The sequence below is a fragment of the Perca flavescens genome, chromosome 20, assembly GCF_004354835.1.
Source record: "Perca flavescens isolate YP-PL-M2 chromosome 20, PFLA_1.0, whole genome shotgun sequence".
NCBI classification, from domain to species: domain Eukaryota; kingdom Metazoa; phylum Chordata; class Actinopteri; order Perciformes; family Percidae; genus Perca; species Perca flavescens.
The window spans coordinates 16,121,010-16,242,905 of record NC_041350.1 but is presented as its reverse complement, the minus strand read 5'-3'; the positions used below and the strand labels follow the sequence as shown (position 1 = coordinate 16,242,905).

The following is a 121,896-nucleotide window of genomic DNA, read 5'->3' as shown; positions in this document are numbered from 1 at the left end:
TTGTCAAGCAAAGGTTTTCCTCTTTACAATAAGCATGGAGTCTGGAGCTAATGTAAGTGAGTCATTGATTTGTTGGATCCTATTCACCTATAGAAAGGGTTTGTACATTTGAACTACAATGGATGTATACGTGGTTAATAAACAATTTGTTAAAGCTTTATAGCTCAGTTATAAACCAATATTAAGAATAACTTGGTTTGCTCAATTAAAAAAAAATCCCTTTGAGTTGTTGGACTGTTTGACCACTTCCCTGGATCAATATCCATTTATTAACAACTAATTTAACATTTTACTACTTGTCAATGCAGACTCGATGTTATAAAGTGAGAAACTAATATTAATGGAACGGATTTTCCACAACATGGCAACCCCAAAGTTGTTCCTATACTGTATTAATGGATCATAACTGATCTATAAAGCATTATTAAATTGTTTGTAAATTAATAATTTTTAATTTTAATTTAAATTAATTAATAAAACAATTAGTTTGAACTCATAAACCCCTTTTCCAGATTATTGGAATTATTAGAAAGAGACACCAGGGTAATTAATATCCGTTTAAAGTAGGCCTATGCATAAGCAGCAGCCATTAGCAGCAAGTAGCTAGGAGAAGGGTACTTGGAACTTGCAGTAGTTTGCTGACGTAATTAATGTAGGCCTATGCAAACATGTGGTATATTAGCACCTGGCTGACATTAGTGTGGGTTTCAATCATGTAATGTGCCAGTCAGATTATTTACAGTATGTTGCAGTGGTCTACAGTATGACATATATTTGCTATTTTCTATTTTACTTTATTTTAGTTTGGTTAAATAAACTGCAGGGCAATGTAGAGACATCAGGAGAAGATAATTTGATCTTAATAACCATCATTTGTGCGCGCGCGCACACACACACACACACACACACACACACACACACACACACACACACACTTCACTACTCTACAAAACTAGCCCATAATGTCAAAATCCCAGGTTCCACTAGCCTACATAAAATGAAATGATATGAAATGAAAACAGAAAGTCACATGAGAGACAATAAAGTGCTCCGCATCAGTGCTCCAGGAGGCACCATGCACTCACATGTCAGAGCAGGTTTTGGTCTTGAGCCACAGCTGAACACCACAGATCCTTCATTCAGAGCCCAGCTCCCCCACTCACCGCTGCTGCCAGGGTTAATACAAGTGTAAAAAGAACAGGGCTTAAAGACATTAACTAGGTGAAAGCCATCTGTCAGCCACGGCGGGGCTGCTGCCAGGGACGGTGACATGTGGACGGCGCGTCAGTGGCCCTTTAAGAAACTCCATGTTTTCGCTACATGATGCGTCAACATAAAAAAGCGGATGATGCTGTTATGTAAAAACACGCTGAAGTGAGCCGTAGTTTGCAGGGAGCTTGCTGAATGCTTAGCACGCATCACTTCGTCTTCTAAACCAGGATTGTGGTTTAAAGTGTTCCGACTGCTGATTTCTACGCGTAGCGCACGGGGCAGTGCAGTTTGGAGTGAAGAAGAAAAAAAAAAAAAAAAAAAAAGGCTTCAGCCGATCAACTCAACGTGATCCTCCACTCTGTTTTCCTCCTTCACTTGAGGGAAGCGTACACCTGACGCATCACTCTCGCCCTGTGGAAGTGATCTTCCTTCTTAAAAGCTGCTTATTTTCCATTCTTCAAAGCGGTTAAACACAACAGACTTCAACTCTTATCGCTTCTCGGGCAAAACTGAAAGTGGACAGGACGAGATCGAGCTCCGGGTTGGAGTAATGTTTCAGCACAGCAGATAAACAGATCTTTCCTTTCTGGTGGTGATCTAGAAACCCGAGAGGCAACTTTTGGAGATCTCTGTTACTTCTCCCTTCACTTCAGTCGTCTTTTTTCGCCTAAACGGTGAGTAGAGACTCCTCCAGCTTGTGATCGCAGAAAATGTCAGTCGAGCAGCTTCTGTTGGAGTCAAGTTTGAGGCTCGACTCTGCTGCGGAGTCTGTGTTTGTGGGTTTGCTATCACATTTAAGTTTGTTTGGTGAATATGGAATAGAATATGTTTTAAGCCTGCCAATATCCTGGAAAACATGCTAGAGGCATTCAAATGTCCTGGTGGCGTTTTCTTTTAGATTTAGAGCTGAATGATGAGCCGATTAACCAATTAGTTAACTCAATCGTCATAAATACCCAAAATTCACTTCTTCCAGGTTCTCAAATGTGGATATTTGCTGCTTTTCTATCATAATAAACTGAATATCTTTGGCTTTGGGAGTCTAAGTACATTTACTTAGAACTTCACTCAAGTACAACTTTAAAGCTATTTGTACTTTACTGTATATCCATTTATGCTACTTAATACTACTATTCCACTACTTCTCAGAGGGAAATATTGTCCACTAAATGTATTTAACATATAGTACATTTAACCACCTAAAAGTAGGCTAGATGGTAGATTAAATGGGCTCATTATCCACCAGATTCAACATTTAAATGCTCATTATATGTTAATGCTTCAGTACTAATCCAATAATAGAAGGTATAATAATATAATAATATACTGCCATGGGCCATTCTGCTTGCACAAAATGAGCAGTTTTAATATTTTAAGTACCTTTTGCAGAAAATACTTGTATACTTCCAAGGAGAGAAAAAGGGACAGGAGCACACAGATTGATGTACGCCGTTAATAGTGCACACAGACTGGTTCTGACACTACTGTGTCTCCATTAGAGTGAAAATTGACAAAGACATAAGGCAAATGCATAAATAGTCAACTTAGAACAGGTGTGCATTTACCATTTGGATAACTGGTTGGATAATGGATCCAAATGCCACACCCCACACACTATAAGTACACCAGGAACAAAACAACACCGATATATCTGACATTTACAAAGATAAAAGTATAAAAAGTACAAGCACTGCATACATCAAGTGTAATTCATTTTTGAAAGTCAATTTAGCATGTAGACAACGTGTGCTGCTTCAGTTTATGGTGTCTTTTTTTTTACCAGAATGTGGATGTGCAAAGTATTTGGCGTCTGACATGTTAGATGCACAGCAGGAAAAGAAACCTGTCTGTTGATTAGACAACCAGGAGACAGATAATGTTAGATAGACAGTTAGATAATGTTGTGGTGAACGTCTGTCTCTCAGATTGCGATTATGTAATCAAGATAGGCTCTGAGCCGATATCATTTAGAGAAGGATCTCTTTTGAGGACCTTACGATGTTTAAGGCTAATGTTTTTGACTTTGCCTGCCAGAGGAGAAAGTGGTCCGTGAGGAATTAGTGAAAGCTCCTGTTTTCTTAACAGGAATTCCATATCTGTAGGGCCCTCTGATAGGCCGAAGAGATAGATGCTGTGGGGTAACCCCTATGCTGGAAACGCTCTTTCATTTCAACAGCTTGGCAGATTACTATCAGCTTTCAGAAGTGTGTTTGTGATAGGTTGTAGTTTCAACAGTGCTGTTGTTTCCTTTGTAAAGTGTTAGCCTAAGTCTAGAAAGTGAATAAAGGTTTCATGGTGTTCCAGAGAGTTTATATATTTCAGAGAATCAGTCAGCTCTGCTCTATTACCTCTCCAGATACCCAATGACAATTGTACACCTGTTCTAGGTCGACTATACTATATATGAGTTTGTATTAGCCTAGGTCTTTGTCCATTTTGACTCTAAAGAAGACACCGTACTGTTAAAATGTTTAAAAAAAGTCTGTAAATCAATTAGTGTGCTCGGGTGCAATTTTTTCTCTTTCCCTGGAACTGAGAAGCACCTGATTCAGCTGCTGGAAGATGCACAGAGAACCAGCTGTTTCAACAATAATTCTGTACTTTTACTTGTAGAGGAGTATTTTCACACTGTTTAATTAAGTAAGGGATCTGAATACCTCTTTCACCACTGGATTGATAAAACATCATTTTGAAGACTTCAGCTTGGGCTCTGAGAATTTCTTATGGACATGGTTCTCTCTTTCTGACATTTTATAGAGTAGGTGTTCAGATCAAGGACATATTTAGCGGATTAATGACTAATGACAAAAGTTGTGTGAGTTGCAGCCCTGTTTGGATTAAAAACCATCTAATATGTGGAAAGCCGATCACCTCCTGCTGTAAAGGGCCTTTGAAAAGTACATGTTCTGACATGACATCAGGGTTATAATGCATGACATACAAGTTGCCTAGTGAGTTCTTCAGTACAATAGTGTTTGAAAAGCCTCTTGTGCACAGAAAAGCATGACAATAGAGCTTCAGTTCTGGAGGTCGTGGTAGATTTGTGTCTAGTCAGTTCTCCGCAGCCTTCTTTAACAGGCCTGTCATAGCAGCATGTTGGATAGAGGTGCAGTGGCCACACCTGAGCCATAAAGCTGGATATCAATCCTGGACATAATCCCATTATTTCTGAAGAAGTGTCCTGTTGTGGCCACAGAGAGGAGGATGAGGAGGAGGAGGAGGAGCGGAACATGCCTCCTGTCACCCAAACACACTGTCCCTCCCTGCTGTCCCAAAGGAGACAAATACTTCCTGCTCAGATACAGGCCACATGTGGTCAGAAGAAAGGACAGCAGAGAAGAGAATTTAATAGAATACTGTAGGTGTTAGCACATATCCGATTGAAAAGCCTATTATTATTGTTCATAATTATTGTGTGGTTCATCTTGCAAATCTAATGCATAAAAATCTATTTTAGGAAGTGAAAACAATACCCAATATGAATCTCTTTATTGTTCATGAAGTTGCATTGGAAAAGTACACTGACACATCCCTTTTTTTCCAAAACAATTGTCATGGTCACACTGTTGTTAAATATTATCTAACAGGAACTCAGCTCATTGGGCCTGATTCTTTTTGGATGCCATTCAGTTGCACTGCACTGAATGGCACAACTTTTTAACCATTTTCTAGCAGCTCCAGTTGCAAGTTTCTACAGGAAATTTCTTGGACCCAGAAAATGTTGTTTCCTCTGAACGTTTATGATTGAAATGACATCTGTAGGCCTAGTGAATAAAATGTAACTTGGTTGCTAAGAGTTGCATGTTAGGCAATTAGTGTAATTAGCATAATTAGCTAATTATCAGGTAAAACACTTTTTTTTCTCTTTGTAAAAATCTTTGACTCTAATATGTCAACAAATGAAGTGAGAGATTTCTCTTCTGGAAATGTATGCAAATGTGTGCACATATAATAAGAGAATGCCTCATTTGCATATTTAAACATAAGATTTAAAAAAACTTGCACTACAACAAGTAATTGTCTTAATCAATGTAAGTAATCAACTGGGGAAGTTTGATGTTGATATCTATTAGTTAATTTGTTTTACACTATTCACCCTATAGTGTTTAACCTTAAGCTAATATGATAATTAATCAAATTGTCCTACATGCAACCTTTAGCAACCAAGCTTAATTTGATCTACTAGGCCTATAGCTGACATTTCAATCATAAAAGTTCATAAGAAACAACATTTCTGGGTTTTATATGGGCCGTATAGGGGTTTTCAGTAGACTAAGTCAGTCATAGTTTATTGCATCATTTGGGTAAGATTTGCATGGCCATGTGGCTGCTGGGCCGTAAATCATTGGCACTGACACCCAATTGAATCTCAAATATCCAAGCTAATGGTATTAACCTTAGTAACTTATATGATGAAAATATGTAGTTGTAGATGGTGCCTAATTGGTCAGGTATCTTTCTTAATCAAAGTTTAAAGGTTAATTCAGGTTTATTACATCTTGGGTCTTACTTTTCTAAATATTGCCATAATTCCTGTTGGTTATAATAACATTGCACTCACGAAGCTGTTTGCTGAGATCACAGCCAGATTAACCAGAGGCAAAAATTACCTTCTGGAACCCTAATAAACCTAGCCTGGTTGACACCAGACCTGGGGAACATTCATTCACAGCCCATTTCCAAAGGGACGTTACCAACAGACGCCGCTCAAATGCCTCTGGGCGCAGTTGGATAGTCCTTCAACCAATCAGACCAACGATCCGGGTGACGTAGCAGCGACAGCGGCATCAACGGGTTGCTGCGCTTCGGTCATGTTGAATGTAAACAAAAAGCTGCTTGTCGTTGCTGCGCTATCGTCAAAGCACGCCAACAGGCATTACCCAGGGCTAAAAAAAGCTCTTCACCTTTTAATCTATGTGTTTTTATTTACAATTGTAATGTTATCCTAAAATGTATGTATTTATTTGTAGTGTTCCCCTCACTTCTGAGACCAAAGCTATGCCTTTAAATGTCGTAAAACCAGATTCACACATAGTAAAGACTTTTTATGATCAGGTAATGAAGCCTATCATATCATGTCATTTTTTGTTTTTAATAATACACTTTTCTATACAAATGTTCATTAAAATTGGCCCAAACCAATTGAACCCTGGGACTCTAACCCCTAACCCTGAAGAGTTCTGAAACCGCAGGACAGATGTTCCCTGTTGGTGATCTGGCTTTGTGTGAAATTTTAAAAGAAGTCCAGCAGGGACAGAAACACCAATGGTCAGACAATACAACCACCCAGATTAGTCAATCTTAATTGGAAGAGAAAACTGATGACCCAAGCATTTCCATTGAAAACATGCATCAGAGTTTACAGACTGCCTTCCGGGTTCAATTTTGACCCACTGTACTTACTATGTTGTGTGTGCAGAAAGTATTTCCTGCAATTTGGGATTATTACGCTAATTTCAGGTTTTACCTCCAAATAACAGGTTTAGATAATCTTACTAAACTGTTGACCTAATTACCACCTGTCTGATTGTTTGACTTTGTTGTAGCAAAGTGTTCCCAGATTTCAGCAGTTACTTTGTACAACAGTACAATGTTATCCTAACCAATAGATATGATGGGGAAAACTGTGAAAATAAGACCAAGTTGTAAAGCTGAATTATGCTTTGTGGCTACCATAATAATTGTATTCAACGTTTTATAATGCTAATGAGTTTCACAGTTGGATCTTAATCTAGTTCGGAATATTTCTTTGGCTTGAATCTTGAGTGTCTCAGGATTAGCAAAGCTGTGCTGGAGCCTGCAATCCTCTAAAAGCCATTAGCCAGCCCTTCTCTCTCCCTCTCTCCCAGTCTTTATTTTCCTGACTCACCCTGGCACAATGCCCGAGACACAGCTGTGAAAATTACAGGTCTGTTTCATGGAAACATAGAAGAAGAGGAGGCAGGGTTGGTGGGGTGGGAAGCAGAAACAGAGCAGAGACCCACAGCCGCGGTGTCAGCTGTTGGCCGGCCCACAGCTGCAGTGGATGTGGAGCTTTCAGAGCCGGGGTCTCGCTCACTACTCACACACACTGGGATTGTTTACATTGTGTGTGTGTGTGTGTGTGTGTGTGTGTGTGTGAAGGGGGGATATTAACCCCTGTTTGGCTGTGGCCTAACAGAACAGAAGCCCTCACTGTGACTGACAAACGTCAGGCTCCTTCAGTAAAAGCACATGGCACCAAGCGTCCTTCAGTTTGGCAGATGCTAAAAGCATGACTGAGGCCCTGGCAGGTGGGCAGGCAAATGGCCGCCCCCTCCTTGCTCCTTCCTCTGCTTGGTTGAAAATCCAGCAATCGGCCTCCTCTATCAGAGAGTCATTGTTCATGATTATGATGACAATCCCTCTCTGTCTCCATTCTCTGTGCTATCTCAATCCATCACTCTCTTGTCTTTTGCCCCCCCACCCCCCTCCCCTGCCGTCGCTGTCTCTCACACATCCTTTTAATTTTTCTTCTCCCTTGTTCTCTCCTGCTCTCCCAGAAAGTCTATGTCCAACTATGTATCTCTGAGGAGCTGTCAGGCAAAGAAAAGCAGGGTGAATGTGAAAAATTGCCCCTCTGATTTCTACTAAGTTTGACTTTTCTCCTGCTCGATGAGATGTGAGGTGTGTGATTCGCTCTCCACTTTCCCCACTCCTCTCCGGTGCTTTGCTTCCATCTTTTTGAATTCAGTCTTCATCACTATCTCTCCATCTAGCTAGCTCTTTTTTTCTCTTCTCCCTCTTTGCCAGTCAGGCTGGCTGGCATCTTGCCCCGTCTCTTTGAAGAGGAACAGTAGAAGCAGATAATTATACTTCCTGTCCTGTATGTGCTCTGTAGTGCTGAACTGCCATCTCTACATCTGTAGGCTACATGCTGAAGCAGAGAAATAACAGCTTACTACCTGTTCTGTTGTATAACAACATAAGGTTTCCAAGAGAAGTTGTATGCTGAGTCTAAAAAATTTAGCAATCATCTTCAGAATATAGACTCTCACCTACTTTTGCACAATCAATGTCCTAACTGTCTGAGGTATAATCCACGTCTCCTCATTATGTTCTATCATTTTTTGCACATGTAGTTCATCATCTATTTATCTATTTTTGTTTTTGTGCTAAATTCCTACAGAGTAGATGTTCCTGTATTGTCCTATTTCTAAGAAAAGATCAGTTTCAATCTTATCTTTCAATATTCTCTCTTGAAAAAATTTCTAAACCTACACAAACAATATCTTGTATGAATAAGATGTAATCACACAAACAAACCCAGTCATGTACCATATTGTTGATACCAGCCGTGCATGACACAAATACCTCTCTTTCACACACATAGTCTTTAGAAAACCTTGGTTAACATACACAGTATTCAGCCAGTTGTATGACAATGGCCCAATCCCAAAGTCCGGACTCACAGACTCACGGACTTTGGTGCGCGTTTTCGCGAAATTCGTAAGGGCTTAGGGTTGTCCCAATGTCGAATTTCAAAGGGTGTGAGGGTTTGAGTACACACTTACCGAGCCCTTTCCGTGAGTCTGCATCGATGCAGACTTCACCAAAGGGAATTACCCACAGTTCAAAGCGTTGTGACGTTTACCGCGGAGACCGTATGGAAATCCGGAAATTACAAAGGTAAACAACAGCATGACACACGGCCACGGAACAGACCAACCTGTTTTCCAGCTTGTAAAAGAAGAGCTTGAAATAATGTGGAATCAAGCAGCCGTCTCCTGTGCCTTGGCCGTGTGGAAAGCAACAAACTTAAAATGAAAATTCCCAAACCGACAAGTGTCAGCAACATCTTTTTTATTAAACGTCGCCAAGGTAACATGTGATCTCGTGTGAAGTGCTGTCCCAATCCCATTTTACCTATTTGAGCCCATGTGGCCTCACACACTCACTCACTTAGCACCTGAGATCAATTAAGTCTGTGAGTCTTTAGTCCTTAGTCCTCAGGGCTCACTTTGGGATTGGACCAATGACAGGTTGCTGCATTGGTTAGAAGGGATGAGGCCTCCTGGATGACTTCACTTGATTGCGTGTATAGTGAATGAATCATCACATTGAAAACATGTTCCACTTTAATTTCAGATTGCTGTACACCTCACTACCTCTCCTGCTGTATAGTGAAATTGACAGTGAACATTTTGCCTCACATTCGTCAGCACTGCCAGGACATTTTCAACAGGTGTTGCTGCCCAGCTGCTTTTCTTCACATGACTAAATAGACCACATCCACAGGTGGTTTAAGGAGTGGATGTTTATTACATCTTGGGTGCATTAACATATCATTGCTGTGTGTAACCACAGTCACATCACTCAGGATGGGTATAATTATCCTCTTCAACTCCGTCTCTCAAAACTAAACCAAATATTGCAGGGCTCAACGCTTACTTTTTAAAGTGGTTGCCTGCTTGGCAACCAGGCATCAGCTTTTGGTTGCCGAAATTGACAATATGGTTGCCATGTTTTAAACTGCCTATATTTGGAGCACTTCATTTCTAGTCTAACTATAGTGCACATTTTAATAATGAAACAATGAGATAATGGCTTGCAATATAATTTCCCATCCCTCTCAAATAGGGGTGCAACGGATCACAAAACTCACGGTACGGATCACGGTTTTGAGTCACGGATCGGATCAATTTTCGGATCAGCACAAAAAAGGGGGGAATTAAATTCCCCCCTTTTGTAATAACAATAACTTTTAACAATAATTACTTCTTTCACCAGTAAATTGCTGTTAAAAGACAAAAAACAGATGAGAAAGGGGCATTTTACAATAACTTTGAATGCACCACGAGGTTTACTAGTTTTTAGTAAACGCAACTTTTATTCGTTGTTTTTCTGACAACAGCAGTGACCAGTTTGTGTCTTTTAGCTCATAGCTTTAGCAGCAGACTATTGTACGTCATCTAAAGTAACTTCCTCCTTCAAAACGAAACCATTAATGAAGCGCGCTTGTTCAGAAAACAAGTAATGGTTTAATTCAAAATCAATCTAGAAGGGCATTGACATTGATCACCTGGTATACGCCTGGCTGCGTCAAACTTCCTTCATCAAGCATCAATCATTTTCAGGATTCTTTTTTTTTTTGTCTCAGCCATGACTCATTTGGACTCGGTCTCGACTAGTCCTAGTCTTGGACTTGACAACGGTGGACTTGATTACAGCCCAGCTTCAAACTAAATGTGGACGTTTAAATAGACGTAACGCATAATATGTTGACCAGGCATCCAACCTGAAAAGAAATTGAATAAATATTGCGTTCAATTTGTACTCTGAAGTTGGAATTTACGAGGTCAAAGTCAGAAACACGCCCACTAAACTTGGATTTTCAAGTTGGGAAGTCGGAGAATCTCACAGTATCCCAAGCTCAAAATCCAACACTGTTGTACGTCCCACTGTTGGAATTCTCTACTGTGAAATACAGTCACACTTTTCTTTTTTTAAGATAATTTTTTGGGACTTTTCCCTTTTATTTTTGAAAGTGGATAGACATGAAAGGGGGAGAGAGATGGGGGATGACACTCAGCAAAGGGCAACAGGTCAGATTCAAACCCTGCACCGCTGCAGGACTCAGCCAACATGGGGCAAACGCTCTTACTGGGTGAGCTAGAGGTCGCCACAATACAGTCACACTTTTACACCTAATTAGCTAACGGTAGGCTAATGTTACCTGCTGCCAAGTGTAATGTGTAATTAGTGTTTACTAGCGCGACATGCAGCGATGCTTCTGTTGCCTCTAATGTCTGTTTCGGAGCATCAGAGAGCAGCGCAGACATTTAGGTGGCACCGTAATGAGACACTGTATCTTTTCACGGCAAACGCGTGTGTGGAAAGCGGTCGCACAACAGCTGAAATGTTTCGTGTTTGTGTTGCACACGAACGTAGTGTTTAAACTTTATGGAGACAACCAAATAAAATATTGACTTCTTTTAAAATAAGATTTTCCAGTTTTGTAAGTTTTGATTTGTTTTTATTAGTGCTGTCAGTTAAACACGTTATTAACGGCATTAACACAAACCCATTTTAATGGCGTACATTTTTTTATCGCGAGATTAACGTTCTTTTGGTTGCAACAACTAGTAACATTAGAAAAACTACAACACCTAACACGATCTAGCTAGACCGGAAACAAAACAACAGGCACGCCGCACACACTTGTTTGGGCTTGCCAAAGAGTAGTAGACTAACGTTATGTTTTCAGTGGATGGCGAGCGCGAGATGCCAAAATGGATGCCAATAAGATTCTGAATGGAAAGTTTACTTTTAAAAAGTTGCCAAATGGTTGTTGTTGTGAACTGAGCTATCATCGCAGCATGTCCAGTCTGAAATACCACTTGATGGCCAAGCACACAGCTGATGCGAATTCTCCGCCCCGATCCACTTTTCCATGTTTATAAGAGCATTAAAATGAGAAAAAATAATTGGACAAAAAGAAATCAAGGGACATTTAGAATAGATAAAAATGTCTGATTAATTGCGAGTTAACTATAACATTAATACGATTAATCGCGATTAAATATTTTAATCGTTTGACAGCACTAGTTTTTATATATTAAAAAAACAAATAATGAACGGGTGGTTGCCAAAGGGGACAACCAGAGGACACAAAATGGTTGCCAAGGCCAACCGGGCAACCGTTACTGTTGAACCCTCTATTGTTCACAAGGGACAGAGAGACAGATTGACAAACCACTTTTGGCTACCATGATAGCACCTTGGCCACTAAAAGTTTATATGAGGTGGACTCCAGACACATACAAGCTAGTTTTAAGCAGCAAAAAAACAGTTTTGTCACACCAACAAGAAGGGATTTTTTTTGGCCACTTGGGGCAGCAGAAACAAGTTGTGAACACAACATTGTTACATTATCATAATTTCAATCTGGAGTGCGGAGCTTTTGTCTCCCTCCTCTAGGCAATGAGCGTAATTACACAAACACTGTTGACATGCTTAAAGGTGCCTTGCCACACAAAACCGTTTTTACTTGTATTTTTTGAAATATGTTAGGTCCATATGTGTTTGTGTTATGTGGTGAATGTGAAAATGAACTGCTACCTCCTCTGTCAGCTCTAGCCATTGAAAAGAAATAAGCGGAGAAATCAGGCCAGTTACAAAAGCTGGTCACTCTGACGTGGTGTTGCCTGAGCTCATTACTATTCATGAGCTCGCCCAGTTGTGCCGGGTAAAAGATGCTGATAGCCAGGCTCTCATTGGCTAGCTGTTAGCCAATCAGTGTCAAGCAGCTTAGCTCACTGAATATTAATGAGAACTGGCACAAATCGATCCGAGTCTTCCTGCAGGCTTTCTATACCACGCTAGAATGGCTTGAAACAAGGTAACCAAGGCATTTTTTTCCACAAAAAATGTTAGAGTCCATGGTAGAACTTCAGACATTACCACAAAGTCATGAAATACGTGTGGCAGGACAACTTTTAAGAAAAGCAGTTGGATTCATAATGCCCAGTCGCTGTGGCCTTTCCCCCCTTCCTGCCTGTAAAGGTATTGGGATGTACAGGAAGACTTTATAACACTGTGTAACCAATCAAAGAGCCAGAATAAGCAGCGGACCCATTAAGAGCCATGAGTGAGCAAGGTTGGTTGACAGCACTCTGTGTACTGCTCATGTAACAACGTTGTTGTGGAGTTATTGGACTACTTGTTCTGATTACAAATAAGCTGTATCAGCATACTTCCGGTACACTAGTGCGGGAATGTCGCCACAGAAACCACAACTCTGGTATACTGAGAGCTTTTCCTGGTGGTTATAGGCTGAATCAGCATTGTGTGAACTTATTTGGCAAGTGCTTAAATGTAACACACATTTACATGTAAAAGTTCCACACTCTAGCTTTAGGTTGATATGATGAACTTGTTGAACAGTTGCTGATTAAACATCCAACATTAGCATTCATTTGGAGTCATGTTTCTGGCCACCTGATGAATGTCCAATATTCACTCTATATTAGCTCTGTTCTCTACCAACTCCTAAGGGAAATATCTGGCTCTTTAGCATCTAAATGCTCCACTGTGTGGCTGGCTGCTAATTGGTGCTGAGCAAGTAGTGTACAGTGGGGTTATAAAGCTTTGTTCAAATGAAAACCACTGCCTGCTGCTGAAAAGAAACCGCTACAGTACTGCAAAAGAGCGGAGAGAGTAAACCAAAACAGTAAAGTTAAACTATGACCTGAAATCTCATTTGATACATTACACTATTGTTTAAATATAGATTAAAGTGATAGTTTACGCTAGCTAACATTAGCCACTATATGCTGCTGGTCATGTGATATGAAAGGCCTTAAGGGAATTTCTTCAGATTTGGCACAAACGTCCACTTGGACTCAAGAATGACCTGATTAGATTTTGGTGGTCAAAGGTCAAAACAAAGATCATACATATCAATATAGTGATAACTTCCATTTCGCCAAAAAATATACTTAAAACCTTTTTATTAAATCCCAAAAAGCCTTCACTACATATATGAATGTGGACAGACATGGATGTAAACTGCAACTTGACTGGTTGGCAGAGGCATACAATCGTGAGGCGGTAATACTAGTTTCTTATGAATTTAACTTTTCATAGTCTTGCTTTAAAGGCTTAAATGGAAATCCAGAACTATGCTCAATACATCTAACATCACATATTTCACTTTTTTTTTACATGTGAAAGGAAGATTTTGCAAACTTGTTTCTTATATATAAAGAATATTTCAGTCCAAGGACACACTGTATATACATTTTTGTAAACTTTTTGTTTACAGTGCACTGACGCTGTGGCAGCTGGAGGGCGGCTGGTCTCTAGCAGAATCTGAGCTCTGACTTTTCAGACAGGGGCAAGCGGAGAAAGGGATCAATAAAGTTTTACAGTGTTGTTTCACTCTCCCCAATGCTATCTCTCCATCTTCAGAATGAAAAATGCATCATCTGGAGTAAACGTATGGGGCAAGATCTTGTTTAATGGGGGTACAAGTCCGATCAGTTTGGAGAAATCTGAGGTGACAATGGTCTGGGACACTCTAAGACGAGACAAAGGACCATACTGTTGAGTTTAAAATCATGTTACATGTCAGCAAGGTGCTTTCCGGACATGAGAGATTCAAAGACTTTTCATTATCCTGAACTATAGGAACCAGTCGGTTCCTTGGCCTGATTCTAAGAGCCCCTCTTGCTTGCTTGTGAAGGAGACGTCATACTCAAATATTTTTCATGGTTATTGATATTTCTTTACACCTGTCTTAATTAGTAATTGTGGGATTGAAATCTTTTTTGAAATGAGCCCAGAACACAGTAAAATACCCAATTTGACTTGCTTCATATTAATTGGCATATCAAAGTTCTGATTTTCAGGCATTTGCACTGAATGCTTGGATATACTCACTGTCAGTGGGAAATCATCAAAACTCCTATAATGTACACCAAAGGGAAATGTGCCTTTTAAACTATGTTTTTATAGTAACAATGGATCAAATGAGGAGTCGTTCCGAGCGATGAACTTACAGATAATTATCACCCTTCAACTCTTTGGAACTTCAAAGCATCTTTCAGCTCCTTGTTTTGGTTTTCCAGCCCAGTTTAAGATAAGATAATATTCTGTATTTGCTTATAGATCTTATTTACTTTTTGGAGATTTTAACCAGTATTTGCTTTTAAGCAATAATTTCAGATGTCCCTTTATGCCAGTATCATCACCACCAGTAGTGAGTGAGTGCTTCCTGTATGTAGGAAGCATTTAATCGTCCCAATCGGTGCCATGCATCTCTCTTCCGGTACAGTGTGTTTATTGCAGTACAGGTCAGCTCTCAGCAGTCTATACTCCCTCAGCTTCCCCCGATGCTCACGCCTCATTAACTTAACACACTCAGCTTGTTTACAGCTGTTAATTACACACTGCAAAGCTGATATTGATAATGACAATCAGCATTTATCCCAATTAAGCTCGATTCTGACTACATGCTAACTTGATAACATGGCTTTCCAATCAGTTTGTTGTTAAGAGACTGAATCTGCTGTTTGGTGCAGGTATTGAAGTTTCCTGTAATTGAATATCCACCGAGTGAGTGCAGCAGCTGAGTGATAATCATTGACAGTGTGTGTGTTGTGTGTATTGCACTGTAATTGGCCGATTTTATGTGTGTCAAGTATAACTGATGAGCGGCGACGGATCACTCATCATTATCATTCCACGTATCGTTAAGAGCAGAGGATACAGTAAATGAGACTAATTAAGAGGGATACATGCTTCTATTTTCTGCTGTCATTAATCTGACAGAAATAAAATCACTGGACTACTCCTTTGGGGATTTCTATTATGAATGCAAACTCAGTGAGTTGACGTTTACGTTACTATAGCTACAGGGACACTGTGTTTTATACACAGTGAGTTATAGTTGTCTTATAGTGTTTAATATGTTTTTTGTGATATTTGTATATACAGTACATTCAATAGTGACTTTAAAGTGATAGTTGTACCTTAATGTAGGCTGTATGATTATATTTCTATTGGACCTATAGTTTTCTTGTAGGCCCATATCTGTGTATTATTAGTATATATTATATAGTCATGATTAATTTCCTTAAGTTAGGTCTGTTCTTATGTGCCTTAAGAAATTAGCCTAATTAAGAAAAAAGAAATCACTAGAATACTACGAATGTAGGGCTCATTAGTGAGTTGATCTTAATGATGTTTATGATATAGGAACTTGGCTTTTTGTAAGTTTATAGTAGGCCTAATAGTTTATAGGTTTATTTTGTATATATAATCATAATTTTACAGTCTATATGCCTCCTATTAGTATCTATTGACTTGACTAAAGATCCCCAGTCATAATTGCGGAGACAGTTTAGTCCCTGCAGGAATATGAGCGTAATAGAGGGATGTCCCGGTGCAACGGCGAATGTGAATGCAGGCAGCGCATGAATATTATCTCCAGCATGCCACTTCGGAAGTAGGTCACCGCTCACCGATTTGTTCACCATGTCTCCAGCTACTGTGGGTTGTTTGGTCCGCGGATCGCTCCCCAGGTCGACAGCCCGACCGGGTAGAAACTGACCATCAGAAACAGGACAGACGGGATTTATTTTTTTTTGGAGGGGGGGATTTTCATTTCCCGACGGGACACGCAAGGTAATGATGAATCGCGGCTGTAATTCCCGTCACAGTTGGAGATGATAGATTCGGTGGGTAGCCTGCTTCTAACAACTCGGCTGAAACACGAGCTCCTAATGATGTTGATATTAACTAGCAGCGCTTCAAACCTCAGATTGATCGAGGATGTTCGGATGTTTTAGACTCGTTTTCCCGCTAAGGAGCTTTTTTCACTTCTCATATCACAGCCTGCACTCCTGCTACGGCATGCTGTCAGATTAACACCGTCCACCACCATGGCCAACTACGAGCTCCAGTAGGCGAGTCTGCGATTTCGCACAGCCTGGTTACAATACATGCAATAACGTTGCTCTTAATTGCATCTGCTTAATTTCTATTTACTGCAGATCCGTGAGTAGATGTGGGTGTGTTTGTAACTGCTGGTGTCCGAACCTGCACGGAGGGTTAGGGAGGTGGTGGTGGTGGTGGAAGATGGTTAGTGTTAGTGGAGGATTGTTGAACTGCTGATGTGCTCCAGGAAAGTAGACTTGTGGTGATATGCACTATCTGAAGAGGCACACACAGCACAGTTTCCTGAGAGCTCCTGCCTCAGGCTTTTTCTCTCATGATGACAGCTCTACACCATGTCCGTCCTCTGAATGAGTCTGTGTGTGACAGCCAGGCAGCACAGCCACCTCCTCCTCTCTCTTCAGATACTATACAGTCAGTTCACATGCCATCAGCAGGAGAGATCAACTATGCTCGATTTACTTTAGATTGCATAGTGTTTAAGGACAGGTCCTTTTAATATCTGTAATTTTCAGAAATCTGTCTTTCCATTTGATCTTCTGAATTAGCTTTCCAATTAGCTTCCCAACCTGGGGTCACAAAACCAAAAGGGGGTCCCAAATTAAGGGTCACAAGATAATTAAGAGGGATAAGAATGAAAAATGTAAATGTAATATTAAAATGTAATCTCTTACACCAATTTTTTTTTCAAAATGTTTCTCCAATTTTGGCTTGTTTTTCTTGTAAAATACTGGAAGAGATGAATCTGAGCTGCCACGAGATCAAAAACATATTTCTTGTACACAAAGTCATGTTAAAATGATATTTTTATGAAATACTGGAAACTGTATTATGGATATTCAGGCATTTGTAAATCCTCATGTCCACACTGAGGTCGTAACCTGCAATATGGGGATCACAAATTCACATTGACAAGCCAAAAAGGTTGGGAAACACTGATTATTGGTTAACAACCTTTTTGGCTTGTGTCGCCTGAAGCGGTGAAACTGTCCAAGTATTTCACAAGAAATTATTTGAGAAAAGTCGGAAAAATTAAATGTATGTAGAAAAAATAGCCTATGTTTCTGATTCTCTCTTTTCCTGTTAATTATCTCCTGACTTCTCAGATTCATATCTAAACCCTTGACCCATCTAAATAACAAAACCAACCTTCAGAGATGTCACTTTCTTTAAAAACTAGTTGTTCATTCATAAAGAAAAAAAAGAGAAAGAAAAACATTCCACAATTTTTTATTTCAAAACGTAATGGGAAAAAGGATGTCACCAACCAATAACTATTTGGTTTATTATAAATTAATCTGTATATATATTTAAACTTGTATGTATGTAACGTGGATTGGGTCATCCTTAAAAATACAAGAGATGGTTATAAATGGAGGAACTGTAAAAATGTGTGTGTGTGTGTGTATGTGTGTGTGCGCAGTTATCAGTTGTTGATTTTCCTAACAGCATGAAAAAGCAAGTAAATATCAGACCACAGTACTCATTTTAACCTATTGTTTTATTTGTTGTGGTGAAGGTCCAATAATAATGAGCTCCTGTTCTTCCACTGTGCATGCTTGTCTTAGTCCAATGAAGCAAATTGATTTGATCTCCGCAGACAATGTGAGGCTCCTTCTGTTCTCTTGTTATCTGGAAATTAAATTTCTCTCTCATGGATTGCATTTCACGGTTCACAGAGTCATTCGGCAATAAGGGCAGACAGAGCCTTGAGATGGTTTTGAAAATGTCCAGCCACAGAGTTGCGTCCACTCCAGAGTCAAAGTGGGTTTGCGTTTGTGGTACGACTTAACTGGGTACTGTATCTCAATCATGTTAAGATGATGTAAAATGATGCAACAGATCACAGCTTACTAAAGTCACAAGGTATGTTCAGTGTTCGTGTAGAAGAACAAAAGCTTGAGAAAGAGTCTCACACTTTCTGATCTTTGTAGTGAACCACACTAGGTTTTGGTTTACCCAATTCTTCATTAGGTGTTACATGATAGCAGGTTGTAAAGGAATAGCAGATTTGATGCACACATGGTGATGAGATGAAGTTCGGTTAAATACTTGAGTGCATAAATAAGCAGCTGGTTAAATGAATCTGTTATTATGAAGTGCAGAATCGGTTTTTAGCAGAATTTGCATGGACTTTGGAGTCAAATCCCGTCATTCTCTTTTTGACGCATACTACTTGACTGCAATGTGGTTGGCAGTGGTTGAACAGGAAATGGCATTTTGGCAAACGGGTGTGTGGAAAGAAGAAATCAGCTGTGTTGTATTGTATATGTACAAAGACAACTTGTGCTAAAGTGTAAATAGATTTTAGGCACACACACACACACACACACACACTTCTCCAGTGTGAATAATTTCTATATTTTCTCTGTTTAATAGTACTTTAATCTACTGTAGTACTGAATATCTTTAGACCATTAGTTGGACAAAACAAGACATTTCAATATGTCAACTTGGGCTCTAAGAAACTGTAAGTTTATAGACCAAGAAAAAAGGCAGCATGTGGATCATTTTATAGATTGACTTCAAAGCAGAACAAAACAATTTGCAGGTGTAGAGAGATTGGACAAAAATATGACGTGAGCTTGACAGCCAATCACATGCCAAGAAAACAAATTACAAATGTGCCATCATAAGTAGCAGCTTGTTAAATAACTTAATTGTTTGTATATGTGTTGGGTGTGTCTGGAAGCTGAGATTCAGACTTAATCATTTCTGAAAGACCCTGAATAGGATAAGCGTTACAGATAATAGATGTGTGATCGTGAAAGCGAATGGTTTTCTGGCTGAAGAGTCACTTAATATAAAAAAAAGTCCCATGCTGACTTAGTTCTTGGAGGTCAATTGGCATAATTGTGTTTCAGGGCTGAAGGATGATCCATCTCTTTATGCTGCACGCAGGAGTGTCATTGCATAAAGGTCACTGGCAGTTGAATCATCAGGAACTTTAAAAGGTTTTCTTTTTTAAAAAGTGAGGTGTGTTTTTTTGTGTTGAGAGAGCACATAGACTCGTGTGAATTGCATAGGATCATAAAGCTTATTATGTGTCTTCTACTATAGTTGTTGGAGGTGCTTTGATGTACTCTGTACCAGCCTGTTGACATGGAAACTGAAGAGGCTATTGTGCAACGAGTGTTTCTGCTGCCAGTTTTGGTGAAATAAGGATCGATTCATGAGTCATTTGATCATACTGTTTGTTTTTGTGTCTCCAAATGTTGTAGAATGATGCCTTAATTTCATACCTCACAGCAATTTAAAAGGGTTTGCTGCCCCTTTTACCTTGTAGAAATTTAAATATACACCTCCTACAGGCTGTGCATATGGCTAAAATTAAATCGGTGCGGCATTGTGAATTAGGGATCCAGATCACTTCTGAAAGCATCCATCATATCAAACGTTAAATACATCACCTTAACGTCTCATCTGTTTCTGCGCTGTGCTTCTGTGTTTTAGCACAGAGTGGATGAATCATTGTAATATTGAGCTCCTGGTGGATTGGTTGAGTAATTAATGTGCTTCAACATGGGTTCAAGGGGCTAAAAATGGTCTTAATTGATACAAAGGTGAAAAGGCAAATAGAAAAAGCACACTTAATATATTATGATCTAAATGTAAAAATGGCAAATTGTAAACTAGGACAGAGCTGACCAATGGGAATGAGTTTGGAGTACATATGGTCTCAGGCGTAACATAATGTGCTCTTCATCTCACTTCCTCTTTCATCTTGTGTGTGCAGTTTATTTGCATGTAAAGGGGAAAGGTTGTCTAAGTGGTCATATTCCCTGCAGACCTAGATATTGACAGCAAACTAAGTAAAATTGGTTGTTAAATAATGCATCAAAAGATCCTGCTGTTACATGAAGTCAGTTAAATGTCTGTTCCATGTCTCCCCAGTGAGTGTATGGACCCAGGTGAAGATCCACAATGATGCTCGCTCAAGGGTCTCTCTGAGCTGAAACCCACCATCGTAGGACCCACGTGGATGAAGAGGAGGTGGAGGCTCTGCCCCCAGACGCTAAGACCATGGTGAAAGCTCAGCGGAGCCAGACTGTGAAATGCGGGAAACCCCGGAATGAGAAGGGACGCAAGGAGAAAGGAGGTGGTGTGAAAAAAGGGAAAGACAGAAAGAACGAGTTGAGAGGAAGAAAAAAGGACAAGACAGAGCCACATCGACATAGAAAAAAGGCAGTGAGTGATGGAGATGCGCTGGACTGTTGCGTCCTGCTCACCCGTCTGGAGCAGAAAGGAGTTGTGGGTAAAGAAAAGGACGCACCAAAAGCTGGAAAACAATATAGAGGTAAAGTCAAGAAGAAGCTGCACTCCAGCTCCAGTCAAAGAAGGACCAAATCTGGACTAAAGAAAACTTCCACAGCCAATCGGCAAGCACTGGAACCAAAAACCAACCAATCTGACGCCTTTCTCGTGTTTCCAGCACCCGTCTTTGAGCCCCGCAGGCGGAGAATGGCCTCTCTCAACGCTGAGGCTGTCAACAGCTTGCTGCTCTTCAGAGACGATTCTCTTGCCTCAAATCTCACAAAGAAACGGCAGCCTTCTAATGAAGATAAAGCTAAAGATAGTCTCACTAAAGATGAACACAGTGGTCGTAAAACCAAAAAAGTACCTCCGGGAGGGAAAGTAGACTCAAAAGAAAGATCTAAAAAACAGAGGCGGTTGGCAGCAGAGGCTCAGAACATCGATTGGTTGGCTTTGTTTGCACCAACGCCTCGGCGTCAGGCAGGCCTCACTGCCGCAACGCTGCTCAAACTCACCAGTGCCCAGTATGGAACCAAACGGCAAAAGAAGACAGAGTCCAAGCCGGGGAGTGGGAGTGAAGCGGCAGCTACGACTCAGGATGAGATGAGTGGTAAGCCAGTGTGTGGAGAAACAACGCTGACCAAAAGAACAACACATCCCAAACATGAGGACCAACTAAAGCACATTAAACAGGGTACAGAGGATCTGGTTCGTTCCCAGCTGGACTCTACCAACCAGGGCTGCTGTAGTTTGTGTAAAAGCAAGGCTTTGGATCCAGAGTGGAAGGGCACCACAGGAGGACAGGAGTGTCTCAAACATGAGCTCCATCATGGCTCTTCGCTGGGATTCTCCTTGAAAACAATCAAAGAGGAGCAGGTAGAGACCGAGGTGTCTTCCTGCTACTGTCGCTCCCAGGAGAGGTGTGTCGAGTACTGTCACAGACTAGCCCTCTTCCTGGAGGACAAGACCTTCAAGGAACCAGAGGACGGCTCGCTGTCCGAGGTGTTCCACCACCACCATCACCACCACCATCATCATCACCACCATCTTCAGTCCCCTCACTCTGTGACCCACCCAGCAGCCATAACCATCAGCCCGCACACGTACACCTGTTTTCCCAGCTACTACGTCCACTTCAGTCACCCGGACACCTCCCCCTCTCCCATATCACCCCTCGCTTTGTGCCCAAAGAGCAGCAAGAGACCCAAGCTGCTCCCCAGTACCAGTCCACAGCCCTCAGGGATTACCCATCCGGTGTACTGCTGCACCTCAGTGGAGGCGTGCTACAGAGAGCCCTGCAGGATCAACAGCTACTCCTCCTACACCAGTGTCATTCCAGCCATCCCCAGAGGAGGGTGCTCCTTCAGCCCCACAGACTGCACCAAATGTAACCACGGCATCAAAAGAGGTGAGCAGACAGAAGACCGACATTACTAGGTTTACTTTTTGTCAACCTCCGGCAGTGTGTCAGAATGGTTTTTGATGTTAATGCACTGGTATCTGTCTAAATGGCGCTTATGTAACAACGCCGACAACTTCCTCAGATAGTGCCTCAGATAGAGATAGGGCAGAAAGACAGTCGTGTCCATTATCTCTTATTTATTTTTGAATCCTCATACAGTGGGATATGTATATTTATTTCTGCTGCAAATTAAAGTGTGGCAGTGATGTAGTGTAGATGAATTTACCTTAAATCTTTTTTTTGTAATTCAAGTTTTAATAGATAAACAAACAGAAAACAAAATGTTACAGTAAATCAATGAAGAACAGGTGACAAAGCTGAACGGAACAAAACAAATCCGGGCACATATAGTATGTCTAGTATCTCTCTTAGTATAATCTGAGTAAATTAAGCCACACCAAAAGGAAAGAAAAATAGGGGACACAAAGTATAAATAAAATACCACATTAGTATAAATAAAATACCACATTAGTCTAACATCCAAAAGTAGTGCGCATGCGCGAAAGCTGCATGCTGCCTGTTACCTGCTCTAAATAATTTCCCCCTGGGATTATTAAAGTATTTCTGATTCTGATTCTGATTAGATTTAATCTTGAGCTTCAAGGTTAATTTCAGATCTTGGAGATAGCAGTTTGACTAAATAAATCGTCCACTTTCAGTCGGTGTCCAAACAGTTCACGAAGGCCTGTTTTAAAAGGTTACTCCAACGATTTAGTGTTGCACTTCCACAAGTTGGGAGGCTTACAATAGACACATTTAAAAAGGAAGGTAGAAATAAAAGCAATAGAGGCAGAGATATCCTGATTGCTTTTAGTCGGTCAAGTCCCCAATACACGGGATTGTACATTTCCCATTTCCCATTCAATACTTGTCCATCTGCTAAATGCTTGCGTCTTTCAAACTCTTCCCCCCCCTCAGTTTGTAAATAAGACTTTCTCTTATAAATTTGGAGTTTGTAGTATTTTCTCAGACTTTTGAGAGCTCCCTGCAGAGCCACTAAAGAAATGAAACAACTTTTATTTACAGGCCAAGCTCCTCATGACAAGGAAACTGAACGTTATGTGTATTATCACTGAGCCCTCTAAGTAAGACAATAGGATTTCCTAATATGTTTAAGTACTAAAGGTTCATGAGCACACTAGTTATTAGGTTATTTTGTATGCAATGCAACCCCCCCACCTCTAAATTTGGCTGCCAAAGCAGTACAATGTGCTGAGAATAGCTATTATGTCAGGCATTTTTAATCTCCCATTTTGGAATGTCACTTGAGTGGGAGGTAACAAAAAATATCAGATAAAGGGCAAGACCTCTTTTGTCTACATCTGAATACAAGCAGCCGGACAGTGAATACAAGGCATGTGCAGCTGAAACCTAATGAGCTGATAATATGAGCGCGAGTGTCAGCAGTTAGTAACTGAGTTTGAGAAAACTCTTTGTGATGTCTGTGGTATAACACACAAACACACACACACACACATTTTGTGTCTGCCTGAATGTGTGCAGCATATGGTTTAAAACACCTGAATGTGACCTCGAAACAACACTAATTACACGTGAACACATGCCAGTGTACTGCTGTGCCTCAGCTGCACTTTCTCTCTCTCTTTCTGTGGTCTCCAGCAGCCAAAAGCAGGTCAGCCTGTGAGGGTTGTGACTCTTGTCGACAAGAGCACCGAAATCTTTAGATTTAGACAAATAGATTTCATAGAACACATTTTGATGTGTCACAGTAAGAAAAGCACAGGTGTAAAAATTAGAATTAATGATGGTATGTGTGCATGTTGGCTTTCAGTCCCACTGTCATGCAAAAGAACAGAGCCATCGCTAATGTTATTACTATTAGTAACACCTGTGGTTTTCCTGCCACGACAAGTCAAAGGCCCAATTCCTCAATATCTCGCCTAGAGTTCCTATACCCATACTACCATACTATTTAGCATGCCAGAAAAAGATTCAGTATGTCCCAATACATAGTATGTCAAATGCAGTATGCCAAAAATACCAGGATGTCCTACTGCATCCGGTTGGATTTTGCAATATGCAAGCCAGCAAGCTTTTCTGGCTATTCTGACCCACAATCCTTTGCGCAGCATATACAAACAAGAGGGTCGAAGTTCAAGGCGCAATGTTATGAAGTCATGTGTCCCAGTTGTATGCATACTGCATGCAACAGTACGTGCTTTGTAAGGGCAGCTGCAGTACATACTAAAAGTAAAAAGAAAAAGTATTGCGATTTTGCACACTTTGAGGCGCGTTTCCGTCTGTGAGTGCTTAGGGCTGTACCACTGTCAAATCGTCAAGTGCTTGAGGGCTCTCTCGCAGACATTTCGCATAGGAAAGTCATCGGACGCCACCATCTTCTGAACATAGACATACTGACTAATACAGAGTGTTTTGTGGAGCTGATAGCTTGATTAGCTTCGTAGCAAATCATTTGGCAATGGCTTGAATGTAACGGACGTTCATTAATATCGAAAAGTTACGCACCTAAGCTTCATGGGAGTGTGCACAACCTGTTAGTTTTTTCCGTACAGTTAGTGTTGTTGTCTTGCATTAGAGGTGTGTGTGTGTGTGTGTGTGTGTGTGTGTGTGTGTGTGTGTGTGTGTGTGTGTGTGTGTGTGTGTGTGTGGCTGCTCTGTTAAAGGCTGTAATTGACCTTAATTGGGGCTCTGTGTGTTATTTCTGCTGCTTCAGCGTAACTAATAACAACTGAGTGTCGTTCATGTCTCTATTGTGTAACCTTGTTAAAGGTTGTTGATCTAGTAGCTGCTCCTTAAAGGACTGTCCCTCTACTTCATTATGCCTTTTTCTGTTCCTTCCTCAGACGACTACCCATCAACTGTCAATGACCATCACGGTCCCTCCTCCATCCCCATCTGTCCCGGCCCCAGAACCCTCACTGGCTGCCCCATTCCCACTGTGCCTCCAGCCGGCCAATCAGTGCCCCACATTCAGACTCCGCTATCCGACCCCAGCCAACCGCAGCCTCCCCTGCAGGTGGCGAAGGAGTGTCCGCAGAGTGCCAAGTCGGCCAGCGGGTCGAGGTCTGGCGCACGCGGCACCGGCAACATCAGCTCGACTGTCTGCCCTCTCAACAGGGACAAGAAGAAGCAGCTCAGCTCTGCCAGCGTCGGAGGGCGAACAGTTGCCAAGCAGCCAAAGAACGGCCGCCAAAAATCCACAAACGGCTGGCAGCCAGTTGGCCTGCCCTTTCAGAAGGAGGTTTTCACTGTGGTACGTAGAGGAAGTCATGCTGGTGTTTTTTGACGCAGCCATGACGGTGCCGCTTGTAATTAAATGTATGTTTGTAAGTCTTGCCTGTCCTAAGAGAGTTCACACCACACCAGCATCATTGTCACGTTAGAGCTTATTCACTCTTTTTTTTGAGTTTCGTACAAACACCTGACTGTTCACATTTCTGTTGAGACATTGGAGTCATTCAATACAAATCACATCCTGGAGCTTTTTACTCCACAGCCTCTCACAGCTTATCAGTGTCTGGCTGCTTGAGGAGTCAGTATTTCCTGCTGCCTGTGTTCCCAGGGAGACGAGGCTCCGGTGCTGAGGAAGTGTTTCGAGGGAGTCCAGAGGGACGGGGAGCTGATTCGGGTCAGAGACACTGTTCTGCTGAAATCTGGACCTAGAAAAAAGTCTCTGCCTTACGTGGCCAAGATCTCAGCTCTGTGGGAAGAGCCAGAGTCAGGTAGGACACATATGTTTACTTCCAGCACAAGAGAAGCTGAGTTTAATGCCGTAATAACTGCTCGAGCAGTGAAGTAAACTGTGTGTGTTTTGTTTTCTTTTCTTCAGGAGAGCTGATGATGAGTTTGTTTTGGTATTATCGTCCAGAACACACACAGGGGGGGCGCAACCCCAGTATACATTGTGAGGTGAGGAGGAAATCCTTTCATACCTTTTAAAACACCAGTTTCTGAGTGGTCGGCAGGCGTTTGATAAAATCATATACCAGGACACCTATATTACGTAAACTGCATGATCAAGAATATTTATGCTTCGTGCCATGTTAGCTTTTAAAGGAACATGCCAACTTATTGGGAATTTAGCTTAATTACCGTAACCCCCAGAGTTAGACAAGTCGATACATACCCTTCTCATCTCCGTGCGTGTTGTAAGGCTGTCTGACGGCTCCAGCGGCATCAGGCCAGCACAGAACATGCAGGTGAATGGTTCCAGTAATCCTACTGCTCCAAATAAGTGACAAAATAACGGCAACATGTTCCTATTTACATGTTGTGATTTATAGAGTCACAGCGTGTACAAAAAACAACGTAACATGAGACACAGCCGTCTTCTAACTGTAAACAAACCTGGAACTATATTCTCAGGTGGAAGAATATAGTACTTGTTGGAGTGATATGCTAGCAGCAAGCCTGTCTGAGAATATAGTTCCCGGTTTGTTTACTGTTAGAAGATGGCTGTGTCTCATGTTACGTGGTTTTTTGTACACGCTGTGACTATACAAATCACAACATGTAAATAGGAACATGTTGGCGTTATTTTGTCACTTTTGTCACAATTGGGAGCAGTAGGCTAGTTGGAACCAGTTACCTGCAGGATCTGTGCTGGGCTAAGCTAATGCTGGAACCGTCAGACAGCGTTACAGCACGCACGGAGATGAGAAGGGTATGTATGGACTTGTCTTACTCTGGGGGTTACGGTGAATAAGCAAATTCCCAATAAGTCGGCGTGTTCCTTTAAGTCTTAGGTGGAAATAACATAACAATCACTTACACTTAATTTAAACGATAAGGCTGATGATATACTGTATTTCTTTTTTTGTTAGCAAACCAAAAATGAATTGATCCCACTCACAAGTTGTGTCTGTGTATTCAAAGCCTGCTTATTCCTTTGTGTCATTGACCTCCATTGTTGAAGAAAAGCTATTAAAAGCACAACAATGAGCCACATGTCCCTTCATTATCATAAACATTGCCCCTGTAGTTTATTTTGAGTCATTCCCACACACGCAGTAGTCCCTTCCCTACGTATTAATCCGCGGCATAAAATAGTCCCCAAAAAGTGCCCTATTTACACTATTTATTTTATTGAAAACTGAAGTTCCCAGCTTCCTAAATTATTTCTCTTTTTCAAAATGAAACTATATATGTGTGATCGTTTTTTTAAAGATCTTTGTCTTCAGGAGAAAATGGGCTTGGGGCTGAGAGGACCAGACAGGGGAGGGAAGTCGGAAAGTACTGACAAACGGATTAAGGCATTGTTAATTTGGGGAGATTTGTTGAAAAGAAAAAAAAAATACAATGACACAAACATTATCTTTTAAACAGTGCCCATGGTATTTGTGCTTGCTTAATCATAAGAATTAGTTTGTGGCAATTACTCTTGAGCCTCTTCCTCTTCATTTCTTCCTATTAGTACTCTATGAGTTTGCATCAAAATCAAAACATTACCATTCAGGAGAAAACTTCTGAGATTTTGGCTTAACTCAGAAACTGAAAATATGTTTAAAAGAGATGAGAGTGTACGAACAAACAAACACACATACGCTGGCATACACACACGTTGAAGAGCAGCTTCTGTTGTGCTTGCTTCGGGTTGTCAGTAATCTCCCAGAGGAACGAGTTGCACTTTAATAAATCTCTAGAAACAATAAACCACATGAAGTCTGTCACTTCTCGGCTGCACTAACAAACAACAAACACATCAGAGCAGCAGTGTGAGAACAGTAGCAGGGCTTTGGCTCGGAGAAAGAAACATCTTTCTCCTGTGAGTCTGTCCTTCGTCTGGAAGTGAAGGTGAGGCAGAAGTGCCCGTGGACAATGCAGTTGTCTTTTAAAGCCTGTCTGTACATGTGCAGACTGTGACGGCTTCAAGGATCAATTGTTTAATTTTGAGTCTTGGTGGATGATAGGTTGTTGTTGTTTTTGGGAGCTAACACATGACTGAAACTTTCTTTCCCCAGAATGAGATCTTTGCGTCTCGTCACCAGGATGTGAACAGTGTGGCCTGTATTGAAGAAAAATGCTATGTCCTAACATTGACACAGTATTGTCGGTAAGAAAGAAAACATTTAATTTTTTTTACATTTTGTGGTTGCTTTGGCGCATTTCTTGCATTGCACATGTTGCTTTTGAAAGATTACCTGCTGAGAAAATCCTACAGTGCTGGTTTTTGAAGCTCAAAAGAATGCACAATGTTTAACATAAAAAGCAGCAAGGTTTTTCACAGTTCTCAGACAGTTTGAAGCTACAAAGACACTTTTTTTTCTGAATGTCTTTTTGAAGGGGATTGAGTTTGATGTCCTGTATTTGTGCTTTGTCCAGATTTTGTGCCTTGGTAAAACGCCGTAGGGAGGGCGTGCGTGACTGTGTCGCCTCCCTCGTGGTGCCACCTATTGTCGGCAATGCCATGCCCACCCACCACTGTGTGCCCGATGACGTCGACCCAGAGCTGGTGTTTTTCTGTCGACACGTCTATGACTTCCGCTACGGACGCCTCCTCAAGAACCTGCAGTAGCATCTGACGGGGCATGACACATAACGCTATGGGACGTGAGATAATCTTATACATCCTCCACGTTGATTAGCTACATACGTACCTGCTGCCTGTGTGAAAGGAACTGGAAATTTAGGATGAAGGATTGAGAGCTTCTTTTGTTTTGAAATCTCATCTTCATACTTACATTTATTTAGTAAGAGTAATGGCTTGACATATTGTATAAGAGTTAATGTGGCTGTGTAATGGTCTTTATCATACATGGCTCTGTGGTGTTGTAGCAGCTGTGTGAAGAACCTGGAACATATTCTGCTGTAGAAAATGCTACTGTAGCTCTTAGAAATGTGACATTTGATAGATATGAAGAGAGGTTTGATGTTGCATGTGAATTATGATACTGTCTGCCTAACAGATATCAGACACTCAATGTGTCTCAATGATACGCCATAGCTAAAGAAAATCTGAGGCACATCGTGCCGCATCGGGCCTTGAGAAGGAAGAGAAGAGTGGCTGAAGATCTCATATTTGTCATTAGTTTTCTCTGCATACAGACTTATGACAGAAAAGCTCCTGAGTGAACATCTGCGTTCAAGGTGTTTGTAAGGAATAGTTTTTTGGGAAATGTGCTTTTTTCGCTTTCTTGCTGAAAGTTAGAGGAGATGATGGATGTCACTCTTATGTCTGTATGGTGAATATGAACCTACTGCAAGCGGTGCACTGCAGCAGTTAGCTTAGCATAAAGACATGAAACATGCGTCAACAGCTAGCCTGGCTAACTGTTTCTTGTCTTTTTTGCTAAGCTAAGCTAACTGGCTGTTGGCTGCAGCTGCATCTTTACCGGACAAACATGAGAGTAGTGTCGATATTCTCGTCTAACTTTCGTCAAGCAAGCAAATTAGCTTTCCAAATGTTTTAAACGGTTCTGTTATTTACATCTCCATTTTCATGTAATCGTGACTGACCTGTAGGTCTATGTAGTAAACTCTGAGGAAAATTCTTGATCAGAAGGTTTAGTTAAATACATTTCAACTTTATTACCACTGATTATACATGCAGAGCAAATAATATAATGTGGAAGTTTTTTTGGCTCCTACCTTTTGTGATTTTCTGAGAGAATTATAGGTCTTATTATGTATCATATCTGTAACTCTTCACCTGAGTGGTGATTTTCACAATGGAGTAACACACCTGCACTCTACAAAGAAAGCACACTTCAGTTAGTTTGATTTCACAGTGTGAAGACATCCAATGAGCTGAGCATTGAGAGGATTTTTGTTATGCCAATGCTGAGGAATATTTTACTTTCTCAAAGCTGTTTGCCAGAGGTGTGATATGACTCCTGTGTCAGCTAACTGTATATTTGCATTTATATATCTGGATGAGTGTCTGTTTGTGGCAGATGGCATCAGTTAGTCACCTATATTCTTGTTTCTTCACCGATGAGATGGTGAGTAATGTATTCAGCGTAGCATTTAGGTCTGTGATGATGATCTGATCCATTCCTATGTTTGAGAGAAGATATGTATTTATTTCTGTACTGAGAAAATATTATTTATTTTCAAAAGATAATTTTAAAGAATAGAGGTTTAGATGAGTGGCTTTCATTCCTGATTAGAAAGGAGGTCTCTCCTTCTTAGCTGCCTGTCTAAGATGAAAAGTGTGGGAGTCATTTGCAATAGGATTTGTGTGACTGATAGAGCTTGCTTGCCCACTACAAGCCTATTAAATGTTGTGTTGACATGTTGAAGTCCTCCGGGCAGATTTGAGGACACATTTAGAAGGATCTTGGAGACAGTTTGAATGACACCTACTACTAACATGTGACCAGAGATGCTTAACCTGCAGGACCAAAACGTACCTTGGCCTCTCCCAGCTTCCTGTCATTCTCCTGTCACTTCTTCTCAGATGCTAAAGCTTTGCCTCTTCACCTTTAAATGCTAAAAGCTACAATGATTTCAACCTACATGCCATTAGCCTGTGCCCTTGATCTTGCTGCCTTATAGAACATTCCCAGCCTTTCATTTAGAAATGTGTATCGATATCAGCCTGGGATGATGAAGCTTCTTAGTGTGCTGATCTTGATTCCTAGATGCTTTTCATGTGATCCTATGTGATCTGAAAGACAAATCTGATCCTTGACCAACCCTTTTATTTTGACAAAAGTCTGCCCAAGTTTTGATTCAAATTCAAATTGATTTGTTTAAGATCTTTGGCTGTTAAAAGAAGTAGTTCAATATTTGGGGAAATACAATTATTTACTTTCTTGTCAAGAGTTAAATCAGAAGATCGATACCAGTCTCATACCTGTACTCTAAATACTGTATGAAGCTACAGCCAGCACCTGATTAGCCTAGCTTAGCATCAAGACTGCAGGGGGAAACAGCTAGGCTGGCTCTGTCGGAAAATGCAACACAATCCGCCTACCAGTACCTCTAAAGCTCACTAATGAACATGTCTGTAAGAATTGAGTCTTTATGCTAAGCTAAGCTAACTGTCTTTTGGCAGTAGCTTTATATTTACCGTACAGGCATGAGTGTGGTATTGATCTTCTCATCTAACTAACCGCTAAGTGTATTTCCTAAAATATTGAGTTTGCAGTTTTGCAGTCAGCTTGAATTTCATCAGTTGTGATGAATTTCATTTGTTACAAGTTTTCATGGTGGACAAAAAGTACAAAATGTCCACAGAACCTATTCTAATCGACTTCTTCATCATAATCCAACCCTCAGCTGTCCATCTGTATGCTCATTATGTTCCAAACAAAAGACACAACAACTTCCTGGCAGAGCTTAAGGCAATGGGGAAATGGATTATGCTGCAGGAGTGTTTGAGACGTTTTAAGTCTTCTACTCTGCTTTGAAACCACCAGTTGAATGAAGAGCTGTTCTACATGAATTGCAAACTATTTACAGCCACCATAAGAGCACAGGGGGTATTTGATAGAAAAGATAGATTTTCGAGTAGTATCGTTTGAAAATAACCACATCCTGCCTACTTCTGCTTTACTCTCTGTACACTGGGTGGAGTGATTACTTTTGTGTGTTAATTTACAAAAATATAATTCACTATAATGAATTAATGGTTTAATATTTGACTTTCAAACAAGCCTCCTCGGATTAATGTGTTCATATTGGTTAATTCAATTCATTAGGCTGAAATGCAAAGAATAGAGCCTGCCATTTCAATCAAATCAAAGGTGATCGGACTGCATCAAAACTATAGCAAACTTTTTTTCCCCGACTGAAATATGTTATTTTGAAAAAGCAATACACAGTAAAAGCCCACACAGGCAGCACACTCCAACAAAGCAGAATTGGGTATTTGTTTGGTTTGATTTGGTTCTGCAATTCAAAATCCCCCTGGGTGTTCTGGATCAGAGTTAGAAACCACACACAGTTCATATTATGGCCCTAGGAATCCCTCAGCAAACTAATTATGTTTAATCAAGATGTGTGATACTTATGTCTTAATTGGTCCTCTGTGCCTGTTCCCATTAACCCGTAATATACTCCGAGCGTTTTCCACAATGAGAAGGACGAGCTGTTGTCTTTACCCACCTTCCAAATGCCTTTCAGTTTTGCCAGATGACGCTGGTCTGATCTTGAATCACCACAAAGAAGTGTTTGCACCAAAAAGAGAGAGAGGAGAAGGTATTGAAACATGAATTTAATTTCATTCCCAGGTGTACAAAAAAACTAAAATTTGGTTCTTCTGATGTGAATTTATGTTCATATTCTTTGCATGGCGTTTTTTGGAAATATCTTGGAAATATTAATCACAGCACAGATTATTTGTATGGTTTCAAATGGACCTCTGTAATATAAGAAAATATTTAATTGTAATAAATAATATATGAGTTTGAACATGTGTGTGGGAGATTTTTCATGGCATATACAGTATATATTTAGTGTAATTGGCAAATAATAGCCAGGTTGAGAGCTGTAGTAATAGTTGTTGCCCACATGGGGGCTCACTTAACCAATATTTATATCTGATGGTTATCAAATAGTCATCACAGTGATCACAGCATAGATTTTAACAGGTTTCAAAGGATAATATAAATTTTTATGTGCCAAATATTGTATGAAACACAGTACTACTGAAAAGGATCATGCAGGACCAGAAAGACATTTGAGGTAGGAAACTGTATTCACATTATAAACATATTTGTCAGGTGTTTGATCAATTCTCCCATCTAGCTCTCAACCCCCATGCAACCACCTATTTATTGTCTGTTTGTTTCTTTATAGATAATTATAACTGTATGTAGATGTCTGTATTGACTCCTTTTGTTGCCTCTGTTTTAGAAAGTTTAACAGTTTCAACTATGAAAGGAGACCCAAACTTTCCTTTCTGCTACAATCGGAATTTAAGGAATGTTGTTTATCTTTATTTGCATTTAAATGTAAAGAACAAAGCGCAAAGAATTTTTTTTCATCTATATAAATCAAAATCACGTTTCTTTTAATTGCTTTTAGCCTTTTCCCTTTGTTTCTACTTTTTTAATTCATACATCTCCTTCCCAACAGTCTTAGGCTGCGTAGATTATGACAGGAAAAACGAGCGTGAGCATCTTGAAAGCAGACGCGAGGAGATGTAAATCATCTAACTTCAACAATCAGGCCTCTGATGAATATGTATGAGGCCTCTAGCACTACTCAATCAGGTGTTCAATGGCATGAGCAGGTACATCATTTGCAACAAGCATGTGTGGGAAAAAAGACTCAGAAAGAAGAGCCAGCTGCTTTAAGTGCGTGTGTGCGTGTGTGTGTGTGTGTGTGTGTGTGTGTGTGTGTGTGTGTGTGTGTGTGTGTGTGTGTGTGTGTGTGTGTGTGTGTGTGTGTGTGTGTGTTCTCAATGAGTTGTGCACTGAATGACTTTGCTGTTATGTCTTCTGAAGGTCCTGTTGCTGTTTTCTGTGACAGCCAGTACAGGATCTACATGTCCTTTTCAATTCATTATTCTCAACCTTTCAACCAGGGGTAGGCTTACTTGCATCCCAAGGCGATAATTCTGCAGTTGCCAACGGGCACAGTATATGGAAATTATTGTGGGGTACCTAAGAAAACAACAAATATTTTTATATAGAGATATATCCATACAGGAAACTAAACAACCAACAGCGATGCTGATCGTAAGCAATTTATGTGTCCCAATAAACAGTATAAGCTACAATAAGCTGATGACTGGACAGACAATGACCTAAGTCTGTTGTTGCCATTGATAGTGCATAAAACCTTGCAAACAGAGAAGATTAAAAAGCCGACAGCAATGCCCATAAGTTATTTATTGCAAACCATTTCAAACTATTTATAAAAAGATGTACAGTATATGGAAATAGTTACCAACCCTGCCTTTAAGTAGCCTGGTCCGACCAGACTCTCGTACATTTCTTTTCTACAGAGACTAGTAGTCAGGGACGGACTGGGACCAAAAATCGGCCCTGGCATTTTGGCCCAGACCGGCCCACTACTTAAGATCACAAATACCACCCGTCCTTGCGCTCCCCTTAATATGTATACAAACTCCTACTCCTTAAAACTACTAACGCCATGTAATGAGTAAGCAAGAATCAGTGAGAGTTGACACATTAAGTACTTAAAAAAAGAGCCATTTATTAATACAATAAAACGGTATACTCCTTGGAGTGTTATCATCAACAGTTTGTGCACCACTTGTTTTCTCACGCAGCTTCTCTGCACCTCCTTTGCGTTTCTTCTCCATGATCTCTATCACTATTCTAGCCTGGCAGAAACTGCATGCAGGCAGAAATCCCAAAGAGGGTGCTGTTTAAAGATATGATTGGGCCAGTCCAGTGTCAATTAAGAAAACAACCAATGGGCCGTTGAGCTACGTGTATCATGGGCTGCGTCTGTCAGAAGAAAAAAAAACTAGCCTATGTGATATTTTGACTAAAGTGTTTTGGGCCAGCAGGCCAGTGTCAATTGGAAAAAAAATGGGCTGCCGATCTAGGCCTACCACTTTTACGGGCCGGTTCATGGGCCAGACAAAAATAAATAAATAAATAAATAAAAAGTGTCGGCGGTCGGCCCAAAAAGCACGTCGACCCACCGGGAAAGTGCCCGGTATGCCAGATGGCCAGTCCGCCCTTGCTAGTAGTACTGAAGGGAAATGAAAATTGAGCGTAAGTACGTAGGAGGGCGGAGCCAGGGTAGCCTTTAAGGCCCTAAGCTAATTAAATAAGTAACTGGGCTTACTGGTGCATTCAAAACAACTCGACTTGAACACAGCATAGTTTAGTGAGACAGTTCAAGCTCCACCTCTGAGTCGCTGTCTGTGGCTGTGGCAGAAGAGAGAGACAGCCATGCTTACAAGCGCAGACTAAAACCAACTACTAATGGTAAATTGGTCAAATTTTGTACATTATGGCACTTTTGGCATTATTGATCGTACATCTTACAAGGGCAAAATTATCAATAATTATCATACATCTGGCATCACATGACAGATGTCGAAGTGACTTCAACTCATCTGATAGAGCCGTGGTTGTACCTCATACAAAAAAGGTGAACCATTGCTTTTAATAACACTTTTATTGATAACAAGCAGTTAAAGCTGTGATCAGTTCAATCAATAGCCATTCACCATTGTTTAAACATAATTTAACAATGTATTTTAGAGGGAAAAAAAGACCTTTCCCCCAAGCCTTTCAAACTAAAGATTTTGTCTGAAGCGGTGAAAATTGCTTCAAATGGGATTTCTTATGTCATGTGGGCTATCTACATGAGTTGTGCTGAGAGCATAGGCTATGCAGTAGAGGTCCTGAGGGTTTAAATTACACACCTGCAAGGCTTTCCACAGACTGACTCATTCCAATTTTGCACCAGTCTCCATGTCTTTGTACCTTTTTACTGCTCTCTGTACGGCTGTGTACACTAGTAATGTACTGGATCACTTGAACAGTGGCTTTACCGTTTGGAAAGTTTCAGATTATTCTGGCCAATTGGTGGTGTTTTTTTTCCTGCAAACTTTATAAGAACATTTGCATCCCATTCTGCATGTTATGTTGTAAGAGCCCGAGCTGAATGATTCGGGTTTTATTCAGAGCACACTTTTGTTTTTCCTGCTGCTTTTTAGGCCTGTTCACATGGAGGCAGAAGAAAATAATTAAGCCATTACTTATCTGGCATTTAGGATTTTCATACTCCATTGAAATGCTCGCTAATTATTCTGTTTTTTTAGCAAAGTTCTGCCTACAGTGTACCTCCAGGTAAAGCTGTGACTCCACAGGCTGTGTTTTTTTTTCTTCTAAAAGCCTTGTGAGTCTAGAGAGAAACAAAATACTATAAAAGCATGTGAAAGCCTGTAAATTGTTTTCTTCCAAGTCAAAATGCCCTGCAAGGTTATTCCAGAATTGTCTTGTTTGTTGCTTGCTATTTTTTGTGTGTCATCAGACAGTAAGAGTAGACATCACAACAACACCATTGTCTTTTTTAAGAATTGGTTTATATTGTTTTTCTGCCCTTGTTGTTTCATAGGTCTCGGTTCTTCTGAGCATTACAAATGCATAGAGTTTAGATCAACGATCCAAACAGAGTCCCATCCACCTCTCCTGATTTCTACTCACGTCACACAACTATCGGTACTTTACTAAATCAACACCACTGACATTTTCATATGAAGACTTTGTTAAGCCTGTTCATATTTGCATTTTCATGAAGGATGTTCACAACATAATCAGACATGAGGATATGCATAAGTAGACATGTGATTTACATACAATGCATTGCACATGAACCATATAATGCCCTCATTAGCAGAGGTGACAACAGTTACGCTTCCCACTTATATTCTGTTATATTCATATTTTAAATATACTGTAGATACACTGCAACAATAATGACAACCATCTCCCAACGTTTACTCTGTAAATTTGTGAGATAGACTCTGAGAAAATGAGGTCAAGAAAATGAGCCGTCTAGAAATTTAAAATGTGACCCATTAACTTGATGTAGAATAAAGTGACATCTGAGCTCCCAAACAAAGGAATTGTGTATGATTCATATGGTTCATATTAATATTCATATGGTTTAATTAAGTGTCCCTTTTGCAGATACTAGTCTGTATAATTGACTGTGCTATATTCTGAAATAATTGCATGTTAAGGGCTTAATACGACACACTCTAAAACACTTGTTTTTCTGGAGTACCAGTGTCTCACCGCCATGGGTAGATAAAAGAACGTTTCAAAAATTCTTTCAAAATAAGAGCTTTTTAATGATTGTTAGCTTTCATTAGAGATAATCAACATACATTGCATTCAGAAAGTATTCAAACCCTTTCACTTCTCACATTTTGTTATGTTGCAGCCTGATGCTAAAATCGTTTAAATTTATTTTTCCCTCATTAATATGTACTCAAAGCGAAAACAGAATTTTGGATGTTTTGTGTGCAAATGTATTAAAAAGAAGAAAAAAAACCTGAAATATCACATTGACAGAAGTATTCAGACCCTTTGCTATGACGCTTGAAATTTAGCTCAGTTGCCTCCCATTTCTCTTGATTATCGTTGAGATGTTTCCTTGATTGGAGTCCACTTGTGCTGCATTCAATTGATTGAATACAGTTGATAATGCATATCAGAGCAAAAACCGCTGGAATTTGTAAGGCTGTTTGATATGGGTTTGCTTTAAAAATGGCACAATATCCACAGAATATAATTTGGAGCTCTATTCATGCTCTTGCGAGAGGAGCCGACAGAACAATGCCATTCTCACATTCATGGCAAGACAGCTCTCTAATGGCCGGGCTATTGACAACTTCAGGACTTACAAACGAGGTGACAGGTTGGAAAATTCAGATAACTCCTGCAATGGTGCATTACCCACTCGAATGGTTGTTTTCAGGTAAAAGTGACTTATCTTCCAGCAGAGATGTTCTGAGTTGTTGGTGCTCAAAGCCCAATCAGTAAGACTAGTGATTCAAGTGGTACAGCTTGGACAATATTTAAACAAGCACATTCTGTAAAACAAATTCAAATTCATCACAAGTTAACTCATCATTTGCAAGTCAGATCATGGCCCCAATGAAGTTGTAACACTTTTATTTCTCTATTCATAAAATGTTATCTAACGTTTATTCACTCTTTACTGTTTTACATATCCAAATGAGCAACGCTTTTTTATTCTCACCATATAAAAGTTGACATTTAAACACGCTGCAGATTTTGCTGCGTTGTGTTCATTAAAATGTCACAGTGACAGCATAAAGTGTGAAAAGCAATCTGTGGCTCAAGACTAAAGTGAATGACAGAAAGACATGATTCTTTCATTATCACAGAAACGCTTCATGTTCCTGTTATATCACACAACCAACACTTAATTAATGAAGAGGGAATGATGCTTTAAATAACCTTGTTTACACAATGAAATTCAACAAAATGGAATAGAAAACGCATGTAATACACACAATTATCCTAATACACTATCAGTTATAGTGGACAGGAATGGCATCTAAACATTTAGATTAGAACAGCACGCTATATGTATCTTTTGCAAAGAAAAGAGCAAATTCACTGTTTAAAGTATATTTTTAAAATCACAGTAGCATATTTTCAGTGCTAAGTAGACTTTCAGTAGCCTATACATTTGTTAAAATATAAATCGTTGCACTCATACTGTGTATCTTTTAATTCAAAGCAGGCTAACATTTTTACACAGGTCTGTAGAAATTCAGTCAAAGAGACGGAGCTGTTGCGTATTTTTGTTTGTGACTGACATGCTGTACAAACTGGCTGCTTTATGAAAGCCTCACTTTCACTTAGTGAGTTTTTGAGTTTCGGTGTGCTTTAAATGGAATTTCTTTATACTCAATTTGCCTGTCGGTATGAAGACTGACAAGATTCAGATCAAATTTGGAGTGAAGAAGTAACCCTGGAAACACTAGCGGATATCATTCTTGTGAGTATTCAAGCAAAACAACAATTTAAGCGTAGACTTTATTTACAACAGCACCTGATAAATCTGCCACAGTCATGGAGGTGTGAAGGCGCTGCACTCTGTGTGACATTGTCAGGATGCTTGACAATTGACCCCTGTCCTTTCCTTTTCTTCTCCTGCGGGACAGGAAGTTGTGGCACAGGTAGGACAGGAACTTGTCGTGCAATGAGGCGTAAATAAAAGGGTTGTAGCAGGTGGAGCTCATGGCGAGCAGGTGAGTTGACACCTGGATGATGTTCACGTAATTCTTTCCTAAGATAGAGAAGTCCGTGTCCAGGTCACGGATCAGATTCACCACCTGTGAAGTTAAGCAATGTTTAGCATTCATACAAGGAAAAAGTCATTTGATAATTGATTCCAAGAATTATTTCTTTAAGGAATTTATCTTAAAGGAATAGTTCTACATTTTGGGAAATACACTTTAAACCTATAGTGCGCAACTATTCAATATTAATGAATGTCTGTTACATTCAAGCCATTGTCAAATGAGTTGATACAAAGCTAATTCAGACTATCCGCTCAACAAAACTCTGTATTTCTCAGTATGGCTATGTTTAAGAAATGGCGTCGGCCAGCAACTTTTGCGCACAGAAGCTCGAATGATGCGTTAACGCTGAGAAAGAACAGCAATGGTCAGCTTTGGAGAGGAAGAGGACAAAAAAACTACAAGATAATTAATTACCTCTTCTGAAGAGTCCATGTTTTTTTTTTAAATCCACCGTTTCCCTCCTTGAGCTACTAGCATTTAAATAATGTATTGCCTTGCTAACTTAACATTTTTGGTTAAGTTCAAAGATTCATAGTCACGGATGTGCCTGCTTTTTGTAAGCTAAGCGATATCATCACTGTTGCACTAACGCACAAAACGTTCTGTCTGTTGCCGGTTCAAGCTGGTCATTTCAGTCTAAAGATTATTTGCTTTCTTGCAGAGAGTAAAATGAGAATATTGACACTACCCTCATGTCTGCATGATGAATATAAAGCTACAGTCAGCAGCGGTTAGCTTAGCACAAAGATTTGAAATGGGGGAAAAAGAGTTGGAGAGTTGGTGCTCACTTTTGACTAAAAGACTTATCACTGCACCGGCCAAGAAATAGTCTGGCACATAATCCCCATAAAGCCACAATTTGTAGGTTTTTGTTCGAATTAAACAAGAGATTAAACGAACAAGATATAACGTGTTAGTGAGTGAGCTTCAGAGGTGCTAGTAGGCTATTTTGTTACCATTGGACAGAGCTAGCAGTTTGCCCTGTTTACAGTTGCTATGCTGGCTACAGTGTTTACCTTCTCAACTAACTCGCAGCAATGAAGAAATTACGCATCTTTCTCAATGTCCAACAGGCCTGTTCGTTATTTATTTAAGGGGCCACCGGAGGAGTTTTGGGACCTTTAGCCAAAAAAGACATGATCCTCCCCTCGCCAGTAAAAACAATTCTATGACAACCCCACCAAAACGATTTGGAAAAAAGGCATGACCCTCCCCCAATTATTTATCAATGCCTTCTATACTGGTTTGCGCTTGGCAAATATATACAGATTCCCATTGCTTTTGTACAGCCCTCTGTTATGGTGTGGTGGCCATTTCAGTAGATTGACTGACTAACGTTGTTGTGGAAACACAATAAGCATGGGAACTAAATGCACACTTACTGCATTACTTCAAATACTAAGTTACTCCTCTAGTAAACTAGTATTCACATGAAATAAAACAATAAAATATTGAGACCATTCAGCAAGGCACTCTGGGTAACATTCAACACACAAACTGGTTGCTATGGACTAGGCTTCCTCCACTTCGCCGAATAAAAGTGGAATAAATGTAAATCCAAATCTACACAAAACCCTCAATCAATTAGTAAGCTGACATCAAATGTGGCATATAGGAAACCTTTGACTAGTGCAACAGTCATTTTCGTTTTTTACGTCCTGCTGCTCCCATCGTCAGCCAGGAAATATTTTTTTTACTAAAGCAGTATATGAAATCAGATGTATTACCTACTACCATTTAGTTGTTTTATGTTATTTAAGATATAAAAAAAAAAAAAAAAGATATCTGGTCATGCCAGACGTAATTATTCCACTCATTTTTTAAACAATGCAATTATCCGTTTCAGCCACCAGGGGGGCAGCTCCCCCTGCCCCACAGCAAACTCATGGGTCAGACCCATCTGGTAACGGGCAGAGACTGAGAGATACATGGAAAAATATGCACCAAACAAGCCACTTTTAAATTTTGCTGTTCCATGAATACAAAAGTTGGATGACCCCTCCACCCCCTCTGGACTGAAAAATGTTGGATGACCCTCCCCTCAACAAAGAATAAAAAGACATGACCCTCCCCTATTTTCCTCCGGTGGTCCATTCCATAAATACCGAAAGGTTTTGTGTGTGTTTTGTCTTTTGTCAGCAGGATTACGGAAAAACGGGGTCAGCCCTATGTTCCCGCAGCCCAATGGTCCATAGCCCTATGTTCCCACATTTCTAAGATTTTTATTAAAATTAGGCCCTGGGTTAGGGTTACATTCCATCAGTAGTCCATTGCTACTGGATAATAGGTTAGGTGTAATTGGCTACCAAATTGGGAGAAAGGGGGATAAAATCTTATACAAATTTATGAAAAAGGAAATGTGGGAACATAGGGCCTAATATTGGAAAAAATCTTAGAAATTTGGGAACTGTGGGAACAAAAGGCCTAATTTTGAAAAAAATATTAGGGCTGTGGGAACATAGGCATGCTCCCGTAAAAACTACTGGTCCAATTTTTGATTAAACTTGGTGGACTGGTGTAGCATGGGAAAAGAAAGAACCCATTACATTCTGGAGTAGATTCACATCAAAGGGTGGGTACAGGAAATATTTTTTTACTTTGGTTAACACTGCAAGATAGGGTATGGCCTTGGCAGAGGTCTGCGCTCTCTGAGTACTATTCTAGTTTATTCATGTTTTCATGTAGCCTATCCATCAAATCATCAGTCTCTCTTTTCCATTCATCTGTACCTGTAAGGGAAGCCACGAGAAAGCAAAACAGAGGACGGACACCAGCAGCAGGTAGAAGGTCTTCCTCCTCCGTCTGCTCCATGCAGCCCTTGCAGATCTCAACTCTTCACACGCCGTCAAGCCTGACGTAGTCCTCTGCTTCAGATGATGGGTTATAGCACAGTAGGAAATGGAGACCGCAGCCAGTGGGAGAAAGTAGGAGAAGAATAGAATGAAACAGGAGTAGATGAGGCGGCCTCGCTCCTGGCCATCCCAGAACTCCTCACACACGGTCATCTGCAGCCCCGCAGGCCGCAGGTCCAGGTGGGCGGTGTGAAGTGCTGTAGGTGTGGATAAAGCCAAAGAGGACAACCAGATCAGGACCACCAGACCCCAGCAGAACTGGCACCCTGCTCTTTTGCGAATGGGATAAGCCACAACCACGTATCGATCCACCGCGATGGCCATGAGGGACAGGACCGCTGCGTAGACAGCTGCAGACTGCATGACCATGACAAAATGACACATGCGGGGACCAAACACCCATCCACGCTGGTCAAAAGCATAAGATGCAGTCAAAGGGACGCAGAAAATGCACATGACCAGATCGACCAGTGCCAGATTGCTGATGAGAAAGTTTGTGGTGTTGTGTCTTTTCTTGTTGTGCCAGATAAGAAAGAGCAGGAGGAGTTTGCTGGAGCAGGCGACCAGCACCACGGCAGAGTAGAGAGGAATGAAGATGGGCTTCAGGTCGGACAGGAGGTCCAGGCCAGAAAAGGAAGGGGCCGAGAACGGGGAGGAGGAGAAGGTGGATGAAGAGTCAGACATGGATGGAGATAAAGAAGAGGCTGGAGTAGAAGAGTTGACCCTGGATCGGTTCAGTGACTTCTCCCAGTCCATAGCTGCAGGTGCCAGAATTCATAACAAATCAACTAGGCTAATTATATATGTTTTTCATATATGATACCTCATTTTACATCATAATTGCCCACAAATATTAGCACAATTTATTAATAGACAGCATTTGTTATTGCGCCCAAATAGATATTAATGTTATGATAAGATATGGAGATTAAAAGTTTTGAAGCTGGACACTAATTTGTCTCTTTAGTCAATCTCATTGAAAAGCTGCAGGGCTTGTAAGTCCCCCTCAATTAGAATACATCTTTACTTTCATCTGCATGCTCTTCACAACATCTTATCTCCCTCTCCTTTTCACTCTACACTCAGCTTTTATTTCGCTCTGCCTCTCTAAACCTTTTACATCTCATTCAGTTTTCATCATCCATTTAATCAATGTGACCTTATTTTTGTCTATTATTTCCCTCTTAGCTGTCCATATACAGCTGAAATACCACCTTCAGAGTCTGAGTCATTAAAAAGATTGTCATCCTAACATCTGCTGAAACATCTGTACAATGACTACACTGACGTCACTGCGTTAAAATGGGCATGGATGCTGATTTATTTTAACTTTAGCAGAGGCTTGAAAAATCTCTCATGGTTGTGACTTAAAGACTTGGTTCATTAACAAAAACATGATAACAATGTAGAGTGATCTTTCTATTTAAATTTGCAAAAACATCTGTCTTTAAAATGAATATGTTTGGGCTGTTTAAAAAAAAATAACCTTTTTGGCATCATCACTGGCAGAGCATCGTCGTTTTGACAGCTTAATTAATAAGCAAAAAAGAAGAGAGGGGAAAATAAAGATCAAACTTTAAAAACTGTATCTACAAAACAAATCCTGTCAGATTTGTCAAATTCCAAATAGTTCTAAAAGCTATTGGAAGCTTCATCTGTCAATGGAAAACCTTCCCCGACCTACTGTAGAGCATGGATAAGTGCTTATTAATGACCTACTTAGGCTGCCCACCATTTGTCATAATGTTACTTTTCCTTTACTAAATCATCTGAATTTCTCATGGAGGATTGGTTTAATCATGTCCAATATGGTCACAGAAAAGGAATAGGTCCCTTTTCTCATGCCGATTCAGCTCATTGCATTGCATTGACTTGACCAATTATTTGCACAAACAACGAACATTTCACACACATCTGTTAGCTTTTTTTTTTAAATAAAGCTTAAGCAGCACTTAATACACAAAATACATCTCAATCTTCAAACCATTTCTTCTTTAAAAAATAAGGTGATGCAAGTTTGACAGTTATCACAGTGCATACATTTTAATGAAGTATCAATTAAAAGATAAAATACCTCTAAGAGATGTTAGTCAGCCATTTTAATGACTTTCAGCATCTGTTTGTGTCCTCTGTCCGCAGGCAGTGCCACTGTTGTGCAGCCTCACCTCTTCACTGCAGCCCGCTCTGCTTCAGAATAAAGAGGTGAGCTCTTTCTCGCTCTCTCACAGCATACAGTATGTGTTCATGTGAGTGAGTCACCTCCAGTAAGATGGCTTGCCTGTCATCGCCCTCAATGAACAATCATAATCACTTATGATATTCCTCTTGGGAACTATAGAGCCACTCTGGGTTTTTTTTAATGCCATGGATCACTATAATTTTCCTATTGGGACTTTTACTGTCTCTTTGGTTTTATATTGCCAATTTATAGTGATCCTGACACATTTGATGACATTATTTCCCCTATATTGTCACTTGTCTCTTAAACGTACCCTGTACTAGACATTTCAACTGAGTGGAAGAGCTGACTTTAACCTAATTATTATCCCTGAATCATTTTTGTGATGTTAAATTTCCAGCTTTGAGGTTTTTTACAATGAGGCCACTTTGTAAGCAAAACATGCCCAGAAACCAACATTAGGGAACAGAAATTAAATTGAACAATTAAGGGACAAACCACGATCCTTCTCCAGCATTACACATCTTAAATATTTATAAAAACAAAAACTAATTTAAAAATTGTGAGTCTTGGTGCAAGAGCTGCAAAAAAAAAAAAAAAAAAAAAAAAAGATTTAGTAAGAATCTCCAAAGGGTAATCCAGGACAAAATTCATTAGCATAGCACTACTTAAGGTAACAGAGGGCTGATAGCAAAGATAATTATAATAATATAATAATAATAATTTCTATGAATCAGAAGACATGGGAAACATTTAAGGATTTGTAAAGCAGTTGTAATATTAGTTTATCATTATTGTTATGCAAATTTGGAATATCAATAAGAACAAATCAAGTTTGTAACAATGGTCACCGTCAATGCAACAAAATGTAGCACTCTGTTTTGTTGCACAGTATTTGCTTGTATTTACTAATTATGATGACCTTTTCAGCACTTAAAGTTCATGACTTATAGGTGCAGTAATTATTTAGCATTTGAGTTGGGTTAATAGATACAAATGATTCTTATAGGTATGGAGGCATTGGAACAAGGATGCAATTTACCACCATGGTTATTTATATGGCAATCACCATTTTTTCTTACCGCTGCAACATGTTGTGAACTGTATCATGTTTCAGGTCCCGGCCATCAACCTCATGTGTGTCCATCCTTTTCACATGCATACAGTAGCATTTACTGGGCAAAAATATTTGTTTCTCCTCTGGAAGCAAACTCCGCTCCCCAGCGTGAAAGCACTGCATTTTATGATCCAGCAATCCACCTTGACCTGTTAACTCAGCTGCCAACAGCGTTCTTATACAGCAGCAGTCAGAGTAGTGCATACACAAATAAGAACAGTGGTTAACTTTCCATAGATACAGTAGCCTATATGTACGCATGGTTCATGCGAACAGCCAGCTCAGATATTGCACGGCACATGCCGTTATTTCTTCCTCCGATTTATTTTCCTCAGTATTGGCTTTTAACCTGCAGTCTTTTACAAAGTGCTCTAGTATTTTCATGACATGGAGATATTGATATGACAAATGTAGCTCTGTGTAGGTGTGAATAGAAGTCTGGCCACTGAACATATGCTCTGTGTAGCAAACACATTCCTACATACTGTAGGCTACAGTACAGTAGGCTACACATCAATTGATTTCTCAGGGCAAGAAATGGCTTCGGTGTCCAAAATCACTGCTCCCTCTGATGGATACACAGTTGCAACAGTTTTTTCACACAGAGCGTAGGGGTGTTACCAGTCCGCCCCATGCACACTATGTCATTGCGGGGGATTTTATTCAGCCAAGGACCAGTCCCTGACCTGCCGTGGCCCCAGCACGGAGGGAGCGGAAATTTTAGGTGTCTTCATCTGTAAGTGGGTGATCGCGCGTACACCTGGCTGTGGCTCTCTTTTTAGGCCAATCCTTTGAGTTCCACAAGCCCAAATGTTCATGGCAAAAAGATCTTTAAATAGTCAAAAAGTTTAGGTGTATAATAGGCATGTGTAGAAGTTTTCACCAATGAATGATCTAGTTCCCAGATTTCCAGGCTTTACTAAGGACATTACTGAGTCATGAGGCAATGGCCATGTTCCGGTGTACCTTGCTTTCTGTCATTTTCTGTGTCCTCACGTGAAGGTTGTCACATTCTGCCTCTCTGTGCCTCTCTCCAGTCACAGTTCCACTTCCCCAGGCCCCGTGCCACTGTCTATCTGTCCATGTTGCCTCGCACTTCCCCTGTGACAAAACCTGTCAAAGGTCGTCCAAGTGGCAGGAAATCCCACAGAGACGACGGTTTTCTGTCTTTAGCACCTGCTGATGTCTCCCAGTTTCTGGAGTGCTGCTGCGACGAGTCCTAAAATTTGAAGAGCTCGCCGGTGGTTAGGCCAGCGCAGGGATATTTTAATCTTTTAGAGGGGTTTGTTTATGTAATAAAGGTTTGGACTGTGGCTTCTGTGAAAAACAACTCGAACAGCAGCTGCTGCTAGGATTTAGTTTATTTCCAGGGTGGCCTTACTGGGAGGAATTTCTTTGGTGGTGGAGTATCAGCATCCATCTCTGTTCTCCAGGAATTATCTTGCTGGGACCTTGAGCTGTCCCAGTGGGGTGAGTGCCACCATAGACCTTAATTCAGATCTTGTGGGTCCTTTTTGGTCTCTCTGCAAGGCCATGACCCTTACCACTTGAAGGGGGTTGATAGTTGCCAGAGCTGTAGCTGTGTACAGAGGGGGAATCTGCATCAGAAAAAAACATGATAGTGGCATAAATCAATTCATCATCTGTGCATCTCACAAATTGATATGGGATGGTGTTAAGTGGTTTAATTTACATTCACAGATCCAACCTCATTCAAAAATGCACTTACTTGGAAACTAACTTAATAGAAAGGTGAATCATTTTGTTGATATATTATAATTCTTTTTTCCACGGATGGAAATTACATTTTAATCAGGGGTGCCAGTCAAATTTTTATTTCCTGCCATTCACTGTTTCATCATGTCATCCCAATCTGACCTACGACCAAAAAGCACGGCTCTGTGAGACCTCCAGAGGTGGCAAGTCACTGACTCACTAAAACTCGTAAAAAGCACCCTCAAGAATAAGTGAAATAAATCCACATAATTATGTCAAGATAAGTGGCAGAATTATATAAATTTGTTCTGCACTAAATGAGAACAAATGCTGTTTTTCGTGGTGCATTCAGCTGATTTCACCCTTTCAGTCCTCTAGGTCCTGAAAGATAGACAGCAGGATAATCAGGTTTTCATGTCAAGGACCTCATCTGAAAGTGATTCACATTAGATAATAAAGCCATGGTTGTGGTTATTCAACATCATGTTATCATGAACACTGAGGTGTTCATTTAACTTGGAGGTCATTTTTGAGGATCTAATTAGTTTGTGGTGCAGTTGAACTGTATTGTAAACTAGTCAACATTACCGCTCTCAGGTTACCAATTCACAATCTTTTAGGGGAGTTTAGTTAATATTAAATGGAACTTTTTCTCATTAATTGCAAACTGAGACAGGTTTTAAAGCAACACTAGAGAACTTTTCCTGCTTCGGTCCCCCTACAGGTTGGAAGCGGAATTGTCCATTACATTACATTACATTATGCAAGGTTCAAATGAGACAACCTGTAAGGGGGACCGAAGCGGGAAAAGTTCTCTAGTGTTGCTTTAAGGCGAACAATCAAAGTTAATGCAGCAGATGCTGCCTTTCAGTACCTATGGGCCAAATTAAAAATAGTTGGATCCTATATTTTCCATAATGCAACTCAGTGGCGTCCCTACCTGGTTTAAGCCCACATGATCTACAATACTTGAATAAAATGTTTCATACTCCAGTCAGAAAGGCAGACTACACATTACACTGCTCTTAGACTGAATGCACAAATACACCTGTGAGGGCCCTCAATCACAAATCTCTATACAACCAAGTAAGTTAACTGAACTATACTTTCTTCTAACCTTCACTCTTAAACAGTCCTCACTTTGCAAGTATGTCCTCACACCTTAGAGCTAAAATTGGTCCTCACAAAGATAGAAGTACAAGAGCAAACACAAATGTGTCTGAGATTATTCTAAGTTTTAAATTTAAAATTGTACCTTAACTACCTAGCTAAATATAACAGTGACCTTGCTTCACCTTATGTGCAGACAAATGAGCAGAATTAATTCTACTTCTTTTTTATTGAAACCTGGTTAAAACTTCACTTGTAAAATCAACATGGTAAAAATAAACATGTTGCACAATATTATCAGGAATATATCACCGAGCATTCCTACTGTCAACAATGTCAAGTTTTCAAACGTAAAAATGTCCGCAAGATTTCTTAAGAGTCTCATTTACAACATGGTACTGCATGTGGTCCTTCATTAACCTTGGATATGTATTCAAAGTAGAGAACCATTCTTGTAACATATAATGGGAGTCACTACACAGACCAGATGCCAATTCTGAAACTACAGAACAAACAAGTTATTTCTTATATATTTCATGGTGTGATGTGGTTGAATAACAAGGAATGAATAAGTACTTAACACTCAGTTGCTTGGGATACAGAGGATGATGACAGGCTGTAATTGCTTCTTTGACCGCTGTTAACAAAAGCTTTGGCCATAACGCTGCAATCATATAATACTCAATATAATCAGATAATGCACAAAATGAGGATCGGGGGAACAAATCACCCCTCCTGGATGCATGCGTAATTAGTTCTTCTTTCAGTGTTATTTTTACACACTCATTTCTCCGGGCTGTGAGCATCATCTTCCGCTGCGTTGTGCGTCTCTCCCTCCGTGTCCTCTTCGTTCTGTGTTTGGTTTGTTTCAGCTGGTTCGTTATTCTGAGACGGCCTCAGGAGATATTCCAGTTCTTCTGCGCTGATGGCCACCTTCTCAGGAATCAACCACCTCTTGAAGTGTTCAAGAGCACTAGGGAAGGGTGATACACAAAAAGTCAAAAAGGTAATAAAAATGAGGTCTATTTCCACTAATTCTGTTGTCTAGAAAAGCAAATTACACAAACTCTATTCAATTTAGAGCATAGGCTACTACAGTAAAAGAGAACAGCAGATGGAGCGATTCCTGCTACATTTAACGTTAGAATATATAATAAAAATGTGGTTAGGAGGATGCAGTTTTTATTTGGGCTTAAAATGGGGCAGTTTTTAACAGACCAGAAGGTAAATTGAGAATAGATGCGCTTCTCTGGCAGTGTAACGCTTTACCTAATGCTCGTGTTCTGGCAGTGTGTTTAACAGAATAATCCATCCCAAAACATCCTACCTCTCATCCATGTCACCACCTTGGAAGAGCTCTGAGGTCTGCGCGTCGTGCAGAAATCTATCCCAACATTCTTTCTTAGCTTGAGACAAGGATCGCAACATGTCCCTGGAAGTCACATCACTTGACTGACCCTTTAATTTCTTCAGGCGGTTCTCTGCACCAAAATGTACACAGAAAAAAATACTGTATTTGTATCTTAAATCAAAATTTTGACATTTATGAATGGAGGGTCAGGGGCAGGAAATGTTTGACTTTGACAGAGCACACACAGCAGGGTGCAGCAGACATACCAACGTGTTTGGCTATTTCGGCATCATCATGGTGGTATGGGAGTTTGTTCCTCTATCATCATATATCTCTATCAATTAGTCTAGGGTTATAGGATTATTTACATTATTGATTAATCTCAAGATTGTTTCCTCAGTTAATTGACTTATCATTTAGTGTATAAAATGTCAGAAAATAGTAAATATCAGGACTTTGAAACCATCAAATCAAATCAAATCATTCCTACAATCTACCAGACAGCTTGATTGAGGAGGATGTATGATGCATGTTATAACCAGGTGGATTAAGGACAAGGTGAGCTTCAGTCATGAAAGGGGCAGAAAGAGGCAGGAAGGATGCCTGTACCTAAACTGGCTATGTAGCTCTCAGAATCCTCCATGGGTTCCCATTTGGCGCTAGAAGAACTGGCATGTGTCCAATTTGATTGTCCATTGACTTGCACTCCGACTTGTGCTGCTGGCTGGAATGAATCTTTGAACTCCGTGTTGATCTCCGGGGTTGCTTCCACTTGCGCCTCCGGCAGACTGGAGCAGATTTCGGTCCACAGCTCGCCACTGGACCGGGCCTCCTGGCTCTCAAAGTCGTCAATCATTCTGGTGTACAGGCTGAGCTAGAAAGACAATTCAACATTAGTTACCGTTAGCCCAATTTTGTTGATGGCCTGATTCTTTCAGCAACATTAAAACAGGCATGTTCGTGATACATTTAGACGAAAATACAGAAAAGGAAACTACGCATATTTTCAAATACTGAGCGCAATCAAAAACTGAGCTTTAATCAACATACTTAACGTTAAGTTAGCTAGCTAAAGTGGTGTCTAAAACCTACTGCATTGACTATTGTTGAGCATTTCAAATGTTCTTCAAACGGTTTGTCATTATAATAAATTTCAAATGTGTCTTACCTGTGTGAAAATATCAATGTAATAACCGTTTTCCTCTGATGTATGAATATAGAGATTAGCCTCACTAGCTAGCTAACTGTGTCCATGATCCACAATCTTTAATGAGCGACAGCCCACTTCCTTATTTAGGGTCATATTATTGGACGTTGCAACTGCCCATCAAACTGATTTGAGTTGTGATTGGATCTCTAGGGCTTCATGCTGGACAGTCCACATCTTATTGGCCAGGCGCTGTGTTTCCCTCAGGAGGGATCCAGGAAGTTTGTCTGTTGTCTCAGCTGGAAGGAAGGAACGGTTGCGAACTAACAAGGTAAACAAGCGCTGCTGACCTCTGTTGAATTATTTTTTACGTAAATATTGGCTATTTGAACAACTGACATGAGCACTGGCAACTGTTCCATTATATTATATATTATTAATGTAACGCCATGTGGTCACGGTCGCAAGCGCTGATCACCATGTCACTGCAGAGAGATCCAGTGTAGGACATGCTCGCAGCGTTACGCCTGGCAGTAGTGGCAGTTCCGATGGGTGTACTGCTGTCCCGGACCATGGCGTGGATGTCCAGTGGCAAAACACACCCAGAACTCATCAGCAGGCTGAGGGGTATGGTATAATGGGATGTTGTCTTTCACATTACAAGGTCTTTGACCTAAAATGTCAAGGTCCACAATGTAAACATATTTTGAGTGTGAAAGCTGGTGCTTTAATACTGTATTTAAAATAACTATGGTGATACTCTCTAATGTGGATATTGGCTAAGCAGACAGAGACATTCATTATTAACTTAAGTCAGAAAAATATAGAAGATCATTTTAACCAGAATTAAATTAAAAGAAAAATGGACACAATAGGCATTTTTAAATGTTTTCGCAAAAAGGAAAACTGAAAAGGGCTACTGGATATTTAAATGACAAATGGATGTGGAAATTGGAAAGTAAAATTGAAACCAATCAAATGAAAAATAGAAAAGTCCATTTGTTAATTCAAGCTGTTGCAAATGAGGGGGCATGTGTAAAGTTTAGAAAAATGTACAACTGAACTGTAATGCAGCCTTTAAGACATGTACGTCATATCATGATGTTACGATGACCGAAATACCCAAACCATTATCAAAACATGTAATATATATATATATATATATATATATATATATATATATATATATATATATATATATATATATTATTTTTTTTTTTTTTTTTTTTTTTTTTTACTTTCGTTCTCATATTAAAGCAACTTTGAGTTTGTGCAAAGCGATATATAAATAAATTTTTTAATTACATTTATTATTATTATATTATTATTATAATGTTCTTCTAAAAGTCTGTATTAACTAGTTTTTCCATTTACATTAAAAGGAAACCAATCCATCAGGAAACAGACTTCAACATCACAAGTTCACAATTTCCAGTTTAGCTCAGTGTCATCACTTCTTCCTTTCTCCTCCAGATCACGGGGTGATACGCAGCGACCGAGTGTTTGATGCCATGCTGGCTACAGACAGAGGGCTCTACTCTATAGACTCTCCTTATGCAGACTCTCCTCAATCCATAGGTATTCATTCCAGTCAATCTTTACAGAAATATACACCTATCAATATAGTAACAGGTATTTGAGTGAATACATTCTGTTAGAGTAATAGCTGTTTTCATGAGCATAGATGTGTGCTGTGACATTTTCTTATGACAGGCTACATGGCGACCATCAGTGCACCACACATGGTGAGTTACAAACACTGAACTGCTTTGAGATATGAGCAGATCTCTTAAGAAGAACTATAATTCACTTAGGTACATACACATGAGTGGCTGTTTTATTTTCCTATTGGCCTGGTTTGACAGCATGCTCATGCTTTGGAGCTGTTAAGTGACAAACTAACTGAAGGGGCATCGGCACTGGATGTGGGTTCAGGAAGTGGATATCTCACTGCCTGCTTTGCAAGGATGGTACGTTCTGCATAAAGATCCCTACCAGTTGGCACAATATACAGTATATGAGTGAGTGCAAAAGCTGCATTTTCTGTTTGTAGACAGGACCCAGTGGTAGAGTGGTTGGCATTGAACACATCGATGAACTGGTTCAAATGTCAATAAAAAATGTGCAAGCCGACGACCCAGAACTGCTCACCTCTGGACGCATCAAACTTGTAGGTGAGTCAGGACATGTCTTGCATCTTTCAGATGTTGATGTTGCACAGCTAAGAAAAGACTATAAAAGTCATACCTACATCTGTCCACAGTGGGAGATGGAAGGCTTGGCCACCCAGACGGTGCCCCGTACGATGCCATTCATGTTGGTGCAGCTGCAGCTACTATTCCTAAGGCTGTAAGGACGCGTATGGCTTTTACTTTTGTGAAAATAGAATAAGAGAAATCATGCACTTATTCAGCATCCAAAGTCCTAAAACAAGGCAGCACAGAGAGCTAAGGTTAAAACACATTGCAGTACATCTGACCACTGTGAATTTGCCTCTTGAACTGAACTCACTTCATGTGAAATGTCTGTTTTTTGCCCTCTCTTTGTTAAAGCTTTTGGAGCAGCTGAAGCCTGGTGGCCGGTTGGTTCTCCCAGTGGGCCCTGACGGTGGCAGTCAGGTGCTAGAACAGTACGATCGGCAGATCGATGGGACCTTTCTCAAGAAAGCTTTGATGGGAGTGGTTTACGTCCCCCTGACTGACAAGACGCGTCAGTGGCCTGGGTATTGCACGAAAACACTCCTAACCTATCATTTTTAAACCAAAATCAATAAAGGAAAACCACTTTATGTACTGACAAACCTCCATCAGGTGCCTCTGTAATCTTCAGTGAGTTTTGTGCGTTATGAGTCACATCCATTTCCATCCTGTAGCTTGTTCCTGATGATATCCATGCTGTCCTTCCTTCTCTCCCCAGAGATGAGCTCTGACTGCAGTGTGGTTGCCCCCACAGGAGATGGCGTTGGTGCTGCATCTCCACAGCCCCGTAGCACTCCTCATGGTTTCACCGTGCTCCAGTCTTAACAGCCACCTGCCCCGCTGGGTTGTCACCTAGCAACGTACAAGGAGGATCTCGCTCTGTCTGCCTGACCAGATTGTCTTCCAAGAGTGATAAAACAGTGAGTGACCACCACTGGACTGATGACATTACTACCTGAATACTTTGAGTCAAGTAGAGAGTGGTAAGGATATTGTGGATGTCATAAAAAAAGTTGTCTAAGATCTAAGTGATTCACTGTATTATTTTTGGGTAAGTCAGTGAAGTTCAGCCCTGAGACAAATTTCAATTACAGCTTAAGAAGCTACAGTATGTGTTCTTCTGGATGCTTCTTGTAAATTCAGATGAGATAATCTAATGGGAATGCTTTGGCTATGAATGATGTAACACATAAAGACAAATGCAAGTACAAGCCAAGGAAGTTAAATGAAAATCCAGCAAATTAACAAAGTTTATATATATATGTTGTGGTAAAAACGTACTGGCTTCATATACATTATGTTTAGGATATGTCCTGTTTGACATTTAGCCTGCACTTATTTTATTTTTTAGAAACTACCTGTCTACAGCTGTTGAACGATGTGTACACTTATAAGATTTATTAATAAAACCCACTAAATTCATATTTTATTGTTTTCATTTTTCTACTGAAAATTAATACATAAGGGTCAGGGAGAGCTACAGGAAGGACAATGAAGGAATGTTTAATATTTTTAATGAGAGTAGGACACAGGAAAGAAGAAGAAAATGTTATTGTCTGCTGAAGGAAACGTCCTCATTCTTTTTTTAATTTCTTAAGTGTCACAAGACTTATTTATAAATCACCTAAAATACTGAGTAAACAAAATAACATTACAGTAAAAAAAAAAAATTTAGTTTTTACAGAAAACCATATTCACTCTCAATAGATTCTCCTCCAAAACAAAATATAAGACGTAATCTGTAACAAAATTCGTCAACAGAAATTCCATAATTGACAGGAGAAAAATCTTATTACCTTCCTTACCTTATTATCTTTCAAGACCTATGCACATAATTTCTTGAATTTAATAACCTTTGATAAACATTTTAAATCATTTTTCCAGAGAATTCCAGCTATACAACCTAAATCTTCACTTCTCACATACAAGACAAACTCTTCTAAATCTGGAACAATATTTTACTCTGAAAATATCATCTATATAATATTCTAACTAAACTAAATACACATTATGAGCAGTTGGTGGCGATAATGCCTCGGTGAGGAGGTTATTTGTCCTGAAGATCGAAGAAAAAGAAGACACAAGGTTTGACGGTTTGAACTACACATCGGACTGATTGGACTACAAATTTAGGTCATCACTGTGCGCATGTAGCGACCATATAGCAACCAAGGACCTCTGGCTTAAAAGGAATGCACGTGAGTGTGTCGGTTAGAGGCTTGAGAAAATGTAATTTGCTGGGTTTCTTCTGTTCTGGTCAAACGGGAGTTATTGCGCGTGGAATTAATCAAATACAAAAGCACTTTATTTCGGTTTATAACTTTAATTCTGTTCTGAATCGTCGTTTTCATTATCCTCCGTGTCAACAGAGCACCTCGACGATGGAGCAGGCAGCTGTCGCCACCTCAACACCGGCCGAGGTCAACAGCCCAATATCGGGGGAGAAAACCACAACGAAAGAGGCGACAGAAAGTGGCAAACGAAAAAGCGACGAACCGGGCGAACCTGAGACGAGTGGCCGAGGCAAGAGGCGGAGAGGAGCGGGAGGTAAGAAGCTCCGTCCGGGCGAGAGATATATCCCTCCTCCGCAGAAGCGTAACCTGGGTATCAGCTTCCGCCAGGAGCATTTCGACGAGACCTCCTACTATTTTGAAGGTGGCCTGCGCAAAGTGTATCCATACTACTTTGACTTCAAAACGTACTGCAAAGGTCGGTGGATTGGGAAGAGCCTTCTGGAGGTGTTCAAGAGCGAGTTCAGAGCTGAGTCCATAGAATATTACCAGAGGGCTGCCAAAGAGGGTCGCATCCGGCTGAACGAGACCCCTGTGGAGGACCTGTCTGTGGTGCTCAGGGTCAGTGTCACCAGTACATATGATTTTTGTGTCTGAGGTTCCAGTGTTATGCAAGCATGGCTCAATGACAGAATAAATCAGGATCAAACTTAATCAGTTCAGGTTTGATTTGATGAAAACTAGTTAGTTGATATTAGTAAGTCTGCTGGTTAGTAATTGATTTTCCTCCATATGACCTAGCACTAAAGAATACTTTTGTCACATGGCAGAAGTAGAGCCAGGAGTTTAACAACCAATCGTCCTATTAAATTAAATTAAATTAAATCTTTTAAAACATGTTAGTTAGAAACAGTCACCTGAGGTTGAATGCTCTTTGGTTCCAGATGGTACAGGTGATAAGTTTACTGTTTAACATTGTGGAAAAAGTTTTAAAGTCTTCCCTGACTATCCACAGAATAATGACCTTATGAAGAACACAGTGCACCGTCACGAGCCCCCTGTGGTCGGCAGACCCCTGGAGGTTCTGGTGGATGATGGTGAAGTGCTTGTGGTCGACAAGCCTGCCTCCATCCCGGTCCACCCCTGCGGCCGTTTCCGCCACAACACAGTGATTTTCATTCTGGGAAAAGAGCGGGGCATCTCTGAGCTCCACACAGTCCACAGACTGGACAGGCTCACCTCTGGAGTGCTGCTGTTTGCCAGGACACTGGAGGCATCAAAGAAACTGGACCAGTTGGTGAGAGACAGACAGGTACGTTCAGGATGGGGTGGATTTAAGATTTCACTCTGTTAATTCCACATTACAGCAGTCAACATTGGCTTATATAGGTCAGTGGGTTTAGACAATAGTGGTAAGATTTCTCTCAAAAGTCTCTTAGAAGTGCATTTGCCATATCATTCTCAAAAATGTCCTTTACATTTGTTCTTTCTAACAGCTTGAAAAGGAGTATGTGTGCAGAGTAGAGGGGGAGTTTCCAGAGAGTGAGCTCATCTGCGAGGAGCCCATCCTGGTTGTTTCCTTTAAAATTGGCCTCTGCCGAGTCGACCCGAAGGGAAAGGAGTGCAGAACGGTCTTCCAGAGGCTTAGCTTTAATGGAAAAACCAGCGTGGTCCGCTGTTTACCTCTGACTGGCCGCACACACCAGATCAGGGTCCACCTCCAGTACCTGGGCTTCCCCATCCTCAATGACCCCATCTATGGTTCCTCAGCCTGGGGGCCTCACAGGGGCAAGGGGGGACTGGTGGGAAAGAGTAATGAGGACCTGCTGCAGGCTCTGGTTGAGGAACATCGCTCTCAGGAAAGTCTTCACCTGCTGGATATTCCAGATGATGGGATTGGGATTGAACAAGAGGCAGAGAAAAACAAGACATCTGAGAAAGCAGATACAATGGATGGCACCTCTGAACCTAACAAAAGTGGACAGAGTCACCAGATTGACACTCAGGTGACGACCGGTTGTAGCTCAAGCAGTGAGACGGTGAATAAGTTGAGTCAGGGCTGCACAGATTCAAACGGTAACAAAACCTCGCTTGAATCTCAACCTACCAAATCAAATGGAAATCAAACGGAAGCAGCAACTCCCAAAACTCCACCAGAGACTAGAGACCACCTGTGCAGTGAATGTATGTTAGTACGACCAGATCCCACAGAGAAGGAACTCATCATGTATCTCCACGCTTTACGCTACAAAGGAGCTGATTTTGAGTATTCCACGTGCTTACCCGATTGGGCCAAAGAGGACTGGGTCGAAGCTGATTGGAGCTGACCGTTGATGACTTTCGCGTTTTAGGTTACTGCCTTCATGCATGTTTATTTCAGACATTTAAAAGTATGATGTAATCTGTCATGCAAATGTGTCTTAGCATATGCTGTTTCCACCAGAATTGAGGATGTAGAAATATGTTTTCTGCCTTAAACATACATAGAACATAGCTTTGTTGTCATTCTCATTTTTACTTTTTTAATGTTAGAACCTATGGTTTTAATTTAATTTCATCCCTTATGCCTGTAATCTGCTCATTACTCCAGCCAAAATATATGGAATAAATTAAGACATGCTGCAGGAAAATAAATGTTTTATTGAATTTCAGTTTTGTGAAAAATTAACATTGACACCTGTAAATAATAGTGGAAGTGATCTTTTAAGTTCTTCTGTTCATAGAAAGCCTGTGATACATTTTTGTTTGTCTCTAAAGCAGTTTTATTTTCTACTGAGTGATTTAAAATGATGGCTAATGTAAGAATTGTGGTTATACAGTCAAGATGTCAAAAGCACACATTTCTTACAAAGAGAAAGCTTGAAAATAACGCTGCTCATAGGCACATTAGATACAAGTCTTTTCTCGTCCAGGTCTTTGTGCTGAACCACCATCACTGCACCTTTTATATATAATTAATATATTAGAGCTATTGACACATCTCTTATTTTACTTTTTTAAAGGACACACCCTTTGCACAAAAACAACCTGTTGAAAGACATTTGGCACATGCTGTTCATTTCATAAATACTGTTACTTGCACATCAAAACAGCTGATGTGACATCTCAGCTGTGGGGAGAAGTGCAGATAAAGGCATTCTGGTCCTTACATTTTTTTTTTTTTAACAGTGCTGCAGCAAGGTCTATGTACAAATTGTTAGCTGTTGAAGCAGTGGCATGTGATGGTACAACTACTGCTTTGGAACTAGACATTAGAGCTTGTTCTTTTCAAGGTGTACACTGACGTCCGTGTATCCTGGTGCAGTACGCATCTTAATTCGCCAACTATAAACCCACATATAGTGTTATATCTGCATTAGAAACCCTTTTTTGCCTTTTAGTACAGTAAGTAAACATTTAAAATATTTTGGCACTGACACTGGAATAAACAGCATGACTCTTAGTTTGACACTGACACACTATAATATACAAATAAGCCATGACACAACAAATGACACATTACAAACTGTAGCTTTCTGGCTTTCTACGTCATGGTCACAAAGGACATATTGTACATATCGCCAGTGCAAAACCAACTGACTGTAGTCAAGTGACCGTTTGCTACTTAATGCAGCTGTTTTTCTGTGCATCTCACATATATATTTTTTAATATTCAGAAGTCCATGAATGTTTATGGCTCTTTGAGGACAATTCCAGCATGGAGAAAGGCCAGTGTCTGCACACAGATTAGTCTGTGCAGATGTGAGATTTTTTTTGTTTGTTGTAAGATTCATCTTTGTCTTCTGTCTGAAAATGCCAGTTTTAAGAAGTGATGCTTTGATTTGACCTTTCGCTGAAGAGACATACTCTGATCCTGTAACACACACTGGAACCACCTCAGCAGCAACATTTAACAAACATGCTGTCTACATTTGCAGTTGGCTTATATTTCCTTTGAGTATTACACAAACAGTGTATGCTCCTTTTGTAGTTTCTATATGCTTGTGTAAGTACAGTGTCTTCTTTCTTTTTATAAATTCAGAAAAATGAATGCACAGTGTTTGCAAAGATTCCTCCAACTTTGCTTAACATGTATCCTCCCGTTGTCCATCTCTCTTTATCCAAACGTCTGGCAGGTCTGGCTTACTGTTGGGTAAGATGACAACTTCTTCACTCTGACTGGTGCGGCCCTTATTACAAGTCTCATAAATGGTTTCTTTCAGTGAGAGACGGAGTGTGTCTCTCTTCCCGTTCAGATGTCCTGGTTGTAACTGAACCTCTTCTTCATTTTGCTGCGTATTGGAAGGTCCTGGTTCAATGTCACTCAGACATGTTTCATTAGAGTCCTCCAGACCCTCGCAGGAGCTCTGAGACTGGGAGGAGAGGTGCTCTGTGTTGGAGTGATGATGGTGATGGAGGCTCTCCTCTGTAGTTTGGTCTGCTTTGCAGAGAGATGGCTGGTCAATGGTCTCCAGTGTGTGGCTTATGATGGTGTCCTCCATGCTGGAAGATGAGGAAAAGGATGTATTGCTCCAGTGCTTCACCCCTCCAGACTGACCTCTGCATGTTTTACACAGCAGCTTGTCCTTCGCCATGTCTTCTTGTGCCACGCCTACAGGCCGCAGGGTGTTTTCTTTGTACGGGGATGAAGTCTGGAGGGCTGGAGGTGGTTGGCAGGTCTTATGTTGATGACTGCACATCTCCGCACTGTCCCCATCCAGGCTATTCCTGCCCATATCTCTCCTGCTGTACTCAATCTCATCGGAGAGCACAGACGGCCGGTTGGACAGCTTACTGGTGCAGGTGCTGTTTTCAAAACTGTCGCTCAGTTGATAGGCCAATGGCTGCAGCTCATACTGCTCCGGCCCTCGGCCACCACCTCCCCCAGCTCCAGTCGGTTTCTGTCTCTGCTGACGTTGTTGGTCAGGGTAGAGATAGCCACCTGCTTCTTTGTCATAACTCCTCCTCACTCTAGATCTGCTAAAGGCCCCGTTAGCAGCCGAGGCTGCCAAGGAATCAGGCTCTGCTGCCGAGCAAGAGGACAGCACGCCATCATTGTGATCTGAAAAACATGGCAGCATGATCTTTCCGCAGTTTTTCTGGGGTCCAAAAAAACAGCATAGGGACTGGAAAAAGAAGGTCGCAAATCCACACGCTACACATTTCACCAAAAAGAGGAAAATCCCCAGTTTTCTGAACAGCAAGACCGTGGCAGGCAACATGATGATCCCCATGGAGAAAAATGCACCGGAAACTATTGCTACAGGACATCCCATCCTTTTAGTGGAGTGTGCTACTTTCCCAATTTTGTCTGAATGAGGAGCCAAGCTGTAGGAAATGCAGTAGTTGGCAACAAAGTCAACAGACAGCCCTGCGGCTGATGATATAAACAGGGCCTCGATTCCGCACAGCTGCCATTCAAGAAGAACAAGGAGGCCAATAGTGACAAAAACACTTCCTCCTACAGCTACAGTCCCATATATGCTCAGTGGAATATTCCAGGTGGTTAAAAGAAGCAAAGCAAACGTAAGAGCTACTGAGAAGCCTGCTACTACTAGAGTCTCGGAACTTAAAGCCTGTTGTAGATCAAAAAGAGACAGATGACTGACGAACCAGCCATTCTCCAGCCCTTGTGGTGCTCCTGATATTTCTCTGTTAAACCATCTAAGGATTTCTCTGTAGAAAAGATTGGCTCTGCTGTAGTTGAAGCTGTGGAGGTATGTGGTTTTGAACGCCAACACGAGGGCAGCGACCCTGCCATCTGGCTGGAAGTACAGGCCTCCGCTGTGGGCCAGATGGCCCTCAGCATACCTCTCCACCAGCATCATACTGAGGCAGTTCTCAAAAACGCTGGGCTTGTAGGGGAAAGGGATGTCATTGCAACAAAAATGGAGGGAGTCATCACTCTCTGAGCACCGTCTGACAGAGACCCACTGGATTAGCTGCTCCACAAGACAGATATTTTCTGTCATAACGTCTTTATCCTCAGGTGACGGAGGGGAATAAAAGCTTTGGTTCTGAACCCGTCCACATAAGTCCCTCAACCAAACCTGAGCATCTGGCCGGCTCATGTTAAAGCCTGGGTCAAGAACCAAAGAGCCATTGCTCTTGGGGTTAAAGTGATCCCCATTATCAGTTGGTTTGACACCCCAAACAAGCCTCAACGTAACCGGTTTATCCTCTCCATTTCTCTGTCTCTCAAACATAAACATGTGACAATACTCTGCGTCGTATCTTTCAAACGGGTGACTGGAGCGGAAAAGCTGGGCAATCCTGCTGTCTAAGGTGGGCAGCTTCATGCCTGGGTCAATGCAGGACATGTATATGCCCCCACCAGCCAGCACTGCAAACCAGCACACCCAGATGTACCTGAACTTCACTACTCCGCAAGGCAGGATTTTCAGAAATAACAAATTGGAAGTGTCGCTGAAGCCTCTTTTTAATTCTCTCAGCTTTTGCCCGAGAGTAAAGAGGCATCTCTTGCGTGAGCTCGTATCCCAGAAGCCGCCGGTGTTTTTGGAGCAGCACGGTTTCCATCCCTGCACTGCTTCGGATGCAGAGGACGCTTCTGTGTAGCGCTCACGCAGAATGAAAGAGCACGGCAGCCACACCAACGCCAAGATTGAGCTGATAAACGAGGCAGTTCCCAGATAAACAGAGAAACATCTGATTGCTGTGATGCTGCTGAAATAACCAGAGAAAAAGGCTGCGCTGGAGGTCAACCCCGACGCTAAAATCAAATAGCCGACTTCCTGCAAAGCTCTGTTTACTCTCTTCTCCAGGGAGGCTGAGGGGTTCTGGGATAGCTGCAGATTCCAGAAATCAGCGAAGATGAAAACCTGGTTGGAGCAGCTTCCCAAGAGAATAAGAGCTGCAGAGAGGTTGACCAGGGGGAAGAATGTCAGGTGAAATGCTACTTTATAGAAGAAATAGGAGGTCAGGAGGGAGCCTGTGATTGCTATTACAGATAACGCTACTATAAAGAGAGAGTGGAGATAAAGAGCCATAGTGAAAAGAAGAGACACAACAGCTAGCACAGGGTAAATTGAATCTCTTGCCAGGTAATACTTGAAAAGCCTCTGCTTGATGCCAAAGTCCATGCCAGTGATAGTGGTGTTGTTGAACGTCAGCTCCCTTCCCTCAAGACTGTTCATATACATCTCCATCATGTGTTCTCCTTTGTCGACGGGTAAGAACAGAAGGCTGTACTTCAGCGTAGGGATTTGGTATTCGACAGTCTGCGGGCCGAGAAAGTCTTTATCAACCAAAAAGTGCAGGATTTGGAACACCACAGGGGATTGTTTACAGCGGGACGGCACAGAGGAGCAGCCGCCATGTTTGGGTCTCTCGACACAGGCTTCCACCAGATGTCCTTTGTGATAATACGGAGCACATTTCCGGAGTAGTTTCAGAGACTCAGACACCTGGTATGAAAGGGAGAAAATGGAAAACGTCAAACAGTAAAACATATTCAGTGCATGCCAGTCAGTTATAATGAAATGTTGTAAATCCCACTTTCCCTTAACCTGCATCATCAACTTGAACTTTTAACATTATAGATGAGAAGATCGATCCCACTCTCAATCTTCTGATCTAACTCTGGGAAAAAAAGCAAATATGTTTTTTTTTCCCTTAACAACATGCACTGTGGACAGTTCACTTACTGTACAGTACATGATAAGCTAATGCAGTGTACTACTTACAAAAACCGAATTACAATTTATGTAGTCATTTGTTTGTATTTTAAAGGTCCAATGTGTAGGAATTTCTCCCATCTAGCGTTGAGATCATATATCGCAATCAACTCTCTTGTGCCACGCAGTTCAAAGTACGTATTACAGCTACGGTAGCCTTCACGCTTCAAAAAGCCAGTCTCTTGCTCTTTTCAATATCCTTTTTCTTTTTCTGGGCGAAGAAGAAGACTCCTGTTCCTGAAATTTGGATTTTCAATAGATATGGTCCTCCATGTTTCCTTCTTCAAACTTGCCGGGGCCGGGAAGCTATGATAACCATTAGCAGCATTAGCAGCATCTGTGAGTTTATCATGTGACGGCGAAAATGCAAAAGGCGGAGCAGTATGTCCTGTATGTCCCTTACCGGCTAACGTATTTCAAGATCGCGCATGAATATGGAGCGTCTACCCCAGTTCATGCAAATGCAAATGTAACATTTCAAGCCTAAAGGACAACTTGGAATTGATGGTGGAGGTAAATATTCATGAAAAAGGACAAGTTTGTGAACGGGCAACACAGATTTTGATAATGAACAACTAAACACGTTACACACTGGACCTTTAATGAGAAGAAAGCTACAGAACCTGGTGCGAGGTGAGGCTGAGGCAGCAGGAGGCGTTAGTGAGCACAGCCAAGTAATTCCCCAGAGACCAGCTCGGACAACAGCCGCCTCTGGACGTTCCCTCGGCCTCTCCCCTCACATGCTGCTGGCACAAGTCCTGGAACTGAGCCTGGGAGCGAATCTGAATCAGACAAGTGAACGATTTTTTTGAACACATGCCCAGTTTTGAAACAAAATTCACATAAAATGAATCAATTTTAGATGAGGCAATGCACATAAAGTAGTGTTTTTAATTTCAGCATTTAAATGTGGGTCAAGGCATTTAAGAGAAAGGAGACAGTAAGTGAGATTGTGAGACAGAAGATGATGACTAAAGAGATGATGAATGGCACAAAAGGCAGAAGAGCAAAGATGAGATGGAGGGCTGAGTAGTTTAGAGCGAACCCGGGATTGCTCCATCTCACACATGGCGTGGACAGCCTTCAGACTCCACAGACTGGCCGAGTTTTCTGATCGAAACACCAACTGAGCCGAACGCTCGCCTGCGTGGAAAGAGACAGATGGATTCAATATACAGAAACAAGATGACCAGCAGTGAATCATCACTTTGTTGGGATGGTGAGAAATGTTCAGAATGGTATTGTCAAGAGTTACGTTTTGAATTCATAAATGTACAACCAGGCTAAATTTCTTGTGTGTTCTATCCCCCTGTCTGTTTTGAATCATAATTAGGTGAAATCTTCAAGGCTTTGGAATTGCTTATAAATCCATTTAGGGATTTAGCCTTTTGTGTATCTGTAAGGCAAACTTACTTAGCCTTTGATCTGCCAGCCCACTATTTCAAAGTAGATCTTAAATAGGGTGACCATATTTTGATTTCCAAAAAAGAGGACACTCGGCCTGGCCTCAAGACAAATCCAGACAGTGGTGATTCTCAGAGGTTAATGAACATGCTTTATTATGCCTCAATTGTGCAAAAATAACTTCTGTAACAAAATAATAGCTCTCTTTTAAAATAAATAAATAATATGAAATAATGTTCTAAATATGACCTCTTCTGTGTTAGAAAATCCAGCTTCGTATCTCTTAATACCTTTTCAATGTAATAAGATAAATAATAAAGACACTGAAACATATGTGCCAGCTTTGCACACGGTGCACTCCGCCTCCCACTTGTCCGGTCCCGACCGGGACGGTATGTGGGACATTGTTTTTGCAGTTCAACTGTGAAGCTGCACTAGTCTTGTTTTATGGTTGTAAGTGGACTGATGTTTATACTTGTGCGCTAGTGTGTGCGTCGAGACGGCGTGTGTATGTGTGTGTGTGTGGGGGGTGGGTGATATAGAGCGGGGGAGAAGTGAGAGTGACAGCGAGCGAGTCCTACCGATTCTAGAGTCATAGAGAGAGAAACAAAGTGTCTCCCCTGTTTTCTCTGACCACGGTGGGAAATCTTTAGCAGGAAACGCTTCGGCATTTTGTGTGTAATGCTGCTCCGCTGTCTGCCCTGGTCCCTGTCTGTCTGCCCTGGTCCCTGTCTGTCTGCCCTGGTCACTGTCTGTCTGCCCTGGTCACTGTGTATGTGCGCGTCGCAGAGCCGCTCACAAGGCAGCCTCTCGGGAATTACGTCACACAACAAAGTAGCCTACCGTAGTATTGTGTTGAGCAAAGTGCCAGTCAATTTAAGTACACGCTTAATGGTCCCATGTCCCACGGACATTTTAATGAATTTATAAAAAAAACCCGGACAGTAGGTAAAAAGTGGACATGTCCGGGCAAAAGAGGACGTTTGGTCACCCTATCTTAAAGAATAAAATATGGGATTATCTGCTTAAAGAAATGCATTCCAATTTTTCACTTTGAAGCCACACTAAAAGCTATTATTTACGTTTTCTCACTATTTTTTGTTAATTTGAATTCAACCAATAATATGTGACTGTTTTCATTAGTTTGCTGGAAGTGCTGGTTATTCCCTAACAAGCTGGAGGGCTTTGCCTTCAGCTCACAGTATTATGCAATTTGCTCAACTGCTGAGAATCACATTTACATTGGTTTACTAATATTTCCATTTTTATTGTCTGCTCTGCTGAGGATGCTGGAGCCAGCAGTCTTAAACATCCCTCATAACTTGGTAACTTTCCTAAATGTGCAAAAATCTACAATTAGGATTATAGTTGTATTTTCATTGTTACTGTAATCAGTGTAGCAGAAGTTTGATATAAAGATCACAACGGTTTATTGACAGGGATGAACTGATCTGGACCCACCCACCTGGAGCATCACAGAGGAACGTGTCTGGAGATGAGTCTCTAGCCAGCATCCTCTTGATGCGAAGCCTGGAGGCGTCCTGACTGCCACTGCCGTCTCCACTGACACTACCCCCAAAACTAGCACAGAAAGAAGCACATACTTATGCATTTTTTCAGCCTCATTAAACACATACACACTTTGTTCCAAGCTAGCATAAAATCTATCAATTGAATCATTTTCAACCTGTGTTAACTTTTTTTGGTCACTTGGGGGCAGTGCAACAAGTTGTAAACACAGCACTTAGATAGCGTTAACTTTTAAAGTTGTTATGCTAAATGTTTTAGCAAAGAGTTGTTTATTAACACATCCAGCGGACATGGATCAACATTCCTTTTGAGTCGTGTTTCTGGCTACCTGGCAAATGTAAGTCTAATTTTTTATTTAGTCTTTTCTTTTAGCTCAATTTTTGGTCTCTACCAACCCCTGAGGGAAATATCTGGCTTTTACATGCTCCACTTTGTCCACCAGCTATTTGTCAACTTTGTCTGTCTGTCATTTTTGTGCTGTGCAGGTAGTGTACAGTGGGTTTATTAGATCTTTTTTACTGAAAACACTGATGAGAGCGGTGAGAGTGAATCAAAACAGTAAAGTCGTAAGCCGGAAAACCAAAACAAGGAGCTAAAAGACGCAAAAAAGCATTGTCAAAAAGCATTTGTCACTACAAGTGACTCTTTTTGCATTACACATAGTCATTTGATCTTTATTTCTACAGTCATATGGTCAAGTAACAGTTACTAACCAGAGCAAAAACTCAGTTTAAGAGTTTTTAAACCTTGACCGACCACACAACCTTATACACACAGCATGACCACTCAAATCTATTTGTAAAGCATCTGTGTGCATCAGTTAGTGGTGCAGTCCTCCTGTGTAGAAAGCCTGCATTCTACTAAATCTCTCTGCTGACCTTTTACTGAGCTGCTGTGGTAAAGGAGACAGTTTTCTCCCCGGGCCAGTGTTCTCCTGCAGCTCAGACAAGCTGGACTGGCGAACTCCGATGTATGTTCCCCGTGGCTCAAAGCCCTGAGGAAAAAGCACACACGCATTCACACACAAACACACATCAAAGCTAAAGACACAGCTGACTGAATAAATCAGCATCACAAGCACCCTATATTGTCTGAATAAGCTTGTTTGGTAGATGAGTGTATTATCTTAAAAGAAAGAGAGCCCCACACTTACAGTCTAAAGCAATCATAAATTTTATTCTTATGTAAATCATTTTAAATTCACCATTAATGATGCATTGTTGTGCTTGCATTTTCATAATCATGTTTCAATCAGTGTTTATCCTGTAAGCTTGCATCTCAAAGGTGAGAAAATGTATTTAATTAAGATGACAGTGAGTGTGATCTCATTCAGTGCAATTCACTGAATCTGAGATGAGATGCAAGTAAATAGATCACGGCTGAGCTCATGAGTCATCGGAGAAACAGTAATTAACACTCAGCCTAAGGTGGTGAGGGAGCTTTGCATTGTAGACTTGACAGAAGGGTGACAGTAGATATACAAGTGCTGCACCAAGGGGGACTTCAGGATTACATTTTAGACTGTATGCTTTTGTATATGTGTGTATGACTGTGTGTGTTTGAGACTCACTAGCAGCGGGTCAGAGAAGTCTGGCAGTGGACCCATGAAGAGTCCGGCCAATGAGCATCCCAGCAGCAGCACGGCACAACCCACCAACACTGCTAACGGGTAGTCCACTATCACCTGGGAATAACTGCCAAGTAGAAAGCCATAGAAGAAGAAGACATGACACTGGGTAAAGAATAATTATTGTGATCAACATAAGAGAGACATGCAGTACCTTTGGGCTTTTAAAGTAAAAAGTGGTTTGAGTTCTTACTTTCTAAGGATGCAGTAGAGTCCTCCATCCCTGTTAATAGTTGAGTTAATAATTAATAATTTGAAAATGATACCACGCTAAATGTGAAATTCACTTGTAGGTTTTCTTGCTGAGAGTTGGATGAAAATATTGATACCACATTTAGATGTAAGAGTGGCATCAATCTTCTCATCTCTCCAACAAACCAAGTATGCATATTTCCCAAAATGTCATCTATTCCTTTAAACACACCTTACTGTCACCACATGTCGCTGCGTCGGTTTCTGTGTCCGGCTTTCATTTGACCCACGCAGCCAATGACATCTCACCGTGCCGTGGCGAGACGTCTGATGGGCAGAACTACGACTGTGTCCCCCTTTCACCGCTACACATCCTTTAGCATGAGGACCCGTTGTGTTTGAATGACAGTCACGGCATGTCTTTGGTTTAATTGGACCGTAATGGCTGCAGTGGGGACATTTTCGTGTCTGCGGCGAATCATAGGCCCCAGCTTGAGGACCCTGGGGGACCTAACAAAGAAAAAGAGGATAGAAAATACATAAACATAATATAAATCACAGAAATTATGTATATATTTCGTCTTCACATAGGATTGTGGTATCATTAGTCTTTTGAGTGACACTGCCTCCCAAATCCTGGATCTATTTCTAACCTTTTTGTTTTAATGAGTCCCCAAATATCTATCCTAAACAGCACACAGTACAGTCAGTGCTCAGGCATACTTGGTGGTAAAGCTGGCAGGAGGAAGAGGGTCTGCCAAGGCTGCTGCAACTGTCACACAGCTCCCCTTCAGACTGGATGACTGTCAACCGGGCTTCACCTGAGCACTCGCTGTCAGGAGGGCACAGAGAAACCGCCGGGATCTCGCTGAGAGGAAAAGACAGAGGAGAGGATGATAGTGATAGGGTGTGAAAAGGAGAAGATAAGGCAGGGGGGAAATGGTTGCAGGAGAGGAGAAATGATTGACAGATAAGCACAAAAGAAAGGAGCAACAAAGTTCTTTAAAACTGAAAGTGCAAATGTTCAGTCAGTGAAACTATACATAAATGCACAGGTGTTTGTAAATCTTAGTAATCCATCTCTCCCACTATGCTGATTCACATCTCAGTTTCTTGACTGTATTCTTGGCTTAATCTCATATTCAATGGAAAATTGAGGGTGTCGGCAGAGCTATTGAGGAACAGGTAAGGAACAGTAAATGATACTTGGTTGCAGAAATATCTATTTTTAGCCACGCTAGCAGCTAGCTCTAGAGCTGGTTATATTGGTTGGCCCACCACTTTGGTCAACATTAACATTTTGTACAGACATGGTTCCCAGTGGGTGAATCCTTGTGACTTTGGTGATCCCCTGACTTTTCCACTGGCACCCCCATGAGGTTGACATTTGTGGTTTTGAATTTTGAGTGATGCCTCAATAACTATTGGATGGATTGCCATGGAATTTGGTACAGACATATGACAAAATATCTGCAAAACTAATGACATTCCTATCAGAGCCTCAGCTGTGCTTTGTGTTTGCTAACGAGCTAATGTTAGCATGCTAAGCTAAGTGGTGAACATAGTATAAACATTATACTTGCTAAACATCGGCATGTTAGCATTGTCGTGAGCATGTTATCATGCTGACGTTAGCATTAGCCCTGTACCTACATACTGTAGCCTACAGTAGGGTGACCAAACGTTCTCTTTTGCCCGGAGATGTCCACTTTTTACCTACTGTCCGAAGGGGGGGTTTATAAATTCATTAAAATGTCCGGTTTTCACTGTTTTTCATGGGACCATTAAGCGTGTACTTAAATTGACTGGCACTTTGCTCAACACAATACTACGGCGTCTCGACGCACACACTAGCGCACAAGTATAAACATCAGTCCACTTACAACCATAAAACAAGACTAGTGCAGCTTCACAGTTGAACTGCAAAAACAATGTCCCACATACCGTGTGCAAAGCTGGCACATATGTTTCAGTGTCTTTATTATTTATCTTATTACATTGAAAAGGTATTAAGAGATACGAAGCTGGATTTTCTAACACAAAAGAGGTCATATTTAGAACATTATTTCATATTATTTATTTATTTTAAAAGAGAGCTATTATTTTGTTACATGTTGTTACAGATTTTATTTTATTACAGAAGTTATTTTTGCACAATTGAGGCATAATAAAGCATGTTCATTAACCTCTGAGAATCACCACTGTCTGGATTTGTCTCAAGGCCAGGCCGAGTGTCCTCTTTTTTGGAAATCAAAATATGGTCACCCTAGCCTACAGCCTCAGAGCGGCTAGCTGTATTCCATTCCTTTTCTACTATATTAATATACTACAAAACACTCAAATAACATAAAATACAAATACAGAACTTTATATATAATTCAAATAGATATTGCAAGTTTTTAAAGATAAAAACATGTCGGACTGCCATAAAAACATGGGGTCTTATATTTCACTCCGTGTAAACATTATGTTGCTTCAATGAAGAGCTAGAACAAGCTGATACAGAGAATACTGTCTGCAATAGTGTCAGACAACATCAAAAAATATTTTTTCCAACCTTAAAACTAAAGGGAAAGACTGTATAACGAGCGGCTTAATCTGATCACACTCTAGCTTTCACTGCGTTTAATATTTAACCTTTTTCCAGAAGTTTAAGAAGTCTTAAAGTCTCATTAACCAAAGTAACCAAACAGACCAAATTAAAACTACTGAGTAATGCTCTGGTTGTATCTCACTAAACGGGCCGTAAGGTCTGTGTCGTCTAGCCTACCACTTGCTTGTTTTTCCACAGTAGACTGGATGCAACCGCACTTCCCGCCTTGTCACCATGGCGACAGAGTAAGTCAACAGAGCCTAAATGACCTCACACAGTTTTATTTGCATCCAATAACAGATGATGAGTAGTCTGTAGAATTGGTGATATACAGTAGAAGAGGTATTAAAGTTGGAGCTCAGTGCGAAACTGAACCGCAGGATTTTGTCTTTGTATTACAATCAAATTGAATATGATCTAAATAATAAATAGCCCACAGTGTACTGTGCAGCACTTAACCACATAGCATATGTTTGTCATCTAGTTTTGCCTATTTAGGTGCTGGAGTGAGTAAATACACTCATAGAAAGTATGTGGAAGTCAACACTGTCAACTAATTTACCACAATTTCTATTGCTGGAGCATGATAAACTCCAACCATCCCAAACTCCACGCAGGTTGAATAGATGTTATGTAATAATGTTCCCCTTTGATGGGTTTTTACAATAATTTTGCTGGGGCACACACACACACACACACACACACACACACACACACATGAGGAGGGGAATTTGTGGAAGTCTTTAATATTTCAGTGGATGAATACAAAAATGTATCCAGGAAGGTGTCACTGTGTTGTTCCCCACACAGGTAAGATTTTGGCTGTTGTATAAGACCACTTTACTTTTAGCTGATGCGTGTTTACAGTGGGGGGTGAAGTATTTATATAAAAGTAGCAATACCACATTTAGAAAAAATACTCTGTTACATGTCAACTTCCTGCCATGCAAATGTAACTTAAGTAAAGGTACTGTACATCAGCAAATGTATCAATCAAAAGTGAAATGAATAATTCAGACAAAGTTCCCCTGGATGTTACACAATATGATCATTATTAGTAATGCATTACTGTGTAGGTAAACTGGTGTAGTTAATCTTGCGCTCACTAATCTAAACTGTAAGAATAGTGGTTAAGGACAGCTTTAAGGCATTCAAAAGACTCAAGCAAGGGAAATATCTAACAGACTAAAGACAGCTCTTACTACTCTCTCCTCCGTCTGCCTTTAGGTCTCTGTCTCTCCTCTTCTACAGCACAGCATCTCTTACATCAACTCACTGGATGCCAGTCAATGTCATGTCCTCAAACATCTCCTTAACTGCCAATCACACAGACGCACACGCACACAGAAAAAGGACAAAGGCTCAGGCTGCATGCAGGAGGCAAACTGTTAACATTCCTAAAACGAGAGCTTCTGCAGGGTGTTATTAAGAGGACAAAGACTTGAGGCTCTGCCTTCAAACTAAGAGAGGACAAATACATGTGGCCTGTTGCTGAACTGAAGGGTAGCAGACCTCAGCTGTTTTCAGCACTACTGTCATGTTTAAAGCCCCTTGGCCATTTGATTTTTTATATAGGCCTATATATAAATGCAGCAGAGTGAGTGACATGGTGACATTAGTGACCCAGAAGAAGGCTGATGACACTGAACAGATCTTACAGTTCTCAACTAGAGTGTAACTGTGATCAAACCAGTGTGTGCGTGTGTTGCTACTGCGTACAACGTATCTGTCAAAGGCCAAAAAAAGAACAAATAAGCATAAAGGCTTCTTTATATGAGGATGAATTCAATAAGACACTGAAAGTACTAGCATTTGTTTATCATCTTGTTAAAATACTGACATCCGTATGTGATACAATGGATTAACTTGATATTTAAATGATATTTGACCTGAACATGTGATTACCAAATGTAAAAATTTTAAAAGTAAGTTGACAACAGCACGTCTTGGTTTCACCAGCAGTACAAACAGTGCAACATAATCAGGAATGCTGTAATAATATTAAAATTACAATTATAATTTGTAATGGGAAAAAAAATCACAACAGCAAAAATCATATTCTGTGCATATTCCTATTGGCCAGCATAAACACAGGCACAGCTGGATGAACAATAGGCTATCGGCCGAGTACGTCTACTACTGTACATGCCATTTATTTTTCTGCAGTAGCCTATAAGCAGATAAATCCACGGACAAAAACAACCCACCTTTGGTAAGCCTCCTGAATTCCCATTTCATCCGTAGGGGATTCATCCATCACTATCGCATCCGTGCTTTCTCCTATTATCGAGCAAGCCTCCATCTCCCTCCTGATTCCGCTCTAAACTAAATATAAAAAATAAAAGGCTATTAGGAATTTCCTGTTATTTTGAGCAAACAGTCCCCATCTGCCCAGACTGAGTCCACGAGGATCGGGAGCTTGTTTCTGAGGCTGCTACTACACAGCAGCACCAGGGCTGTTTGGGTTAATCTGCCCCGAGCTGCGCCCTGATTGGCGGAGCCGCGGTGATGCTGAGGACGCTGCCTGGGCGCTGTCCAACCGGCCGCGGTGCTGGAGCACAAACCGACGGATAGTGCGCATCAGTGCCTGCTTAATTGGCTCGGACAGGAGTTACAGATGTGTTTAGTGTGCGTGACGAAGGTGCACTGACAGTGATGCATTCAAAAATAATTTAATTGGGACCTCTAGCTCGTGGTCACCATGGTACTAAATATTTTAAATGCGCTATTTATCTTGCCAGGGCGGGTGGTATCAATTGATTAAATTCGATACCAATCAATCAACGCAGGAGGAGACTTAGATCAGATGCACCTGTATCAAATTTCGTTGCATAAAGTGTCAAAAATATAGGCTATTGCAGAATTGTTTCTAAGACGATTTACAACGGGTTTACAAGTATAGGCTAAGGAGTGGCTTTGTTAATGACTTTTTAGATCCGTTATAAGCCATTAATAAGAACAATAGTGATTGGCATGGACCGTTTAACAGTTGAACACAGACCAAAAAGCATTACAACATGTAGCCTACAACTGCACACTTGATGGACTAAAACCCCTAATTAATGATGCTTTGAGCTGCAGACAAGATGGCTTATTATGGCTATGACTATAATCATTGATTAATTAATTAGCCTACTAACATTATTACTGCATTATTACCAAATCAGCCCAGTCTCACGCCAGGTCGTTATATAGTCACGTTATTGTAATCTATTAAATCGTGGACAGGTTACGTAAATCCCGTTTTTTTCGTGTGGCCATTACGAAATTGAAAGCAATGCATTTTAATGGGAAGCATATTTCGTGAACCCATAACGAAAGCGAGTAGCGAGTAGTTGATAAGGCGAAAGTCCGCGTAGCGAGGTTGGTCGAGGTGGTGGATGGGAAAAACACAGGAGTTTCACCCCGGAGACTGGGGATCGCGCCCCGCGTGTGGCAGTTCCTTTGTCCCGTGTGTTGCAATTCCTTTGTCGGCGTTTCCCGTGTGTGACGGTTCCTTTCCCCGATCTCTTTTTTTTCCTAACCCCAACCGTCTTGTTATTGTGGTGTTTCATTTCCCCGTTGTTGTGTTTCTTTTCCCCGTTGTTGTGTGCCCCTGCGTGGGTCGCGAGTGGCGGCCCGTCCCGTTGTTTTGGCCGGCGTGTGGCGCCTCATTTCCCCGTTGTCGCGTCCCCCAGAGCAGCAGGTTCGAAAAGCGTGACCTGTACACGTTCAAAAGTCGTTGCATATACACGAAAAAAACGGGATTTACGTAACCTGTCCACGATTTAATAGATTACAATAACGTGACTATATAACGACCTGGCGTGAGACCGGGTTGTAGCCTACCAAATAGGACACCATAGAAATTTGTCCCTAACCCAAATGTTCTTATTAAAAGACATATAACGGATTTATAAGATTTATTATCTTTTTATGAAGGATGCCTTATTAGAAAGTAGTACTGCGTATTCATCTTATTTTAATTTTTTCATGCAAACTTCAAAGTACCTGTGAATAAGCCTGCAGTCATTACATAGTGAAGTATACACAATATTTCCCTCTGAAATGTAGTGCAATACAAATATGATTTGCAAGCTTTGATCTGGTTTAGACGTGGATTGTACAAAATGATGTATTACAAAAATAGCTTTACTCTTTTTCAAGAAAGAAATTGGGCATTGGTGTCTTTAGAAATTGTTCTAGCTTTTATATAATGAGGAGAATAAGTGAGAAGAGAAGAAAACGGAATATGACTTTGGGCTTTTTATTAAGAGAAGTGAGACCGGCACAAAAGAAAGGAGAAACTGTGACACAGCAGACCTGCTAATGAGGCGGCCACTGGTCTGGCTCTGGTTATAAATATGAATTATGGCGCTGGGCCCTTGTGTCTGAGGGGCCACCTTGGGAAAAAAAGGAAATGATTCATTGGAAGAAAGGCAAAGATTGAGAAAAGGAGTGTGTGAGAAAATGTTGTAGGATACATCAAAGTCCTATTTAATGGTTTGAAATGAGAAGCTGAGACATTGTCATATCTTCATTTTTATCTCAATTATGTAGCTTAATTTACATATTAGTGCTTCAGTGAGTCATGCTGTTCAAAACTCAGTAATTCATACATAGTGAAATGGGTTGACTGATTTAGAGCTGCTAGATGAGAGAGGTAAGCTAATCTATGTTGGAGAGGGGTTTAAATGCTTTATCCTTCATGTTCAAAGGATGCAGCTGAGAGCTCCGAAAGCTAGTAAGTGGACCTTTGAGCTTGTACTTTCTTTATAATCTTCATGCTCAGGTTTGTTTTTTGAGCAATGTTGTCCTCAGATTCAACAACGGCTGCTGTGTTGGTGGTTGGCATGGAGTTTTATGGACAGCCTGTGTTGCAGCTGACATGGCTAATGTCTTGTTGACTCCAGACACTGATTAACTGGCACACACATGCACACACAAGAAACAAAAAACAGCCCAAAACACACGTATCCAAAGCCTGAAAGGCACGTACACACACGCACACACACATAATACAAGGCTGAAAAGAGGGGGTTGGCCTTCTGGCTGCTACTGAGGTGACAGCCATGGTAATTTCCTGTGGCAGATCTCTGCCAGTGAGTAGTGATGCGAAGGGAAACGCTTCATTAGACCTTCAGTGCTGCCTCAAGATCTGTGAAACGAACACAGTTGGTTAAATAAAGATACAACAGGAAATAGAAAAAGACTGTGTGGAAAGAAAGGGCAGAATAATGTGTACTGTGAACTTGTGCAATTCTGATATGTTATTATAATGCTTCTGATCAGCAATAAATCAATGTCTGTGAGTGATTGTGAGTGAAGACTAAAAGGTGTTTTGCTGCCACCTTTTGGACATATTGTGAAGGTGACAGCAGTCCAGTAATAATCTAAAAATTATTTTGTAATATGTTTTATGTTGAACATCATTATAACGCTTTAATTAGCTTGCATTTTGAATTAAATTGATTAAAAATACATTATTTTTTAAGTTTATATGTAAACTGTTTTAGATTGTGTGTGTGTGTGTGTGTGTGTGTGTGTGTGTGTGTGTGTGTGTGTGTGTGTGTGTGTGTGTGTGTGTGTGTGTGTGTGTTAAATAAAACATATAGTTGTCCACTGCAATTCTCCATAAACTACAGGCGCAGCGTCTGATTGCTGTTGTAAAATCAGCTGCGGAAAGCGCTTTGACACACGGATTGAGTGACAACATGAGGTCGAGCTCTCCTGCGAAGTTGTTCAGCGGGGTGTAAAGTTACGAGCGGACAGGACACACCTCTAGAGGGAGTTCCCGGGGATGTGAAAACAAGGGGCTGATCACTTCTCCTGCAAAAAAGTTTAGTCAGGAGTCCTTACACTTGAGAGTTGAGCGGTCGTCCGAGCCTGCGGCCGTGCGTCTTTTCAGCTGCAGTAGCCGTGCCACGAGAGGAAATGCCCGGGATGGGCAACTCTTTACGCGCGGCTGCCCTCCTGGCTTTCGTGGTTCTTTCTATTCTGGTGTCACTCTTGATAAGCAGCGTGCAGCAGTTTGGAGCGAGGATATCTCACTTTTCCAATGCAACTGTTGCTGGTGATGAGGAGGAGGTCGCATCGCTCCGCGGGGCGTTGATTTACCAACTCAACGAGAGGCGCAAAGAAATTATTCCGCTGCTTTTACCCGATCGTGATGATGATGATGAAAGCGGACTATCCGCGTTCAGTCGACATTCTCTCCAACATGATCAAACGCTAGACTCGATTTTGGATTACAATCTGTGGAATGAGATCACGCATGGCTCCAGAAAAGCGCATATGGATGAAATGGATTGTGACTCTCTGGTGGACATGCAGGCGGTGGAGATCCTCGGGTCAGGATACACCAAACTGGTTGTCAAAGTGAATCTAGCCGGAGGTCAGCCTGTGGCCTTAAAACTCGTCAATGAGCAGGGGATAGACATGGGAAAGTGTGTGGAGGATTTTAAAGACCCTCGAGGCTGCCGTGAGCTCGTTTCTTACAAGTTAAAGAAAGAAATAGTTCTGTTGCAGAGGCTGAGGCATCCAAACGTCATCAAGGTAAACTGTTTCCTCTGTCTGCCTTGGGTGCATACATTCAAAGAATTTTTTAAAAAGTGTTTTATACACTAAAATATTTAAGGTTGATGTCCAAATACTTTTAGGAATTTCCATAATCCATGGAGCCATGCTTACATTTTCCTTTGTCTCACACAAAGTGAACTGGGTGAAAGGCCTCACTGGCTCTGCAGGACCTTTCCATGTAATTAAATTAAATTCACTGACCCTCTTCTGACCTCTGGGTCCAGTTTGGCAAGAGCAGACAATGTGCCTCTGTCCCCTCTACTATCCCCAGTTGCATCTGAAGCCCCCGCAGAGTTTATTCACTCAAACCATTACAGCCCAATTTAGAACTAGTTTGAATTAAACGGATGGGTTTGTTTCTACAGCAGTCGTGTGACAGCGGAGTGTCCCAACAGCTCAATCAATTTAATTTGTGTACAAAGCACATTCCCCCTCTGGGCTAATGTGATTTTACTGTCACAAGTCTGGGCTGCTGAGAGAACGGTTGGCAGAACATCATGTCCTCTCAATTCACCCCAACGTTCACAACTTTTAGACACTTAAGCCTGTTGCATTCTCTGATTTCTGCAGAGTTAAAATGCAAAAACAAACCGTAGCATTATGCTCTTTTTTTGTGCTCTATTTCACTGTGACTAACCCACAGTTATTCCCCACTTTCGCAGCTCAAAGGTCACTGTGCAGGAGATGTAGGAGGAGAAGGGGGAAGAGTCGCAGTCATTCTGGAGCAGGGGAATCCTCTCCAGATGATCCAGCTGCTCCAGAGTCCCTGGGAGGACAGATTCAGGGTAAGCACGTTAGTTCCCACTTTCAGCTGTTGATACACATGCCCTGTCATTTATCCTTTACACTACACTGCACATTGGGAGGCCTGGAAGTCTACCTTGCACATATATTTGCACGTTATTCATGTACAAGCCCTCGCTCCCCTTGGCAGGAGAGACAAAAGGTTAAAAGATGAGGGAGGCGGACATTTGAAACTCCTGGAGGTCTGACATCTGTCCCTCAGTGTATTTGATCAGGCCGTGGTTGGAATGGAGATGGGTCCTGGAGTTAATCCACTGCAGGCTAGGAATGTCATGTCATCACACACACACACACACACACACACACACACACACACACACACACACACACACACACACACACACACACACACACACACACACACACAGTTTTAGTCAACCCCCATCACAGGTATGTTCACAGTGGGAGTCATCAGAGGCTGAATTTACACTTTAGGGATCCAAGCGTGTGTGTATTATGTGCATGTGTGTGTGTGTGTGTTTGTGCTTGGATGTGTTTGAAAGAGAGAGAAAGAATATGTGAAAGAGAAAACAAAATGACAGAGCATGCATGCTTTGTTTTTGGATTAGCAAAAGTAACATCACGAGCTGCAAGTATCATGTCAGCTATGGGCCTCATTTTGCTGCATCACCCAAATAGCCGTTCATAATACCCCCCTGGAGCTGCTCGGCCCCTTTCAGCTACAGTGCATCTGCGCGGGCTACAGTAATCCGGGGGTGTACGGTTTCACCCAGCCCTGTTATTACAGTGCTTCGATCCCACACCAAGTGACGTCCAAGAGACTCTGAGCATTACCTAACACCGCAGCTATGTTTGTAGTGTGACAGAATCATTTCATGCTCTGTCAGTGCGTGGCTAATGCCTTTATGTTGCCTTTAGTAGCCTACTTATTTTCTCTTTCTGTTTTATTGTAGGATTTAAAGACTACTATAAAAGCAGTCTCAGGAAATGACTTTCAAATGTGTCTGATGAAACGTCTTAAAAGCAAATAACAGTGTTTTTGCGAGACTGAAGGTTTGTTTTATATTTTACCATTTTTAGGATTGTAATGAAACTTAATTACATGTCCAATGCGTCACCTATTCAGGAAAAAAAACAAGTCATTGTTTACCTTTCCCACAAAGAATATTTTGTGTTATTCCAACATTTTATTAAAGAATTTATTTGACAACAAGTGGCAGGAAGTTGGAAGGAATCATGACAAAAAACTAAACCCAATTTGTGAGCTACATTAGGGCTGCAAGTAATTTTCTTTATTGATTAATCTGACTTGTTCTTTAAATCAAATCATTTAAGTCTTTATTTTGAGCAAACGTTGCTGGTTTCCTTTGTCTTTTATGGTAGTAAACTGAGTATTTAGGCGTTTTGGACTGTTGGTCGGACAAAAAAGCTGTCTGAATGTCAGCTTGGACTTTAGTGTGATTTAATCTATTAAATTGTGTTTTCATTTAAGCTGCCGGAGCCCAAGGTAACATCTTTAATGCTATTTTTGTCTGACTAACATTACAAAACTAGCAAATATTAAATTTTAAATGATATAAAACAGCAAAAAAAGAGCAAATCCTCACATTGGAGAGCTAGAACCAGTGAATGTTTAGCATTAATGAAATTACTTCAGAAAGCTGTCATCAGTCCAGCTGATCAGGTTTTGGCATGTCTGATCCCAGGTGTGTCTGGACCTGGTTAGGCTCCTCCACTTCCTCTCCCAGTCTCCTCTGGGCTCCGTGACTCTGCTGGACTTCCAGCCCCGGCAGTTTGTCACCGTGTCCGGCGAGCTGAAGCTCACAGACCTGGACGACGCCAGTTCCGAGGTGACTTCGTGCCAGGTGGACGCAGACTGCACCCTCCAGTTTCCACACCGAAATTTCACTCTGCCCTGCTCGACCCAGGGAGTGTGTGAGGGCTTGAATGAGAAGAGGAACATTTACAATGCCTATAGGTAAGAGAAGTGACAGTTTTACTACATGATAGACGTGTGATGGATGGATGGAGCAGCAGCTACATGAATGATTGTTTAAATACAGGTCCAGTCGACTCCTGAAATGTTGTTGATAGTAAAGACATACAGCTGGAAATTTGCAGTTTGATGGAGAAGGTGTGATAAATAAATTGGTAGTTTGAGTGGAAAAAAATAAATCTTTTCTGTTTTAAAACAGACAGCTTTATGGCCTGTATTTGTTTTAACACCAGTGTGAGACAAGTCATGTTCTGTGGGAACTATGTGACTGGGCTTGTCTGTCTTTCTGTCTGACTGACTGAGATGTCTTTGCTTGGCCCTAGGTATTTTTTCACCTACCTGCTGCCTCACCAGGCCCCGCCCGGCTTCACCCACCTGGTAGACCACATCATGAACTCCACAGGTGAGGACGAGAGACATCTTGACATGACGGAACGCTCACTATTGAAGATTAGAAAGCAAATCATTCCATTATTGCAGTCGTGTAATGACATGTCTCTGTAAAAGTGCTTCTTTTAATAAGCTCGGCATGATGCTTCATGACATGTAACAATGTAATGAATACAATTTGTTATCTGTTGAGATCACACGACTGGGATTAGACAGAAGACGTATAGTGAGGGAAAACCAAATCATCCATATTGGATAGTATGACTTTATGTCTGTAGATCTTTTACCAGATTTTAATGCATTGTGTGTGTCCAGGGGAGCTGAAAGCTGACATCAATCAAACGCTGGAGGCCTTTGAACACATCCTCCTCCTCTACAAGTCTGGCCTGCACCTGGACAACCTGCCTCCATCAATAATCAGAGGTAAGAGCTCGTGGAATGAATGCTGCTTTTCATAAAGTACAGTGGGCCCTCTTGTAGACCATTTTCTTCTTTCTTCTTGGAGAGAATGCCCCCCCCCCACACACACACACACACACACACACACACACATACACACACACACACACACACACACACACACACACACATAGAGCAAACTCAGACAGTCTACACCTCTGTTTTCATTTTGTATCTTTAAAAAAATGAAAGGGGGGTGTTTCTCCTGCTCAGGCTGTTTTGACAGGTTTATTAGGCAGCTGGAATGAGAGGACAAGATCAACAAAGTGGGATTAATCCTGCATGTCTCTGGCTCAGAAAGCACAGTCAGCGTTCGTTTAAAAAAACAGTGCTGGGATTACATGGAGTTATTCTGTTTAGCCTTTCAGGATACTCGTATAGAGATTTTTATGTAAACTCTTTGTCCAATTTTTGAATTCTTTACATAAAAACATACTTTTGCCTTTCATGAAGTACTTTTTTGCAAACTTTTCATCGCACTATAGTATTCTTTCAGTACTGAAAGTCCTGTACTTTATTTCTTTTCAACCTCGTCTCCACTCACTCCACTGCAGTTTGTTCATCTCAGCTCTATGAAATATTAATAACAGAATGACTGGCTGCGTTCCTGTGGTGAGATTTTCCGTCCCCCCAGATGCTGGACTGTTTATATAGCAAGGCTTTGTGAATTTAATCACAGATTCAGGGTAAAGAGGCCTGGGCGTTGAGGCTGACACGAGCAGGGAATGTTCTAGCTTAACAAGTAGGTGCCATGAGTCAACCCTGCTGCTGCTAAGTGTGTGTGATAAGACCCAAAGAAATGTGTGTGTGTGTGTGTAGATTATTTTGCCATATTGTGGGTTTTGTCGAAACTGAGGTTGAATTTTGGGTGGAGGAAAAGCCTGGTCATGTATTTAGTTTATAGCTTGATATATTGGCAAATACACATATTCACTTTCATGCAGAGAGTTACATGAAAAGATTAATATCACTCTCGGCATGGTGAGCACTAATATTCCATGAAGTATCTGTCTGGTAGGCAGCTAACGTCACAGCCAGCAGCCGATTAGCTTAATTTATCATACAGACTGGTAACAGCTAGCCTGGCTCTATCCAAAGGTTAAAGATCTGCCTACAAGCACCTTTTTAAAGATCACTTATTAGTATATAATATGGTGTTCGTTGAAGAGATTTTTTTAAAAGTCCATAAGTCTTTAGTAATTGACTTCTACCAACATACAGTCCAGCACATAACCCCTGGAAAACTGCAAAATGTTGTTTTTACAATTTGGATTTTATACAGTTTAAACAAACCATATATAATGTGTTAATAGGTGAGCTTTAGAGGTGGTTATAGGTGGATTTTTTTTGACCGGTAGACAGAGCGAAGTAGCTAGCTGTTTCCCTGTCTCCAGTCTTTGTTCTAAGTGAGCTAACCAGCTGCTGGTGTTAGCTTCATATTTAGCGTACAAACATGACTGCTGAATCTTCTCGTCTAACTCTCCCCCAAAAAATAAGCACATTTCCCAAAATGTTTGACGGTTACTTCAAAATGTTATACAACCAGAAGAGAGAAACAAAGATTGTGCAAGTGTGTATTAAAAAAACACATGAGCTCATTAATATCTCTCCCCTAAAAGAAAAGGAAAGAAAATTGCAGCCAAAGACGCAATAAGGTTGATAAAAGAAGCCAAATTGTAACACAGTGAGTGTGTATGTACATGTGTGAGTAACTCACTCATCAAGGCTTAATTTGAAATTGCTGACAGATGGAGAGTCATTGGTAATGTGGATGTAACTTTTCCACACTGATATCATTTGTGATTGGATGGAAGAGACCAGAATCTGGTAAAGACATAGTTTCTGAAAACAGCTGTTGCTGCAAGAATGAATTTAGTTGTGTGCAATAAGGCAGAGTGGATTTAATTTAGGTCCTGAGCACTGTCATACATAAATTCTTTATATTATTTTATGAAAGGAAGACTGTTTTCCCGTCCTACATCTTAAACACAAAGAGCTTATATTCATACATCTCTGTCTCCTCGACAGCTGAGGCCTGCCACCCGCTCCCCAACAGGCCTCATTTTTTTCTCCCCTGAGAAGGATCCTCTAAACACTCCTTCTACTTGTTCCCTTTGCTCAAACCCAGAATGCAGATCCTCGTGTCTTTTTCCTCTTAACAATACCCCCACACACACACAAATACACAAAGACACACACACACCAGCTCCTGCCATTTAGGAAGGTTAACATATTGTAACAGTGTGCTGCCTCCTCCATACGGACTCACAGACTAGGCTTTTGTTGTTGTTGTGTGTGTGTGTGTGTGTGTGTGTGTGTGTGTGTGTGTGTGTGTGTGTGTGTGTGTGTGTGTGTGTGTGTGTGTGTGTGTGTGTGTGTGTGTGTGTGTGTGTGTGTGTGTGTGTGTGTGTGTGTGTGTGTGTGTGTGTGTGTGTGTGTGTGTGTGTGTGTGTGTGTGTGTGTGTGTGTGTGTGTGTTCGCTGCTGCTAATGTGTAGCAGATGATTTAAGGCCAGATCCACAAGAAGTCAGACTGAAAACGTTATAATGATGAATGTAACACAAATGTTGGGCAGGAGGAAGGTGAAGTGATTTTTCAGTGTGAAGCAACAGCTCATTAGAGAAAAGCTCAAAATGGGGTCAAGTCTTTACAAATACCATAATAGACGTAGAAGTTTCTGGGTTGGCATTAATATGTTTAACAAAACATAAAGTGCAACTACCTTTTTATATTTGGCTTTATTCAAGCAAGAATGCCAAAGGTTTTGTGGTTCCAACTTCTTAGTTGTGAGGATTTTCTGCTTTTCTTTCGCACCAGTGAAAGTAAATTATATATCTTTTGGGTTTTGGACAGACAAAATAAGCTATTTGAAGATGTCACTATGTTTCCAAAAACACATTTTATTTTTCTAAAATGCAATACATTTCCACAGGACACACAAGTCCATGTAAATGACTACTACTATTTTTTTATCATGTAAAACACAACCTTTTTTTGTTTACAACAAACCAAATCCTTCTGTGCTACTAGTGCCAGCAAATGGCCACTAGACATTATAATTGATGTAAAACAGCTATATAAGCTACATAGCATACACAGCTACATAAGTTAATGTATCTTTTACATTTTAAATCTGTCAATCACAGCTATATTAGGAATCCCTTTGAGCCAGTAAGAGCTCAGTAGTTGCATGACAAAGACACTGTATCTTCACCTTTTCACTTGTTGTCTTTGTTGTTCTTTTCTTGTCTGTATTCTCTTCACTCAGCACAATATCAGTTTCCCCACAGGGATCATTAAACTTTCATCTTATCCTCAGAGAACGCTTCAAAATCTCTCAGTAGCCTCATGTATTGAAGTGGCATCTCTTCCTTTGTGGTTAGATTACACCGTTATGCGAGGTATGGGGACCTCTGGGAACGCAGAGTACCACTGCTGGCCATCCTACAGCCAGCAGGGCTGCGTGCTGTCAGTCCACAGCGGCAGAGAGGCAGCTTACATCTGTAACTCCCATTCTCAATGCAACAGCTTCACTCTGACCGGACAGAAGACCTGGACGGGTTAGTAAAGCTACAGATGAACTTTGTAATTTTTTTTTTTTTTTATCACATTGCTGATGTTATACATGTTTTCCAATTCATTTTTTGTTGTAAAACTCATTACATCAATTAAATCAGCCAAATACTTTCGGAGTATTCTATAATAAGCATAATTACCCACAAAATCATGTCTGACTAAGACTGCTGAGTAAACGTACTCAGCTGCTGCTCTTTTAATCTTTTGATGAAGCTTTGTTGAAATGTATATAGTTATTAAGGAAATCAAGTCAAGACTTGTTACTTTATTGATGTTGTAGATGTGTTTAACGTGCCTCTTTTTTTTCTTTTTTTTTGTGCTGTGCAGGTCGCCTCCTGGCCTCTTTTAGGAGCAGCTTCAGTCATCTGGTGCCCGATGGGATATCGGAGGTGTATGTGAAGAAAACCAAATCTCCTGAAACTTCCACAGTATGACACAAGGACCAAACCGAACAATCCTGTTTCACCCGATATGGAGTTGTTACAAAGTGGGATGAGAAAAATCACACAAAAATGTTGCGCTTAAGATGAGAACTGCGTCCTCCTCGTGAACATGTTGAACGCTGCTCAGCTCTGTGGATTTGCAGGCGGAGCGTAGAGGCCGGGCTAAGTAGGCGTTTGAAGTGAGGCAAGTGAATGTGATGTATTTATAGGGCTTCTGCTCAGTGACTGTTTGATCTGCCTGCCAGCTCACTGCCTCTGCCAACTACTATTTAAAGGGATTTCCCTTCAGGTACAATTAAAGAGGGAGAGCCTTGTGCCCTCGAAATGTTTTTCTTTTTTTTTCTTTTTTCTACCTTGTCTTTATTTGCCATGTGTGTTGGCTTTTGTTGTGAGGCTGGGTCCCCAAAGTAGGATTTTTAAGCCAAAGAGGTAAGAAGAACAGCCGCTGCAGCTCAGAGGACGAGAAAAGAAAACAAGCTCTTATACAAATACACTTTGATGGTCATGCGCTGAGGTTGCGGCTGTTTTTTCATGGTTCTCTGGCTTAGCTGCGCTGTGGTATGGGATGGCAACAACCATGTAAGCATTTCCACATCAACAATGAGCATAGATGATTAAAACCATTCCAGAGCAGTCTGTTTCTACATACTTTTGTAAACTTAGTTTATATTGCTTAGCTCATAAATATTTATATGATCAAATGAAATGTAATTGTTCTTACATGATTGTGCGTTATAGCTTACGTGCACCTTGTGGGTGAAACTTTTATTTTCAATGAAAAATTATTCACTTCAGTGTTGTTGTTTTTTATACTTCACTTATTGTAATTGTACAGTTTTACACTTTTGTAATTATATAAATGTATTGGTTCTAGTTTTTGTGTGTGTGTGTGGAAACTTGCATGTGTATGCTGACCTGGTTTTGTGTGTTTTAAATCCTTTATCTGCTTGTGTGTCCCCATATCTACAATCTGTAGGCCATCTGAATGGGTGAGACCGCAAACCTGCGGTGCTCCGCAGAGTTTGCACAATACCAGAGGAATGCATTCAAATGCCCTGTCCTGCTGAGCTCATTATGAGCCTTAATTAATACATGTAAATTAGCTTACTTACTGGCCCTTTCTTATGGTGAGAGAGGGGGCATTACTGTAAGACAAAGGCAGTCATCAGGACAATCGGTGCTCAATCTGCAGTTTGCACACCAATGGGCTTGCCATCTGTGTCTGACAGGAGGGGCTGGGTGAGGTTGAGATAAGGCCAGGACTGCAGGGTGGCAGGATGAAGATTTTGTAAAGTCAGGACTTGTAGCAGCCACATAGTCTGTTGGGAGAGAAAGAGCAGACCAAATACCAGCGATGTCCTGATATGAGCCAGAGACTTTTGTAATATGTCATCCCCCACCCTTCACATATTTCCCGTTGCTGTTTTAAAAAAAGGGGGAAATCATATTGAAAATGATGCAAAAGAATTTATCAGAAAACAAAAAACTCCTAATATCTTTGAATGAGGTGACTCCTTTGCGATTCAGCCATACCACTACTACTGACATGAAAGGGCACGTCCTGTCTACAAATAACACTTATATGGCTGGGACCCAGGGGAGGCCTCAGGGTCCTCTTTGCCTCATGTTGGCCCCTTGTTGTCTGGACAAAGCTGGCTGATTAGAGTATGATTGTGGAGATAAGAAGTCTGAGTCAGATTAGATAAGAACAAACCAACTCACTGGACCAACACAGCAGGACTCACTAGAAGGACTGGTTGGATGTTGAGGAAATAATCCCCCACAAGATGTGTTTTATTTGTGCTACAGTAAATGGACTTAAAACCTCATTGAAAGAACTGCAGATAGGCACAAAAAATCAACATTGGATTTGTTAAAGGAATAGTTTGGGAATTAACGCATATTTTATTTTTTATATTTATTTTTTCTTGCAGAGAGTTAGATGAGAATATTGATAGCACTCTCATGCCTTTATGGTAAAGATGACGCTATGACAAATGGCTGATTAGCTTAGCTTAGCACAATAGTTGGTTTATTTTAGTTTTTAACAGTTAAATCATCTCAGTTCGTAAACATAAATTGTACATTTACACATATATATGCCATATTATAAAGTAAAAAAAATAGGAAAATAATTTAAACAAAAAATAAATGAATAAAAAGGTGACAGACTTACAATCTTCACAAAACGTGGTGACAGCAAGTGTTCTTAATTTAATAATTATGAGTAGATTGTAGTTATTGAAATGCCTTTCTTATTTGTTACCAATTTAAAAGACTCAAAGTTCATATCAATTTTAATTAAGAATAGTTTAAAACATGGAATTGATTTAGAGAATTTAGCTTTGTGAATATGGAACTTACATAATAAAATAAATAAAAAAGATTTACAATATTACACAAGTTCCCATCTTTATATTTGAAGTAGGTGATAACAGTTTCAACTGTGATTGTATTTGTTGTTTTAGATACTATGCAATTTTTAAAGTCTATTACAAAATGAGCAACCATAAAAAGATGAGTTAAAGATTCTTGTTCTGTCTTACAAAAGGTACATTTGTTGTTGTATCAACAACTTTGTTTGTGATACAATATCTAAAAAGAACAAGCCTTGCCCTATGTCATTTAATATCAGTAAAATGAGAATTCCAGATTTTCTTTTCCACAAGGTGTAATTTTCTTTAAAATTAGAAAGCATTTTCTAATGTGCTTATTGGTACATTTGCTGCTCATAATACCAATACCATTTATATAAAGAGTATATGTAGAGCTAGGAAACTCATTTTGTTTTTATAACTTTTCATTAATTCTAACATTAGGTATAGATTTAAAAACTGAGCTGTATTCTTTGAACGTTATCTGGAACGCCTTCTCTCTAAAAGGATCCATAGTTAAGTAATTGACTGTTACGATCAAAAAGGGACAGTTAAAACATAGTTTTGGGGAAAAAAAATGTATCTAGCGTTAAATGAGAACATTGATACCACCTATCATGTCTGGTAAATTCACAGCTATACAGCAGCCAGCTATCTTAACCTAGCATACAGACTGGAAACAGGGAAACAGCTAGCCTGGTTCTGTCCAAAGGTAATGCCATTTTAAAAGGAAGTCACTGGTCACTGCCAAGAATTAGTGTGGCACTTAAATGGTGAATTGTCGTTTTGTTTTTTGTACAGATTAAACAAACAAGACATTTAGCATGTTATTCAGTGAGCTTTAGAGGTGCTGGTAGATGGAGTTTGTTTGAGCCAGGCTAGCTGTTTCCTCCGTTTTCAGTCTTTGTGCTAAGCTAAGCTAAGCTAAGCTAACCTGCTGCTGGTGAAAGCTTCATCTTTCCCTTACAAACATGACATTGGTGTCAATCTTCTCAGCTTTTGGTAAGCAAATAAGCTTGTTTCCCAAAAAGTTAGTCAAGTTATTCCTTTAAATCGATTTGTTTTCTACACAAGTTAGAACTCAACAGTCAAAAGTAGCTAGCTGATAGATGAGTCCCTGACTTATTAACTGGTCACACAGCGTAACTTTTAAAGCATTTATTCACAAGTAAGGTCTCCAGATTGATAATACAGAGCACACCCATCTCCCAGTGATAAGCTTTAATTTATTGAAACATACAGCTGCTTCTCATCCTCCTCCACGTCGACTCCGAGAAGAAAATGTCTGGCGTCTGACTGGTTTGTCTTGGCACTCGTTTTGACAGAGATAATGGATGTTCTGGCATTGTCCATAGCGTGCGCATGTTTAATGATCAAATGTTTTGAAACAAATGCAGAGCGGTGATGTGTTCATTAGGTTATTCAGTTGGATTCAGTATATATTCACAGCACAACAACACGTTTTCATGTTCAGGTTTGTTTGAGAGCCTGGGGTTGGTGAATCAGCATCACGGCATCAGAATCTGCGGTTGTTCCAGGGGAGGTCTTCACAGCATAGTTTTTGTTCTTAGTTGAGTCTGAAAGTATTCCCTTTCTTCCCTCAGACTTTGTTTATTTAGCTGGAAATATGTGTGGAGGTTTGAACGCTGAGCTTCTCTGAGCCCTTTTGTGTTTGTTTTCTTATTAAAGTCATTTTTTTGTCTAGAATTTTTTTTTATATTTGCATCGTGGTGAAACGTATGCTCATGTGTGGTACTCTTCCTCTGTTTTTAACCGTGTAATTGACAAGTTGGTCTTTTTTTTTTTAAAGGTCGAGCGAATAAGCGGGGGAGGAGACTGTTTTTTTTACTCAGCTCCATACCCTTCCATTTTTGTTTTTTTAAGTTTCCAGTTTCACCCGACTTGTTTCCGTCGGGTTTTATTCATGACCTCCATCTGGAAATAATATATGTTCATGAAAACAAGCCATCAGCAATTTCAGGGAAGAGTTGTGTGTGTGTGTGTGTGTGTGTGTGTGTGCGTGCGTGCGTGCGTGCGCGCGCAAGTGCAGCGAGAGGGACATTAGGGCCTCTTCTGTAGGGTTCAGGCTCCACCAATGTAACAGTGTTAGTGCAGTGAGAAAGTCATGTGTGAGTAAGCTAAGAACCAAAGCCTCCATCATCCTCTCTTAAAATCCTGCTGCAATGCATTTGTGGTCTGGCTAAAGTCTTTGATTCAAATGCAAAGTTAGTCATCAAATGTAAGAAACCGCAGCTGCTGGGAGAAATTACGTGTCAGGCAGGTCTTTGGCAGAATGTTTGACCTTGGCTCAGCCTAAAAATATGCATTAACTCAGTGAAAGCCTGCATAGTTCTGCAGGAAAGAAGATCTGGCTTGTGTTTGAGTTCCTCACATGAGCGTATGCAGCCTGTGACGGGAGAGATAGAGCAGATATTCATTTGACTCCAGGCTCACAGAACACCTCTGTGCCTGTCTGCCGCCTTGGCTACGGTACACAGGAGACCGGCCGGTCACACCTGAGAGCCTCTGAAGAGTAGCCAGACATTTAGCCGGCCTGTCCCGAGCACAGAGGCTTCTTAGTTTGCAGGTCGCTGTCTGTATATCTAACTGTCTTAACTAACTATTTGCCTGTCTGCCTGGAGCTGATACAATCTTTTTAGAGCCATAATGGCTTTAGCAGGCCCTAAAGGAGAGAGAGCAAGTAGTTGTGTGTGTGAGGAGAGGTTTTCATTTCTGCCTGTCTGTGTTGGGGGGCGGGGGGGGCGTTGCTGGATCATGTTTTAAAAGCCCTGAAGTTAACCCCAGTCAAAAGGTTTATGCCTACCACTAAAGCCACAGAGGCATCTTGAAAGGTGTAAGAGCTCAGCGTTGTATCCAGTTTCCAGGCATATAGTGAAACTGATTACTGCAGTACAATTTGCCTCAAAATGGAGCATTTATATAAATAAATAACAGATTCAGAGCCAGCTTTTAAACATTATTTATTTCAGTGTTTTCCCTCCACTTAATGTCTGTGTTTGTGTAGCCTTACTTTGGTGGTATTGCAAAACCCTTTTTTTTTTGGTTATGAGATCCCCACATGTTCTGCTGCCCTGCATTCCCTCCCACTACATCAGCAGTAGTCTGGGTCATTTTTCTTTTGTACCTCCCCCTCTCCCCCCACCTCTCCTCACCAGTCCATCCATCATACAGAGTCTCTGGAACCTCCTTTCACCCCACCCATCCTCCCCTGTTGCTGCTGCTGCCCTCCCTTCTCTGTTTGAAATGCTGCTTCAGGCCAAAACCTCCACAGTTTTACTATTAATTTAAGCCTTCGCTGCTGTTGTTAAATTGTTCCACTCCATACATAGCTTCAACCCTCCATCAGTGTCTTCCTCCTGCCAATCTTCCACTGCTCCCGTCTTCTTTCCAAGTCACAGCCCACAAATGCTCCCCCGACTTTTGAGACCTTAGGGCAGGGCTGCTGAGGATCAGGAACTATGGTGTGTGTGTTGCTGACAAAAACTGCAGTTCAAATCAAAGTGCCTGCCTTTTGTTGTGTGCTCTGGAATCCCCCCCGTCACACCTCGGCCATTTCTCAGCGGGGGAACTACTGCCCAAAGCCAGAGGAAGACTTCCTTCTTTACAGTTAATCCTCTACCGGAAATACACCACGATCCCCCTCTGAGTCACACAATTATACACAATTGATTGCATGCATGACTTTTAATTTGATAAGGTTATCTGATTTCTTCAAACACACAAACAATGTAGCCCTTATTTTACATAATATTTGACCTTTACATTAACAAACATTCTTCTCACATTAATCTAGTTAATTTATAAACTTTCCCCACTGGCTTTTTTACATTTCTCTTGTGAAAGATATGCAGATGTATAAGCCTGAGAGATGAGTAAGAAAGGCCTTTAACACGATCAAGAAAACCACTTCATTTATTAATTCTGCTACTTGGTGCACAATTTATTCAAATATGTTTAGTATGTGTAGGATTGATGTCTTTCTTTTGGCATTGTGTTACCATATGTCTGCCTGTATTATTATTATTTTTTTATTCTGATACTGTATACAGTATACATGTCTTGTAACCCCATGTGGAATGGACCTAAATATAAGGCATGACAGGGAAATACAAATTAACCAAGTAACCAGCTATAATTGAATTCTCTCTTCTTTGCCACAATAAAGTGTAGCTTGGGTTGCATTGTGCAGGTTGTTAAACCTGTGGAGAGCTGTGAAGAGAGCTCTTTGCCACAAGTCCCCAATTAGGGTTCTGCCCACACAGCCATAAAACAGTTAGTGGAATCATTCGGAGGCTGTTAGATTTAACGCTATTAAGAGTTCATTAGTACCTGCATACACAACTGCTGCTGCCGTAGGAGGATCATTAACATAGACCTGTTAAAGTAGGCTAGAGGCCTTTTCATTCATATTAATTAATCTCCCTTATGGCCATCACCTGTAGTGGTACAAACTCAAAAGTATATATTTTGATATATACACACACATTTTTATCTAATAGTAAATCACTGTTGTTTCACGTACACTGGCCCAAACAACACAGGTTTAAACTTAAACCGCAGGTCTTAAACATTAAGCTGCAGCTAAACTAGCCCTATATGGAAGGTATGGAGTGCCCACTGATTAGCTATCGTAACTGGTTAAGTATTATTAACAATTAAATTGTCACCTTTCAAACAATTTATCAGATTTGAATTTGCTAAAATACAGGTAAAGATAATCTATGAAATCTATAAAAATGTAATCTTAAACTGTAATGTCCTTAAATGTATTAGTATTATCAGTGATTTTTAACTGAGTTTTAAAATACTATTTTTAGAGCTTTTAAGACTAAGACCATAAAATACAATAGAGTACTGATTAGGTAGCACTATACACACCAACACGAACATAACATCTTTTGGTGCACAATGTGTCGACCAACCAAGATTCAACATTACACCATTCACATCTAACTGCTGGTGCATACAAAAACCTTAGGGTCTGTGCAATGCAAAAATGTACCTGCAGATAAAAACAAAACAAAACAATATAGTCCGGTGAAATAATGTTACTATTAATAAATACAATTAAGTAATAACATATAAAATAATTAAGAATGCACAACACAGAATGTTAACAACATGTAAGTAGAGAACAACTAATATTAACCACATCTAATGTACTGTTGTAGATAGAGTAAAGGAGACAGGAGGAAGAGACAGTAATTAGCCTACAGGTGATGTAAGTACCACATATCTCCCTTTTGAAAATAAAGGCTGCTAAGCGGATGTGAACTAAAGAAAGTGGTAGCAACTTGTTGAGAGGGACTGACAAAGGGGAGGGGAGAGAAAGAAAAACATCTGTAGAAAGAGAGAGTGGTTTAGCAAGAGGTCAACCGAGACTTTGTGAAACAGTGACAGTGATGGAGAGAGATACACTGAAAAGGAAGGGCAACATATTCGAAAGACCACCATCTAGTTTGTGAATGAGATTGAGGTATTACATTACATCTACAGTAGATGCACCTCATTCAAAATTGTATTTAGGTAAAAGTATACATATATATATATATATATATATATATATATATATATATATATATATATATATATATATATATAAATGATTAGTTGCAGTAGCAGCAGCAAAGTAGCAGTAGAAAGTTGTAACTGGTTAAACTGAGCCCACTTTGTAGACTTTGTACACAGAAAGGGATCAGTGCCACATGAAAAAAACACCACACTTACTTTGAAGGAAATTACAAACAGTCACTATCCATCTGGTTTCTGCACAAATCACAGTGCAATTATTGCTACCACTTTGATGTTACTTCTGCTCTAGTTAATAGGCAGCATTGTGAAACCCCTTTATTTGATTTATTTGACTTAAGGCAGTTGACCATTAAAAGTTGACCATGCACAACTGCTAAATAGACTTTTGACAAATGTAAATGTTCTAACACATACAGATCAAAGTGTGTAAATTCTAATTCTGATCTGTATCTATGTGAAATGTGTGCAATGTAAACATTGCCAAATATGTTCCACAGGGATCCATATTAGACCCAATGTATTCTGTCTGTATATAGAGTATTGTCTTATTGCTGCATGTTAGCAATATTCATTAATATGCTGATGACATGATTCTGTGCTGTTGGGTTTGGTACTAGTTGTATTAAGGTGCTTTAATTTAAATACCCTCCAAAAGTCACATTTAAAATGTTAATCTTTAGTTGAATACTGACAATCAAAGTCAGAAATCAGTCAGTAAATCATGATGATATTCACATCTTCACCACCGATAATAAGGAATTTAGGACAGGGGGGCAACACTTTCCATATTGTGCCTCTCATCCACCCCCACTCCAGCACCAGTTATACCCAATTTTTGCAATTCCAGGACTGTTCTTATGCAGAAATATTTAAATACAACATTTTGAAAAATGGAAATGCCAATTTTTCCTTTGCCAAAATTTTGCCTAACTTTGGAGCATTATTTTTCCCCTTCCTGACAAGATAGCATGACATGGTACCAGTGGATGCCGTAGGTCTAAAACTAACTCATCTGTACCCTTTGATATTGGGTATATGGACATGACACTTAATATGCTCTAAAACTAAAAAAGCTGTTATACTCATATTATACTTATTCATTATACTCTTGGGTGTTTGATAAATGCAATAATTGCCACTTTTTCTTATGAAGGACAGCCTTCTCTGTGTGTATAGAATATCCATTTTATCTTCTCTTTTTTTTCTTTGCTGTGTTTTAGTTTAAAAATCCATTCCTCCTTTTCTTTGGAAAGTCAGTTCAATACTTTGTCATCAGAAGGTGAGAAGGTTTTGCTGTTGGTTTTTGGTGCTCTTCTCTTTTTTTGTAACCTGACATAATTTAAAATGAGAGCATAATATCACTCTTATGGTAATATATTCATAACTGATTGCAGTAATAAGACTACTGGATATAGGTAAAATCTCTGTAAGTGAACGCAGCTTTTACAGTAACCAGGTTATTGCAATGGCCATATGTTCTCAAATGTCTTGCATCAGCCTTACTTCTCCCAATAACCTGGTTTCTTGTGTGCAGTCCTAAAGACAAGTCCTGAAATCCTATATTAAACAACTTTACAATCTAATTAAGCATTATTTGGGCAACATTTTGGACACTCTGGGGTATATTACCTCAGCCAAAGTAATTGCATGCGATCATTAACTAAAAACGTGGTAGACGGTCCACTTTCTGTTTGCCAGAGCGAGAGAGGTCAAGAGGTCTTTATGGGGTGAAGGTTTAGGTTACGTTTGCAAAAGGGCCTCCAAGCACTTCTGCAAACAAGAGCTGCAGATCAAACATCAAAGCTGGCCCTGGTGTTAAGGCTGGGGTGCTGTGAGTAAGGAGGGGGTAACTGACAGGTCTGGAGGACAGATAAAAGAGCAAGAAACCCTCCAACATCTCATCCCCTGTGTTCTCTCAAAATCATAAGATAACCCCTGTCACTGGCACTAACCTCTGTGACACTTGTCCTGCTGGACAAGTCTACCATCTGACCCCACTCAGTCACATGTTGGACCTCTCCCTCGTGATAATCCTCCTAGTCAAGTGACAAAGGGTCAGCTGAGTAAGCTGAGCAGTAATACAGGAATGAGGGTTTGGAAAGGTTGACAACAAGTTTAATCAAAGCTGCACAGCGTTAAGTATGTTCTGAAGAACATTTGTGCGCTCAAGTGGGCAAGTAATCTGTACAGCATTATGACATGCCTGGCAAGCACCTTTCTTTGACTCCTCCATTATGAAAAAGGCTTTAAAAGGAAATACGAAGCTATCTGCAATCTTTAATTCTCCTGCTTTCCTCCTTCTGCTTTTGTTTTTTTCTGCTTCCCTGCCTGTCCGTCTGTGTTTAGTAGAAATTGGCAGCAAATGCAACTACTCGGAAACATGACATCTAGCCTATTTATTAGAAATAAAACAGCCCATTGAGATTAAGTGTATCTGTCAGAGTTGGAGTCTTGAGTACAGATTCACTTGACCCTGGAAATGTCTTGGTATCCAGGCCACTTAAGGAAGTGGAGACAACAAAGGATTTCTCCTGATGTGAACAATATTCAATGATACACAAGCGCCCCCCACAGGAAACAAAAGCTACTACTACCAAAAAATGGAATAATGCCAGGGTTTGGCCAACCTGTTTCAAGTGATATTAAGTTTATTGGAACTTTCTATGTTTTCTGTTACAGGCTTAAGGGATAAGGAGAAAAGAATACTGTAAACAGCAATTTTATGTCGAGTTTGTGAGGAGAAAGCTCTGCCTTCTTGTTTTGCTGCAGAGTATATGAAATATAGTGTTTTCTTTCCTTTAAATGGTAAGATAGGTGTTGTAGATATATGAGAAGTCAATGAAATCATATCTAAGAAGACCTGCCATTTCTCAGGGAAACAATATCCCAAGGGAGGACTGTTAGTTACAAATTTAGTATCCAATAGCACAGTGTGTGATGTTTGATTGGCATATCCACTAGCCACTGGTCAGATTGTTGAGAGAGGGAGAGAGAGAGAGAGAGAGAGAGAGAGAGACAGGGGAGGACAAGGAGATAGATTATAAAGTAAGTAAGCTAAACAGCGAGAGAGTGTGACCTAAAAAGCTTAAAACAGAGTTTGACCAGAGATACTGTAGTAAAAACAAGGAGGCACAGATTCAGAAGAAGCAACAGGCTGCCAAGAGAAGACACTATCCTGATCCTCTTCTCTCTCTCTGGCCATGTCTGACTGTGAGGGGCTCCAAATTGGTAAGGAAAAACAAAAAGCATGTCCTCTTGTGCACACATGCATACGCTTTGTTCAAGGGAGACATACGAGGTGCTTATCTGTGCATACATGCTTGTAAATTGTTTGGATTTGTGTGTCTGCATATGTGTGTTTATGCTTGAGGGAGGGGGGTCTCTTTTGGCCCATCCTGTTTTAGTCAAAGCCCTCCACTGGGACAGCTCACCCGGCAAGTATTCAGCTGCAAAGAGGAGCTGGTTCAGTTTGGGCCCTTATATGGAAACTTGGAGATAAATCCCTCTGGTTTCATGAAAATAATGCAGAATGACTCTGCAGATTTAATCAGAGATATGTAGAAAAGCAAGGAAAGAAGAGAGATGGTTTGTATGGATGAGGTAGGAAGGTAGTTGTACCTTATATCACTTTGACCTTATATCAGAGTTGTGGATACAACAGTGCTGCATGCTTGTTGGGTATACAAATGGTATAAAGATGTGTTGTGTGTATGTGCAGGTGTCTGCTAGTGTGTGTGTGTGTGTGTGTGTGTGTGTGTGTGTGTGTGTGTGTGTGTGTGTGTGTGTGTGTGTGTGTGTGTGTGTGTGTTTGTGTTAACTAAGCATTAACTGAAGGGTAATTTCCTGCAACTGAGAGAGAAGCTGAAGCCCTTACTACCAGACAGACCAACAGAAACAATCAGTTATAAATTGAAACCTTCCTCTTGTCTTGTTCTTTCACTCAGTCACTCACTCAATCACTCACCTTTCCTCTATCCATCTCATCTCTCCCTGTCCTTTTATCTCCTCTTTTTCCTGTTTCCTTTCCTCTCTGGCTCAGTCCATGCGTGATTCCCTTCTCAGATTAATCAAACATGACTCAGCAGTATGAAAACTGTTTGATGTTGTCAATTACAGAAACCGCAGCCTTGGCAACAACCAACCAACAGCCAAGATTGTGGTTATTGCATTTGACGGGCAGCGGACCACACCTCCATTATCTATTATATCATACTCTAATGGATTTGCCAGGAAATTACATCATAATTTGTAAGCTAAATCACTGTTATTAACTTACTGGCACCAGAACGTCTTAGACTCAACAAATTGATAAAATAACACCGTTAAACCCTTTGTTTCCAGCTTTACACTACATTTCTCCTTATCTACGTGATGGCATTTTTTTATATATTTTTTACATTTGACAACAGTTAAGCAAATATTATAACTGTGCTTGATGTATCGCCTCCATTCATCTGTATCATACTGAATTAAATATTCAAATCCAACATGGTAATGTGTCAAAGTGAAAATTCTCAAATGTTGGCCAATATTTGAATAGTTGTATTCAGTTATACAGGTTAAACAACTTTCTCAAACTGTAAGAGCAGATGTTTGTGTGCAAAGATGACAGTGTAATGGTGGACCCACTACTTTAAGTATATTTGGGAATGAAGATGTTTTCTGAAGGAAACAGCACTTATAAAACATATAAAACAAACAGTATATAAAGAAGCTGTTTAAACTGTTTAGAATAGAAGCCAGAGAGTCAGATACCAGGGGAAGCTTTCAAGTTCAGTTTCAGTAAACTCAAAACACTTTTATGCTCAAATTGTGTCCAAAATAATATTAGCACCTCTCTAACCGCCTATAAGGTCGTATATTGCATTGACATGATCTGTATCTGTATTGATACAGATCCTGGGGAAAAAATATTTGGTTAAACTTTACTTAAAGGTCATGAATGTGTCATAAACATTATAAACAACGCTTTTGTCATTAAGTGTCATTTGGTTTTTGTCATGACAAGTTAGGGTTCATGTGTCATGACAGTGTCATGTCACTCTTATGTAGTAAGTAAAGTGTTACAAAAATATTTTCATCTTAACCAGTTATTTTAGACTTTTTCAGGGAACTAACACTATTAAAACAGTGTGACAGTAAGCCAGCATACACAATACCAGGATCCTGAAATTGAAGCAACTAAATGGAATTCAGCTATGATTTATTTTATTATTTACACCTGGGTCAAAATGTCTATTTTCTATTGTGACTGTGTGGTATTTATGATTTATAGAAAAAAATGACATGATATAGTTATGTGCTGATAGTCAGAGTTGGATTTTACTGTTTCAGTTCCAACATGAGCTTTATTTATTTCAATACACATTTCCCAACATTGACTGTCAGGCATGGGAGAAAATGAATAGCTGCAGTTGAGCATATGTCCTGCAGGCGGCAGTATTAGTATATTTTATGAATGGTGGTTTCTGATTATGGGGTGAGGTGGTGGCTGTCTCCAAGGAGATCAGTTTTGTAAAAAATGACTGTCTGTATGTCATGTAACTGAGACTTATGGGGGGATCAATTGGAGCTGACAAGTCTATATATGACAGAATACCATCAGCATTCAGCAGCCGTGTGTGTGTATGTGTGTGTTTGTGTGCTTGTGTGTGCGCGTCCAGAAATGCAGATGAGAGAAGAAGAAGAAGGCATCATGGCCTGCTGACGTCAGCCCTCCATCTGTGCCCTGAATTTGAGGACAAGTAGCTTTGTTGATTTAAACCTATTCCTCATGTTGAGACTGGAAATGGGTCATTTGTCACACAGGTTTGAGCACAGTCACCTGCAGTCTTGTGTGTGTGTGTGTGTGTGTGTGTGTGTGTGTGATACAGGGAAGAGCATGACTGCCACAACATATGCATTAGAGTAAACTGCAAAAGACGCCAGATTTCCTCAGCAGAGTTTATTTAAGGGTTATGCTGTATTGATCGGGGAACTGAGTTGCTGTGACTTTGAAAGGAACAGGAGAGGAGAGGCAAGCAAGTGCAGGGAGAACCATTGTTTAATGCAGGAAAAATGAACAGTAAAGCAAAAGAACAACATGAAAAAAATGAAACAGTATATGCTGTATATAAGTGTGTAGGCTTGTAGAAAAGAGTGGAGCAGAGTTCTTGGTTGTTCAGGAAATGGGGGAAGGGTGTACATGGATGTTTCAGCAGCCAAGTCAGATGTGATTAATGTTGTCGACGCTTGACAGAACACACAGCCCTGCACACTCTGGAATACACAGTGTGTGTCCATTTTACAAACCATGGATTTCCATGGTAGTGATCAGGTGTATTCAAATTGCCGTCCTTTAGATAAATGGACCATTTTCACAGTAGTAGAGGGTTGACAAATTACAATGACTCCCACTGACTTGTTTTCTGCTTTTAAATGGCCGTACACAGCATCAGTCACCTAATTAGTATATTTCCAAGGGCTGCAGTCTGCTGAATTACAACAATCCTGTTCTACTTCTGTGCCCAAGCCTCATTAACATATAGATTATGTAGAGAAGTCTGTAAGCCTTCTTCCTCACTTCTATGGCATCATTAGTGTAAAGGTGAGAAGGGCAGGCAGGGAGGAAGGAGGCGGGAAGAGTTATGAAAGGTTGACACAGAAGCTATGAAAGCTCAAGTAATACCCACAATATGATTTCCTATGGTGCCATAATGTTATGAATGTCATAATTGTGTGCAGAATAATACAGAAAGTCCCCTTTACTGGCACATTCACCATGTTAGAAAAAGTGTTCCTTTTTCTGTCCATCTGCTTCTTTTCTTGCCTGCCTGCTTAACTGTTCATGTCAGTCCTCTCAACGTGTCTGTGTGCTCACTGAAAATCTAATTCTGCTCTCTGCACTAATACAATATTGCATGTCTAACCACTCCATCCTGGAAGAAGGAGTCCACACTAATTTTGCCTTTTTTGCATTTTCGTTCCCTTTCTTCCCCTACTAAAGGATTTCTTTTGGGAGTTTTTCCTTATTGATGCTCTAAGGATAGAGGGTGTCGCATGATGTACAGACTGTAAAGTGTGATTTTGGGCTTTTCAGTATGTATATACAATGACTGGGGGTTCAGTAAAAGGTGAATCTGTCATCTATGAAAAGCTCATTATGAAGAATAAGTGCTGTGTGTGTGGTTTTAGTGGAAATTATCTTAAAACTTGGTTAAATATTGTAAACAAACCACTGGGGCTGATCCTAAATTTACATTTTCACCTTATATGGAATTCTACTTTTTAAATTGTCTGATACTCAATTTCACCTAAAGCTTTACGTTTATGGCCATTCAATCTCACATTATTATTAGCTAATTTAGTTAGCATTGAACTTCAGCCTAAAAGAAGTAGCTCAATCTTTTACGTACAATGCACTTATTTGCTTTATAAAGATTTAAAAAAACAAAACAGTGCCAGGCTATTTTTTGCGGGAGCAGTAACCTTAAGAGAGTTATCAATCCCCGTTCAAGGAACAGTATGGCACCCCAGTGAAACTTTTTACCCTTAAGTTTGTACAGCTTAAACAAACGACACAACATATAAGGTGGTAATTAGTGACAGAAAATGTAGAGGTGCTGTTTTGGCAGATTTTGTTTCCTTTGGACACCCAAACACCCTGTGGTAAAGGAACAAGAGAAAAGAGCCAGATCAGCTGCTTGTGTGTTTGCGGCCGCAGGAGGGAAGAGCTTCAGAGAGACGACACTCTAGTCTAGAAAATATACATGATGTAACCATTGAACATTATTTTTTACAGTCTATGGGTGTAACCAAAAGATCCTCTATACTAAAGCGTTTCTGGTGTAACGTTACTAACTAAATGTTTACGTTCAATGGCCGGGGTGCCAAAGGCCTAGTAGTAAAAGCAAAACAAAAAATGATGTTGCGTGCATAACAGGTGCATGCTGGATCAAGCTTAAATACTGTAACGGACTGTGATGTGAACTGTTATGTCTTGGGGAGCGTGCCTATGTTCCAACAGCCCTATGTTCCCACATTTCCTTTTTCATAAATTTGTATCAGATTGTATCCCCCTAACCCTAACCCTAACCCCACAAGACCTAATTTTGAAAATGTCCTAGAAATGTGGGAACATGGGCCCTAATTTTAAGAAAAATCTTAGAAATGTGGGAACATAGGGCTCTGGGACCATTGGGCATACATAGGGCTGACCCCATGTCTTGAGTAACACTATATTAGGAGATAGGATAGTTCAGCCCGTATCATTGAGTTCAGCCAAGATTAAAAAAAGGCTACTAGTAGTTACTGAGATTTCCAGGATGTCAGTGAACATGTTATTAGCTTTGAAGCTGTGAAGTCTGTCAGTCATTTCAAGTAGGCCTACCTATGACCAGAGATGGCAAAAGTATTTACTTCCCGGACTCAAGTAGAAGTACAGATACTTGTGTTACAAAATACTCTGGTAAAAGTAGAAGTAGCATACTGATTTAGCTTATTTACTCAAGTAAAAGTAACAAAGTACAGGCTTGGAAATTTACTTAAAGTATAAAAGTAAAGGTAGCCTTGCAAAGCTACCTGGACCACATAAATGTTACTAGAGTGCAAGCTGAGAAACTTCAGTGGACATAAAAAAACAGATCCAGTTTCTCTTTTTAAATCTTCCCCTAACATTGGCACAATTTGCAGCACATTCGCCAGGAGTTATTCTTGATACTTATACTATCTCAAACATCTCTCCTAGATAAGCCCAAGGATGATTGTCTTGCTGCTTGTCTGTCGCATCTCTGGAATCTCCATTTTCTTCATTTTCAATCATGTCGCCGTCCATACTACTATGTGCTAAGTTACCGCCATCAAGCCGCAATGATTTGCCGCGAATGAATACCGCTGAATCTGTCGAGTCGTCTTGTAGTGGTGCGTCAAGTGCAACGTAGCCTATATTCCCATCCAATTATATTGAATTCGGTATTGATGAAAATAATAACGGTAACGCCACTGAAATTATTTGAAACTAAAGCCTAACGAGCCAATTTTGTAAAATGTAAGGAAGGAGTAGATATTTGTGTTAAAAATGTAAGGAGTAAAAGTAAAAAGTCGGCACAAAAATAATAATAATAGTAAAACTATCTGCAAAAATCTACTTGAGTACAGTAATGAAGTATTTGTACAGTTCGTTACTTCCCATCTCTGCCTATGACAGTGATTTGTGCGCGATAGCGTCTGTGTTTTGCAGTGATGTCTGTTGTTGTTCTTCCTCCTGCTACAGTTTGAGGAGCGAGAAATGCTCGTACAGAGAGCATATAGTAAAGTTGAGCGTTTTGTTGTTTTGGCTGCGGCCCAATAACCTGTGTAACGTTACTGTTTGCTAATCAATTGCTAGTGAAACCTGCTAACTTCTCGTAGCCTTCTTACTGAGGGACGCTACAATGCTAGCTAAATGCTATGCTACTCATGGTCGTGGTTTCTACCTTCAGTGAGGTGTGTGTGTGTGTGTGAGGCCTTTCTGCTGTTTTTTTACAGGGCTCATACAGCTAAAAAACCTTTTGAATATGAGGAGCAGTGGGACAGAGTGGACTGGTTGTATTATGCACTGAGAATGAACGAGCAGAGAAGTTGAGCCGATTGAGGAAGACTTCGCGGTGCACAAGACTCAGAATGACGTTCAGACAGGTGAGTAACGTTACTACAACAAACGTATTCGTTGTTAAAACTGTACAGATGAAGGCAGCCACCACTACAGTTGCCTAAAAACGTAGCATAGACTATTTTCTTTAATGTGTGTTTATGTAGGCAGTATTGCTGTGTAGTTCATTTGTTTTTGCTGTCACATATGAAATCGAAAAAACGAGAAAGCAACTCCTTTTTCCGAAAGTATGACTTGATTTTTGGTGAGCTCCGTTTTCCCGTTTTTGTCCATCCAAATTAAAAATTAACTGGAAAACTGCTCGTTTTTCAACTGTTTTTTTTTTTTTTTTTGTTATTCCTGTTTCTGTTTTAACCCAAGAGGGAGAATACGGGCTCATTTTTATAATGTGCATAATCACTGAAAATCTGATGGAACACAGTTCTCCTTTATAATGTTATTTTGGTCGTAAAGTGTTAAGATCAAAGCAGCGCCGGCCGAGCCTTTTGGGGGCCCTAAGCAGAATTTGATTTGGGGGCCCCCCCTCCCACCACGCGGAGTCACCTGTGCTTGACGATTATTGACACAAATGTCACGCTATAATGTTACCTTATAAATGAATACAGTGAGGTTATGTATTAATACAGTGACGGTTTATGAACTACTGTCCCCCCAGGGCACAGATGCATAAGGACCCTCCCCCCCCCCTACTCTATTTGTGCAAAAGTGGATGCAAACGGCAAAATTTTTGAATTTGGTAGATGTGATTTCCTGTATTCTGGTGCATTTTGGGGATGGTCAGCTAGAGAAGGGCAATACCTAAATTTGTTCAGATTCATAGCCTTTTGCTTTTTGATTTATTAAGGTAGTGACTTCACCCAACTACTTCAGGGCCAAACAATACTGACATACTCTGTGTTATTAGGAAGTAGGGCTGGGCGATATGGCCTCAAAAAAATCCCTGATTTTTTCACAAAGAATCTGATTCATGATTTAAATCGATCCCCCCCACACTTAAAATTAATCTGCAGATGACAAATGACAAGATCTCACACGCACTCACACACACACACACACACACACACGGGGCATGTATACCATTATGATTATTCATGCCAATTTTATGTAAATATTGGTTTGAGTGTTTTCCCTATCATTGTATTGGGGGGGCGCCCTCTGTGAAAGAGTGAAAAAATGATATTATGCTATATATTGAACAAATTACCGGTATATAATAATGTTATATATTCAACAACCACTAAACGGATGCGATAGATAAAGCTGTTTTCACACATACAAGTAATTCACTTCTCGTTAAAAGTTCAATTCATTTTAACTTTAGTCGAGGGAAAAACAACACTTTGTTGGGGGCCCCCTAGTGGCCAGGGGGCCCCAAGCAGCCACTTAGTTCGCTTATGCCTTGGGCCGGCTCTGGATCAAAGTTGACTAAAACCAATGCGCTCTGGACAGGAAGTAACATTGACGTGTCAAAATAAAAGTATGAGAGCTGTAATAACATCGACCCGTTTTTTCGTTTTTGGTTTAAAACAAAAAACGGATTATACTTTAGTACCCTGACCGACCATTCTGTCGTTATAGTGGCAGGTTATTTATTTTCTGTGGATTTACAGTATGATCCTTGTTGCACCCCCGCGGTGTCCATAGCTCCTTTTGTATATTGTTGGTATACAAAATGTGTTACCAATGAACCTGTGCTATAGGGAGAAACCTCATATTGTAATAAACAAGTAATGGTTTGGGGAATTCTTTAGTGGTGTTTGATCTGTGAGTGACATAGAAAAGAGGAGCTGGACTAGGACATGTAAACGCTGCTCCACAGCCTCAGGATTAAGAGCTATTTAAAGCCCAAAAGCAGATTCTCCTCTTCTACACTCACGTGCTGTCTCTGTCTCTCTCCCATACAGTCTGTCTTGACAAGGCATCCATAGAGACTTAACAGGATAGGACTTCTTTCTTTTTAAGCCTCAGCCACCAAACACTTTCACTATCGTTCACCTTGAATATAGTCTTGTTTATCTTTCAATTACTGTAGCTGCAGTACCACATCAGGGTATGTATTTATTTACAGATTTTCTTTAAGCATTTAAGTGCTGAACACGCATTAATCAGATCAATTTTACCCGTATAATGCTGTTAATGAAAAGACAAATTGATCGAATTGTAGGGTAACAATCAGTATTGCTGTTATTGCATTACTGCACTACAGTAAGACTTGCAAAATACATTCCCACGACTCCCTCTTTCTCTAAAATTCATAAATGTGGGTCTTTGTAGATATTACAGAGTCTGGCAGGGGATTTCTACATGCATAATGCTCTTAGAAACCATGACCAAAAGATTGTGCTAAAAACACAAGTGTTGACCCAGTTTTCCTGAACCATAACATCATTATTTGGCATTGCTGTTGCTTGTGTGGCCCAAAACACAAGTGCAGTGTTGCAGTGTTGTCGCTGATATTACACAAATATGCTTTACAGTCTTTTGTTAGTTGACTGTTTTCATGGGGTTAGATGAAATATTCAATTTTAGAAGTAGAGTTTGGTGCAACGGATGGCACAATAAAGTACTGATACACATACAATGTGATATTTTATACTGAACAGTTATTGATAGCAACAAATATTGGATGGACTGCAATTAAATTTTGTACAGATGTCCATGGTTCCCAGACAATTAATTCTAATGACTTTGGTGATCCCCTGACTTTTCCTCTAGTGCAACCAGCAGGTTGACATTTGTAGTTCTAGTTTATCACGCATACGGATGATAGTGGCTTGTCAGTTTTCTCCTTGTGTTGACTAGAACTTGATAAGTTGAACATCAACTGAAAACACTCTCTTTACATAACGCTAGTTATTGTTAGCGTTAACTAGGGCTGGGCGATATATCAATATTTTATCGATATTGTGATATGAGACTAGATATCGTCTTAGATTTTGGATATCGTAATATCGTGATATGACATAAGTGTCTTTTCCTGGTTTTAAAGGCAGCATTACAGTGAAGTGATGTACTTTTCTGAACTTACCAGACTGTTCTAGCTGTTCTATTATTAATGATTATTTATCTAAAATCTAAGTGTGAAGATATTTTGCGAGAGCACCAACTGTCAACTCTAGAATATATCGCCGCAATATCGATATCGAGGTATTTGGTCAAGAATATCATGATATCTGATTTTCTCTATATCGCCCAGCCCTATATTAGAAAATATGGGACGTAGAAATAAGCGCTGAAAATGTGTAGAAGAAAAATTTAACAATTTTAAAACAAACCTTATGGAGCTTTGATTTCAAAAAAGGTACTCCTGTTGTTATACAGTATTTATGTTTACATTTTATTATTACCGTTATTACATATACAGTAAGTACTTTCGGGCCGTGGGTAGAGTAAGAGCACGGAGACAGCTTCCACTGTGTAACTTGGTCCACTTTAATGACACTCCTCAAGCGTAGGACAACTCAAGACTCATAACAAAACGTGCTTCATCATCTCAACATCATATCCCTCTGCCAACATAACTGAATTACAGGCAGGGTATAACATGTTAGATAGCTCCCTTGTTAACTCAAGGAACAGAATACACTATGAAAATACAATTAATGGAAATATGTGACTTATTTCAGTAACCATAAAAAGGTCATCTGTTAACTAAATAGTCACAAAATAAATCTCATCTTACACTAGGGCTGGGTATCGTTAAAACAATTTCAATACCGATACAAAGACCATGACTTTGATACTGATTTTTGAACAATGCTTTTTTCGATACCAATTTTATAAAATCCATTAAAAAAATGTTCAGGTCCTACTAAGTGAGTCCTGTCTCTGTTCGTAACGTAGTGTTTTTCCTGCATGCCTCTATGACGTGTAACGTAACAGCAGCCAATTACAAACATTATTAGATCTTGGTAGAAACACGCTACATGCTTATTTGCTCACTGACGCTGATAGGATTTACTCCTTAGGTATTGATACTGTATTGGGTTTTGAATGAGGAGGCATTTTTCGATTATTGATACTAAGGAGGCATTTTGGTCGGTGCATAAAAAGTATTGAAGTCGGTACTCAGCCCTACTCTTTACTTAGATTTTTGAAGCTAATAACGCCTACTCTGATAAGCATGAATTAGAAATGACAGGTTATTTTCTCCAGCAGGTGGGAAATGATGTATTTTCAACAGTCACTCATCTGATTTGCTCTCCCCTCTCACATTCAATCTATCTCCCCCCATCTCTATCTCTGCTCTCCTGTCCAGACAGTTATTAGAAAGAGGGACCCTGTCAGTCACGGACAGTATTACATCCTCTGCTGGTCTGGTCTCTTCTCGCCATCTAGGTGCATCAATAGCACAGTTAATGTTATGAGATGTCACATTGTTACGCCTTGAGAATTCATTTTGGTTTTATCGACCATAGCCTAAGGTAGGATAAGATGCAAAAAAGATAAAACATTAATGATCCTAACAGGGAAAGTTGGACAGTTTAGTATCAAGGAAGAATATATACTGTAGATTAAAAAAAGAAAAAGTAGATGAAATAGGACAGGTTTTAAAAATAAACAATAGATATAACACATGTAAGATTCAATGTTTCTATCATAATGGTTTCTTCCTCTGTGTGTTTAATGTCTAAAACAACACTAATGCTGTGTTCACACTATGAGCGAGAACGCAACAGGCTACTGGTAATTTTCAATGGAAGCCAGCGACATTTAGCTACAATCTGACGCCACACACAGGTGTGACGTGCTACAAATGAAAGTTGAGCTGTCCTCAACTTTTTTCAGCGCTCCAATGACAGTGAAGCAACAACCAATCATGTTTTTTTTCTTTAAGGCATTTTTAACAGTTTTTTAGTTAAGTTAGCTGATGCTATTGTAGCTTTCTGTGCACATGGCAGTTTCCAAACTAGGTTATTAAAATAGGACCGGTGTGTTGCAAATGCCAGGGCCATTTTTTGATCCTAGTCTGTCACTGGCACACGGGGATACAATAGGGTCATAGGGTGGCAACATTTTAAACAAAAATGAGTGCTTGACCGTGACTCTGCGACAATGTAGCTGGCCACGCTTGGCCATTTTGTAGCTTTTGACGCTCGTAGTGTCAACATAGCATAAGAGTAAGGCTGCACAATATATTGTTTTGTCGCATATCCTACAGCCCTACATAAGAGTTTAGTAAGTAAAATTTTGACTTGCCGTGAATGTGTGTACCATATTTCATATCGATCATTCCAATAGTTGTTGAGACAAATTGTTTTGAAAAATCATCCTCAGATTCCTTTATTGTTACTTTTGTAAGGCACTGAGTTGGCATAATGACTGTTGAAATCATAAACTTCATGTGAATGTTATCACTAGGGAAATAAATGATTAACACTTATTCCACTCTTTCCTGTTGACCCATCCTCCTCACCTTGGCACAGGCTCATATTGGGTCACCTTTGCTACCTGCTGCTATTTACATTTCAGATTTTATACATTCATCTTTTTCACATCATGTGAGTGAAAAATAAATCTCAATGTAATGTTTGAATTGGAATGCATTCATGAACTTATCTTATTTCAAGTTATTAAATTTAGTGAGCTTACTTCCTTATATCTTGACAGACATTTAAGAAGGACAAGGACTCTTGAAACGTGAGTAAAACTGGTACTAGCAAACTGTAATGTTTAACTAGTTGGTGCAAAAGTTCACACAACTGCCTAAAAACATTTTCATTTTTTTTCATTAAGATATACAGTCTTTAGATGTCCAGCTTGACAGACTGTAAAGAATGACACGTGTCCCCCTTTCTTTGTTTGAAATTCAATGTTTCTATAAATCATTAGGAACCCAGGTTGGATTAATTCATGGTGTAAAACACAAACCAGCCCAATAACCAGGACAGGCGCACAGATGGTGGCTGGATCATACAGAGGATTGACCTTGTTTCCTCTTTAACTCTGGATTTGATTCTGTATAATCCTGGCCCACTGACAGACTGACTGATCATCTGTGGATAAAACAAATTTGTCAGCAGTTTCTTTTCTGTTTTTGGAAGGAAAAATAAATAAATGAACAACCGCCTCAGTTCGAATATGACCTTCATGTGTCTGCTTAGAACCAAAGCTGTAAAAACAGAGTCAGCAGGCCAGTTGATAAAGCAATGGAGGATTGATACCAAGCCTTGCAAGGATGCGTGCGTGCGTGCGTGCGTGCGTGCGTGCGTGCGTACGTCAGTCCTCTGGATACATTGATGGGTGGTGCAAGGGGGGAACAATTGGGAGGTGTGGAAAAGGGAGGGGTGGTGGAGCAGCAGCGGTCCCACCACCTGCCACCCGCTGGGTAGTAGGTGGGGTTTAGGGACCCATGTGGGGGATTTTGGAGGGAATATACCCCAGTTTTAGATGCTTCTCTTCTCACGTGATCATATGCACAGAGAGACAGACACATACAAAAAAACAGACCTGTCCCTAATCTAGATCCCAAATCTGGCCCAGAATGTGATTTTCCATAATCTGAGCCCTTCAGACAAAGCACCAGTGTGACTCACAGTCCTCAGAACAAAAACACAAATAATGTTTACAATGTGTATTGCTTGGACTCTGGGTGAGGAGCTGCATGAAATTCCATTCGGTATCTGAATCAAAACACTGGATGTTGTGGCCTTTTGGTGGTTAAAAAATGTCTAAAATGTGATTTTCACGATATCTAAATGAATGCAAAAACCTTGGTGCATTTTTCCACATGCTCGTTGTAGATATGAATTTTAACCGCGGAGAAAGAGCGACGTGTACAAGTGGTGTAAAGGTCAACATATAATCATACTTTCTTTTTGTTTTGAAGTGTAATATCCTTGTGATTTTGCGAAACAACTATTATAGTGTTCAAATGCAACATTGGTGTACAAAGAGCACCTTGTTTTCTCACATAATTCTGCCTGCTACTGAGTGTGGTGGATCTATTGGTGGCTTTATGTTATTGTGAAATAAGTGAACCAGAGTGCAGTGTTGTTTTTTTTCTGATGGAGAGGAGGGAGAGAATACAAGGGCTGAGGTCAACATGGAGGCCTTGACCCATGAAGTGATCAACCGTTTTTAAGGTGCTTCACTGCATCCCTTTCATCCTTCCGTTAAAGGTCAAATCCAGCCGGGCCACTTTTGAACCAGAAAGGATCCTAGATATTCGGAGAGATACCTGTACAGAAAGAGCTTCACACTGACAGATTATATCACACCTGCTGGGCTACTATAAAAACACTGAGAGAAACAAATGTATCCTTTCATGGTCTCTCCCACTGCTGTCTTCAGAGCATCCCTGCCTTTGTGCAATTTTGTTGGCTCCGTCTTGTGATCTAGCAAGAAAGGGGGGGAATGTTTCACACATGAATATAGGCCACAGACTCTTTAGGCTTATTATTTCTCCCTGCAAGCTTAAATTATAAATAATGCAAAGATGCCCCCCTCACATGCACATACAACCCTTGGTTAGAATTCAATTTTCTTTAGGGTATCCCCCTTTTCCGCTCACACCCTGCTCACTTTTTAATTTGGTCCTTCTCTATACCGCCCACCCTCCTCAAGCACTCTCTCTTTCTTATTCTACTGCATCCCCTCCCCCTCTATCCCATTTATTTCTCTCTTTCCTCAATCCCCTATAGTCACCCTTTCATTCTCTCCCCCTCTTGTCCTTGTTTTAAGGATCCCTCAGTCTCTGTGCAGTCTGCAGCGGGGCAGATAAGACCGACAGGGGACAGACTGATAATCATGTTTAGCCACAGCGGGGATCCCCTGGCAATGTTCAGTTTTGAATGTTTGGCTGCAGGAAGTTTCAACAAAGATGTGACAGATGTTTGTTATGGTGTGTCCCTATGTGACTCCATACCGTTACAAACAGTATGTGTGACTATATATATATATATATATATATATATGTCTGGGTCTGTATGCGTGGAAGAGCAGTAGAATAAGTAACTCTAGCAACTGCTATACATTGACTGAGGGACCCACAGTGCCTTAGTCATTTTAGTAACCTGCCATTGGTTTGGTTTCCTTCATTTCTCTCTCCTCTTGTTTTCTCCTGTCCTCTCCTCCCTGTTTTTTCCTTTCCTTTCCTCAATCCTTCTTTCTCCTCTCCTGTTCTCTCCCCTCATTTCCTCTCCTTTCCTAATTTCTCCTCTCCTTTCGTCACCTCTTCTGTCCACTCCTCTCTCCCCTTTTTTCTTGTCATTTCCTTCTTTCTCCTCTCCTCTTTTTACCTCTCCTACCCTACCTTGTCCTGTCCCATTTTGTCCTTTCTTCTCCTCTTTTCTCCTCCCCTCATCTCTTCTCCTGTCTCATCTCCTTTCTCTTTTGGCTCTCATTTTCTTTCCTCTCTTCCCCCCTCTCTCTCTCTCTCTGTCCTATCTCCTTCTTTCTCCAGTCCTCACCCCTTTTATCCTTTCCTCTCTTCTCATTTCCTCTCCTCTCCCACCAGGCAAGAGAAGGAGGATCTATGTCACAGGCCCAGCCCCCTGCGCTCTGACTCGTCCACACTGTGTGACAGGGGAAGGCTGGGCTGTCCCGAGCATTATCTAAACACTCATGCACACATATGCATGCATGCGCACTCACACACACACACACACACAGTAACTGCCTATGCCAGAGCCTGTCTGCGCTCTCAGCTCAAGCCCTCTTAAAGCTGTTTTTCTGCTGGAGATCAGCAAGAGCTAACGACACACAGCTGCCTCTGCTGAAGACAGAAGGACAAGACGAGAACAGAGGGAGGGGAAAAGAGGACAGAGGGAGGAGAGGACGAGCACAAGAGGAAACAAAACCACCAGCAGCCTCTTAACTTCTGTATCTGTGTCTCTCTGGCAGTCCGGTGCAGTCATTCTTCAGCAGGGAGTGTTTTATGCTGTAGTTCAGGACTTTTTTTTCGTCAGAGGGGGGTGGAAAAGAAGAGGGGTTGGAGTTCACATGACATAATCGGAGTGAATGGGTTGCCATGGTGACTTACCCAGGGAGCCCGGCCCGTGCAGAGTAAATGGAGGGAGCGCCTTGGACGCCAAGTGAACGATAAACTAACGGAGGGGAGTCACCAGAGAGAGAGAGAGAGAGAAAGAGAGGAGAGCGAAGGAGTTGTGGATAACAGAGGGAGCCCAGAGGAGCGGAGCAGAGGTTGAGAATGGAGGACGGGTTTTCCAGCTACAGCAGCTTGTATGACACCTCATCGCTGCTACAGTTCTGCAACGGTAAAAAAAAACTAATCCTTTCCTCACTCAATCCCCCCCATCTACTCTTTCCTTGGCTGCATGTTGTTTCTCTGGACTTGACATGTCACCAGCTGACTGGCTAAACTTGACACCAAGTGTGTATTTGTCTGTGTTGCAGACATGAGAGCTATTTTAGCTCCAGCTTTTAGGGCTTTGCTGAAAAAGGAGTTCAGCCTTCCCGTTGTTGTGTAGCTTAACACTGTCAAACTAGAAAACATTTGATTTTGAACAGACTGCTGTACATTTGAATAAAACAATCCACCAACTCCAGAGGGCATTTACAGAAAAAAAACACTGTAGAATTAACAGGAAGTTTTTGGAATCAAGGCCACAATAATGTCAACAGTGTATGTGAGCCAGCAGCCATCAAGAAAGCTAATAAACAAAGACGAAGAGAGGATGAGGAACAGTCCTTTGCTCACAGCAGCTGCCCTGATTACTGTGGTTCTGCTTGATGTGATGAGGGGTATGTCATGAATATATTTCTCCCCTGTTGGCTGATTGCGATCAGTTGGCTGAATGAGACAGAACAGAGATGACACAATAGGACACTATTGCTCATGTGCTTTGCTGCACTAATGTAATTTATTTGCTGGCAGAGGAAGAAACCATACTTCAGGCTGCTAATGTTATGGGTGGGAGAGGGTGACTCAGGGAAGAAGGAAAGCAGCATGACGCTGTATGACATCAGTTTAGGATTTAGGATTTTTTAGGATCCAAGAAGCTCTAGTTTCTTTTTGAAAAAGTAAACCCTGATGTATCTCCTAATATTTAGAAATACCCAAACTACTAAACTATGCTAAAAAAGGTCATACAATGGTGCATATGTGTATCTCAGTCCAACATTTCAGAAGGATTTTACTCTACAATTTTGTTTTTGTTTTTGAGTGTGTTGCTCAGTTTGATGATACCATCACTGCCTGCATACTGACAAACTATGTTAGTGATTATGTTGGTGAGCCCCCTACACAAAGGGGATTATCCCCAACACAATAACCGGTGTCTCTAATAGAGACTACTGTAGCAAAGGGGCTTTAAAAAAAAGCTGTAATGCTGATTTGAGCTCCACTGAACCAGCTAAATAAAGATCAAATTAAATATTTATCATGGAGTGACTGTGTGGCAGTTAGTGAGCGTGAGCTATCATTGTTGCAAGCATAGAGTAACGTAATTACCATTGGTGGATAAAAAAATCAATAATATTAACTGTGCTGTGTAAGCACTAGCAGTCGATGGGGGGAAGATGTGGGGGAATACTATTGTCTGACAGAGGAAATCACAGAGGTATCTCCCGCCATGGATACCGGGTACCTCACTACTTTCATGAATCACTGATGAGGTGAATCCAGTTAAAAGCTTTTGTCCCTCATGGATTTCCCTCATTAAATGTATAGCAATCATAAAGGAGAAGATGCAGACAAAGAGAAACCGATGAGTTAGCGAAGCCTATACTGTAGTTGAAATAAAGATTATTTAAAACTGAAAGATTTTTTTAAAGGCCAGTTATTTCATGGATCCAGGATACTATGCATCCTCCTCCAGTTCCCTTGGCCTTTGGAATTAAAATAGCCCCACATCATCACATGCCCTTCACCATACCTAGAGATTGGCATGGGGTAGATTCCATAAAATCATCTCTTTATCAGGATGCATAGTATCCAAGATACTATGCATCCTGATAAAGTTCCCTTTGGAATTAAAATAGCCCCACATCATCATATACCCACCATATCTAGAGATTGGCATGGTTTTATGTCAGTTTGATTTGCATTGAGACATGACTTTATGGAAAGTACCCCATGCCAATCTCTAGGTATGGTGAAGGGCATGTGATGATGTGGGGCTATTTTAATTCCAAAGGCCAAGGGAACTTTATCAGGATGCATAGTATCCTGGATCCATGAAATAACTGGCCTTTAAAAATAAAAATATGCCTGCCTCTATGATCTTGTATATATATATATATATATATATATATATATATATATATATATATATATATATATATATATATATATATATATATATATATGATACAGTTAATGTAGAAAAGAGAAATATAACTGTTTTCCTTCAGTTGGGGGGCTTCTCTTGGTACATTAAGTCCATAAAGGACTAATTAAATGGTACATCGGCCTTATTTTTGATGAAATGCAGTGTAAGATCACTAGTAACGAGGTAACCGTCAAAAAAGTAAGCCATCAGATTGTTGGTTTGCAAAACTGAGCCAACATCTCATTTGCCACAAAGTAACTTAGGGAAAGGAAGAAAAGTGGGTAAGCACCTTTTCTACTTACGGCTTGTATTCATGTGTGCTGAGAATGCCAAGGATAACAACTGATGAGGGTTGGTTGGATTGACTTGAAAAACAGGTGTAACAGGTGTTCTGAAAAGCTCTGAGCTTCAGAAATCTCACAAATTACAGTGCGGTGGCATGCACAGCATTACAACATGGCAGTATTATATGTGTCACCCTTGAGACTTAGTGTTATGGTGACGGGTGAGAGAAGTTAAGTGTCAAAGCAGTCAACCACTACACTTTTTCCACTTAGTCTACATTTTGTCAACTTGTGTTTACCCACTCTTAAGTTTCTTGTTTTTTTAAGATTCTCCCCTTTTACTTGCCATGTCATGACCAGCAACCAGAGGGAGAGTGTGCGAGTTGTGTGACACTGCGAGGTTGTTAGTAATCCTTTACAATGTCATGTTTCCTCTCTGAGAGAAAGTCGATGAAATAAGACATGCTGCTTAGGCGCGGCTGCCAGGGATTTTCCAATCTCCAACCCCCTGCTTTCTCTCTCTCTTTCCCTTCACACACACACACACACACACACACACACACACACATTTAACTTCACGGCAAGCGAGCAATGCCTTTTTCGTTGTTCCTACAGTCTTAATGACTTAACAGACTGCTTAATTGGGTGAGCCTTAGTTAGTGTGTGTGTGTGTGTGTGTGTGTGTGTGTGTGTGTGTGTGTGTGTGTGTGTGTGTGTGTGTGTGTGTGTACACAAGTGTATACAAGCTACAGCGAGGGGGGTGTGCTTAAACATCTGCAGTGTGTGTGTGTGTGTGGCAAAGTGATATCAAATTGCTCTGCCGCTGCTATCCAGCTGAACCCAGATTCACTCTAAGCAAAAGTCAATGATGTCATACATTCGCCTCTTTCTCTCCCTGTCTCTCAACCCGTGTGTTGTGGAGCATCCAACCAGACTAATGTTCAGAGACTAGGTCAGCTAAACTGCAGAAACATGCGCAGGCTGCATGCTTTGTCCTCAGGAGGTCGGGGCAAGCTTATAGGCTAATTGAAATTTAGCCCAATTACACACACACACACACACTGATTACAGCACATGAGGGACGTGAATCCTTATGTTAAATCAATGAAATCATCATTTGGAATCTACTGGTCCTGGAGCAGAGGACAGTTTTGATTGAATTAGTCTGTGCACCTGGTAATGAGATTGCTGTTGTTTTTTGTTTTTTTATAGAATTTACCACTGTTCTGATAGCAGATTAGCAGCAAAGAAAGTGTGCATTTGATGTTTTTATCAAGGACCATCCTGCTAGTTTTACCTACTTTGCCTGCTGTTACAGTACCACCAACCAATATCCAAAGCTTACCCTAACTTTGGAGTTTGATTTCATGCATTGCTACTTGATCTCCATTTATTTCTCTACAGTTTGAAAAGCAATCTTTTTTATGCAATACACAACCAAATTCATATGATATTTTCCTACAATGTCCTGTCAGCTTATTGTTTATTTTTTTAGCTTTGAATTTACAACATGAAATGAATGCTTTTTGACACCCAAATGTGCCACCGTGCGGCCGTGTCATCGGTCATAGTTCTGAGGTTGTGTTAGAATTTTTCACTTTGATGGATTATGAGGGATGTAGTGGATCTTGTAGACTGTTGATTAATATATCAATTATTTATTTGATGATTTGCTTAATTGATAATTCTTCTTAGTTTATAAAATGACAGAAAGTAATGAAAACTACCTGTCTTATGCCTTGGCTAATACTTTGGTTTATGACCAACTAATGACATTTCCATCAGTGCTAATTAACACACGCTAAACAAAGATGATGAACATTGTAAATATTACCTTAGCATTTTGCTCATGACACCACTGTGCCTAAATACAGCCCTACAGTGCTTTTAGCTTGGCTGTACACTCTTACTTTTGTTCTCTTACAATAACCCGATTAACAAAATTGTTGCTGATTCATTTTCTATTAGTTGACTAATCTCCACAGGTTGATTTTCATATGACAGAATTGTAGCCAGTGGCTTCATGGAAGGTAAAATATTAAGTTAAAAAACTTCTGAAAGGCTGTGCTTCTGACTATGATTGGCAATTATGTTGAGTACGTGAAATGTGTAGCTAAAACATGCACAATCATTAGTGTAAAATCATGACTTAATGTGATCCATTGTTCATTAGCTCCTGATGCACTAGAAGATCCAGATGTGTTAATAAGAAAATCTGTTAATAAGTAAATCCGGGTCACTTACAGCGCTGTAATATGGTTGATCACACACTCAAGTTCATCTCAAAGCACCCAGCCTCTCCATCCAAACAAATCTATTGGCCTGCATTCATTCGTGAGATTTGTTTGTTTACCTTTTGAGCTAATGACGTCTGCTCAGATTTGGATCAAACATCCTTTTATCTCTGTGCTCCACACTCATGCTGTACAACCCACAGGCACACTGGCACAGCCTCACCTTACTGGCAGTGGCAGTGTACCATGATGGGAACCAAAACGTGCCAGTAAGACAAGTGCGAGGCGCTTAGTCAGGAAGGAAAGAGGGATACAGAGAAATTAGGAGCAAAAACCAGCAAAGTGAGTGCAGATGGGTGGGATAGGCGTTGCAGGGCAGAGAGGGGAAATTAATAAAGATGGAGGCTCATTTGATGTTTGATGCACAGTAGAGGTGACACATCTCCATCCAGTCTCCTCCCATCCTTGGCTCAGCATCTATAAGTATTGCCATCCAAACCCTGATTCCTGATGGCACGTGTAGAGGGATTAGGATTAAAGCCCCACTCACGTTACCAACCACAGTAGCTAAGGAGGGATGCCAGGGAGGAGGAGACGGGGGTGTATGTGTTTGTATGTGTGAGGGTAAAGTGTTTGACTTGAAACTTCAGTTCAGAAAATATTGCTAGGGCTTTTATCTTCTTTGATTTACTAAAAAATTGTGGTCAAAAATAGCTTCCTAAAGTGAGAAATCAAAGTTATGCCTTCCTGTTGAGGTTAAAGCCACATGGATTGACAATGTACTGTATATTTACTAGAGAATATTGACTTCTCTTCCTCATTTTTCCCTCCTTCCCTGCTCTTTAACATTATCTATCAAATACCTAGTAAAACCTGCTGGCAAGCTGACCTGCACTCTGATATTTCCCCACTCGCATAAAACTGCACAAAATGTCAATAGAGAAACGGAGAGAGGGGAGTATGAGGAAATGATGTGTCTGTCCACCATCATTCATCTGTAACTGTACTATGTACCAGAGTAGCAGTTTAATATATATCGACCTGAATGAGATAGCTCATCCACTACTGCTGATTTATTTATAGGTTGAGCTTGATTTTCATTGCTGTGTCAGTGAGAGCATAAACCACTCTCCGTTTCTTTTTTTTCCCACTCCAGTCTCCCTCACTGTTGCTGGATTTCTTGCATTGTTACCACTCTGACTCTCTCTGTCCTTCACCCTGCTTTACTTACCCATCTTTCTCAAACTCTCTCACGCTCTTTGTTTTTTGTGCGAGTGCCCCGAGTGGAGCTCAGAGTGAGTTTTTATCTCCAGACATTCAGATATTGAGCCGGTGGTTTGGGCCTCTGTAGTCCAGAGTCACACTACCCCCTCTCCTACTCCTTATCTCCCTCACTTTTTTTCTCCCTTTTTTCTGATAAGGGTACGCCTTGCACTTTCTCTTTCACTTTCATGCTGCAGAATAGAGAGCCATTAGCTGTTACACAGAGTGACAGTGTGTGCTCATTAAATGTGTATCATGTGTACACGTTAGAGCTGTATTGAGTGTGTGTGCAGCATGATACAGCAGTAGATACTCTGCATCTCCTGCTCTGTGGTGTCTTGTCGAAAACAGCAGATTGTGCTGCAGGAGAGTCAAGCTGTGTGTTTGAGATCTGTGGGAGCCAACAGATCTGTGGCTGCCCTTGTTGCCAGTTGAGAAATAATGCCACTTGCATAACAAAAGCAGTCTGGTGTCCATGTAGTGCCAGCCCTGGACACTGGTATCCTGCTCTCTTAATGTGCCCTAAATAAGGTACTTGTAAGTAGGGTATTCTATAGATACTTACTGTATAGAAAGTAAAATGTATCTGCATAGTACAAGATATAGTGTCTAGAAGAGGAAGATTAGGACACAAGCCAGGATCATACTGAGTCAAGATCAAATGAAACTAAATGGCAAACAGCAGCGTGGAGGGCATTTTAGCAGAGACATGTACAGCCCCAGTAATGTGATTAACTGACATCTGTCCAGTATCTGCATACACGCAGAGCAATGCCAGTGAACAGATTGACATCGCTGTGGACAATTCTGCCCTACATCTAAAGGGCACTAACTAAGATCTAGATTGTGTAACATTGAGTAACTCTTCATAATCTGCTTCTCAAACAAGAATATTATGATGTTTAAAAAAATACTTTGATGGGCCCATCCCTCTAGATTAGAAATGCATTTTATACACATGCTTTAAAGGACTGCAACTCATTTTCATTATCATTTAAAAAAAATGCCAGTTACAATTTCCAAGAACCATAGTTGACGTTGACTGTGTGAAAAACGGTCCAAAACCCAAAGATACTAAAAAATAAAGAAAAGCAACAAATGTTCACATTTGAGAAAATGGAACCAGAGAATATTTCTGCAGTTTTGCTTGAAAAATTACTTAAATGATTAATCAAATATGAATTTTCTGTTGTGTAATTTTTGCACCAATGAAATTCACCAGTCATGATATTTGAGCTTTGTAATAAAAAACTTGCTGTTTCCCATTTTTAGGGCTGAATGCAACTTCAGCCATTGTTATAGAGTCAGAGTGGGACAAATGATTAGTATTGCAATATATCAGATATGTTAATCTCTGTCTGTTTCTCTCTCTCTCTCTCTCTCTCTCTCTCTCTCTCTCTCTCTCTCTCTCTCTCTCTCTCTCTCCTTGCCTTTCTCTGTCTCTCTCTCTCTCTTGCTGCCTCTCTCTCTCTCTCGCTGCCTTTCTCTGTCTCTCTCTCTCTCTTGCTGCCTCTCTCTCTCTCTCGCTGCCTTTCTCTGTCTCTCTCTCTCTCTTGCTGCCTCTCTCTCTCTTATCTTTTTCTCCACTGACACACATTCATGCACCCTCATCCTCATGACCCACTAAAACAATCAGGCATGTAAAGCAGGAGTGTGCGAGTTCCTGTAAAAACGTGTGTGTGTGTGTGTGTGTGTGTGTGTGTGTGTGTGTGTGTGTGTGTGTGTGTGTGTGTGTGTGTGTACCATCACAAGGTCAGGAGAGGAGACACGCAGGCTGCATGAGTCCTTGAACAGGATGTCATGGATAAGTAAAAATACCATGAAAGAGCCAGAAACAGAATTGTGTTGTTAGGATGCTTCCACTCTACATGGTAACACTAAGAAGAGCGTTGACTTCTACCTGTGGGGGAGGGCGACTAGTAACCTAATAAATCACACAAGACAGCAGAATCCCATGGTGGTGCCATTATTTTTAGTGTCCGCTTGCTGCTGAAAATATTACCAAAGCTATTCTGTCCAATCAGACTCAAGAAAAGAAAAAGGGATTCAATTATGATTTATATTCAAATGTGTTTCAAATTAGTATGCAAATGATTTCCAGAACAGATCATCAGTGTGTGTCTGCGTTACAGCGCAGGTATGTGAGTCCGCATTCATGTGTGCACATGCATGTCTGTGCATATGAATGTCTGTGCATAAATCTCCCTTTTAATCCCACAGTACATCAACAAACCGTTTTAAGATGAATTAAAGATCAATTCAATTACTGTGACAAGGTGTGTTGGCTCGATTATATTTATGGTAATATTCTCCATCAGCGCCAAAAGTCAAGGCCCACTGATTTGGTCACTCCTCTCATCTCTAAACCCTGGCCAGGATTCTATCTGGCCAGTTGTGATGTGAACAGATATAATTAACCTTTCAATGCCCATGGTGCAGCTCCCAGAGGCTGCCCGGCACCCTAATTGGTCCCTTACACCTGCTGTGAACAAAGGGGAAGCCGTGTGTGTGTGTGTGTGTGTGTGTGTGTGTGTGTGTGTGTGTGTGTGTGTGTGTGTGTGTGTGTGTGTGTGTGTGTGTGTGTGTGTGTGTGTGTGTGTGTGTGTGTGTGTGTGTGTGTGTGTGTGTGTGTGTGTGTGTGTGTGTGTGTGTGCGCGTCCCATTGCATGTGTTTAGCCACACTATAACAGATGGAGAGGGAAAAGAGGAGAAATTCATTAGAAATTCCATTAAAAATAGATTCATCAAGAACACAGCTGCAGAGATGAGAGGATAGAGGATGGACATGAGTATTTGGTTTGTTTACCCCTCTACTGTTGTCAAGTTATCAGTTTCAGTGAGGGGTTAAATGAAAATACTTTAACAAAATATGACTTGCAATGTACCTTGTTTTGATTGGCCAGCTTTGTTGTTAAAGGGCATATTTTTTGTTTCAAATTAGACAATATGCTTTAACTTCCAATAGTTGTAGTGCAGCTAGGATTCAACATGATTTCAGAAATCTTTCATCAAATGTCCCATGTTGTTCTCAGACTCACAGTGAAGGTTAACAGTTATGCAGCCAGAAAAATATTATAGGAGAAAACATGCTACCATTCACTCTGATTAAAAAGCCAACAGGTGCTCTGCAGATGTACAAATAAATATTAAACTTGAAATACTGTAAATAATGAATACAGTTAAATATGCTATTGTGTTTCAATGTATTGCTTTCACTGTTTTCAAAATTAAAATGAGCATATATTTAAGGTGCACAGGGGCAAACCGAACAAAACAAAACAAAAAAAGGTTGCAGGCCTCTTGATGTTGGGAGCGAGAGCACAGCCCGCAGGTCTGGCTCCACTGACAGGCGGCTTCTTGTCTTGTTTTTATGTATACCGGGGACCAGATCACAAACTGCATATGATGATGGGAACATCCAAAACCACAGTGAATGCAGACATTGATAGATATGCGTCTTCCACCTGCAGCCAAAACCTGTCCATTCAGCCATTAGCCACACAAAATAAACAAACAATGATATGGATATGGTAAAATCTTCCGGCACCCAGAGTCCGTTCTCAAGGCACCCACTTTGGGAACCACTGTTCAGCTGCACTACTGCAAGGATATGTCTTTTCTCAAATGTATGTAGAAAACTTCAGTTTTCTTTCAGTCATTCATGGACTCTTTTGACACAATTTTACATTTCCTGAACAGATTGTTTTTTTCAGCTTTACATTCAGAATTCTAACGCAGAATACAGTCTGCTTGACACCTGTCCTAAACTGTCCACTGTGACCACACAGAGCAACAACAATTTAATGAGGTGGCCTTGTGAGGTTTTTTTGCTCACTCAAGCTAAACATGGAGGTGACAGGCTCAAGTGTGTTTTTTGGGTGATGTCAAAGCTCTGTTTATGAAAATAGACTGCATGTAGAAGCAGACCACAATAGTAAATTATCACAAAATAACTCCTGAGATGAACAGAGACGTGTAGCAGTGTGCGCGCATTGGAGGGTAGAATTCAAGAATAGAAAACACACAAAACCGAAATCAGTTTTCAATATTTCTCTTTAGTCTAGTTGTGTAATGATCATGGTCTGCTGCCAGCAACGCTGCTGTATGTTCTCTCCTGTCCAGATGGCAGATGTATGATTGGTCGATGTTCAGGATGCTGACAGTCTCTGGCACACATAGTCTGTCACAGTGTCTCTGTAGGGTGTGTGAGACAATCCTCGCACACCATGGAAATCTGGTTTCCCATAACAATACTTTTACTGGATGGAACATGTGTGTTGCGCACACACACACACACACACACACACACACACACACACACACACACACAGGCACCATCCATTGGATAGAGCAAGTGTCCCGCCTCCTGTTCCTTCCTGGTTGTTTGTCACTAAGGGACAAAGCCCTGTTTTATGTGGAGAAAGGTTGAGATTGACAAAGAGGCTTGTTCAGAGCCTGGAGTCTCACTGCCAAGCATGACTTAGTGCTTCTGTGGCCTGTTTCTTCCCTAAAAGTCACAGCAAAAAGAAGACTGTCTTTCTTCAGGCGTTTGCTGCTTTATTTTTTCATTTCACTTAGATAAATTCTAATTTAGACAGAGATGCCATAAAGAATGTATCATGTTGTCCTTATGAGCCATGCTTTATTTACAACCTGGTAAGGTCCAAATCATCTGTGTTTTGATGAATATTATTGCCATAACAACTGCCCCCCTTATTTTTATGAGTCAGCAAAAAGCTCCTTTGTCTTCAGAGACTGGGGTTGTCTGTTTACAATGTTATGGCTTTATTGGATTTGTTTTAGAATATTACCAGAATCATCACAGCTGCAAACGGAAAAATATGGTAACCCATTTGCTTGCAAAGCAAACTTGCCCTGTTCTCAGAACTGTCTGAAGAACTCACTCACTAGCAATGGAGACTACTAAATGGAAATGTAATTACACACTGTAAACACATTTGAATGGCTATTGCTGAAAACATGCCGGTATCAAAACAGGGTTTTATTTATTGAACATCTTAAGAATTACAATTTTGAATTAAATATTTTTAAAGTCCAAAATCCCTTTACAACATTATCTATGTACATTTGAACCCAACCTCATCTTGCACTTGCTATTGTTGAAAAGTCAATATCACATGCACATTGAACACCACAACAAGGATGCTTTC

At 40.6% G+C, this 121,896-nt stretch overlaps 8 protein-coding genes across 29 annotated transcripts in view; 5 read left to right on the top strand and 3 right to left on the bottom strand.

The window, feature by feature from the left end:
• Nucleotides 1–1,287: 1,287 nt before the first annotated feature.
• bahd1 (bromo adjacent homology domain containing 1) lies at nt 1,288–32,683 on the top strand. Of its 5 annotated transcripts, none has more exons than XM_028566536.1 (7): nt 1,288–1,886; nt 20,524–22,291; nt 25,171–25,580; nt 25,890–26,049; nt 26,157–26,236; nt 28,288–28,379; nt 28,649–32,683. In XM_028566536.1, exons 2-7 carry the CDS (start codon nt 20,653–20,655, stop codon nt 28,839–28,841), a joined length of 2,574 nt encoding a protein of 857 aa, XP_028422337.1. In that variant the 5' UTR covers nt 1,288–1,886; nt 20,524–20,652; the 3' UTR covers nt 28,842–32,683. The 5 variants fall into 5 exon arrangements, with proteins under 5 accessions (XP_028422337.1, XP_028422341.1, XP_028422340.1 ...); XM_028566540.1 differs by lacking the exon at nt 1,288–1,886 and adding an exon at nt 15,232–15,254; XM_028566539.1 differs by lacking the exon at nt 1,288–1,886 and adding an exon at nt 15,233–15,288.
• A 6,081-nt stretch (nt 32,684–38,764) lies between these two features.
• prlh2r (prolactin releasing hormone 2 receptor) lies at nt 38,765–42,750 on the bottom strand. 2 transcript variants are annotated; one of them, XM_028566757.1, is made up of 2 exons: nt 41,777–42,750; nt 38,765–39,077 (listed from the first exon to the last, which is right to left on the bottom strand). In XM_028566757.1, the coding sequence occupies exons 1-2, from the start codon at nt 42,653–42,655 to the stop codon at nt 38,766–38,768; spliced, it is 1,191 nt and encodes a 396-aa protein (XP_028422558.1). In that variant the 5' UTR covers nt 42,656–42,750; the 3' UTR covers nt 38,765. The 2 variants fall into 2 exon arrangements, 1 of the variants encoding a protein (XP_028422558.1); XR_003691151.1 differs by lacking the exon at nt 41,777–42,750 and adding an exon at nt 40,064–40,250 and having other exon boundaries at nt 39,005–39,077.
• A 5,481-nt stretch (nt 42,751–48,231) lies between these two features.
• Nucleotides 48,232–50,868, bottom strand: ccdc32 (coiled-coil domain containing 32). Of its 2 annotated transcripts, none has more exons than XM_028566756.1 (4): nt 50,541–50,868; nt 49,982–50,241; nt 49,349–49,502; nt 48,232–48,994 (listed from the first exon to the last, which is right to left on the bottom strand). In XM_028566756.1, the coding sequence occupies exons 2-4, from the start codon at nt 50,226–50,228 to the stop codon at nt 48,805–48,807; spliced, it is 591 nt and encodes a 196-aa protein (XP_028422557.1). In that variant the 5' UTR covers nt 50,229–50,241; nt 50,541–50,868; the 3' UTR covers nt 48,232–48,804. The 2 variants fall into 2 exon arrangements, with proteins under 2 accessions (XP_028422557.1, XP_028422556.1); XM_028566755.1 differs by having other exon boundaries at nt 49,982–50,246; nt 50,541–50,845.
• Nucleotides 50,708–53,560, top strand: pcmtl (l-isoaspartyl protein carboxyl methyltransferase, like). Of its 5 annotated transcripts, none has more exons than XM_028566750.1 (9): nt 50,708–50,850; nt 50,988–51,146; nt 51,993–52,097; nt 52,233–52,264; nt 52,385–52,489; nt 52,573–52,693; nt 52,783–52,868; nt 53,072–53,241; nt 53,472–53,560. In XM_028566750.1, the coding sequence occupies exons 2-9, from the start codon at nt 51,029–51,031 to the stop codon at nt 53,506–53,508; spliced, it is 774 nt and encodes a 257-aa protein (XP_028422551.1). In that variant the 5' UTR covers nt 50,708–50,850; nt 50,988–51,028; the 3' UTR covers nt 53,509–53,560. The 5 variants fall into 5 exon arrangements, with proteins under 5 accessions (XP_028422551.1, XP_028422552.1, XP_028422554.1 ...); XM_028566751.1 differs by having other exon boundaries at nt 50,733–50,850; nt 51,011–51,146; XM_028566753.1 differs by having other exon boundaries at nt 50,733–50,890; nt 51,011–51,146.
• On the top strand, nt 53,522–57,656 carry rpusd2 (RNA pseudouridine synthase domain containing 2). 4 transcript variants are annotated; one of them, XM_028566748.1, is made up of 4 exons: nt 53,522–53,637; nt 55,087–55,569; nt 55,964–56,260; nt 56,445–57,656. In XM_028566748.1, the coding sequence occupies exons 2-4, from the start codon at nt 55,099–55,101 to the stop codon at nt 57,273–57,275; spliced, it is 1,599 nt and encodes a 532-aa protein (XP_028422549.1). In that variant the 5' UTR covers nt 53,522–53,637; nt 55,087–55,098; the 3' UTR covers nt 57,276–57,656. The 4 variants fall into 4 exon arrangements, with proteins under 4 accessions (XP_028422549.1, XP_028422547.1, XP_028422548.1 ...); XM_028566746.1 differs by lacking the exon at nt 53,522–53,637 and adding an exon at nt 54,807–54,915; XM_028566747.1 differs by lacking the exon at nt 53,522–53,637 and adding an exon at nt 54,864–54,946.
• Nucleotides 57,515–72,466, bottom strand: disp2 (dispatched RND transporter family member 2). Its single transcript, XM_028566744.1, has 10 exons — nt 72,175–72,466; nt 68,098–68,242; nt 67,607–67,884; nt 67,376–67,405; nt 67,126–67,249; nt 66,434–66,549; nt 65,491–65,606; nt 63,667–63,764; nt 63,245–63,403; nt 57,515–62,351 (listed from the first exon to the last, which is right to left on the bottom strand). Exons 1-10 carry the CDS (start codon nt 72,267–72,269, stop codon nt 59,013–59,015), a joined length of 4,500 nt encoding a protein of 1,499 aa, XP_028422545.1. The 5' UTR covers nt 72,270–72,466; the 3' UTR covers nt 57,515–59,012.
• Nucleotides 72,467–75,635: 3,169 nt separating this feature from the next.
• pkdccb (protein kinase domain containing, cytoplasmic b) lies at nt 75,636–85,027 on the top strand. Its single transcript, XM_028566696.1, has 7 exons — nt 75,636–76,501; nt 77,188–77,310; nt 78,997–79,268; nt 79,610–79,689; nt 79,992–80,099; nt 83,519–83,695; nt 84,039–85,027. Exons 1-7 carry the CDS (start codon nt 75,881–75,883, stop codon nt 84,143–84,145), a joined length of 1,488 nt encoding a protein of 495 aa, XP_028422497.1. The 5' UTR covers nt 75,636–75,880; the 3' UTR covers nt 84,146–85,027.
• A 10,070-nt stretch (nt 85,028–95,097) lies between these two features.
• The window catches only part of eml1 (EMAP like 1), a 54,143-nt gene continuing 27,344 nt past the window's right edge, over nt 95,098–121,896 (top strand). For 3 of the 9 annotated variants that reach the window (XM_028565249.1, XM_028565248.1, XM_028565247.1), the window contains exon 1: nt 110,146–110,928. In XM_028565249.1, coding sequence (XP_028421050.1) covers nt 110,862–110,928 — 67 coding nt within the window. In that variant the 5' untranslated portion in view covers nt 110,146–110,861. Of the gene's footprint in view, nt 95,311–101,586; nt 101,737–110,145; nt 110,929–121,896 lie in introns of those variants that run through there. The other 6 variants (XM_028565252.1, XM_028565251.1, XM_028565255.1 and 3 more) reach the window with 4 other exon arrangements.

Bases quoted from the DNA above. Each gene is read 5' to 3' on its own strand.
- bahd1 (XM_028566536.1), top strand. From the start codon at position 20,653: ATGGTGAAAGCTCAGCGGAGCCAGACTGTGAAATGCGGGAAACCCCGG. The intron at 26,050-26,156 runs GTAGGACACATA...TCTTTTCTTCAG, and splicing joins GTGGGAAGAGCCAGAGTCAG to GAGAGCTGATGATGAGTTTG. The intron at 28,380-28,648 runs GTAAGAAAGAAA...TGCTTTGTCCAG, and splicing joins ACATTGACACAGTATTGTCG to ATTTTGTGCCTTGGTAAAAC.
- prlh2r (XM_028566757.1), bottom strand. From the start codon at position 42,655: ATGGACTGGGAGAAGTCACTGAACCGATCCAGGGTCAACTCTTCTACT. The intron at 39,078-41,776 runs GTACAGATGAAT...TTAACTTCACAG, and splicing joins TCTCGTGGCTTCCCTTACAG to GTGGTGAATCTGATCCGTGA.
- ccdc32 (XM_028566756.1), bottom strand. From the start codon at position 50,228: ATGATTGACGACTTTGAGAGCCAGGAGGCCCGGTCCAGTGGCGAGCTG. The intron at 49,503-49,981 runs GTACAGGCATCC...ATTTTGGTGCAG, and splicing joins GAGCTACATAGCCAGTTTAG to AGAACCGCCTGAAGAAATTA. The intron at 48,995-49,348 runs GTAGGATGTTTT...ACCCTTCCCTAG, and splicing joins GGTGGTGACATGGATGAGAG to TGCTCTTGAACACTTCAAGA.
- pcmtl (XM_028566750.1), top strand. From the start codon at position 51,029: ATGCTCGCAGCGTTACGCCTGGCAGTAGTGGCAGTTCCGATGGGTGTA. The intron at 52,098-52,232 runs GTATTCATTCCA...TTCTTATGACAG, and splicing joins AGACTCTCCTCAATCCATAG to GCTACATGGCGACCATCAGT. The intron at 52,265-52,384 runs GTGAGTTACAAA...CTGGTTTGACAG, and splicing joins CCATCAGTGCACCACACATG to CATGCTCATGCTTTGGAGCT.
- rpusd2 (XM_028566745.1), top strand. From the start codon at position 54,910: ATGCACGTGAGTGTGTCGGTTAGAGGCTTGAGAAAATGTAATTTGCTG. The intron at 55,570-55,963 runs GTCAGTGTCACC...GACTATCCACAG, and splicing joins ACCTGTCTGTGGTGCTCAGG to AATAATGACCTTATGAAGAA. The intron at 56,261-56,444 runs GTACGTTCAGGA...TCTTTCTAACAG, and splicing joins AGTTGGTGAGAGACAGACAG to CTTGAAAAGGAGTATGTGTG.
- disp2 (XM_028566744.1), bottom strand. From the start codon at position 72,269: ATGGAGGCTTGCTCGATAATAGGAGAAAGCACGGATGCGATAGTGATG. The intron at 68,243-72,174 runs GTGGGTTGTTTT...TTTTCCTCTCAG, and splicing joins ATTCAGGAGGCTTACCAAAG to CGAGATCCCGGCGGTTTCTC. The intron at 66,550-67,125 runs GTGAGTCTCAAA...CTTTTTCCTCAG, and splicing joins ACTTCTCTGACCCGCTGCTA to GGCTTTGAGCCACGGGGAAC.
- pkdccb (XM_028566696.1), top strand. From the start codon at position 75,881: ATGCCCGGGATGGGCAACTCTTTACGCGCGGCTGCCCTCCTGGCTTTC. The intron at 76,502-77,187 runs GTAAACTGTTTC...CCACTTTCGCAG, and splicing joins GGCATCCAAACGTCATCAAG to CTCAAAGGTCACTGTGCAGG. The intron at 79,269-79,609 runs GTAAGAGAAGTG...GCTTGGCCCTAG, and splicing joins AACATTTACAATGCCTATAG to GTATTTTTTCACCTACCTGC.